Below are 125,333 nucleotides of genomic sequence, written 5' to 3'. Positions count from 1 at the left end.
TGTGCACCTGCGGTCCCCAGCCGCCGCACCCCGGCTCGGCCGTGGCCTTCCGCGGACACGTGCTCTGCTTGGTCGCTTCCTTACCCGCGCTCCCCCGGCGCTGGCCGCGCAGCCTCCGGACCCCCTTTTGTCCGCCCTAAACCCCATCAAGGCCCCTAACTCTCCTCCCAGTGAGCGGCGTTAGCCTAGTGATGCCCTGGGGACGGAAGCTAGGGTCTCTGTGTGGTTTCCCCGAACCGTTGTCGAGTGGATATTTGTGTTGAAAGACGGCGACCCCGAGGTACCGAGTGGCAGGCTGGGCCGCTGGGCCTCACTCTCTTGTGCCTCCTTGTGGTCGCTCCCCCTTCCCGGTGTCCACCCGGAGACACCATCCGATTGCACTCATAGAGGCTCTTAGGGAGGAGAGGATTCTGCCATTGGGAACCTCATTCTCCCAGTGAGAAAAGGCAGGTGAAGAAGCCGCCAGCCTGACCTAGGGCACTCACCTGCCACCGGCCTGGCACAGGGAAGAGCCGCAGCCTGTCCGGCTGGCCCCAAGGCCTTACGGAGGGCAGGAGTGCCACGTGGGGCTTGTCCACTTGTCCCCCACCCAGCCACTGAGCTCCCAGCAGCGCTGCCCGCTGTGCTTTGGCCTGACTGGGGTGGGAGGGCACCCTGGGCGCTGGTGGGACCCAGGAGCTTGGGAAGAAGGAAGGAGTGTGGTTCTATTTGTTGGCAAGGGAGCAGCCACGCTGTCAGCGCCCTGGGCGGGTGTGGGGAGACTTTCAGCCCATCTGACGTGGCCACTGTGCTAAGCTAACATTTGCCTTGCAGAAGTCAAGCTCCCAGCCTGTTCAAACACAGAGTTAGGGAACACGCAGTAGAACACAGCCCTGGGCCCCACCACTCCGTCCCCTTCTTCCTGGTGGTCACTGTGTTCCACAGTGACTGAAAGTGGAAGTGTAGTCACTCAGTCGTGTCTGACTCTGCGACCCCACGGACTGTAACCTACCAGGCTCCTTGGTTCACCGGATATTCCAGGAAAGAGTACTGGAGTGGGCTGCCATTTCCTTCTCCAGGGGATCTTCCCGAACCAGGGATCAAACCTGGGTCTCCCACATTGTAGGCGGATGCTTTACCATCTGAGCCACCAGTCTGCAGTCGCTAGTCCCAGCAAGCCACCCTGCAGGGAGATGTCGCTGTTCCCACCCACCCCCACCCTCGCCCCAAAGGGAGAGCAGTGACTCTCCTAGGGTCAGCGCTCCTCAAGTTGAGCTCAAGAGCTTGAGCCCAGACTTCCTGTTTGGTGACTCGAGGAGCCCTGTGGTCAGCCCCACTGAGCTCTAACCTGAAGACACCGGAAGCAGCAGAAAGCAACCTGCCCAGGGCAAATTGGAGACCTCAGGGTCCTGGGCAGGATGTGAAAGAGACATGGTGTCGACTTCTACGGAGTGACTCTAAGGAAAGTCGTGATCAGGGCTTAGGGCTTTTTCCCCTGCCTTCCTCTCTCCCTCTTAAGCCTCTGTGTGGAATCCCTCTGTGGTTCTATCTGTAGCCTGGTGTGCAGGAGAGGGTTCCTGGGCCCACTGCTGAGCCATCAAGCCTCTGGGCCATGGAGGCAGGGCTCTGAGTCACAGACCATCTGCTTTAAGACCCAAGCTACTGCCTAGGTGCGGTGTGCCGTTTGTCACCTTCCTTGACCTCGTCACCCTGGGTTTAGGCAGGGCGAGCACCTGGGCAGTCTGGGGGCTGGAAAAGGGTACTTCTGCCACATGTGAACCGGGGGGTGCACCACCGTGACGGCCAGTGCTGCTTGTGACTTGGCAGGCACCCCTCCTTGTGCCTGCATTGTCCACTCCTCTCTCCTTTCTCCCGGCTCCTCCCCTGCCTCATACTTGGAGGCTGGATACAAATGTTACCATCTCCAGAAGTGGGCTAGAATCAGCCACTCTCTCCTGGGGGCACAGTTGGGATCTGAGCTGTAGTCACTTACCCAGAGCACAGGGGACACAGGACTGCTGTGGACAGAGGCAGAGGCCAGGAGCTGGGCTGTCCTGCCACACTATGTGCCTCTGCCCCCAGCCTGCACCTTCCAGGGTGGCTGCTACAAACCAAGGTGGGCTCCAAGTACAGAGGCCGTGCCTCGGCGCCAAGAACGTGAACTGGCTCAGTGACAGCCTTACTTGTTGCAATGAAAATATGTTGGACATATTGGGTTAAATAAAATACGCTATTCGAGTTTATTTCATGTTTCCTTTTAATGTAGCTGCCAGGAAATTTAAAATCCCACCTATGGCTGGCATTGCATTTCCATTGGACAGTGCTGGTCTAGCTGTTGAGCACGTTGTCGGGGGGTCAGAGGCCCCCCTCAGTATCCCCTGATGACCAGCCTACCGGGCAGACCTCACCGGGGCCCTTGGGCAGCCGTCTCAGGTGGTCTGTGGCCAGGAGCCCGTGCCCCTCTCTCTATTCAGGGCATCAGGTGTGACCCGTGGGTGTGTGTAGGGCAGGTCAGTTGCTCTGCTCCAGCCCTGACCACCCCCTCAGTCCTGGATGCTGAGGCTGAGGGCGTGGGAGGCAGCCTGCCCGGCTCGGCCTAGGAGAAGGGGCGACCTCTGTGAGACGGGGCTGGCTGGGTGGTCCAGGCAGAAAGCGTGTCAGGGCCTCAGAGGTGGGAAGAGCTGCCGGGATGGCTTCCAGAGCGGGATGGGGCTGAGGCGGACTGAAAGATTGGAGAGGAAGGGGTGGCGGCCAGTTCCTTTGGGAGAAGGCGGGTCCAGAGGCGCGGAATGTCTGGGCCTCTCAGGTGTTGGGCTGCTGTGCGTGTAGGGGCAGCTGTCGGGGTTCGTGCATGTTGGTTACTGGTGTGTGGCCAGGCTGAAGGTGAGACGTGGGAGACGTCTCCGTGAGGCGTAGGGCCATTCCACACCCAGGCCAAGCCCTGACCCAGCCAGGTTTAGTAAATGTCAGCACATGAGTGTCACTGTAGCCTGAATGTAGCTCTGGCTCTCACCTCCAGCATCTGGAAACGCATCTGGCACCTCGCAGGTCTCGGAGAACTTCTTTCGTAAGAGCCAAGTGCTAAGCATATAGTGTTCAGTCGCTCAGTCCTGTCTGACGTTTTGAGACCCCACTGACTGTAGCCCATCAGGCTCCTCTGTCCATGGGATTTCCTGGCAAGAATCCTGGAGGGGATTGCCATTTCCTCCTCCAGGCGATCTTCCTGACCCAGGGATTGAACCCGAGTCTCCCACATCTGCATTGGAGGCGGATTCTTTCCTGCTGAACCACCGGGGAAGCAATAAGGGTGAAGCAGAGAACACAGATTGGAGGAGGAAATGGCAACCCACTCCAGTGTTCTTGCCTGAAGAATCCCAGGGACGGGGAAGCCTGGTGCGCTGCCGTCTAGGGGGTCGCACAGAGGTGGACACGACTGAAGCGACTTAGCAGTAGCAGCAGAGAACACAGGAAAATCTGCGCTGGGACCCCTCTGTCTCAGAGCTGAACACAGATGTTTGCTGGGCTCCCACCAAGCCCTGGGCACCCGGAGGAGCTGAGGCTGTAGCCATGGGGCAGACCAGCATGGCTTCTGCCCCTGGGGAGCTGGACACAGGGCAGCTGTGAGTGTGCTCAGGGTAGGTGGGGGCACCTGGAAAGGCCTGGATCCCACCTGCTGGGGGGTGGGAGGGGGTGGGAAAGGAGAAGCATTTGTGGCAGAAGTGAAGAGAAGCTTCTGGAGGGGCAATGGGCAGACCCAGAAGGCGGGCAATGGCATGGGAGCCAGTGGGTGTGCATTGCCTGGGGCTTTGCAGGCCCCGTGAGGGGATTCACGCTTGTTTTCTGAAAGCAAGGGAAGCCTTCAGGGACTTTCCAGCCAGGAGTGACATCATCTCTTTAACCTCCCCCGGGCTGCCTAGCAGACCAGTAGCCAGAGCCAGGAGCCCAGGGTCCCCTAGGGGCATGGCAAGGCTGTGGGGGCCAGGCTGGTGGGGAGAGTCGGACCTCAGATGACCTCCCAGGGCAGGACATGGCTCTCTGGCTGCCAGCTGCGTCTGCACCCCCTTGGCACAGCACATGATTCACACACATCAGCCAAGGGAACAGCTAGGACGGGAGGGCAAGACCCCAAGCACCAGCATCGTGGTGACCTCAGTCCCAGGTGTCGACCGGGAGGCCGGGGGCACGGGGGATCCAGACTGGAGCGGGCATAGGGCAGAGCCTGGAGGAACTCCTACACTCGCAAGTTGCCAAGTGCCAGGCTGGCTGTGGCCTTGACTCCTGGCAACATGAGCTTGGCACACCCCTCCCTGAGCACGGGCTTCTCTGTCTGAACGGTGATGAATGAGCGAGGGAGGCTCTTCAGGCCTCCAAAGGGAGGTGGCCCCTCGAGGAGTTGAGAGGACACCGCCTGGGGAGTCACACAGCTCTGGCCTGAGTGGGCGAACTCAGGGAAGTGATCTTCTTTGAACCTCAACTTCCTCATCTGTGAAATGGGACAACAGCACTGTCGCAGGCAATGGCCCTGAGCGCCAGGTGAGGGGCAGACATATACACAGTAAACAGCCAGGACTCACCGGGTCTCACCGGGCCCTCCGGAGGTGTTCCTGCCGGTCATCTGCTCTGGAAATGGGACCCTGGCGGAGCATTGCCAGCAGGGGGAGGCAAAGCGCCGCCTCTGAGTGGGCCAGCTGGGCCCCGCGAAGCCACCACCCTGCTGGATCTGGGCTCTGGGGGGCGGAATGGCCCAGGTTCATTCAGGATCGGGCTTCGGGGCAGCCAGAGGAAAGAGTTTGCGTTGGGCCCAGGCTGCAGCCGTCTCTGGAGGGTATTCATCGCTGGATGCCGCGAGGGTGGTGGGGTCTGCAGAGTCCAGTACCTGCTCCATCAGTTCTCCCGGGGTTGAGCTTAATGGACAGCAGAGAACGTGGCTTTTTCGAGCTCTGTGCTCAGTGATTGAATCCTCACAGCCATGCGGGCTGGATGTAGGTTCGGCACCCGCGGGCACCCACTAGGTCACTGGTCGCTTGGCAGGTCCTGAGCCCGGTGTGGCGGGAAGGACGTCGCCTGGGGCAGTGACGTCCTTTCCTTTCTTTCCTTTTGGTGGGGAATAGCTGACCTACTTAAAGTCACACACTCTTCCAAGGCTTGTTTTGTTGTTGTTTGTCTCTGGCACGGCTTGTGGGGCCTTTCCATACTGTTCATGGGGCTCTCAAGGCAAGAATACTGAAGCGGTTTGCCGTTCTTTTCTCCAGCGGACCACGTTTTGTCAAAACTCTCCACCACGACTCATCCATGTTGGGTGGCCCTACACAGCACGGCTCCTAGTTTCATTCAACTCTCCTGCTAGCAAAGTAATGCTGAAAATTCTCCGAGCGAGCCTTCAACAGTTCATGAGTCGAGAACTTCCAGATATTCAAGCTGGATTTAGAAGAGGCAGAGGAACTAGAGATCAAATTGCCAACATCTGTTTGATCATAGAAAAAGCAAGAGTGTTCCAGAAAAACATCTGCTTTATTGACTACACCAAAGCCTTTGACTGTGTGGATCACAGCAAACTGTGGAAACTTCTTAAAGAGATGGGAATACTAGACTACCTTACCTGCTCCTGAGAAATCTGTATGCAGGTCAAGAAGCGACAGTTAGGACCGGATATGGAATTGGATATGTTACATCTATGAATCAAGGTAAATTGGAAGTGGTCCAACAGGAGATTTCGAGAGTGAACATCGACATTCTAGGAATCAGCGAACTGAAATGGACTGGAATGGGTGAATTTAACTCAAATGACCATTATATCTGTGGGCAGGAATCCCTTAGAAGAAATGGAGTAGGCATCACAGTCAACAAAAGAGTTCGAAATTTAGTACTTGGGTACAATCTCAAAAATGACAGAATGATCTCTGTTCATTTCCAAGGCGTACCATTTAATATCACAGTTATCCAAGTCTATGCCCCAAACAGTAATCCTGAAGAAGCTGAAATTGAAAGATTCTATGAAGACCTACAAGACCTTCTAGAACTAACACCCAAAAAAGATGTCCTTTTCATTATATGGGACTGGAATGCAAAAGTAGAAAGTCAGGAAACACCCAGAGTAACAGGCAAATTTGGCCTTGGAGTACAGAATGAAGCAGGGCAAAGGCTAATAGAGTTTTGCCAAGAGAATGCACTGGTCACAGCAAACACCCTCTTCCAACAACACGAGAGAAGACTCTACACACGGACATCACCAGATGGTCAACACCGAAATCAGATTGATTGTATTCTTTGCAGCCGAAATGGAGACGCTCTATACAGTCAGCAAAAACAAGACTGGGAGCTGACTGTGGCTCAGATCAGGAACTCCTTATTGCCAAATTCAGACTTAAATTGAAGAAAGTAAGGAAAACCACCAGACCATTCAGGTATGACCTAAATAAAATCCCTGATGATTATACAGTGGAAATGACAAATAGATTTGAGGGATTAGATCTGATAGACAGAGTGCCTGAAGAACTATAGATGGAAGTTCATGACATTGTACAGGAGGCAGTGATCAAGACCATCCCCATAAAAAAGAAATGCAAAGAGGCAAAATGGTTGTCTCAGGAGGCCTTACAAATAGCTGAGAAAAGAAGGGAAGCAAAAGGCAAAGGAGAAAAGGAAAGATTTACCCGTCTGAATGCAGAGTTCCAAAGAATAGCAAGGAGAGATAAGAAAGTTTTCCTCAGCGATCAATGCAAAGAAATAGAGGAAAACAATAGCGTGGGAAAGACTAGTAATCTCTTCAAGAAAATTAGATATACCAAGGGAATATGCAAAGATGGGCTCAATAAAGGACAGAAATGGTGTGGACCTAACAGAAGCAGAGATATTAAGAAGAGGCGGCAAGAATACACAGAAGAACTGTACAAAAAAGATCTTCATGACCCAGATAATCACGATGGTGTGATCACTCACCTGCAGCCAGACATCCTAGAAATGCAAAGTCAAGTGGGCCTTAGGAAGTATCACTATGAACAAAGCTAGTAGAAGCGATGAAATTCCAGTTGAGCTATTTCAAATCCTAAAAGATGATGCTGTGAAAGTGCTGCACTCAATATGCCAGGAAATTTGGGAAACTCAGCAGTGGCCACAGGACTGGAAAAGGTCAGTTTTCATTCCAATCCCAAAGAAAGGCAATGCCAAAGAATGTTCAAACTACTGAACAATTGCACTCATCTCACCCGCTAGCAAAGTAATGCTCAAAATTCTCCAAGCCAGGCTTCAACAGTACGTGAACCATGAGCTTCCAGATGTTCAAGCTGGATTTAGAAAAAGCAGAGGAACCAGTGATCAAATTGCCAACATCCACTGGATCATGGAAAAAGCAAGAGAGTTCCAGAAAAACACCTACTTGATCAAATTGCCAACATCCACTGGCTCATGGAAAAAGCAAGAGAGTTCCAGAAAAACACCTACTTCTGCTTTATTGAGTACACCAAAGCCTTTGACTGTGTGGATCACAACAAACTGTGGAAAATTCTTAAAGAGATGGGAACGCCAGACCACCTGACCTGCCTCCTGAGAAATCTGTATAGAGGTCAAAGCAACAGTTAGAACTGGACATGGAACAACAGACTGGTTCCAAATCAGGAAAGAAGTACATCAAGGCTGTATATTGTCACCCTGCTTATTTAACTTATATGCAGAGTACATCATGAGAAACACTGGGCTGGAGGAAGCACAAGCTGGAATCAAGATTGCCGGGAGAAATATCAATAACCTCAGATATCCAGATGACACCACCCTTATGGCAGAAAGAGAAGAGGAACTAAAGAGCTTCTTGATGAAAGTGAAGGAGCGGAGTTAAAAAGCTGGCTTAAAACTTAACATTAAAAAAATAAAGATCATGGCATCTGGTCCCATCACTTCATGGCAAATAGATGGGGAAACAATGGAAACCGTGACAGACTTTATTTTCTTGGGCTCTAAAATCACTGCAGATGGTGACTGAAGCCATGAAATTAAAAGACACTTGCTCCTAGGAAGAAAAGCTATGACCAATCTAGACAGCATATTAAAAAGCAGAGACATTACTTTGCCAACAAATGTCCGTCCAGTCAAAGCTATGGTTTTTCCAGTAGTCATGTATGGATGTGAGTTGGACCATAAAGAAAGCTGAGTGCCAAAGAATTGATGCTTTTGAACTGTGATGTTGGAGAAGACTCTTGAGAGTCCCTTGGACTGCAACGAGATCCAACCAGTCCATCCTAAAGGAAATAAGTCAGGACTGATTCATTGGAAGGACTGATTCATTGTGTTCATTGGAAGGACTGATGTTGAAGCAGAAGCTCCAATACTTTGGTCACCTAATGCGAAGAACTGACTCCTTGAAAAAGACCCTGATGCTGGGAAAGATTGAAGACAGGAGGAGAAGGGGACAGCAGAGGATGAGATGGCTGGATGGCATCACCGACCCGATGGACATGAGTTGGAGTAAGCTCCGGGGCTGGTGATGGACAGGGAGGCCTGGTGTGCTGCGGTCCATGGGGTTGCAGAGAGTCTGAGTGACTGAACTGAACTGTGGGATCTTAGTTGAATCTATGCCCTCGGCAGTGAAAACTCGTAACCACTGGACCACCCGGGAGTTCCCAAGGCTCCTATTTTGAAAACGCAGAGATCAGAACCAGGGTGACACAAGCTCTGGTATGAGGCCGCCTGCCTCGCTCTGCGACGCTTCACACAGGTTGCGTGTTTGCTTAATCAAACTGAAGGTTTGTGGCAAACTTGCGTCAAACGTCTGTCAGAGTCATTTCCCAGCAGCATTTGCTCACTTCCTGTCTCTGTGTCACATTTTGGTAATTCGTACACTATTTCAAGCTTTTGATTATTATTATATTTGTTACAATGCCTGTGGACAGTGGTCTCTGATGTTATTGGTGGTGGTGGTGCTGCTTTAGTCGCTAAGTCTTGTCCGACTCTTGCGACCCCATGAACTGGAGCCCTTTCCCAGGCAGGAGTACTGGGGTGGGTTGCCATTTCCTTCTCCACTGAATTTATTACTATTGTACAACTCGCTGAAGGCTCAGAGGATGGTTAGCAATTTTTAGCAATAAAGTGGTTTTCATTACGATGTACACATTGGTTTTTTTTTTTTTCCAGAGATGATGCTATTGCACACACTTATAGGCTACAGTCTAACAGAAACATAACTTTTACATGCACTGGGAAACCGAAATACTCACGTGACTTCTGTTCACACTTCATTCACACTAATTTACTGTGACATTCATTTGATTGCAGCCAAGTGCATTGGAACCAAACGCATCGTATCTCTGAAGTGCACCTGCAGAGAGATTTGCAGTAAATACCGCGAATCTACACAGAAGTACGAATTCAACTATGGCTGTGCTTGATAAAACGTCACCTGCCCTGTGGCTCAAGGGCATGAGAAGACAGTAAAGAGTGCAGTCCCGAGGCCCTCACGCGTGATGTCTCTCGTGTTACCTAGAAACAACGCTTCTGCAGCTCAGAGCATCACTGCGTCCATCCTGGGTTTCTCAGTCCTAATTGGGATGGTGACGTGTTCACAGAAAGTGGCTGCTGCCTGGCCCGTGCGAGTGCACGGGTCCCCGGAGGCAGCGCCGAGAACGCAGCTGTAGGACTCGGCGCCGTTTCTGAGTCCTGACCTCATGCCACGAGCTTTGTGCCAGGGACCCGACAATAGCAGCCCCACCACCAGCCCAGGAGGCTGGGTCAGAGTCATTTCCACTTTACCCTGAGACACTGAGTCTCCAGGATGTCACGTCACCTCCCCGCAGTCCTCCGACTGTGACCGGGAAGGTGGAAACACAAGTGGCACAAATCGGGAAGCTCAGGAGCAGCCGGCGTGGCCCCTTCGATGATCCTTAAGATGGAGTCACGTGGAGCAGCGCCTCCCGGCCCGGGTGCAGCCCACGCTCCACTGGCTTCTGCGACGACTGTGAGTCGTTTGGGAGCCGGTGCACACGTGCTCCCTCCCAGAGACGAACGGTGCACACCGTCATTTCAGGGCCCAGGAGGTCCTGCAGGAAAGGATCCCCTGACCCAGGGCTATTTCCCAAACCCATCAAACACCCTCTGGGACACAGCGCTTCTGGATCTCTCCATTCGCCCTGGGGTCAGGCTGAACCACATCGTGTAGGTTCCCGATTGAAGTACTTTGACGGAATAATCCTTCGCTGTTATGCCTGGGATCCCCTCATGACAGCGAGCGTACGAAGCTCTCCACCCCCTGTCTGCTGACAGCTCTGCCCCTCCAACAGCGCTCCCGGGCACGGTTCCTGAATCTGGGCTGGCCCGCAAACGATTCGTCATCGGCCGTGATGGGATATGAAGCCGCCACAGAGTGGTCCTTCGCTCAGAGGCTAAGCACAGCCTCTGGAAGCGAGCATTTCTCAGTGAAAAGGATGGCAGCTGTGGGCAGCCCCCCCGAGTAGCGCCAAGGCCTGAGAAGCTCTGCTCGCTTCTTGGCATGTGTAGCCCCACGGGTGTGTTTATTTGTGGGCCCTGAGGCGGTCCTTCCTGGCTCACAGATCCCTTCTCTGCTGTGTCCAGAGGGGTGCAGAGCCACCTCTGGGGCTTCCTCTGGGATAAGGTGGAGCAGACCCCATGCCAGTGACGGGCCTCTGGTTTTTCCGCAGGGCTGAGGGACCGACAGCCATCCTGACCGCCTAATCCACACTGCCCAGCGTGGTGGCCGTGCACACATGTGGTGGTCAACTACCTGGACTGTGGCCCGTCCAAACTGAGGTGCGCCGTAAGCCTGGAACACCCACGATCTTTTAAAGACAGTCCCCCTCCTACCCCCAAAGAAGGTAAAAGATCCCATTAGCTTTGTGTCAGTTACATGCTGAAGTGACAGTACTTCGGGTCTGTTGGATTAACTAAGATATATTACTAAATAAACTTCACCCATTTCTTTTTGCACTTAACATGGCTGCTAAAATATTTGAAATTGCACACGTGGCTTGCATTGCCTTTCTGGCGGACAGTGCTGCTCTAAATCACCCTGGAGGCCTCCGGGGAGGTGCCCCCGCCCCTGCCCCTGGTGAGCAGTCGGGAGAGGAGGGCCCGGCAGGAGGGTGGACTGGGCACTCTGTGTTGACCTCACGTGTTTTGCGTGTTGAAAAGCTCAAGTCTCCAGACCCCTGGGTTGGGACACCACGAGGAGGGGAGGGGGCCAGGGCCGACGCCTGGGCCAGCTGGCCGTGGCCGTGCAGGCCGCGGGCATGCACGTGGCACTGGAATGCCTGGGGATATCTATCTGCTAGGGCTGCCAGAACAAGTGCCACGCACCATTCCCTGGTGCTTCAGTGGTCGGGACCCAGAGCTTTCACTTCCGGGGCCTGGGTTCAATCCCTGGTCAGGAAACTAAGATCCCACGGCTAAAAAAATAGAAGTGCCACAGGCCAGTGGCTTAACAGAAATTCAGTTCTTACAGTTCTGGGTGCCAGAAGGCCGAGACCAAGCTGTTGGCAAGGCGGATTTCCTGAGGCCTCCCTCCTGGGCTGGGAGGCGGCCGCCTTCTCCCGGGTCTCCACAGCTCCCTCTGTGCGAGTCCGTGTCCCGATCGCCTCTTTTTTGAGGACCCCAGTCACATTGTCTTGGGGCCCCCCACACCGACCTCACTTTCCCTAAATTACCCCTTTAAAGACCCAGTCTCCAGAGACAGCTACATTCTGAGGTCCTGGGAGCTGGGGCTTCCACATACGAATTTGGGAGGCCCAGAGCCCCAAGCCAGAACAAGCCAGACCCCCAGGCCAGGGTTGTCTTGGCTGAATCCAGCCCCAAGGGAGAGGCTGCGCCCTTTCCCTTGTGGGAGGTGCACCGTGGCCTGGGAGGGGTCCTTTCAACAACGCACGGCTGGTGGAGCAGGCCGGCTCAGACTGTGTGTCCAGGATGAGAACGGTGCACGGCAGAAATGCTGGTGGGCAGTGGAGCTGAGGCTGTGGGAGCAGGTTCAGGCCCCAGTGAGCAGGTCTCGGGGTGTCTTTCAGCCTGCAGTGGGCTCCCTGGGGCCTGGGGAATCCCTGCCAGTGCTTCTGAGCCCGAGCACAGCTGAGGGTTGCGTCCCTGGGCATCAGGGGAGGTTCAGGCAGGGGAGGGCAGAGCCCTCAGCCTGTGGCCGTGGTTGGTCTGCCCCCAGGATCTCGCCCGCAAGGCGACGGGCAGGACCGGGTTCTGGGCATGCCCAGTTTAAACCTGACATGGCATCGCTCTCCTTGTTGCTGGGGGCCCGAGGGTTTGAGGGAGAAGTGAGGTGCTCCTTAAGGCCCACAGGTCCCCTGAGGCCTGTCCTGCTGCCTCTGAGGGAATCCCACAACTACCAGGAACTTCTTGGGAGGACAAACACTGCTAGGAGTTCTTTCTTTTAAAAAAATAATTGAGGTAAAATTCATAGAGCATGAAATTAACCATTTTACAGCGAATTCAATGGCATTTAACATATTAAAAATGTGCAACAACCACCTCTGTCAAGTTCCAAGACATTTCATCACCGGAAGTAATGCCCCAGACCCACTGGGCATTCACTGCCCATTGCCCACAGCTCCCAGCCCTGGGGACCACTCATCTGCTTTCTGCCTCTCTGGGTTTGTTTACTCTGAATGTTTCATACAAATGGAAGCACACAGCCTTTGGTGTCTGGCTTCTTTCACCCAGCGTGGTCTTTCCGCATTTTGACTGAGCTGTAGCTTGTGTTGGTCACTTCATTTCTTTTTATGGCTGAAAATAGTCCGTCCTGGAGGAGCAAGTGGCAAACCACTCCAGTATCCTTGCCTGGAGAATTCTATGGACAGAGGAGCCTGGTGGGCTACAGCCCATGGGACTGCAAAGAATCAGACATGACTGAGTGACTAACACACACACAACAGGCCATCACGTGTATGTTTAGTCTGGGCTCTCCAGAGAAACAGAGCCAACAGGATGGTGTTGTTCAATAGCTCAGTCACGTCCAGCTCTTTGCAACCACATGGACTGCAGCACGCCAGGCTTCCCTGTCCCTCACTATCTCCTGGAGTTTGCACAAGTTTGTGTCCATTGGGTAGGTGATACTATCCAAACATTCCATCCTCTGTCGTCCCCTTCTCCTTCTGTCTTCAATCTTTCCCAGCATTGGTGTCTTCTCCCAGTGAGTCAACTATTCGCATCAGATGGCTTGGAGCTTCAGCTTCAGCATCAGTCCTTCCAATCAGTATTCAGGGTTGATTTCTTTTAGGATGGACTGGTTTGATCTCCTTGCTGTCCAAGGGACTCTGCAAAGTCTTCTCCAGCACCACAATTTGAAACCATCAGTTCTTCGGTGCTCAGCCTTGTTTATGGTTCAACTCTCAACAGGGTGTATCAATACATAAAGAAATTTATAACAAGGAACTGACACATATGATTATGGAGACTCTGAAGGCGGGAAGAAACAGATGCTCCAGCTCCAGTAGTCAGGCGGCAGGATGTCCCTCCTCCTCAGCCTTTCTGTTCTAGTCATACACTCTTCACCTGATTGGGTGAGACCCACCCGCATGGGGGCAGGGGAGGGGGCATCTGCTTTACTCAGCCCAGATTGCAATGCTAAGCTCATCCCTCACATGTGGCCAAATCTGAGCCCCCCCCCCCCCCCCCCCCCGCACAGCCAGCCATGCTGACACATAAAATCAGCCGTCACAGTGTGGTCCTACCCAACTTGGCTCACCAGGCGGCAGCTGACGGGCATTCGGGTTGCCCCACCTCTTGGCTGCTGTGGGCACATGTACAGAAGGACCAGTTATAAAGCCCGTTTGCACTTCTCTTGGGTGCCCACCTAGGAGTGTGGCTTAAGGGTGCTGGGAGTTCTTTGGGCAGAATTTAGACTGAGTGCCCCTTCCAAGATGGAAGTTCACCATTTGCCATATTCCATTTCCCAGTATCTCTTGTCCCAGAAATGAAGCTTCTGCACTCGGTGAGAAAATCTTGGGTTCACCCTTGTGCCCAGATGGGCCACGCCAGGGACAGGTGGCACTTTGCAACGCCAGTGGCTTCAAAACAGCTTAACAGTCCGCTGACCTTCTGAACTGTGGTGTTGGAGAAGACTCTTGAGTGTCCCTCAAGGTGGTCAGTTCAGTTCAGTTCATTTAAGCCACTCAGTCCTGTCCGACTCTTTGCGACCCCATGGACTGCAGCACACCAGGCCTCCCTGTCCATCACCAACTCCTGGAGTTTACTCAAACTCATGTCCATTGAGTCGGTGATGCCATCCAACCATCTCATCCTCTGTTGTCCCCTTCTCCTCCCGCCTTCAATCTTTCTCTGCATCAGGGTCTTTTTCCATTGAGTCAGCTCTTCGCATCAGGTGGCCAAAGTATTGGAGTTTCAGCTTCAGCATCAGTCCTTCCAATGAATATTCAGGAATGATTTCCTTTAGGATGGACTTGTTGGCTCTCCTTGCTGTCCAAGGGACACTCAAGAGTCTTCCCCAACACCACAGTTCAAAAGGTCAGCGGACTGTTAATCTGTTTTGAAGCCACCGGTGTGGGGGCAGGGCCAGGTAGAGAAAAGGAGGAGCCAGGTAGAGGAGAAGTGAAACCGAGTAGAGAAGGGGTGAGGTACAGTGGAGAAGGGGCAGAGTCAGAAAGAGAAGGGGCAAAGAGCGGGGCCAGGCAGAGAAGAGGTGGGGCCAGGTGGAGAAGGGGCGGGGTCATGAGAAGGGGCGGGGGCAGGTAGAGCTGGCATAGGGAGGAAGGCATAGGGAGGAGGGAGGAAGATCAGAGCCATGTGCCTCATGGCCCAGTTGGGGATGCCTGAGACAGTGGTTCTGCCCAGCCTGCACTCCTTGGGGGTCACAGGACTCACCCCACTGACTATGTCACCACCCCCGCCCCCCAGGGTTCCCCTGCTCAGATGTCCCTGGGCTCTCTCTGCCCCAGGCCAGGGTCTGGACCCTTCCTTGTGCCCCTCCTGCCAGCAGCGGTGGTCCCCAGGCTAGTAAGTGGTGCCTCACCCTCCATGACCCAGACACTTGAGAGACAGCCGAGAGCCTGGTTTTGGGATTGCGTGTGCCCTGCTCCCTATGGAGTCTCTGCCTCGCTGCACAGGGCCTGCCAGGGTAGATGGACACTGGATACCTGACCCGACAAAGTGACCCTGGCACCCAGGAGCCAGGGCTGGCATTCCCTCTCGATTGCTCTCCCTCCCTCTCAGAAAGCAAGCCAGGACCACAGTCAAGTTTAGCAAAATCTGGACGACCATCGGAATCATTTTTATTGCAAATCTGTTAACAAAAAAGATGAAAAAAAAATACATCATTTTAATCACCTACAGTTTTGTAGGTAGATAACTTTTTTAAAAAGTTTTCTTTTTATGTAAACTACACTCTATCTTATAAAACACAAAAAGAAACCACATCTTAGGAAGAGTCTGATCGTGCCCACTAGGGGTGGCCCCACAGCACGCCCGGCGAGGCCGGGGCAGCAGACTCAGTGCGGTGGGCGTCGGGACCCCCCGGCTTTGCTCTCAGGAGCTACGGTTCGGCAGCTGCAGGTCGTGGGGCCTGGGTTCTGGCATCCCTTATCAGCACGACCCTGACAGAGTTGTCCAATCAGATTTCTTAAACAAAATCACCCTTTAAAAATGTATTTACAGATATGTATCTGCCACAGGCTTATACTTGATAATGTAAAAATCTGCTCTACCCTGGGTGCTGGGACTGGTGGCCCGCAAGCAGGCTCCTGGTGACCCGAGCACCGCAGGGCGCGCCAGGCCCTGGCACCAGGGTCTCTGAGCACTGAGGCTGGACACGCCCACATTTTTCCAAGTCTCCTATAAAAACCAGGCCCGTCAGCACTGGGCCGCAGGGGCGCCAGTTTATCTTCCACTGAACCTGGGAGATGCAGTTCAAGTTGAGGTGCCTCCAACAAGGCGGCCCGGCAGTGTCTTTCCCCAGGAAGGGGGAGGCCTCCCCAACGTGGGGTCCAGGGTAGGTACCACATGGCCACGCCTCCGACTTCTCACATGATGCTTAAACATCAGCGGGGGCGAGGGGCAGGGGAGCCTCCAGAAAGAACAAGAATTCACAATACCAAAGAACAGCTACGTAATACTGAACCTGAAACAAAGATTCATGACTGGTACCATGAAATGTACCCTGGGCATACCCCAAGAACACGTTTTGAGAGACCTATCTTTAAAAAGCTTAGAAGTACAACCGAAATGCACGAACCACATCATTTTACATTTTACTTTCCTACTTCAGGTACAAAGTAACCCACGTGCCAAGAGAGTAAAGGGCTTGCTTTTCTTTCTCTAGACGCATCTTTTCATAAGATGCAGGCGGTCCTGGAAGGAGGGTGGTCCAGGTTTGGAGGTGGGGGTGAGGGGATGTCTGGGGAAATCAAAGCAGGCCCCGGGCACCCCTGGAGCTTTCTAAACAATGCTGGCTCAAACCACCCTTGTCTGACATCATTTCTTTTGGGATTCAAAAAAGAGGAAATCAATAAATAAATGGCATTTGCACATCATGAATCTTTGTTTATATTTTACAAATACCTAGGAGTCTTTATCCTAAGTAGGAAAATCATGACTGAGAACTAGTTTATTTTCTCGGAGCAGATAAAAGTTTCTACCTGATGCCATACAAAACAGTACATATAAATAAAAAGGCAGTGTTTCCATGTAAAATAAAAGTACATAAATAAATACTAAAAAAAAAAATTAAAAATCCTTGTCCTCTTATTTTGTATAAAAACACATTTGTTGAAAAAAAGCTCCTTTGGTCGGCCCCGGCATTCATGGAGCGCACGCACACGCCCCAGCAGGGCTTGGGAAAGGAAGCGCAGGGTCCTGGGGGCAGCCGGCTGTTTACTTGAATGCCTCCGGGACGTGGGCGATCTGGGACGGCACGCTGGTGGGCGGGCTGGAGATGCCCTCAGACCAATCGGAGATGTTGGAATGTGGCGAGGAGCTGGACCACTGGTCGGGGGACTCGGGGGACGGGGTGAGGAAGGGGTGCTCGGGCACCTGTAGCTGGTGGCTGGGGGTGTTGTCCACCGGGGAGGACGAGTAGCTGTGCTGGGAGGGGGGCGTCAGGAACTGGGCGGTGGTCATGGGCGGGGCCAGCGTGGGCGGGGCCAGCGTGGACGGCAGCGACGTGGGCAGGACCTGGCCGTCCTGCGGCAGGACGGTGTGCGCCGCCAGGTTGCCGGGCCCCAGCGGCTGCATGTCCGCCTGGCTCAGCTCCCCTCCCAAGAAGCTCCGGCCCAGGTGGCCGCTGGCGGCTGAGCTCACGCCGAGGTGCGGCTGCGGCGGCTGCAGGTTTGGCTGCGGCGGCATGCTCGGCGGCTGCATCTGTAAGTTCTGCTGTGGCTGCAGCTGCTGCGTCTGCACCAGGTGAGGCTGGGAGGCCAGCCGCGTGTTGGGCAGGGCCTGGTAGCTCATCACCTGGGACAGGGCGGGGGCGTGCAGCGGGCCCACCGTGCCATGCTGGAGGCCGGCAGCCTGTGTGCTCAGGGTGCCTGGCGTCATGCCCCCTCGCAGCGGGTTGTACTGGTTGGGCACCAGGCCATTCTGCAGCCGGGACAGCCACTCGCACTGGCCATTCAAGCCCGCGGCTCCACCCACGGTGAAATTCACAGCCCCACCACCCCCACTGCCGCCCGCGCCCAGGATCGTGCTGGTGCTGGAGGCCACGGGCAAGTGGGAGAGGCGTGGTGGCCCTGCCTCGAAGGCCAGCCGGCTGCCCCCGCTCAGCGCCGCCATCTCAGGCTTGGCTGCCACGCTCAGGTGGCTGACGCCCAGGTGGGCCTCGGGCATCCCAGGCAGGTGGTTGAGGGGCACGGAGGGAGACGGCTGGAAAGGGGAGGGCAGGAGGGGCGGGGAGGCCACGTCTGACAGGTAGCCGTGGGGGGACTCGAGGGAGTCCACAGGCGACAGCACACTCCCGCTGTCCAGCAGGCAGCCCTTGCCATCTTGGGACTTCTTCCTCCGAGCCTTGAGGTCCTTGGGCTCCTTGCCGCCGCAGGCCAGGCCCTTGGTGCTGGGCTTGCGGGCCTTCTTGCCCTGCATGGGGGGCTTGAGGTTGCCCAGGTAGCCGTTGGGCGAGCAGAGCGGGGGCGACAGGGTGGGCGCGCCACCCAGGGTGGCGCCATGCAGCGGGGGGCTGCGCACCAGGCTGTACTCGTCCAGCAGCCGCACGATGTCGTGGTGCATGCGCTCCTGCGCGATGTCGCGAGGCAGGCGGTCCATGTGGTCTGTGATGTCCCGGTTGGCGAAATGTTCCAGCAGCACCTTGGCGGTCTCGTAGCTGCCCTCCCGGGCGGCCAGGAACAAGGGCGTCTCCTCCTGGGGGGAGCAGATGGGGGCAGGTGCAGGGGTCACCAGTCACCAGATGGACCAGCGGTCAGCCCCGCCTCCACCCTGCTGCGGAGGGGAGGCACCTCATCTCAACTCTCCCCCTAGGGTCCTACCATCACTATTACGTCTTACAAACAAAAACACCTTAAACGCATCTTCTAAGACCCACCCAGAGGACCTGTGGGATCCTATATTCTAAACCAGTGGGGCTCTACCTTCACGGGGTCAGAAAGTGAAGTCGCTCAGTGGTGTCCAACTCTTTGCGACCCCGTGGACTGTAGCCCTCCAGGCTCCTCCATCCATGGGATTCTCCAGGCAAGAATACTGGAGTGGGTTGCCATTTCCTTCTCCAGGGGATCGAACCCAGGTCTCCCGCATTGCAGGCAGACAGACGCATTAACCCCAGAGCCATCAGGGAAGCCCTTCGGGAAATCTAACAGAATGTGTCCCCCCTTCCCCTCCTCCAAAACCACACAGATGGAGACCCTGCCACAATTTCAGGGGCTGTGGGGTCACTAAAGTGTGTCTGTGGGCATCCGTTGGTCTCTGAGGAACCCTGACATCTTAGCTCTGTCCCCAGGGCGTGGTTTTCTCATCTGTACAGTGGACATGCCACGTATGTCCCCCCGAGGCTGCTGTGTGGGGTGAGGCTGGATGGTGTCTGCCTGGCACACACGTGGCCTTGGCCGCAGCTACCACCCCGCCACGGCGGTCCCTGCCGCCAGTCACCCTGTCTCCCCAGAAGGAGGCGGGATGATGCCTCTGCCCCATGGCAGACAGAAGTGACCGGGCCCAAGAGCATCCCCTGCGCCCCTCCCCCAGAATAGGAGATCCCTTCAGGGGTCAGTGAAGGAAGGGGTGGGTCCGGGGACACAGGAGCCCAAAGGCAAGCGCAGGAGACTCAGGGCCAGGCTGGGGCCGGGCAGGAAAGAAAGAGCATACTCAGACTCTGGGGACAGACTGCGGCGAGGCTGAGAGAGACCAGAGGCGGTCCACGTGTAGAAGGTGGACACTCACCGTTCCATCTGGGGGCCTGGCAACGCAGAGCCCCCCACCCTGCCCACCAGCCTCTTGGCTCAGCATGCACCATCTGGGTCAACCCGTCCCAGCCAGTGACAGCCAAGGACAGAGGTGAGGTCGCAGGTCACAGTGACATGGGGGGGGGGTGGACAGCTGCAGCTGCCCGTGCCCTGGGCCCGGGAGGGGACTGGTAATGTGGCCAGAGGGAGGCAGGGAGCGCCAACCACACCAGCACCCACGTCTCTTTTCCCGCAGCTTCTCCTGGGACTTAACGGGTTAGGGAGCCGAGGCCCAGAAGCTCAAGTCATGGCTCGGGGGTCCCCCGGTCGGGAAGGAGTGGCTGAGGGGAAGTGTCTCGCCAGCCAGCCCACCTTGTTGTTCTGCATGTCCTTGTTGGCCCCGTTCTTCAGCAGCACGACAGCAGCCTCCACATTGTTCACCGCGGCTGCCCAGTGCAGAGCGGACTTGCCTGCGAGGGGAGCAGAGGGCGGGACAGGGGTCGGCAAGCAGGTCAGAAGTCGGCAGGCAGGTCAGGGGTCGGCAGGCGGGTCAGGGGTGAGCAGGCGGGTCAGGGGTGGGCAGGCGGCCGTGGTGTGCCCCCTCTCCGGCCCATCCGGGCTCACCCAGGTCGTCCACGGCGTTGACGTCGGCGTGGGAGTTGATGAGGTCCTCCAGCATGCCCTCCACGGCCAGGCGCGCGGCCAGGATCAGCGGGGTCGTGCCGTCGTGCATGCGGGCGTCCAGGTCGGTGGCTCGGTTCCGGATCAGGATCTGGACCACAGGGAAAGTCTCGGGCTCAGCAAGTGTGAGCGTGAGGCCCCCGCCTGCTCCTGGACACGTGCTTGGGACCCAACCCCTGACTCAGATGCAGCCCTCCTGGGGTCAGGCGGCCCCAGGGAGCCCAGACACGTGTGGTGTGGGAGCCCGGGGAGTGGGCAGAACTCCACCAGGCTCTGCTGGAGGGGTGGGGCCGGAGCACGAGAGAAGGACGGCCACTGTTTCGGGGGTGGGAGGGGGGACGAAAGGAGCTGGGGAAGAGCCGTGTGTGGACCGGCCTCTCCCCGAAAAGCGCCCAAGGGAATGTCTCTACGTGCCACAGAGACTGCCCGGGCAAACTCGGCCAGGGCCTGCCTCCAGGGGCTCGTTTAAATTGTCCCCAATCTCTCATTTCCATAAAAGACAACATGTCGGAAATCATTAGACTTTTGTGACACCCCCCATTTGTGCCCCATTTACCTGCCTGTCTCTGCAGAGCAGCATGGCCCAGGGCCTGGGGGTTTGTGGCCAGGAGACTGGCAGGCAGCTTTCAAAAGCTGCTTCTGCCAGGGATGCTCCCCAGAGACCCAAGCACCCACGTCCCTAATCCATCCTCATCCTGGAAGGCCAGCAAAGCCAGAGCCGCCCCCCCCTCAAAAGCTCAAAGGCAGCAAACAGCAACCTCTAGCCCTTCTCCCCACCGTCAGAGGCGATCGATGCCTCCAGCCAAAGAGGGGAGGGCACGGGGGCCGGGAGGGGCAGGCACAGGGGATGGGCCTATCTTGGGTGAGGGTAAGGAGGCCCTGCCCCTGTAGGTCCCTGCGGCCTCTCTTGCTTTAGCGCCACCAGCCTGGCTGCCTGAGGGGACAATACAGGGGATTTGACACCCTCCCTGGCCTCACACCCCCTCCAGGGTGCAAAGGTTTGGGGTGCGGGGGGGAACCCCGCCCCTGCTCTGGCCAGGGTTGGTATCAGGGCTCTGTGGCCAGACCAGGAAGGAGGGAAGGCAGGCGAGGGCGTGCAGAAGGGCACGTGAGTGGCTGCCCACCTGGAAGACGCCCTGTGCGTCGGCAGACACAGCCGCGTGCAGTGGGGTGCGGCCCATGTTGTCCTGTATGTTGGCGTCCGCGCTGGCCTCCAGCAGGCGCTTGGCCGCGTCAGAGCGTGAGTAGCGGGCGGCCAGGTGCAGGGCGGTCTCGCCAGTGCGGTCCGTCTGGTTGTGCAGGCTGGCGCCCTGGTAGATGAAGTCCGAGATGACCGCGGGTGCGTCCTCCTCCTCTTCGCTGTTGCCTGTCTCTAGGCCCCCTCCGCTGCAGGAGGCGATCATGAGGGGCGTGAAGCCATCTGCAGGGGGGCAGGACGGGGACAGGGCCAGGTCAGGAAGGCTGGCCCCTGGCAGCTGCTCCCGGGGATAACAGACCTCAGCGGGGGCGCTGCCCACGGAGGCCCAGTGCACACAGCCACACTGCCCAACACCAATGCAATCCGTCCAAGCTCCCCGAGGGCAGAAACAAGTCCAGCTGCAGGCAGCTGGTGGGCTCTGCTTCCTGACCTGCCCGAGACCTTCACCCACAGCCCCGTCCAGGAGACAGAGGAGGTAAGCTAACAGGCACTCTGGATGTCTCAAAAGACGCATTTTGAAAGAAGAAACCAACTCAGAGCGCAGAGTGCGGTTTAAGACCTGCACTCCGAGAGGGGAGGCCATGAGGAGGCTGACCAACTCCTGGGGGTTCTCACCCCCTTCAAGGCCCAGGGAGTTTTCAGGTACTGACCCTGAGGCTTGGGGCATGAGGGCGGGTGGGTCACCAGGTCAGGGAAGCGCGGGCTGCCCAGTGCCACCAGGTTCCTGGGGGTGGAGCCCTGGGGGGGGGGGGGGCAGTGTCTGGCCAGCCGCACCTACCCGGCCCGCGGACGTTCACGTCCATGCAGTCGGCATCCGCCTCGCCCTGGGGAGGCGTGGGGGCCATGGCAGACACGCGCAGGTCGGCGGCGTCCAGGTGCTGCTGGGTCCACTGCCGGTGGTCTGTCTGGTCGTCCAGGTCAGGGAGGACCACGGGCTCCTCGAACTATAGAAGGGCGTGGAGCAGAGGGTCACACCCTGCGGGGCTGAGCGGGGCGGGGCGGGGACCCTGGAGCCCCGACTCACCCGGAACTTCTTGGCCTCCAGGCCCTCGTCGCCCCACTCATTCTGGTTGTCGTCCATGAGGGCGCCGTCCGAAGAGTTCTTCAGGGGTCTGGGGGTGACGGGGGGCCGGGGGGAGGTGGGACTAAGCGCGGGGAGCGGGGGTCCACGGAGATTCCCCTCCCCTTCCAGGCCCCGCGCATGCCCAGGGCCCCAGGAGGGGCCGCGGAGGTGGGGAGGGGGCAGCCCCGCCTCCCGCAAGCCCGGCCCCCACCCAGACGCCCCGCCGCGTCCACTGACTTGAGGCCCACGGAGTCCTCGCCGAGGGGCTCGCGCCGCTTCTTCTTGCTGGCTTCCGACACCTTGAAGCCCTCGGGGAACCAGAGCTGGCCATGCTGCCGCCGGCGCTTCCGCGACAGCAGCACCCCGCAGCCCACGAAGAACAGCAGCACGAAGGCCACCACGGCCACGTACATGAAGTGCAGCGGCGGGGGCGGGGGCGGCTCCACTGTCTCACCTGCGGGCACAGCGGCCGCGGGCGGGCGCCCGGACATCAGGCCGCGCAGCCAGGCAGGCCCGCGGCCGGGGGCAGCGCACTGGCTCCGCGGCCCGGCGCGTCCTCGCCCGCTCGCCTCCATCCCGCCCCCCAAAATAAGGTCATTTTCTACGCGATTAATCAGAATTGCAAACTATCGCTAAATTCTCTCCTGCACCAGCCGGCTATCTAGAGACAGCTTTTACTTTTTTCTCCTTTAAGGGAGAAGGATTAGGCAACTTCAAATCGCTGCACTCGCATCGAGCTGTTAAGACAAAGGATTTAGGGGGATTTTCCAGATACAAACTTCAACACTTCACATGACATCGATCAATTCTTGCTTTCTCTCTCTTAAAAAAAAAAAAAAAAACCCGTAATGATTTTGAAATAATACCCAACAAAGAAAAATCGGGAGGAAGGGGTGGGGCGAGAAAAGTCTCCCCCCCAATTTGCCGGCGGATGTGTGGACTCCCCTGGGCCAGCCTCGCTGACAGCTGTTGCTACGGGAGTGAGAGCATGCCCGGTGGGAAACCCCAGAAAAGCCCCCCCCCAACTCTGGATGGCATGACACACACCCCCATGGGTGGCAACTGGCGCAAAGAACAAGAGCATCCTGGGGTGGCGGGGGGAGCTGGGAGACCGCCTCCCACGCACAACCCCTCCCAGGACCGTCCAGAGCTCCCATGGGAGTGCGGCTGGGGGAGTGGGCCGGCCACTCACTCTGCACGGCCTCAATCTTGTAGGGGATGTTGAGGCTGCCCAGCGAGGCCAGCGCACCCAGGAAGGCGGCCACATCCGTGGCGCTCTGGAAGCACTGCGAGGACGACTGGACGCACTGCCGGTTGTCGATCTCCAGGTAGACGATGGACCTGGGGTGGCAGGGCAGAGCCTAGGTCAGGGGGCTCGGGCGCCGGCCCACTCCTGGCACCTGCCCGGCCGGCACGCCCCCCACGGATGGGCTCTGGCTCCTGTGGCGTCACCCTGATGGATGGGCGGGGAGAGAGGGTGCTCCCAGAACCCCAGGGGGGCAGCCCGGGGAGGCGGAGAGCTGGGTCTGGACAGGAACAAGCCTGGAGGTGCACACTGGCCCTGAGGGCCCGCCGTGTCCAGCACCAGCAGGGCACGCATGGTGCTCACACGGACACTCCTCAGAGTGCTCCCCTGCCAGCAGTGGGCTCCTGCAGAGCCACGGGCAGCCTTGGCCCCCATCTTGGAAGGATGGAGGTGTCCGGAGCCGGGTCCCTCGCCTCCGTGAGAGCTGAGCCTGGGTGGGAATGCCATCTCTGCCGCTCGCCCGTCACGGGAGCTGAAATCCCAGGTCTCTTTCCCCATCTTGGGAGGACAGCGCTGCCCTCTCTGGGAGGGGGGCATCCCTGAGGGTCGGGGCGTGGAGGCCACCAGGGGGGGCTTGCTCACCCGCGGATGTCCATGGGGTCCAGCTCCCTGCGCTGGCGTCTGCTGGCGCTGCCTGGGAGCAGCGGGACCCCGCCACCCACGGAGCGCCTGACGGGGTGCTTGTGCAGCTCCTCCTCGCGGCCGTAGTAAGGGAAGATCATCTGCTGGCCGCTGGCATCGCGCTTGAAGACCACATTGGTGTGCAGCAGGCGGCTGAGCTCGCGCAGGAAGTGCAGGGAGCGGTTGCGTAGCTGCTCGGGTGGCATGAGGACCACGAGCACCAGCGTGCCGGCCGCCAGCCGCTCAGGCACGTGCTCCGCGCAGTCCAGCCCGTCCCACTCGCACTCCGCGCTGTTGCAGCCCTGGTCACAGTGCCCGTCCCTGAAGTGGTCCTTGCAGTACTGGTCGTACAGGGGGCTGGGGGCGCACGGCAACAGCTCAGGGCTCCCTCCACGCCCAGGGCCCCCAGGGCCACGCCTGCCCCTGTCCACCCGGAGGCCCTCGGCCAGCACCCGGCTGTGCGCTGCCCTGCCTGCGAAGCCCAGTGTCCTCCTCCCACCTGCTCTGCCCCTGCTGGTGAGCGGACGGCCCCCTCGCCTGCCCCCCACCAGCCCCGTGGGACATCGTGGACACTGAGCGGTGTTCGCGCGGGCCTTACTTGCACTGGCCTTCTGCGCGCTGGCAGTCGAAGCCGTCGAAGAGGCAGCCGGCCGAGTTGCACTGGCTGTCGCAGTGGCCGTTGCTGAAGTACTTCCAGCACTGCAGGGCCTGCGTGCAGTTCTGCCAGGGGTCGTCGAAGTTGAGGGAGCAGTCGCCGCCATCCCAGCCGCACGCGTGGTTGTTGCACTGCAGGCTGCAGACCTTGTTGCCGGCCTCCTCGCGGCAGCCGGGGAGTTCGCAGGTCTCCTCGACCTGCGGCGGGGGGATGTCGAGGCCCACACCGCCCCCGAAGCTGTAGTCCAGGATGTGGCACAGGAGCCCGTTGAACTTGGCGGGGCAGCGGCAGCGGTAGAAGGGGCTCTCAGCGGCGGGCTCGCAGATGCCCTGGTTGTAGCAAGGGTTGCCGCCCACGCAGGGGCTGCTGGCCGGGAACTGGCACTCGGGGCCGGTGAAGGGGCCCAGGCACAGGCATGTGGGGCTTCGCGGGCCTGCAATGCACGTGCCACCGTTCAGGCACCGCAGGCTCCCGCAGCTGCGGGCGTCGTTCTCGCACGTGGCGCCCTCGAAGCCCTGCGGGAGGGGCCATGTGGTTGTGAGAGGTGAGCTGTGCTCCCCCCCGCAAGTGCTGGGGACACGCCTGGCCGCTCCATTGCGTCCCCCACCCACCCACAAGGGCTGGCGGTCTTTCCTTTTAAAAGAAAGTCAACACGAAACACTCGGGGGTGGGGGTTTCCCAGGAGTTGGGAAGGAAGGAGGGAGGGGTGGGCACAGTAGGAGCCTGGGGCACTTTTAGGGCAAACAACCTCCTGGGATCCTGCACAGGGGGCTCGTAGCACTGCGTGTGTGGCAGGCCCAAGGAACACATGACATGGAGTGGGCTGGACTTAACGTGTCAGTGTGTAGATCACTTGCTGCTGCTGCTGCTGCTGAGTCGCATCAGTCGTGTCCGACTCTGTGCGACCCCATAGACGGCAGCCCACCAGGCTCCCCCCGTCTCTGGGATTCTCCAGGCAAGAACACTGGAGTGTGTTACCATTTCCTTCTCCAATGCGTGAAAGTGAAAAGTGAAAGTGAAGTCACTCTGTCGTGTCCAACTCTTCGTGACCCCATGGACTGTAGCCTACCAGGCTCCTCCGTCGATGGGATTTCCCAGGCAAAAGTACTGGAGTGGGGTGCCACTGCCTTCTCCAGGGGATCTTCCTGACCCAGGGATCGAACCCTGGCCTCCCGCACTGCAGGCAGACTCTTTACTGTCTGAGCCACCAGGGAAGCCCACAGGAGAGCAAGATGCTAATAACGGGAAAGCTGAGTGTGCAGGGGGCGAGGCTACACAGGAAGCCTCCTGCACCAATTTTCTGCTAAACCGCTTTAAACATAAAGACACAAGAAACACTGTCTCGAGGGGAACGCGGAGGGTGGAGTCCAGACACACGAGCCACCTTTTGCCCTCCAGCTCACCCGCAGGCTGGAGGGGCGGCGGGATGAGACGGGGAGGTGCTGGCCACCCCCGGGCACTAGGTGTGCTGAGCGGGGGGTGTCCTCCTGCCCCCTTCAGACCAGAAGCCCTCTCCACCACCTGCTGCCCATGGCACCTACCGCTGGGCATTTGCAGATGAACCCACGGGCCGTGTTGGAGGCCACCGCACAGCTACCCCCGTTCTTACAGGGTCTGTCCTTGCAGCCGTTAATGACCGACTCGCAGCGGCGTCCTGGGGACAAGAGTGGCGTGAGGCACTGATCCCCCAACTCCCAGCACCGCCCACCCCCCGGCCAGGGCGGCACCCACCAGTGTGGCCGGCGCGGCACTCGCAGTGGAAGGCATTGACGCGCTGCACGCAGTTCTGGGTGCCACGGGCGTCGCAGGGGTTGGACAGGCACTCATTGACATCACCCTCACAGCGCTCACCCACGAAGCCGGGCGGGCAGGTGCAGCTGTAGCCGCCCACCTGGTCCACGCAGGTGCCGTTGTTAAAGCACTTGGGGCCCCGGGACACGGGGTCGATGGGGGGGTTGCAGTCGTCCACGTTGATCTCGCAGTGCACGCCTGCAGGCCAGGCGCCATAAGACCCCACGTGGCCGCTGTCAAGCCCCACGCCTCCCACAGGTGTGCCCCGGCCGGGGGTCAGACGCCCAGGAGCTGGACGCTGGCAACCAGCCCACCAGACTCCCTCCCCAGGGGTGGCCAAGCCTACCCTGTGTGCCGCGGGGGCAGGAGCACTTGTAGGTGTTGGTGAGGTCGATGCAGGTGCCTCCGTGCCGGCAGGGCTGGGACAGGCACTCATTCACCTCCTCGGAGCAGTTCACCCCGTGGTAGCCGGGCACACACTGCAGGGGGACGGCGAGGCGTGGTCCTGAGGTTCAGCGGGCAGCCAGGTTGTGGCCCCCTACCCCTGTGTGGGCTGACGGGGCCCCATGAGCTGCCCTCTTGCCTCGCAAAGCCCTCCTACCAGGACCCAGATGGAGACCCTGGTAAGGGCCCTGGTAAGCTGCGGTTCACTGCCCAAGGTGGTAGTGTAGAGCTGGGTGAATCTGGGGGAGGGAAACCCTGCCCTACTTCTCAGGGTCTTCCTCTTGCAGGTGCCCCCAGAGGACAGCTCCTCCAGGCAGTCTTTCCTGATTGCCCAGCCCTCCCCTGATGGGACTGAACGCAGCACGCGTCTATGGGTCTAGTCTTCCCTGCCGCACTCGCTCCCAGCCCAGGGCCTGGCCCTCAGTGGCACTCAGGCCAGACACACACATCCCCGCCCCAGGGACGGGTGCCCACCTCACAGGAGTAGCCACCGGGGTAGTCGGTGCAGGTGGCCCCATTCTGGCAGGGGCTGGGTGAGCACTCGTCCACCTGCTCCTCACAGTAGCTGCCCGTGTAGCCGGCCTGGCAGTGGCAGTGGTGTGTGTTACCCGCGTTCATGCAGAGGCCCCCGTTCCGGCACAAGTGGGTCACGTTGATGCCTGCAGGGGAGGCGGCGGGTGGAGCGTGAGGCCCCAGCTCCCCTCCCCAGGGGCTGCCTCGCGCCTTGGGCAGCACACCTCCTGACCTCAGAGGTCGGACGCCCGGTGGGCACGGAGAAGCCTGGGCTGGTTACCTTGCTGCCGCGCGGCTACCTCGCAGGAGACGCTAGGCACGTCACAGTAGAGGCCAGTCCAGCCACTGTGGCACTCACAGCGGTACAGCGCGTTGGTCTGCCAGCACCGGCCACCATTCTTGCAGGGAGACGAGTCGCACCAGCGCACGAGGGTCTGGGGACAAGGGGGCAGCCTCGCTCACGCCCCACCCACCAGCCCCCATGGGCCCAGCCCACCCAGCGGGGGACACACATGGGCACCAGAGACCCTCATGCCCAAGGTGGCCCGTGACCTCCCCTCAATCCACAGAAATGGACACCGAGGCCCACGGGGTCTCCCCTGCTCAGGAGCAACTGGGGTTGCGGGGGTCCCTCTCTTGCTCTGGGCCCTTGGTGGTGAATCCTGACAACAGGTTGCCTTTCCTTGAAGGAAGATTTTTTCTTAAGAAGGAAACAGCTCTCTTCTAATTGGTGTTTTGCGTGTGAACATCTTTAAAGAAGATAAACCTTTGATACTTTTACACAGTCTCCATGAAAACACTGGCGTTTAGCCGCCTTCCCCCCCAACAGCTGGTCCTTGTTTTTGCTCCCTAAGCCTCTGCTACCTGAGCTGGAAACTGCCCTGCTCACCACCTCTCCCTCCTTATCTGCCCCCTCCTCGGCTCTCCAGGGTGGGAGGGCCAGCTGGAATCCAAGCGAGGGGCCCCGCCACGTGGCCAAGGTGCCTGGCGTGTGCCCCGGGGCCCGCCCTCACCTGGCAGTTGAGGCCCGTGTAGCCCTGCGGGCAGCTGCACTTGTAGGCACCGTAGCTGTCCTGGCAGGTGCCGCCGTGCAGGCAGGGCCGAGAGTCACACTCGTTGACATCGTGCTGGCAGTAGCTGCCAGTGAAGCCGGGTGGACACAGGCAGGTGAAGGAGTTGATGCCGTCCACGCAGGTACCGCCGTTGAAGCAGGAGCTGGAGGTGGGCAGGCAGCAAGGGGGTGGTGAGTTGGGGGCAGGACCCTGCCCAAGCAGGTACGTCTATGCCAGCACCCTCACCACCAATCAGGGTGGCCACAGGGGTCTGGGTGCCAGGACAGGCCAGCAACACCCTGGCTGACCTCAGGGAGGCCAGTAGGAGTCCCAGGGGACCCCAGACTCTCACACCACACCACACTCCTTCCTCTGCCCTCTTTAGAACTCATGCTGAGAGGAGCTTCATCTTGCACACAGGTGTGTCACGATCAAGGCAAAAATGAGCAGAAACCAGACCGCGTGGGAGATAAACGCTAGAAACGGGATAAGTGTGACGGTCCATGCCGAGCTTCCTGGCAGCCAAGGCAAATAAGGACACACGCCAGTTACGAGGTCCCCGGCTGATGGAAGGAGGAACAGCAGTTCCTGAGGATAAACCACAGGGCTCCTGCTTCTAAGCCACAAGGGAGAATGGACAACGGCCCTTTCAGGAGGAGCGGTGTCTCACACTGGCAACAAGTGCCCGCCCCCAGGTGGACACCCGCTGGGTACACAGGTCTGCCGGCGCTGTGCATGGCCCGTAGCCGGCTGCATGCAGCCGCGGCCCCTCGCACCTCTCCGTGCAGTCGGGCGTGTTGTTCTCGCAGTGGATGCCACTGAAGCCCGTGGGGCAGGTGCAGGTGTAGCCGTCCACGCAGTCGGTGCAGTTGGCGCCGTTGCGGCAGGGATTGCTGGCACACTCGTTGATGTCCTCCTCGCAGAAGGCACCCTGGAAGCCGGGCAGGCAGTCGCAGAAGGCCGTGTTGATGCCGTCTGTGCAGGAGCCCCCGTTGTGGCATGGGTCTGCGAGGGGACCGGAGGGCAGGCCTGAGAGCTGGGCACCACCCCTCTGCCAGGGCGACCAAAACTCTGGGCTCCTGGCACTGCCCCCAGGGTGTTCCGCAGGGAGCCCAGTCCAGCAGGCTGCATTGTGAGCTTGGGGGTCTATGCTACCCCACGAGCTCCTGGTCCCCAGGCCATAAAGGCTGGCAGGCTTAACAGTGAGACCCACACAGGCCGTGGCCACAGACTTCCCTGCCTGCTGGTAATGCCAGATGAGGTACTTGGCCTCTCTTGGACCCCAGGTGGCATGAGCCCCATTCCTCAGGGGTCATGACAAGAACTAGGTTAAGAGCCACGCTGGGTGGGGCAGCTGCGGCTCTGGGGAGAGAAGCCCGGGAGTCCGGCTGGGAGATGCTAGGATGGACGAGCTGGGGGCCCATCAGCCTGGCACCACAGCCCCGGAACTGCCCGCGACCACCTCGCTGGTCTCCAGCGGCCACCTAGCCCCGCCCCAGCACTTCCTCCAGCCTCCAACCAGGCGCCCTTCTGAAAGGTCCCGCTGGATCGAGAGGGCTGCCGGCGCCAAGCCTGCACCCGGGTACTGCCCTGCCCAGCCTCTCACGTGACCCTGGCACGTTCCCTGCCCTGCGCCCGCCTGGCGACATGGGTCTGGACGTCTCAGAGGCGGGCGGGGCCGGCCAGCCACTCACTGGGCCGGCAGTCGTCGATGTCCGTCTCGCAGTTGCGCCCCGTGTAGCCCGCCTGGCAGTGGCAGCGGTAGCCGCCGTTGGTGTTCTGGCAGGAGGCGCCCGCGCGGCACGGGCTCTTCACGCACTCGTTGATGTCGATCTCGCAGGTCTGCCCTGGGGAAGGGGACGGGGGAGCCGCTGGCTCAGCCAGTACCCACAGGGCACTGCCCGCCCCCCCCCCCCGGAGCAGGCCCTCTACCGCCGCAGGGCGACCCTCTGGGGGTGTCCAGGGAAGGGGGGCTCTCCAAAGTGCTGCCCCCTGACTTGGGGCCAAGCAGGAGACAGATCTTCAAGCCTGGGAGGACCCTACAGCCCACTGGTTCATTCCCCAAGGACGGGGGCTCACTAGCAAGAGTCGCCTGAAGCCCCTGACCCTCCCCACCCCCGTCCCCCCGGCCCCTGGGCTCACCCTGCCAGCCCGTGGCCCCCGAGCCTCTCCGAGCTTCCCCACCCCATCCCCCTGGGCTCACCCTGCCAGCCCGTGGCCCCCGAGCCTCTCTGAGCTTCCCCACCCCATCCCCCTGGGCTCACCCTGCCAGCCCGTGGCCCCCGAGCCTCTCCGAGCTTCCCCACCCCATCCCTCTGGGCTCACTCTGCTAGTCCGTGGCCCCCGAGCCTCTCTGAGCCTCCCCCCACCCAGTACCAGTGTCCCCTGGACTCCCCCTGCCAGCCCATGGCCCCCAAGTCTCTCCAAGCCTCCCTATGTCCCCCCACCCCCTGGACTCACCCTGCCAGCCCGTGGGGCAGGCGCAGGAGAAGCTCTCATAGTCCTCTGACTCCCGACACTCACCACCATTTCTGCAGGGCCCGGGGGCACACGGGGCCAGCACCACCTCACACGTGGCCCCTGGGAGGGAGGGGCAGAGTGATGAGCCCTCCGGGAGCCCCGGCCAGAGGCCAATGCCCCAGGCAAGTCCTGACAGAGGCCCCGGCAGCCACCGTCAACGGGTGGTTCTACCATCAAAGCACATCTGGTTGCCCTGCGTGGGGGGCGGGGGCGGGGACATACAGCGGGGCACCAGGACCCTGGCTGTGTGAGCGCCTGGCTGTGTCAGCGCCTGAACGTGAACCAGGGGAACCCTGGGCCCCCACAGGCTGGGGGAATGGCCTGGGCCCCACCACCCGATAGTGCCAGGAGCAAGGGCTGGACTGGGCCTGACAACCCCCCGACACATGTCACAGGGGCCCTGGACCGGCTCCCAGCCTCGTGCCCTGCTAATGGCAGGGGGCCCCGCACTGAGCTGGCGACCTGGGAGCTGAGTCCAGGGGTTCGGTGCCTCGGGCGGCTAGTGCCCATCTCGGGAGGCCCCTGAACCAAGGCTGTGACTGCAGGGAACATGCCAGCCTCAGCCCTCAGGATGGCTGCTTATCAGGGGAGCACTGGACACGGCGTCAGGACCCCGGGTGGGAGCGGGAGTCTGCCTGGACCCCGGCACTCCAGGTGACCTTTCCTCTCTGAGAGCCCAACGCGGGGTTTCCTGTTTACGGCCCACGGGGCCATGTCCCGAGCCCGCGAGGAAGCGTTATCTTCCCGGCCGCCCATTATCTCCCCGGCCCGCGGGGGTGACTGTCCCGGGCCTTTCATTCTATCGGTTTCCACAGTGACCCCAGCCAGCAGGAAATTCGCCAGGGTTTCCGACAATTGTGCAGAGGGAAGCAGGAAGCGGGCGGACGGGAAGCGGGTCAGCACAGGCTGGCCCCTCCCCGCCGGCGCGTCCGAAAGGGGCTCGGGTGCGCCCTGGGCGGCCACCGGGGAGGGGGCGTTTCCTCACCGGCGGAGGAGAGAAAGTCCAGGTCCCCAGCTTTGGTCAAAGAAAACACTGCTCGGGCCACAGGCCGCCGGTGTCGTGAGAACTGCAGTCACGGGCCCCACCCCTGACCATGGGGGCCTCTCAGGACTGTCCCCAACGGCAGCACCCCCTGCCCCATCCCCGGGGGGCCTGGTGGCCTGAGCACTCGTGACTTCCATTTTTTAACACTTGCCAAATCTCTCCTTAGGAGGGGACCCACATCCCGCCTCCCCCAGCTGGGCCAATGGCGGCAGCTGAGATGCCAGGGACCCGTCTCCCGCCACTCTCAGCAGGAACACAGGGCTCCTTGTTTCCCCACACAAAGAGGGCCCACCATCAAAGGGCTCCCTCAGGCCTCGCCAGCGATGGGGAGGGCAGCCTGGCCCCCCTACCCCCAGGGCAGCCTGAACGGCAGGCGGGGAGGCTGACAGCCCAGACCCAGCTTCGCCGCCAAGGGGGCCACCTCCCAGGCAGGTCCCCCAAGTAGGGACTTGCTTGTGCTCAAATATTCTCCCAGGCACCTGGTTATTTTATAAGCAAAGACACCTGCAGGGCAAGGCCCTAATGCAGCCAGGCCTAAGGCTCGGAGTACAGAGCAGGGCCTTCTGGGATGCCTGCAGAGGGATGCAGACAAGGCCAGCCCAGGAAGGCCGCCTCTCACCTCAGCCACCTGAGCCACCTGCCGAGGCCCCGCCCCTGCCCTCCAGGCCCCGCCCCTGCCCTCCAGACCAGCCCACATCACAGGCCCCGCCCCTGCCCTCCAGGCCCCGCCCCTGCCCTCCAGACCAGCCCACACCACAGGCCCCGCCCCTGCCCTCCAGGCCCCAAGCGCACAGCCCCAGGCCCCGCCCATACCTGTGTAGGGCAGGAGGCAGTTGCATTTGTACCCTGCCACGTCATCGATACACGTGCCCTGGTTCAGACACGGGTTGGACGCACACTCGTTGATGTTGGTCTGGCAGTTGGGCCCTGGAGAGAGAGAAAACACGGTCGGTGTAACCGTCACTCCAGGTACTATGGCCAAGTTCTGCCTGGCATGGAGAAAGAGCCCTGCACTGAGCCTGGGGCCTGGGAACCCACACCAGCCGGCCCAGGAGCCACGGGGGTTCTCGACGGCTGGCGTGTGTCCGGGCTCCATGAGGCCCCCAGGGCTTGCGCTGGGACCAGGAGCCCCCGTCCCACTCACCACTGAAGCCCTCCCGGCAGGCGCACACATAGCCGCTGGTCATGTCCTTGCAGGTGCCTCCGTTGACGCAGGGGTTCGACTCACACTCATCGTTGTTGACGTCACAGTTGGCCCCACTCCACCCGGGGTCACAGTCACACTTGTACCTGCAGAGGCAACCACACGGCAGCTCAGGTGTAGCCAGAGAGGGCGGGGCCTAGGCTGGGAGCAACCCAGACTCTGCCACCGTCTTACAACCTGATTAGATGGAGACACTGGTCCACTCTGACCCTTGGAGTCCTTTAAACGACTTTAAATAGCCGCCTCGACTAAGACAGTGGTAAGGGTTTGGGACAGTGCCCAGTTCAGAGCAGTGGTCAGGAGACCATCCACTGTTCACTTGCTGTGTAAACCTGAACAGGCTGCTTACCCTCTCTGTGCAAAATGAGGGTGTGTGGTCCCTGCCATGTCCATCACCCCATTTAGATAGAGCCAGTGCCAGGCACGTAGTGGGTGTCGGAAACTAAAAATCAGCTTCTCTACACTCTAATATTCTGGCACCACATATATGCGCAGGGTTCCCACACCAGGTGGGTGGCCCGCAACCCAGTCCTGGCCCTAAGTGCCTGGAGTCAGCACAGACTGTCCCCCACCCCCCAGAGAGGGCTGGGACCCACCAGACTGGCCCCAGGTCAGACACTAACCCCAAGCCCCAAGTTGTCACCTCTACTTCTGACCAAACAGCCAGGAACCAGACCTCTTCCTCTGAAATTTGCAGAAACGGCTCACGAAACTCAGAAAAACTGTTTGACTTACTAGATCAATGGTTTACTATAAGCAGGGAAACTTGGAACAGCCCAATGGAAGAGACGTATGGGGCCAGGGATGGGGAAGGGCTCAGAGCTGGTCCCCGCCCCATCCCAGCACCTGTTCGCCAACCCGGAAGCTCTCTAACTCCCGCACTTGGCCTTTTTATGGAGGCTTCCTCACACAGGCGTGACTGAATAAGTCACTGGCCGTTGGTGATTAACTTGCACTGCAGCCCCTCTCCCGTCCTCACGGTCAGGGTGGGACGGAAGGCCCCAGACCCCAGCCTCAGCCTCGGATGACCTTAGCAGCCTCCTTACGAAGCTCAGTGGTGGTTTACTTGCTAAGTCGTGTCCGGCTCTCGCAACCCCATGGACTAGCCTGCCAGGCTCCTCTGTCCATGGGATTTCCCAGGCAAGAATCCTGGAGTGGATTGCCATTTCCTTCTCCAGGGGATCTTCCTGACCCAGGAATCGAACCTGGGTCCCCTGCATTGCAGGCTGATTCTTTACTACTGAGCTGTGGCCCAAAGGGGCTCAGACACGACCCAAGACACCCCTTCCACTCTCAGATATCTCAGAGATTTCACCTCTGGCCTGCTGCCTTGGCACGGATACGTTCCCCGGGCACACACGGAGCCGAGGGCAGTGCTGGGCTCAGACCAGGAGCCGAGTGAGCGCCCGTGCACGGCACCCTTCAGGGCTCCCACAGCAGACCCGTCCTTGGGGAGCACCTGGCTGCTCCACCCAAGACCCGCTGGCTCCCCACCCCCACACCCCCTGCCCCCAGGGTGGGGCTCCGAGGACGCACCCATTGAGGCTGTCGCGGCAGGCCCCGTGGATGCAGGGGTTGCTGCTGCACTCGTTGACCTCAGACAGGCAGGTGGGATCGTGGTAGCCCTCCGGGCAGCGGCAGGTGAAGCCGTTGATGCCGTCCTCGCAGGTGCCCCCGTTGTGGCAGGGGCTGTCCGCGCACTCGTCAATGTTGATGTTACACATGCTCCCTGTGGGTGGCCCGGCAGCTCAGACACCAGGAGTGGGAGAGGGGTCGGGCTCCCTGCCCTCGGAGCCTCAGTCTCCCTCTCCGTGAGCAACCCCTCCCCCCACTCCATCCCAGGCCCTCCCAAGGTTCAGACTCTCACCGACACAAGCTCTGCTCCCAGGACCCAGGGCCCACGTTGGGCGCGCTCGGGGCAGAGGGCAGCATGTGCACCAGGCGCCTGGCCCCACTGCGGGCCTGCCGGGCTGCTTCTCACCCGGCATGCCAGGCTCAAGGGTGTCCATCCCAGCATCAGCCAGACCCACCCCCACCCCCGTTCCTTCCAGAGCCTCTGCCGCCAGCTGCCAAGGCTGCTGGCCTGAGAGCTGGGTCCCCACAGTCCCGAGACCCTGACCTGCGAGCGCAGCTTCAGCCCCTGAATCAAGGCTCTGACGCGGGCGGGAGGGCAGAGCCCTCTGCAGGCCCCCGAATCCTGGGCAGCTCACCTGTGTAGCCCGGCTCACACGCACACTCGTAGCCGTCAATCTTGTCCAGACACGTGCCGGAGTCGCAGGGGTTGCTTGCGCAGTCGTCCAGGTTGATCTCGCAGTTGGGTCCTGGGGGTGGGAGACCGGAGGAGGTCACGCGCTCCTGCTCGCTCATCCGCAGCTCCACCTACCCCCCCCAACCCCGCACCAGCCCGGGGCCGGGCACCTGTGGTCCCCTTGAGGCAGAAGCAGAGGTAGGAGTTGTCGCGGTCCTGGCAGGAGCCCCCGTGGCGGCAGGGCTGGCTGTGGCACTCGTTGATGTTGGTCTCGCAGTGGTGGCCCGTGTAGCCCGGCTGGCACAGGCAGCTGAAGGTGGCCACGCCGTCCTTGCAGGACCCGTAGTGGCAGGGGTCGGGGTCACACTCGTCGATGTCCACCTCGCAGTGGGGCCCCGTGTAGCCTGCAGGGGCGGGGGGCCACTCTCTGGGTTACCAGGCTGTCCAGGACACCATCAAGCAGACCCAGGGTCCTCTTGTTCCCACCAGGGAAGCCTGGGGGTGTCTGGGGCGCGCCCCCCACCTGCCTGGGGTCAGAGACGCACCCTGCTCTTGTTCCCCTCCAGACTGAGGGGTCACCCCCCAGCCTCAGCCTCCGACCAGCCCCTTCCCTGGACCCCACCGTCTGCTTCTGCCCCCCACTTGGCCCGGGGTCGCAGCCCCGCACCTTCTGTGCACATGCAGGTGTAGGTGTTGGGCCCGTCCAGGCACTTAGCACCGTTCTTGCAGGGCGTGCTCGCACACTCGTCCACGTCATACTGGCACAAGTGCCCGGTGAAGCCTGTGGCCGAGGAGGGGATGGCGGTCGGATGCCAGGGGCACAACGGCACCACAGCCAAGCCCTGGCTGGCCAAGGTCGGGGGGCGGGGGGCGCCTGGGAGGGCCCCACAAGAGTGCTTTGGCCAGGGCTGGGCAAACGGCAAATGCCCGTATCCTTTCCTCGCCCTCTTTCAGAGCACACCCCTGGGGTCCTGGCCCTCCTGCCCTGCCCCCTTCAGAGGAGGCTCAGCCCAAGATGGACAGTTGCCATGGCTACAGCCGGGCTGGGCTGAGAATTCGGTTCCCGGCTAGGCGTCTGGGACAGTCGATTTGCATCTCAGAAGGTCCAGGGCTCTGACCCCCAACACCTCCCCGGGCCTGGCGTCCCCCAGCTCTTCCCTGCGACAGACTCGGGGCCCTCACAGGCTCCATAGGCCCTCCTAGCCATCACATCCACTGCCGCAGGCAGAGGCAGGCGGGCGCGGCAGGCAGAGGCAGGCGGGCGCGGCAGGCCGGCCCTCCTCCCGCCGGGGCACGAAGGCAGGAAGGGAGGTCTCTGGGCCCCGGGCTTCTCAGCGAGGTGGGGGCCAGGAACCCTGCCCGGCCCAGCTTTGTCCTCTGGGGGCTGAAAACCAACCCACCCCCGCCTCCCCACACTCCGGAGGTGAGGCTCTTACGGGCCCTCCCCACCATGGGGGACCTGACCGGCCTTGGCACAGGGGCAGGGTGGGCGGCGGGGCCCAGGCTCACCCGTGGGGCACTCGCACACGAACTCGTTGATCTTGTCCAGGCAGCGGCCGTTCTGCAGGCAGGGGCTGCTGGCGCACTCGTCCGTGTTCACCTCGCAATGCAGGCCCTCGTAGCCTGGCGGGAGCGGGCTGGTCAGCAACCTGCTCCCCGGGGCCGACCCAGCCGCCCCGCGCTCACCTGCTCTTCACTGTGCCCGGAGACCAAGCTCGAGCCTCCCCAGATAACTGTGGGAAGGCTGCAGCCTGGGCGGGCACGGAGGCCAGGGGCAGAGGCGATGCGGCTTCCCCACTCCCAGGGTCGGGCGGGCGGCTGGCCGCGTACCAGGCATGCAGATACACTGGAACTCCCCGATCTGGTCCAGACAGGTGGCGTCGTTCTGACACGGGTTCGATACACACTCGTTGACGTCGATCTCGCAGCGCGGGCCGGTGTAGCCCTGCAGACACTGGCACTCGAACGAGCCCAGCGTGTTGATGCACTTGCCCGCGTGCTCACAGGGGTTGGCACCTGGTGGGGGCGGCGGGGGGTGGATGCGGCATGGGTAAGGGGCTGCTCTGGGAACCCTAGCCTCTGGAACAGTCGGGGGTGTGCCTGCCTCCCCCATCAGACCCGCCTCCCCCCATCGGACGACTTCCAACAGGTTCCCCAGCACCCTGGCTGCCCGTACCCAGCGAGCACTCGTCCACATCCTGGCTGCAGGCCGGCCCCGTGTACCCCGAGGGGCAGGTGCAGATGGCCTTGCCGTTGACGGGGTTGGTGTCGCAGTTGGCGCCCTCGTTGCAGGGGTTGCTGATGCAGGCATCATTCAGGTGGCACAGCAGACCTGGGCACGGCGGCAGGGGTCAGCGGGAACACCGACTGCCCACACCCGGCTCCCCAGGGAGGGCCCCCGCCAGGACACAGCCAGCGACCCTGTGGAGGGCCCTACAACGCCAGAGCTCTTCCGGGAGGCTCGTGGCCGGCCGCTTCACTCCAGGAGGCCCCTCCTGGGGCTCCCCCCTTACGGGCCCCACAAAGCTGCAGTGTGAGGCCCCTCGCCCAGGCCTGACCCCCCAGGGCCCCCCGCCTGGGGGCAGGCCGGGCGCTCACCCGTGCGGCCGTGGGGACACTCGCAGTAGAAGGAGGCCACGCGGTCGTGGCAGGTGGCGCCCCGGAAGCAGGAGGCGCTGGCGCAGTCGTCAATGTTCTCGCTGCAGTCCGCGCCCGTCCAGCCGTTGACGCACACGCAGCTGTAGTCGCCGTGGGTGTTGTGGCAGGTGCCGCCGTTCTGGCAGGCATTGGGCATGAGCTGGCACTCATCCACGTCCTCTGTGCAGTACTGACCTGCGGGGGGCCGGGACGGTTGGTGCCTCCAGCCCCCTCCGCCAAGCCAAGACCCTCACCTCGACCAGGAAGTCTTCCTGACTTCCTCCAGCCCCGCCAGCCAGAGCCAGCCTTTCCCCGGCACCCCTGGCACCTGGGGGCTCTTGCCTGGCCGCTCCGTGGGCACAGGTGCACTGGGGTCCACGCTCACCTGTGGGCAGGGCCTGCACCCTGCTGGCCAGCATCCCTGTGTCTTGGCCAGCAAGCTGGCCTCAAACTGGGGACCTGACTGTGGCCAGGCCAGCCTGGGGCCAGGCTGCAAATGGCTCACACAGATGGGCTGGTGCCACCCACGTCTGTGCTGCTCCAGGGGGTTTGGGGGGGCCTCAGACCCTGGCGGGGGGGCAGTCAGCTGCAGGTCACAGCATCCTTCCCGTCCCATATCTCAGCTCCCTTCTGCCTGCCCCCCACGGGGACAGACTCCAGGGGCAGAGGTGCCCCCTGAGCCGCCCGCTGTGCACACCTGTCCACTCCGGGGGGCAGCGGCAGTTGTAGGTGTTCACGCCGTCCACACAGGCGCCTCCGTTCTTGCAGCTGTTCCCTGGACAGTCGTCAATGTTTTCCTCGCAGTTCTGGCCAGTGAAGCCTGCAGCAGGGGCCGGTCGCCCGGTCAGGCCTCCCCACGGGGCCAGGCCCTCACCGTCCTGTCACGCTCGCACTGGGCTCTGGCACCCTCCTGGCTGGACCCAGGACACCCTGCTCTGGGCGGAGAGCTGCTCTCCACAGCCTGTCCTGTGACGCCCACCGCCTTGGAGCCCGAGGGGTCCCTGCCCCACACCCCGCCCTCCCCACTCCTGTGACCGGGCCGCACACCCCAGAGCCCACGGTCAGCACATTCCTAAGCGATCATTTTCTAAACGGCCGGCTGAACAGACAGAGACCCACGGTCACAGGCTCCCCGGGGTTCTGTCAGAGAAGACGTCTGCGCTACGGCCTCTGTGACTGGGCACTGCCTGCGGGCCCAGCCCTGTGCTCAGGGTTGTCTGCACACCCCCACGTGCGGCCGTGGATACCCCATTTGATGGGGCAGCACTGGGCCTGGGAGCCCCCTCGCACAGAACTGGAGCAGGGAGACAGAGGGACCCTGGCAGGTAGTCGGGGGTGGGTGTGTGTGCAGGTGCGGCCCCCAGACTTCCCAGAAGCAGAGGCGCAGGCAGGGTGGGAGCCCCCCACCCTCTCCCTGCCCTCTCCCGGCCAGGCCAACTTCTGCAGCACCCCCTCCACGTCCAGTCAGTTAGCTATTAATCCGTTCGACTCCTGCTGGTTCAATAATCAACCCAGAAAGGTGCGTCTGGCAATAGCCAAACCTGCAGCCAGTTACTAATTAATGCCCCTCCCAGGGCGCCTTTGGACCCCCTCCTGCCCCTCTCTCGGAGGCCCCCCCCACTGGAGCCTGGCGCCCACACTCCAGTCCCTCCTGCGTGCGGCAGGCCTAAAGCGCCGCCTCTCCCCAGCCTCAGCTCACCTCCGGCCGGTGGGGCTGCACCTGCTCCACGCGTGCAGCCCCCTCTGCCAGGCCCCCACGCCTCCCACCGGCCCCCCCAGCCCGCACCACAGCCCCTCCTGACCCTGGGGTCACACAGCCAACCCCCCTCAGGAAGACATCTGAACCCAGACGCTGAAACAGCCACATAGCCCAGCCGGGCAGTGGGTAGTGCCGGGGCGGGCAGGTGGCGAGGGGAGAATCAGGGACCGGAAATGCACACGCCTGGCGTCTGCACGCAGAGGCAACAAGCCCGGGGCTTGCGGGCGGGAAAAGCACTTCCTCTTTGCAAGGGCCGGGCTGGGCCAAGGGCCGTGTGGGGGCCAGAGCGACCTTTGGGTCAGTCCTGGGTCAGCCGGACCCTGGGTCCTCCCCTCTCCAGCAACCCAAACCCCACCGACCCCACCGACCCCACCTCCTCGTCGCCCCGCCCCAAAACTCCCTCCCCTTCCCAGTCCCTGCCTAACCACCCCCATGCAAGTGACAGACTGGAGGCTTTCGAACCTCTTCGTCATTATCAGTATTTTTAGATCAGCAGCAGCAAAACGGACTCAGAAGAAAACTACAGTGGAAAGTCTGGGACCCGAAACAGGAACGGTGGAGCTGCTGGGGGGGTGGGTGGGGCTGGGCCCGCCTGTCACTCCTGCCCCGGCAGTGGGCGACGGGAGAGGCCAGGAGCAAGGGCCCCCACTGTGGGGAGCCATGTGTGAGCCCCGGCCCCCCCGCCCCACCTCCAGGAACCAGGGGAAGCCCCGCGGGCGACGCGGGAGAGGGTGCTCCCTGCAGCGGGGAGAGTTCTGTAACGTGGTCCCAGGGGACTCGGGATAAGGGGCCTCCTGGGGGGCCTGGAGGAGGCCGGTGTCCACGGCCTGGGAGACGCGGGGCAGGGGGCCAGGAGAACAGAGCGAGCCCGGAGTGGGCGGAATGCTCAGGCCCTCCCTGGGGGCGGCAGGGTAGGAGCACTAGGGTGTCACAGCAGGCCTGTCCCGGGGCGGCACTTGGTGGGTGGGTGCCCCCATCCCAGAGCGTGCCCCGCACCACCCCCAAGGCTGCCCTCCAACCGCCCGGGCTCGGGTGATACCCCCAGACCCAGCCTGCCCAGCTCCCCGCCCCCTGCATGCTTCCAGCGGGCAGTACCTGGCAGGCAGGCGCACTCGTGGGTGGTGTCCCCCGTGGGGCGGCAGGTGCCCCCGTTCTGGCAGGGGGAGGGGCTGCAGGGCACATAGGGCAGCTCGCAGTGGGGGCCGGTGTGGGTGGGGCGGCAGACGCAGCGGTAGGAGCCGACCTCGTTGAGGCAGGTGCCGCCATGGTGGCAGAGCCCGGGGCTCTGGCTGCACTCGTTGACGTCCTGCCTGCACGTGGGGCCGTGGAAGCCGGGCGGGCAGTGGCAGATATACGACGCCTCAAAGGGCAGGCACTGGCCACCGTTGGCACAGGGGTTGGAGGCGCAGGGGTCGGCCTGCTGGCACGTCTTCCCTGGGGGGGCAGGGGGCGGGGGGTGGTTAGCCGGCCTCCCTGGTTCCTATGAGCTGGAGGCAGCGTCCAGACCTGGACAAGGGGTGAGCCGGGCATGGGCCCAGTGGCATCAGCTCCTCACCACCCAGGGACCCCAACCACTTAGGGGCTGAGTGACCACTGCCGGATGCACAGTAGGCCAGGCCCCCTGGGGAGCTGACCCAGACTGCATCCCTTCTGAGCCAGCGGTGACACCACGGCTCCTGCAGGGGCCGGGGGAGTCTCCTCTTTTCTCACAGAGGCTGCGGCGGGGGGGGTGCCCTCGAGCTGGGAACTGACGCCTCCAGGGCTGGAAAGTGGCATGGGGACCCCAGAGCGGGGACTCTAGGCGATTTCTGGGTCGCTGACCCCCACAGCTGAGCCCAGTCCAGGACTGTCCACGGCCACGTGGACGGGGGGCCGTCACTGGCTGTGTGGGTGGCTGGGGGAAGGCCACTCCATCCCCGCACCCCCGGGGTCCTCACCTGACCAGCCCGGGGGACAGAGGCACTTGTACTCGGTGAGCGTGAGCAGGTCACAGGTGCCGCCATTGAGGCAGGGGCTGGCGAGGCAGGCGTGGTCGCGGGGCGTCAGGCACAGCGGCCCCGAGAAGCCCAGGCGGCAGCTGCAGACATAGTCCACCAGGCCTTCTCGCTCCGTCGTGTGGCACGTCCCGCCGTTCTTGCAGGGGGCGCTGAGGCAGGGGTTGGGGGCCTGGCATTGCTGGCCCGCAAAGGCCCCGCTGCATCTGTGGCAGACACGCCAGGGTGGTGAGCGCCCACTCCCTAGCTAGCCCGCCACCAGCCCCGGCATCCATGGGGGTCCCCCTCCCAGGCAGCGGCCCCCCTCAAAGGGCCCGGGGAGGTTCTGGGACCACAGTGGGGGTCACTGCCCAATATCACCAGGTGCCAAGCGCCACTGAGCTCTCCACTTTCAAGTGGTTACTATTACATCAAGGGAATTTCATGTCCGTAAAAACAGTGATTACGTTAATTGGAGACATTAGAGACCAGAGTGTTCGGCGGGCCCCAGAGTCGGTTTCAGAATCCATGGAGGCGTCTGTCTGCACTCGTGAGCCACCGAGAAGGAGCCACGCGGGCGAGACCCAGCCATTCTCCGTGGAAGGGAATGGTGTTCTGTGAAACCTTTTGTTTCAGGGACCTGCCTACTCTATCTCTCTCCAGCTTTTCTGTAACGAATGTGCGTTATTTGGGTAATAAAAGAGTTCGCAGATTGCTCTTCTTTCAGTACGAACACGAGAGCAAACAGGGCAAGGACTGCAGACACCACATGGCCGGGCTCCCACATTGTCACCGACGTGGAACTCTCTCTCGGGGGTCCGACGCGACAGGACCGGGCTACTCGGTGCTCCACCCTCACCCACGCATGGTGCCCGGACGCAGTCTCTCCCTTTCGGGGGCGAAGGCTTCACATCGGATGCCCAGCCCGCTGCACAGCTGGAGAAAGCAGCGGCCAGGAAGACCGCCGCTGTGGCAGGCCCTGTGCCGGCTCCCAGGCTAAGATGGCAGCAGGTGAGCCGGGTGTGGGGGGCACCCTGCCCCCCCCCCGGCCCCAGGCCTGGTCCCAGGCACTCCCCACTGGGAAGGGCTCGGCACCTGCCACCCCCACCCCGGGGCCGCCCTTGGCCACCTGTTGCCTCGGCTTCTCGAGGCACGGCAGTACACTGCCCCCCAGGGTCACCTCGTGGCCTTGCGCTCGAGGGAAAGCCCAGGAGGGGCTCTGGGACCAGCCAGGCCTCCCTCTTCCCAGAGGCAGAGCCTCTGGGGTGGAACGCGCCCGCGGCCCCCAGCCTGCAGCGGCCTGGGAAGGCAGCCCTGACGCTGGGCCCATAGCCCCGGGCGCCGCTGGGCGGGGCCCCCACCCCCGCCGGGCAGCCACGAGGGCCCTGGGGGAAGAGAGGGCCCTCCTGGGCTCCAACCACCCTACCTTCCCGAGACCCCCCCGCCCGAGCGGGGCTGCTCCGTGGGGTTTACGCCTTCACTCCAGGACCCCTCACCCCCGACAAATGCCAGCCCGCCGGGGCCCCTCCCTCCTCTCCTGCACAAAGCTGCGCAGGGAAGGGGGTGGGGGATCCGTGAGGAGCTGGGGCTTTCCTGAGGCTGTGGCTTGGGCAGGGCGCGCGAGGAGAACGCAAAATGGCCAGTCTGGACCACCATCTGTCGCCTGAAGCCAAAAGTCCCAAACCAACTGGCTTAAAGAAAACCAGCTGCCCTTCTGGGAGGGGCGCAGGGGAGGTAACTCAGGCCTGAGCCGGGGCTCCAGCCCAGCCGGCTCAGGGAGAGGGAGGAGGACGGGTGTGGCTGGCTCCTCTCTGGGGGCACAGACCCCGGGGAGCACCCCCTGTGTGACCGGCACCCTGGCACCCCAGGCCCTGGGAGGGCCACACCCTGGAGCCTGGGGAAGGTGGCGTGGCCCGCACTGAGCGTGGATCCAGTTACAGGCCGCCTGGTCCCAGCCTGAGTGGCACTGGGAACCCAGAGCCCTGGAGGGGAGGGGGGAGACCCAGGAGGTAGCCCCTCCCCCACCTCTCAATGCCCTCCATTGTCGAGCAGGAGCTGGCCACCACTCCCGTTGGAGAAAAGGCTTTTTTTTTTTCCCAGCTACTGAAGAGCAGGCAGAAAGTGGGAGCCGGACAGAGGACGCTTGGTCATCAAAGCGGGGTGGGAGCCCGCCTGCCCTGTCCACACCTAGCTCCAAGGCGTGGGAAGCCCACCCAGGTGGGTGAGGTGAGGCAGGCCTGCCCCATGGCCTGGGGGAAACGCACACAAGGCTGCCCAGGGCGTCCTCCGTGTGGGCTCCATCTTCATCACTGGTCTGGTTCAGCAGCGTTCCCAAGTGGACCAGAAAGGCCCCACCAGGGTGCACAACCCTCCAGCCTCCAGCCACGGGGCAGTGTGTCCCTGAACCCCACCCCAAGCCCGTCCTGAATGGGGAGCCTAGCGCAGAAGCCTGTGGGAGAATCCACCTGGATCGAGAGCATCCCGGCCAGGGAGGCTGCATGAATTACAGCGAGAGGAAAAGCGCGCCCAGTAAATCAGGCTGCAGCAGCAGGGACAAAGGGCGGCTGGGGAGCAGGTGCGCCTGTGGCCAGGGACGCGGGCAGCAGCTGCTCCCGGCCGGCGCAGTGGCGGCTGCCAGCCCCAGCGGGTGGGGGGCAGGGCAGGAGCCAGGGAGGCTCCTCCGCGGGGGGAAGGCAGCGGCTGAGGGGGCCTATTGTCCTCCCTGCTCCCGCCCAGGCCTGGCGGACGCTGCTGTGAAGGCACGCTGCCCATGCGGGCCGGCTCCAGGGCTGGGCCTGGCCACCGTCCACCACGAACACCCCAGCAGGGGGAGGGGCAGGGCAGCGAGGGAGCGGCAGCCTGGGGGGGGGGGGTTGCCGCTGAGGCAGGTGCTCGGCGCGGGGGTGGGGGGGTGCTAGGTACAAGCAGGGCCTGGCTTAGCTCCATGGGAGGACGCCCAGGGCAAGGTTGGTCTTGAGGAGGGCGGGGGTGGGTAGGCAGGGTCGGGGGGCCTCACAGCCCATCACAGAGGCCTGTCCCTGCTCTGGGCGGCCTCCGGCCATGCCCCCCTTCGCCTAGACGTGTCCCCACCTGTCCCCCACCCTGGCTGCAGTGCTGGGGTTTCCTGGGGAGGCACCCATGGCCCCCGCACTTCCCTGAGAAGGTGGAGGAGGGCCCGTGAGGCTGCTCAGATGCGGCCAGTCTGCCGGGACCAGCGACCAAGTCCCTCGTGGCCATTCGGTCCTGAACACCTGTCCTGGCAGCTCGGCCTAAGTGCCTGGCAGGGACAGGGGCCCATGCTTGGAGGGCAAAGTCGCACCCAACACCTGCCTCAGGATTCCGGGCCAGGGGCCGTCGGGGACCCTGAGGCTGGACGAGAACCGCCCCATGCACCGTGCCACTCAGCTCCTGGCTCCCAGGGGCCCGTGGCAGCTTTCCCTTCCTTGCCCTCCTCTGGAAGGTGGTCTCCCAGTGTCTCCTCCTCCACTCGCCTTCCCTCCGGCCCACACATAGCCTGACGGGGTGTCCTGGCCCACCACGGCCAGCAGCAGAGGGTCAGGTGGGGCTGGGGGCTCCAGAATCAGAGCTGCAGAGAGGCGGCACCCGGAGTTGGGGGTGGCAGGGCAGAACAGCCGCTGGGACGCCCGCCCGCCCAGCCGCCCAGCCACCCACCGGCCTGGAGCTCACTGGAGGCTTCCTCAGTGTTTCCTCCCAGCCGGCTCCTCCCCCCACCCCCCACCCCCTCAGCGCCACTCCATAGAAATGCAGCCCCAGAAGCGTCCAGAGGCAGATGCTGCCTTGACCTTTCACCCCTTCACCCGGGACTAATGCTAAATGGTGCTGTTTTTCTTTCTGAGTTAAGCGGGCCATCTGCCACCCCCAGGGGAGAGATGACAGCTCCCTCTACACGCAGTTCGAAGGCGGGACTCAGCACAGAGGAAGGACCCGCTCGGTCTGCCCTCAAGCAGTCTGTGGTTGAGCAGGGGGGTTGAGTGGGGCAGAGCTGGGTGAGCACAGGGCCCTGGCCGGGTCGGGGTGCGGACTGGGGGTCGTCGGGGGGTGTGCCACCCCGTTCCTTCTGCAGGCCAGACAGAGTCGCCCCAGGGGAGGGGGGGGTCACCACCGATGGATGGGTGAGACAGTCCATCAGAACTTTTGGGAGGCTCTGCGGCACAGATGGGCACTGCCTGCCATGCCTCCGTTTCACGCGAGTCAGGGGACCAAGGGCACAGAAGGCCTGGTGCAGAGGCGGCGTGGGCACCTGGAGCACAGCAGACTCCCACTCTAGCCAACACTGCTGGATTTGACTTGCACGCAGTTCACCGACGTGTCCCTGGGGACACGGTGGCTCCACCAGGGTCCGTGTACCTGCTTAAGGGAAGCCGTGGGGGACACAGGGCTCCCCAGCACCGAGGGCCCCACTCGACCCTGCCGCCTGAGGCCTGGGATATCAGCGCAAGAGCCGGTAACCCATGGCTGGAGGCCACGTCTGCAGGCCCAGGGCCTATGCCCCAAAGGTGGGCAGGGACCGTGCCACCCAATACGGACAGGGACAGCTCTGCAGGTCCCTGCCCCCAGCCATGCAGCCCGTATCCCCGGGGGGCTGAGTCTGGGCCTGGGCTCCTACCCGCTGCAGCTGAAGGCCCTTCCCACCCCCCACGCCTGGCCCTAGCTCTGCCTGCAGTGGGGTGCCTGCTAGAAGACCCTCCCCACACCAGCACTGCCTCGCTCACAGGCTTTCTGCCCAGGATCCTCCAACAAACACAATGTTACTGGGGCCCCGAAGAGAGGGGCCAGGGAGCACGGATGGCTCGTCAGAGTCCCCCCCTCCTCCCCAGAGGTGGTCCAGGATGCTAAACAAAGACCACTAAGGCCCACCACCAGGCAGGCAGGCCCGCCCACCTCGGGGCAGCTTGACCGGGAGGTTCTCAGACCCCCAGCCCAGCCCAGGCAACTGGGGCCACCTGCAGACCGGGTGGAGTGAGGCTCCTGCCCACTTATGGAACAGGAAGACTGAGGCCAGGAGACAGGGGGGTGCATTGGACAGACTCTGAGCCCCCAGCTCCTCCCTCAGAGGGGGCGGGGTCAAGGAGTCCACTTGTGCTCCTGGATAAGGCTTGCCAGGGGTCCTGGGCACAGGCTGGTTCAAGGGCCCCAAATGCCAGTGGGGAATCACAGTTTCCAGGAGGCTGTGTTCGTGGCAGGTTGGGGGGTCATGCAGTGACTGGGGGTGGTGCTCAGTGGCCTCTGCTGGCCTCCCTCACTGTGCCCACCCACCATGCCCATGCTGGGGTCCTTCCCCACTGGGCACAACCAGGACAGCTCAGCTGTGAGGAATGGAGCCCCTGGGAGACACAAAAGCCAGGGGTGCCCGGGAACTCCAACAGGCAGTGGGCGGGGCTCCAGGTTTCTCTCAAACCCTCAGCATCCTTGGTCCAGACCGCTGTCTGAGCCATGACTCTGCCGTGCCCCAGGGTACCTGGAAGACAGCCCTCTGCCCTCTCCTGTCTTGGTCCCTTTCTGCTCAGGCAGGGTGTGCTCAGGGCAACCCGGAGCCTGGCCACCCCTGCACGGGTTTGGAGGCCACAGTGTGAGACCTCACTCCACCACCTGCAGCCACAACTGCCCCAGGAAGCGACTGCAGGGACCCGGCTGGAGCCTGGCTGAGCTGCAGTCTGCTTCCAGCCTGCACGGCCGCTGGGCTGGGGCGGCTCAGAGCTGCACGGGGAGGGCGCTGCCCTGGCTCCCAAGCTTTAGGGAGGAGGCGAGCGGCAGCCAGGGCTGCCGAGGAACAGGGGACCCCGGAAAAGGACCAGCCAGGTCTGAGGCAGACAGACCCCAACTCCCAACAGCAGCTGACCCTCAGTGGAGAACAGGCAGCGGCCGCAGAGGAGGAAAGGGGTCCAGGCGGGGCGGGGCGTGGAGCCGCCGGGCCCAGCAGCTGCTCCCCGCTCAGGGCTCTTTGCCTCTTTTCTCCCAAGTTCCACCTCTGGATGGTTTAGAATAAGCTGGAAAGAGGAAGTGCAGGAGCGCGGGGAAGCCCTTTGTGTTGTGTGTGGACGGAAGCGGTCCTCCGGGAAGCCACCTTTCCCACTGCGGGGAAAACAATGCTTGTGGCTCGCCAACCCCCCCCCCCCCCGCGGCGATCATAGCTGCCCCACCCTCGACGTGGGAAGTGGCTGCCCGTCTGAAGGGATGGAAAGGCAGAGGTCAAGCGGCTTCCTGGAGATGGCCCAGCTGCAGTGGGCAGAGAACCACCCAGGCCCACCCACAGGCAGACACACATCGCTGCTTGGCTGGTCCCTCTGGACATTGCAAAAGGCACAGCCAACACGCTGTCCCGAGAGCCCTGGGGGCTGCTGGGCGAGTAAGAAAAGCCTGCTGCCCCACCCCCACCCCCCCGCCCCGCCGCGGCCCTGCTCTGCTGGGTTAATTCCCCAACCATCACCCTCAAAGATGGAGCCAGGAGCTGGACAAAGGTGGGAATGGGTGTCCTTATCCAGGGTTCACCCCAATAGCTCTCTGAGACCCACGTGGTCGAGCCTGCAGCCCCACTTCTGGGAGGCCAGGGAGTGGCCCCTCCCAGCTGCCAGGGAGCTCCCACAAGACGGAGCTGGACCCGTGCCCCCAGACACTGGATACAATGAAGGGACCGATGAGCATGCGGCCTGTGGCCCGCGCCATGGGGGGCGGGGGTGCGCTTAATCCAAACTCGATTAATTAAGTCAGCAACCACAGACTGAGGTCGGAGCCAGAGCCAGAAATGGCCCTGCAATGCCTGCCTCTGCTCGGCTGTGGGGTGGTGCGGGGAGAGGGGAGGCCTGCCCGGCCGCTCTCCCGCCGACCGGAGTGGACGCTCGGGGCAGCCCCGCTTCTTCCCATTCTCCAGTTGCGAATGCAGCGCCGGAGAACACTGAGGACCGCCCTCGACACGGGTCCTAGAAGGAAGACACTGTGGACCCCCCTCCCCGCTCCCGGACCTGTACTCAGGCTTTATCTCGTCTCTTTCTCAGAATGGCCCTGCAGGGACACTGGCCCATTGTACAGATGAGAAAACCAGGGCTCTGGCAGGTTATGCCCACGGCACCACCTGGGTTTGAATGTAGCTGTTAACCTTTGCTGTCCCCAGCGGTGATCAGACGCCAGGCCCTCAGTGTGGGGGTTGGGGGCAGCTAGAGCACAGCGCCCCCTGGAGGCAGCTGGGAGGCCAGCAGGAGCTCCCTGGGTGGAGGAGGGGGTGTGGGCCCTCAGCACCCCATTCCTCTCCCCCTCCCCCACCCCGGCGGCCTGGGTTTCTCGCCTGACCGCCTGGTCTCCCAGACCGGGAGGGCTGGAGCAGACAATGTGTTCTTACAACCCCACAAGATCTGCTGAAACTCAAAACCCTGGATTGGAGGCGGAGGGGAGGGTGTCTGGGTGAGAAGCCTGGGAATTGGGGAGCTCCCAGCTGGCAGGGTGGGGCTGCCCTGGGCCCCGGCTTCCTCGCACCCCTTCCGTGTGGCAGGAGGGGTCCCACCAACGCCGGACACCTGTCACCACCCTCAGCCACAAGAGCTCATGTGGCCTTCCTTCCTGTCTGTCCAGCCCTAGGGACAGAGAGGAAGCACGAAGCCTATAGCCGCCGGCCACTGGGAGGGCCAGCAGAGAGTGGGCCCTGATGAGGCTCCCATGAGACCCTCTCCCTGGATGCCTCTCCCAGCTCAGGCTCGCCACCTGCCCAGTCCCCAACCCCTGTCCGAGGCAGACCACCGGGCCCCGTGTCCCCAGGCTTGCCCACAAGCCCGTGGCCGCCCTGGCCCCCACCCCGGGCTCAGCACAGTCACCAAGGCACGGGACCACGGCAGACACCAGGAGACACAGCCCTGGCAGCTGCGCCCAGGCCGGCGTGGACCTGCTGAGAGACAGCCCCGCGCTGTCACAGCCTGGGGACACTCGGGCAGCCCGCCCGCTGGTCTGGGCCTAGGGCCGTCTGGGCTCAGGGGAGACTCTTCTCCACGGGGAAAGCAGAAGGTTCTTGGGCTGGCCACGACCCTGCACCCTTCCATGAAAGTGAAAGTGAAGTCACTCAGTCGTGTCTGACTCTTTGCAACCCCACGGACTGTAGCCCACCACGCTCTTCCATCCATGGGATTTTCCAGGCAAGAGCACTGGAGTGGGTTGCCATTTCCTTCTCCAGGGTATCTTCCCGACTCGGATCGAACCCAGGTCTCCCACACTGTAGGCAGACGCTTTACCGTCTGAGCCACCAGCGCCCTTCCATGACCTCACCCAAATCCGGGGCTGGGCTGGTCTCTTGAGAGCCTTCTGGACAAAGCCTGGGAGCACTGGGAACAGGCCCAGAGTGGAGTGAAGCCACGCTGATGTGTCCCATCGGGACCCACGTGTGTTACTGTTTACAGGGGAGCTCATAGGGGCGGGTGAGCAGCCCCCGGTCACACAGCCCCCCATGGCCTGCGCTATAGAGCACAGCGCTCTTTTAGCCTGGCGGGAGCAGCGAGCTGGAACAGGGCCGGGCAGCTGACGTGGACCATGCCTGCCTGTGGCCTGGAGGCCAGGCCTTCCAGAAACCCGGATGGGCTCAGCTGGGGCCAGCCCTGACCCAGGCCACGTCCCAGATGCCTGCCGAGTGCCGTGCTGGGCTGGGCCTGGGCCGTGGACCCCCAGGCGGAAGCCGTCATGGCCTGAGGCCCCTGCCACTGTGGACACTGGGACACACAGCCCTGCCTGGCCTCCCCCACCCCGTCTGGCTCTCAATCAGGCCTGAGGCCACCCTCATCCTGAGCCCTGGAGGGGGAAGTGAGGGGAGCCCCGCCCTGTGGGGCCACCCCTGGGAGCCGGAACCAGCCTGGCGAGCGCAGGAGAGACCCTCAGGCTGACCCGGAAGGCCCAGAGGCAGTCACCTCCCCCGGCCCTCTCCGTGGTCGGAGGGGAGACGGAGTCCCCAGGGACGGAAGTGTGGCCAGCACCCCCCACCCCCAGGCCCCGCCTCAGCCCAGCCTTAGCTCAGCATCTCTTGTACTGAAAAGCTTTCAGGGAAAGACACACACACTCAAAACTCTGGCTTCTCCCCCAGACCTGTCATTTCCAGTAACCGTGTAGTTTCCGCTTACCAGCAACCGAAACCAAGAGGAAATGGTGGGAGGCAGGTCCCCAAACCCCGGGTCCCCGCGGGGGGGCCACCGACAGAGCTCTCCAGGGGCAGCCGCCCACCTCCTGTCACACGCATCCCCCGGTGGACCCGCGAGGACCCACCAGGGCCCAGCTGCCTGTCCAGCAGGCCTCCTGGGGTTGGGCAGTAGGCCGGCGGCTCAGCTGACCCAGGACCAAGGGGCGAAGGAAGCAGGAGGCCGGCAGGTCCCCGGAGGAGGGCCGGCCTGGTGCCCACTTGTCACCCCCAGTGCCTGCCCAGCCTCCAGCGGCCTGTCCCCTCTGCGGCGTGGCTCAGACCCCCAGCCCTTCTCCCGGCCCGGGGCCCTGACCCTAAGGCCGACGTGATGACATGGGACCTGCCTGCCCCAGGCCTCGGCCGGGCTGGGGGAGGCTGGACTTTCGTGCTGCCTGCAGGGCAAAGAGTTTGCTCAGCAAATCACAGTGTCAACAGAGGGATGAGGGACCATTTACCCAGCGGAGAAGAGCCAACCGATTCAAGCACTTCAGAGACACCCGACGGACACCCAAGCCCCGTGACTGACTTGTCCCACGAGGACTCCCAGGTCGAGGCTGGTGGGGCCTGGCAGGCTGTCTGAGCGCCTCTCATGTTTGGGAACCGCCACGTGGGCGTTGGAAGTGCGGCCTCCCCAGGGCACCCCCCGCCCCCACCAAGGCTTGCTGGGAACCAGGACCCCGGACGCACCTTCCAGGAAATGGAGCAACTCAGGTGCACGAGGCTCAGGTCAGACCTCCAGAGGCCGTCCCCAGCCCCAACCCAGGAGAGCCCAGGACAGCACAGCAAAGGGCTGGGGATCCTGGGGGCTGAGCCACAGAGGGGGCGGGCGCTGCGTGGAAGGGGAGGCCAGGCCCTTGGAGGTGTCCACATGCCACCTGACAGGCTCCCATGCAGAGCAGCAGCTCGGTGTCAGGAAGGGAACGGGCAATGATGAACCTAATTCACTCAAACGTGTGGATGCCGTCATGATGATGACCCCTGCCCCCGAGCCTCGGCAGGGAGTGGATGGCGAGGTCAAGGCCCCCTTTCCCAGAATGCTTCCATCCCAGGGGCAGCGGGGGTGCAGGTGGGGAGGAGACCCCCAGCCAGAAGGGACCACTCAGTGGTGAAACCCTGGGGAGGGCGTTCTGTTCCCAGAGTTCCACGCATCTCAGAGACGCGCAGAGAGCTGCCCCCACCTGTGACGGGGGGACCCACTCGAGCCTCCCCACCGCGGCCGAGCAGGTGTCAAGGTGCTAACGTTGCATGAGCACCCCTCTGGTGCCCTGCAGGAAACGTGGAGCCTCTTTGAGCCCCGAGAGCCCCTGGGAAGGGATCGGCTTGTGGCTAAGCGCGAGGAGCCAAGCCCCTGACCCTCACCCTCTCACACCAGGCGGGGTGCCTCCCAAGGGTACACCCACCAACTCCGAGATGAGCCCTGTTTCAGGAGAGATGTGCTCCAGGCCAGGGCAAGGCCGGGAAACAGGCAGATGGCGTGGGTAGGGGCTCAGGTCTCAGACTTGCCCTCCAGCTGCCCCTGACCTGTTCAGAGCCCATCTGCCTGAGTCTCCACAGTGGACTCCCTCCAAAAGGGGGGCCTGGGGCACCTGGGCAGGGCATTCCCACAGCACCAGCCTCACGGCGCAGGAGGTGAAGGCATCTGCCCTCGAGTCTGGTTCTCAAACAACGAACCAGGCATGCGTCTGCCCTGCCCGCCTCGCCCCAGCACCTAGAGAGCGTTCAGTGAACGCCTGCTGCCCCTTGCATTCCTGACACCGAGCAGGTGGTGGGGTGCCGGCCGTGGAGCCCTGTGCGCTCATCCCCTGGACCCGAGGGCACGCCACCCCACTTTAACAAGTACCCCTGGATGCGCCAGGCCCCACTCAAGGGGGTCCCATGGCTGGCCACGCAGACACAGGAGTGAGCGCCACCTCTTCCAGGGAGCCTTCCAGACATCCCCCACCCCCGACACCCACTGCCTCTGGACTTCTGCCCAAGGCCATACCGGAAGACCATGCTGGGCCACTGCCAGCCACCCCGACGTTCTCAGGCAGGTCGAGTCCAGCGAGCGCCCAGACGAGTGACGCACGGACATGCACCCTGAGCGAAAGAAGCTGGGCGGGAGAGGCGAGCGGCGCGTGCATTCAGGTCAAGCCAGAGATGGAGAGCAGATGGGAGCCCCGGGGCTGCGGGGGGCGGGGGGGCGCCTGTTTAATGCCTACGGGGGTTTTGTTCGGGGTGGTGAAAACCTGGAACTAGACAGACGTGCTGGTCCCACAAGCTTGTGAATGTACTAAGCGCCACGGAAATGCAGACTTTGTTCAGTAATTTACTTTGCTGTGTTGCACAGCTCCCAGGCGGCACTAACGGTAAGGAACCCGCCTGCCAATACAGGAGACACAACAGACGCGTTTGATCCCTGGGTCGGGAAGATCCCCTGGAGGAGGGCATGGCGACCCACGCCAGTGTTCTTGCCTGGAGAATCCCACGGACAGAGAAGCCTCGAGGGCTACAGTCCACGGGGTCGCACAGAGTCGGACACGACTGAAGCGACTAAGTTCCCCAACCAGGGATGGAACCTGTGCCTTCTGCAGCGGAACCTGAGTCCTAACCGCTGGGCCACCAGGCAAGTCTCCCGAAATGTTCCTTCTAAACGTCTAAAATCATAAAACTTATGATACATGCAACCGACCACCAAAATACAAATAGAAATCCTCCCTTCCCCCCGCCCCGCCCCCACCCCAAATCTGGTCATCAGCAACCTGTGAGCTCAGTGGAGCGAGGTGGGCGGGGCCTTGAGGAAGGAGATGCCAGGGACGAAGCCAACAGAGGCCACTCTGGCAAAGGGCTCTTCTCTGCCCAGCGGCCCTTCCTCTGCAGCAGCACCTGTCAATCACGGCCCCCGCTCTAGCGGGTGTGTCCACGGCCCACCAGCAGGCCCAGGGGTTGGGGGTGAGGACCCCAAAGCCCTGAGATGGCCCCAGACAGGCAGAAGCCGCCCTACTGCATGGCCAGGCCTGACTCCTGGGCCCTCCTCCCCTGACCACATTGCGTCCACTGCCACCACCTGGGCATCTGCGGGCCCATCCCAGGGTCCTGCCAGGATGCCGCTGGAAGGGAACTCCGGGCGGCCACCCAACCCTGCACTCTCAGGCACAGAGCAGGAGCCAGTCGCTCTGTACCTGCTACAGTCCATGGGACTACAGGGTGTGGTTGCCAGAGACAGCCCGGCGGGGAACTTCAGGACCCATCAAATGCACCCTGACCCACAAGTCGCGATGCCGCCAGGCCAGCCGCTCGTTAAAGCCTCTGGGAAGAGTCTGCCAGGCTCTGGATGTGCCCGGACACGAAGGCAGAAGCTGAGGCAAGCTGGCCCCAGGTCCTCTACTCCCGTTCCCAGCCTCTTCATCTCTCAGCCTCAGCCGTTCCCACCTGTAAAGTGAGGACTGAGGATGAGATGCAGAGCCGGCCGCCATCCTGAGGGGTGTGAGGCCGCTGAAAAAAAGGTCTGCTGCGCTTTTACGAGGCTGGATGAAAGGGGCTGTCTGTGCGTGGAGGGACCGTCAGCACTTTATTGAGGAAAGCAATCAGGACACTCAATCGACTCTGCAAAGCCACATCCTTTCACTATTCATAGGCGAGACACGAAACAGGAAAGGTGCCCTCCTCAAGCCCGGCCCGGCCCGGCCCGGCCCGGCCCGGCCAGCGTCACCGTGAGCGAGGGACGGAGCCAGTGCTGGCTTCCGCGGAACCCCTGGGCTGCCACCCAGCCCTGGGGGAGTGCAGCCATGCCGCCCTCTGGACCTGCCCCCACCCCCTGCCACCTCGGGGCAGGAGGTCCCTGCACCCACTCGTGGCCTCGGCTGCCCTGACCCAGCTCAGCTGTCCTGATGAAAAGCATTCTCTCTCAGCTGTCTGCCCGGCTCCACCCTCTTCCAGCTAAGGGCACAGCTTTCTTTTCTTTCCTCTCTCTTTTTAAAAAAAATCCCTATTTTTTTTTTCCAGTGGAAAAAACACTGGCCGCCATAGAGGCAGAGGCAGGCCCGAGGAGGGCACCTTCCTGTGGGGCTCGCGTGTCCCCTGACGTCCACCCCCCGTGCTCAGAGGCAGCAGGTGATGGTTTGGGGCTGAGGCTGTGCATTCGCTGTGTTTTTCTAACCCTGCGTCCTTGGCGCCCAGGCGCTGACAAACAGAGGAAGTCCTGTACAGACCTGGTTCCTTCTCAGCCTGGGGTGGGGGCGGGGGCAAGGGTGAGAACCTGTTCCTCCCCCAGACTCGCCCGAGACACGCAGGTGACTCAGTGGAAACAGACGGGCCAGGTGACACAGACGTAGACTGTTCCTCTGCAGCCGGGTGGCCGAGTCACTTCCACTCGGCCCCTGACCCTCTTCTTCTAAAGGGAAGTCGTTGTCCCCGCCTTGCTTCCTCACAGGACGGCCAGCGAGGGCCCCGGGGGCAGTACAGGCAGGATGCAGCCGTGATTAGGAACACACGTCCCCGGACAGAGCGAAGCGGGGCTAGGTGCTACGCTGGGCTGTGTGATGCTGGGCCGGGCGCCGACATCTCTGGGCCCTGCTACACGCCCGATGCCCATGGTTCCGGGGTTGCTGCCAGCCACGTGGGGCCGGGCTGCCCTGCCCACTGCACTCCCCTCCCTCTGACATGCCATGTGTTCAGGCCGCCTCTCCTAACCCCCACACTGGAAAGCGGAGAAACCACGGGGGCAGGGGCTGCGTCGGACCTGGGCCCACATGCCCACGGCCAGAACAGCACCCAGCACACAACAGGTGCTCAGAATTGGGAATGAAGCAAGGAGGGGGTTTGCGGGTGCCACCGCAGGTGAGAAGCCCTCGGAGTCGCCGGCCGGCCCCTCCCAGGCGGTGCCCTGGCTCGGGCCCACCGGGCCGTATCTTTCGGGTTCTCTGAACTCACTCATTAGACAACTAAACCCTCTCAAATGAGGATCCTGAAACCAGCGCTGTCAGCTCAAAAGGAGAAGGCAGCAAGGGAGTGGACACTCGCCCCGCGCCTGCTGCGTGCCTCTTACGTAACCTTTACGCACCACCAAGGAGATCAATCACGGATCAAGCGCGAATTACAGGCTGGGGGAATCTGGGTTCAGGTGACCCGAAGACCTGAGGTCACAAGGGCACTGGGCACGGGAGAGCCAGGCCTCAAATACAGGATCGTCCAAAGCTGAGGTCCACCACCTGCCTGACTTCCCTCCGGCGTACTCTGGGCGCTGAGGCGGCAGAAGGTTGCAAAGACCCACCTGAGCCTGCCCCTGGGTCACCGGACTCCCCAGGCACCGCCTGCTGGGGCCACCACACACAGCCACCCTCCTCAGGGCAGAGGGCTCTGCCCCCAGAGACTCATGGCCTTCAGGCGGCCCGGCCCCGCTCTCTGGGACTTCCTGAAGGGCCTTCGCAACAACACAAACCTCTTTTTCCGACCCCGAGCCCTGTAGACACCTGACGGGTGGCTTCTGGGGAAGGTTCCCTCTCTCTGGGTGGAAACAGATGAGTCACCTGGCATGAATGCGCCTGGCACATGACAGCCCCGATTCCCACGCCCTGGCCACAGGGGAAGCAGCAGGAAAGTCACAGAACTTTCTGCGGGTCCCGGCTGGAGGCTGCAGAGCCAGGGTTCACACCCAGGTCGGCCTGAGACCCAGACACCCTGGAGGGAAGACAGCGGCTCTCCCCTTTAGCCCAGAGAGCCGGGCTGCCCCCGCCAGCAGAACCTCTGCAGACCGGTGGGTGGTGCGTGAGAGCGAGACGGCGCGGACCCTGGGGGTGGCCACAGTGCTCCCACCCTGCCCCACGAGCCTGGACTGGGGCCTCCCCACGGCTGGGCCTGGCCAGTCGTCATGGCTGATCCCTTGCCTCCAGCCTGAGGCACCCAGAGCTGGGGCCCGCAAGGACGGCACTTCCGTTCAACTTCCCAGTGAGTCTGCAGGGTGCTCACAATGGGGTCTCTGTGGGCTGAGCGAGGCGGGGTGCCAGGCCAGACAGGCAGGCTTCCCGCCAAGGTGGTGGTGGGGGGAAGCACCAGGCCAAAGGGAGGAAAAAGGCCGGCACCCTAGCCCTGATCCGGGGCCTGGCTTGGGGAGGCAGGAACTCCCAAAGTTGCCCAGGTTTGGGGGTGGGAGAGCCTCCCCCAACCCCATCCCTTTGAAGCGCCTCACCCGGAGGCCAGCGGTGAGAGCTGCAGCAGCGGGGGCAGCGTGCGGCCGGAGCGCTGGTCTGGGGCGGGGGGGCCCCAGGCTGCCCCGTCCCAATCCCCCGGTGATGGCGCAAGGAGAGACGGCTCCTACTTCCCCCAGCCCAGCACTGCCCCTGCCCTCCCCAGAGCCCTCTGCAGAAACACGGAGACTGCCCCCAGCCCTACACGCACGTACATCCCAGTGAGCCGAGCCGAACGGCAGGGAAGGGAGTGGGCATTCTGGGAAGCCACGCATACTTAATCACCCAGCATTAATCCGCCTCCCCAACAATAGCCCCTGCACTTCCACTGAATCCCAGCTGTCGGTCTCTCAATGAAAGGAAACAAGATTTAGGGCATCAAGCGTCGGTGAGGCTTCTGCAGGAGGAGAAAAAGGCCCCAAAAAAAGCAAAAAAAAAAAGAAAGTAGTGCGCATTCATTAGTGTCTGACAGAGACACAATGCATTTTGTCCATTAAACTGCTCACAGACCTGCTTAATTGGCTTCAGTCTGGGGCCGGGGTAGCGGGGAGGAGGGGGCTGCTTGCCCACTGGCTGGGCCGGCAGGGAGCCCGGGCTGGGGGTTGTCAAGGGAATGGGCCGTCAGCAGTTGGAATGAGGGCGCACCAGCCCGGCTGGGGACTCACTTCTGCAGCCTGGGGAGGGGGCGTTTCTCCAGCCGCCAGGAACCTGCTCGGTATTCCCATCAGGGACGAACTCAAGTTGAAGGGCATCAGCCACAGCAGAAAAACTTCCCGAGAGGCTTGCCAGTACTCGCAGGCGGGCAGGCAGGCGATAGATCCTAACCAGGTTCCCTGACACCACCGCCACCCCCGCCCCCCGCCCCCGTTCACAGCTGAAGACCCAGGGCTGGGAAGGCGAAGGGCCTGGGAGGTCAGAGCTGGGGACAGAGACAGAGCTCCTGGCAGGAACTCCCACCCATTACCCTGCGGAGACGGGCACGGCCACCACGATGAGTTCCAACCTCCTTTCCCCAACCTCACCTGAGGCCAGGGAAGGCAGAGGGTGGCAAAGGGTGGGTGTGCTTTTGAACTAGTCAGTTTCTCGCTGAGAGGCACCTCCTGTTCAGGAGGCGCTCACCTGCCTGGAGCAAGCATCACCTGCCCCCAGCAGAGGCACTCCCCCCAGCTGGCAGGGTGGGGCGGGCCCGGCCTCCCTGCAGACGCTCTGGAGCCTCCCTGCAGGTCTCAGGGACTTTGGGAAGAAATGGGGGAGCAGGGATGCCCACCTAGCACCCCAGGAGCCTGAGGTGGTCCTCAAAGGAGTGCTCGAACCCCCAGCGGCCAGGCTGGGCTCCACACGCAGCGTAATTGCTGGTGATTAAGTAATTGCCAGACTTTGTCCAATAAAACCAGCACGTGACCGCGCCCAGCCTTCTGGGCCATCTCCAGAAGACAATGGCCTAGTGTTCTGCCCCCGCTGGCCCGCTGCAGAAGGCAGGGGCTCCGATCCGACAAAGCAACAGGTCCCTGCAGGGGCGCGGGGGCCCATACTCACATGCAGGCCTCGGTGCCGTTGGGGAACGCTTCACACTTCCCGCCGTTCAAGCAGGTCTCACCGGGCTGGGAGCAGCGCAGGCCTGGGGAGGGGCAAGAGGAGAGGTCAGCCTGGCCGGCACCTCCAGGGGCACTGCCTACCCTTCACCTCCTGTCATGGGGTTACTGGGTGCAGGGGGCCCCCAGGAAGCCCTGCATGAACCCTAAGGGGGCTCAACATTCTGCCCACAGTTCTGGGATCAGAGATGGGACGGGGAGGAATAGACTGGCTGGGTGGCAGGTGGAGAGGTCACGCTCAAAGTGGGTAGAGGGGTGGGGAGGAGTGACCTGAAATGCATTGTAGACAGCAGGGAAGAAACGCTGGGATGACCCTGGGCCAGTCTCCCAAACTTCTCACCCCTCACCCCGGCTTCACTGGGGACCTTGGCTGGGCTGGGGCCCCTATCCAAGCACCAGGATTGTCTTGCTGTTCAAATAAGTTCTTCCAAGGGGTGGCGCTGGGGGCGGGGGGGGGGGGTGCTGGCCACACTCAGCTCCCCCGCTCGTGGGAAAATGCGACAGCTGCAAGGGCTGCTGCCCCGCCCGCCAACAAAGCGCCAGGCGGAGGAATCAGAGCAGCCCATTGTCGCGCCAGGGCCGCCTCCTGGGGCACCAGGACTGCACCCCAGGGACCTGGCCACGCCTTCACCGACACCCAACACCGGCTCCCCAGGGTGGGCATCTTCAGTGGCAGCCTCCCCTGCCACACACAGCCAGGGGCTGGGGGCGAGGCTGAAGATGCTCCATTTGGAAGGAATTTGACTTCATTCCCAGGAAGGGATCAATTAATCCCCCCCCTTGCCCCCCCTTCTTACCAAGGCTATGTAAATTAAGCCCCCTCTGGGGGGGTGGGGATGGGGTGTGACATGAAACCCCATCTTCAGGAAGCAGGGAACTAGCTCTCCCTCCAACTTTTAGGGGAAGAGAAGCATTAATCACCATCCGATTCCTCGGAGCTCCTCTCCACGGGAAGCGGAGAGGAATGACCGCCCGGCAACCCTTACAAGGTTTCCAAACGTGAACTCCACAAAGTGAAAGTTCATCAGTAGCAGCTGAATCTTCTGCACACAAGACCCCCACCCCGCCAAAACTGTGAGCCAGGATAGGGGTAGCGACCCGCTGTGGGGAGGGGACACCGCGGGCAGGGCGGCCGGGAGCGGGGGGACACCTGGGTCTGGGGCCCTCGCCCGGGTCCTGCGCGAACTCTTCTACTCCGAAGGGAGGCCGGGCTGGGCCGCCTGGCCCACCCTGCTCCCCTCTGCCCAACACGCTGGGCAGCCAGGTCCCGCAGTGCGGTTCAGTAAAGACGATCGCGGCACCCTGGACCCCAGGCTCCGCGCCCCAACATCCGCCCTCGGCGCGGGCAAGAGGCGAAGAAAAAAGATAAATGGCCCCAAAGCAACAGGAAACCAAAACCGACTCGATTCAAATCGAAAAGTAGTAGGCAGCTCGTCCGCCCGCCCCGGGAGCGAGCCCCACGCGCGGCTGGTGAAAGGCGAGCCCAGAGCTAGGTCTCCCAGGCCCCCAGATGCCCACGCCCGGCTTCAAAGCCGACTTCAAACCCGGCGCCAAACTCGGTTCCAGGCGCGAGCACCGCCAAGTCCGTCCCGATCCGGCAAACGGAGCGGGGGAGGGTCAGTCCTTCTCCCCGAGCCCGGGACTCTGGTTCCTAGCCCGCCCCGGGTCGCCCGGTCCCCCTCCCCACCCTGGCCGCCAGCTCCCAGGCACCCGGGGACTCGCGCCTAGGGCGCCGCCAAAAGTTTCCGAAGGCGCGGAAAGTTGCGGGCTCGCGGCGGGCAGTCGCCTACCTCGTGCGGCGAGCGCGGGCAGCAGCGCCAGGCAGAGCAGGGGCGCCAGGAGCGGCGGCATGCCTGCCCACCGGCTGCCCGCTGCGCCCGGGGGCGGCCTCCTGCGCCCGGCCGGCGGGGGCTCCGGCACACCCGAGCGCAGAGGGACTGTCCCAGGGGCGGTGACGGCCCGCTACTGCCCTCTCCTTCCGGCTGGAGAGCGTCCCTGGGCTCTCGCGGCCTCCCCGGCCCGGTTCCGCGCCCGCGATCGTTCCTACGCTGCGCCCGCGGCCCGCGCCCCGATCCCGGGGCCCGTGCGCTCCCTCCCGTGGCCGAGGCACTAGTGAGGCGCCCGGCCGCCGCGCGCTCCGCCCCCGCCCCGCCGGCCCCGCCCCCGGGGCCCGCCCCCGCCGATCCCTCCGCACCCCGCGCCCCCTTGCTGGCCGCGCCCCTCTGCTCTCCTCGACCAGCCGCGCGCCTCCTCAGGCTGGGGCGCGGGGTCCCGAGCCCGGGTCCTACGGGGGTGGGGGTCGCGGCCGTGCGGAGCGGGGTCGGGCCCCATGCCCTAAGGGACTACTTCTCGTTCGAAAGTTTTCGGAGACCCAAAGTTTGCTCCGGGGTTGCGGAAGGATCCGGCTGTGGGCTCCCGCCGCGCTCGGCGACAATTGGCACAGATTTACATCTCAATAGCGGAGGAGGCGCAGGCGGAGCGAGGAAAGGGGCGCCTTTGACAGGCCTGTCCCCGAGAGGAGCTGGGCTGGGCAGGCGAGTGTGGGGGTCCCTGGGACAGAGGCTCTGGGAGAAGTCGCTCCATCGGCAGCCCTGCGTCACCCGTGGCCCGGGGCTCTAATCCTAGGAGCCCCCCTGGTAGCAACTTAAAACCTCTGAAAGTTCCAGCCTAGACCTGCCCCCACCTCCGTGGCTGTGAAGACCGGGCCATTTGACCCTGAAAGATGGTGGTGCCGCGGCTGCAGCCTCTGCCAAAGGGACCCTGGGGACCCCCAAGGAAATAGCCTGGGGCCAGCGCCCGGCCAGAAAGATTAAGCACCAGCTCCCCCAGGAGGGACCGCCTCCGGACGCTCCTTGGTCACCGTCCTACCCCTTCTCCCGCGCCTCCAGCCTAAGGTGGCCCGCGAAGCACGCTGTGGGTCCGGCAGCCCTGGACCCTCCCCCGTGCTCCTTCCGGGTGACTTATTTCTGCACCATAACGCCAGATTTGGGCATCCTGTGCCAGCCCGGGTTAAGTGCTGGGCGTCCAAAATGCCTGCCATTGTCCCTGCTAAGCTGGTTTACAGCCTCGCACTGGGTACAGAACAGCACCGCCTCTCAACACAGGGCAGTGAGCCGGCGTGCGGTTCCCTGGCAGGAGAACCCTCAGGACTGTAGAAATCCCAGAGGCTGGCTGAGAAGCCGCCCTTGCCAGGGAGGCCCAGAGAGGTGGGCAGAGTGGGGTTTGCCTGCTGGTGGGTAGGTTGCACCAGCCCAACCTCCTTGGTACACCTGTTGCAGGGCACCTGGGGGCAGCTGGGATGCAGTTGTGAGCACCAGGAGGAACAGCTTGTCCAGCTGCTTCTGGAGCCTCCCTGGCCTGCCTCCTCCAGGAAGCTGACGGCATGGCACTTCTCAGAGCCTGGGGTAACTTCTCTCGGGGTCAGTGCCCGGGAGAGGAGGCGCCTGGAGGCAGCAGAGATGTTTACATATCAGCAGCCAGGCGGCCTGGAGGAGCAGATTTTCCACAGCAGGAAGAGGGGTCGGCTGCGAAGTCCCTCCCCTGCCCACCCCTCAACAACCAGACCACAGTCTCAGGGCTCTGCACACCACAGCCTCTCCTCTCCCAGGGATGGACAGAGGAGGGCTTCAGGGCCGGCACCCCTCTGGGGCCACTGCCCGCGTGCCCTCCTCTTGGAACCCAGCGTCTCTGCCAACAGGCCCCAGATCAAAAGCAAAGGGCCATCCAGCCCTGGCTTGGGAGCAAGTCCTCAGCCTTCCACCGAGGAAGCAGTCTTGGAGGAGGGACTTGGGACCGGGAGAGTCTCACCTGAGTCTGCCAGCCCTGCCAGGCCTACACTGGGCCTTTGCCCAGGGGCCGGGTACTCTCATTAGCCTGTGATACAGATAAGGGGGCCTCCCAAGCTTCTAACCCCCATGCCAGCCACCTGCTTCCTGGGGTATCCCATGGGTGACTGGGGCCCCCAGGAGACCCCGGCAAAACCAGAAGTGCCTGGGACTGGGGAGGGGCTTGTGTGAGGCCAAGGTCAGGGGCTGGGCGGGGCTTCCCTCCCCTCCAGACCTGGGAAGGAGGTGGGCCAAGCCCTGGCAAGTGGGCACCAAGCTTTTCCAATCACAAATTAGGCCCCTTCTTATCTCTCTTTAACAACCTTCCCAGGCCAAGGGGTTTGAGGTGGGGAGGACTGGGGGTCCTGACGGCCCAGACCCTAGAGACCTCCTCTTACAGGATGGGCAGCCTAGGGGCAGCCCTGGTTGGGGGTGTTGGGGAGAGGAGGGGAATTTGGGGTGCGGGTCCTGTCCAGAGCCCAGTGGGAGAGTGGGGCCTGGGGTGGCCAGCACTGATCCGGGGGGCATAGCAATGGAACACGGTTTGGGGCTTCCTGCCTGTTTGTGGTGGGCACTAGGGCCAGGTTTGCTGGGTGGTCCCTGCACAGCCCCCCAGGCCACCTGGGAAACCTGGGACTGGTGAGGGTGAGGCTGCAGGCCTGGCTCGCAGAGGGGTCAGTGTCTTGTAGCCACTCTCTTCTCTGGGGTCCAGCTTGCTGGGCCTAAAGGGAAAAAGGCCCTGAGCCCCCGAACCCCAGGCTTAGCTGGTCAGTTTCCCCTCTTCTGCCCCCCAGAGATGCAGGGATATCATTGCCAGGATGGGCAGGGGAGGTCTGCTGGGGAGTCCATTCCTGCCTCCCAAAGAAACTCACCCCAGCCCCCTCCTCCAGGGAGTCTGGCATGATTTGACTTGCTGGGGGGGGGATGCTGTTTAAAGCTCCCCTGCCCTGATTCTAAGGTGCAGCCAGACAGAGACTCCTGGTCCTGGGGCCCCAGCCCCTCTGCCTCCTGCAGAGGTTGGTCTTGGCGCTTCGGATGCAACTGGAGGGCGTGGGGCGCTGCTGATTTTCCTGGTCGTCCTGAGAAGACTGGTTCTGGGTCGGCCAGGTCCCCGCCTTGCTCCTCAGCAGGCAGATGGGCTCCGGAAGCCTGGGGTGGGCTGTCTGGGACCACAATGGGGCTGCTGCCCGCCCTGGCCTCAGGGGTTGCTCACAGCGTGGGGGCAGCTGGGTAGCTTGGTGCGGGTGACGGTGGCCCTGCGGCAGAGGGGATGGGGTGTGGGGAGGAGGGGTGAGAGTGGGGGGTGGGGGCAGTGCCCACCAGGGCAGCAAGGGGTCGAGTCCAGAACCCCAGGGGCGGCACTTGTCCACCTTTTGAACTTAATTGTAAAATGTGTCTGACCCGCTTAGGAAGAGAGGGCCTGGGCACCTGAGACGTGCCCAGCCTCCTGCCCCACCACAGCCAGGCCTTGACCAGCAGGCTCACTGAGGGCCCATGCCTGCCGCCCTGGGCTTGGTCTCCTCCTCCACCAAAAGATTCCTAGAGTCCTGTCCACCCTTTTCCTCTTGAAAGCAACGCAGAACGTTTCCAGACGTTCGAGCGTTTTTCTGGACGTGGTTTCGGTGGCGATGTAGCATGGCTCCACCACGATGGGCTGCACCCGGGCCGGGCTGCATCCGGGCCAGGCACCCCCGCGTGCTTGTGCCCGGGGCTCTGCCTGCTCCCCGCTCCTCTTCCCCAAGCTGTACTCCCGCCAGCACCCAGAAGGGAAGGGGTAGGCTGGGTCTCCAGTTGGCTTGTCTGCCTGCACTCACTCCCCGTGCAGGGATCCACGGTCACCCAGGTCTGTCTGTGCTGGGAGTGGGCCAGCCCAGGCCCCACTGCGGGTGCCGGCAGACCCGATGGGCCAGCTCTGCCAGGCCTGGGGACGCCCCCTCGCGCCCTGCGTCCCAGGCGGTCTGCAGTGGGTCGGTCCCCTCCCTTACTGGCCTCACCCGCTCCAAGAAGCTGTCCCAGGACTCCCCTGTGGCTTAGTGGTAAAGAACCCACTTGCCCCTGTAGGAGACACGGGTTTGATCCCTGGTCTGGGAAGATCCCACGTGCCGCAGGGCAACCAAGTCCATGCGAGCGTGCTGAATCGCTTCAGTCGTGTCCGATTCTTTGCAACCCTCTGGACGGTAACCTGCCAGGCTCCTCTGACCATGGGATTCTCTAGGCGAGAGTACTGGAGTGGGTTGCCGTGTCCTTCTCCAGGGGATCTTCCCTACCCAGGGGTGAAAATTGCGTCTCTTGCACCTCCTGCTTTGGCAGGCGGAGTCTGTACCACTGAGCCATCTGGAAGGCCCCTACGCCACAGCTACTGAGCCCGCGAGCTGCAGCTGTCGAACCTGTGTGCTGCAACCACTGAAGCCCGCCTGCCCAAGCCTGTGCGCCCCCAGAGGAGCCCCCGCGATGAGAGGCCCACGCCCCGCAGCTGGGGAGCAGCCCCCACTCAGTCGCAACTGGAGAAAAGCCCGAGCATGGCCCACCACGGCTGAAGATAAAGAAATAGAACGATTTTTTAAAAAGCTGCCCCAGAACCCCGGGGCCTCCCAACTCTCACACCTCCATGAGGTGTTCCTCAGGGGGCGGGGTGGATGCAGGGACCTGTCACTGTGGGTCCTGCCCCCCCCAAAAGATGCATACACTCTGGTGGCTACCAAACGGCGCCATGCTGCAGGACCCTGCACCCGGCCCTGCCCTTCTGAGGGGCCTATCCACCTGTCACACACAGCGGTCACTCCCTGAGGGCCCAAGGCCTCTAGACAGCTCAGGGCCAGGGAATGGGGTTGACTGTGAGCCCCCCGGCCCGCCCCGCTGCTGCCCAGGAAACCTGGGAAGGAGGGTCAGCCTCTCAGAGGCAGGCACAGGGCCTAGGGAGTGTTGCCCGGGCAAATCCTCTGGCAGGTAGCTGCCTCCCTGAGCAGGTGAGCCGATGAGGCCTGGCTGGTATGGGCTTCGAGAGTCGCAGGACTGGCACCGGCGCTTGTCATGGAGGCATGGGCTGCGGGGAACGCACAGGCCCTGTCGGACCACCTGCTTCTCCGTAGGGACCCCCCTCCCCAAATGCTCAGAGCTTGACCCAGCAGGAAAGGACTCTGGGCCTGGTCTCCTGAGCTCTGAGAATACGGGCCTGGCCTGGACCTCTCTGGACCCCTGACTCCTCAGCTGCCCAGAGGGCCAGGGCAGAGCTAGACTTGGGGTTGGGTCACTCAGGGCTCAGTGGCCCATCTCTGGGTATCCCTGGAGACAGCCAGCCTCAGAGGAGGAAGGGCCTGCCTAGTACCGGGGGCATGGTGTGAAGCAGGCGTGGCTCGCTAAAACGTGGGGCCGTGGGGGCGAGGTGGGTTGGGGCAGGAGGTGGGGGTGCTCATAGAAGGCTGTCCAGCTCAGAGGTGACACCTCCCTGTAGGGCTGGCTGAGGGGCGGGGTTGCCCACCTTATGGACAGGACACTGAGGCTCTGAGGAGGTCATGGAACCCAGCCTGGGTCTCCCCATCGCAGCCCCCACCCGTAAGTCCTGGGACCCCTGCAGAGCCTGCTGGGAGGTGGGGGCAGGCTGGCTCTAGGGAGCTTCTACCCAGCCCGCCCTGCTGGCTGCAGCTCAGAACTTTCTCCAAAAAAAAAAAAAAAGAAGGAAAAAGGGCCCCGGGGGATGAAACTGCCTGGCCCCACCCCCAGCTGTGGTAGGAACCTCGACAGGCCTGAGTCACTCACACGGGGAACAACCGGGCTGGGCCTCTCCTCCCCCAGCCCCAACCTCTCCCCTTCCTTCTCTCTTCCCTTCCTTCCTCCCTCCGTCCCGCCTTCCTTCCCTTTCTTCCTTTCTGAAGTTATAAATAGCTGGAAATTGCCTTCTTAAAAAAGTCCATCTTTATTTTCACAGGGAAGACATAGGCTTCCCACAGCAAAATCTTTCTGCCCCAGAGGGATTTGCTGAAGAGGAGCCTCTGCAGACATTTTGCCCCTGACCCACCCTGTGAACCAACCCCCCCACGCCCACCACCCCCGCCCCTCCAGCTGCCTGACCCCCCGGTGGGCCCACGGGGACTCTCAGCCCCTCCGCTGCTTTCTCAGGGCTGCCTGGGTTTCCTCCCATTTGCTCCAGACACATTTAAACATGTCTAGGACTTCCGCCCTCCCCTGCACTCGCCCGCCCCCCACCACCGCCACGGCCCCCTGTTAAAAAGAAAATGGGCCTGGACATCGGGGTTTGGGTTACACGGAGCCCAGGGAATTCTCTTCCCGGACTAAACGGACCGCAGACATTAGCAGGTACCGCACATCTGTGAGTTATTTTCATGTCTCCAGGGGCAGGGGAAAAAAAACTCCAACAATCCTTAAGTAAGACCAGAATTCTTCTATATTTCTGCCTTGACAGCTAAGGAAAAAATTTGCCAAAAACCAGAGGCGCTGCTGAGTGTTGGCGTGGGAATGTTAGTTTAGTCAGAGACTTGCTCTGGGCCGTTTAAATAAAAACAGGCTCTTTGGTGGCAAATGCCAGTGGTCCGTGCCTGCGATGGGAGCTCCTGCGATCCGGAGGGGGTTCTGCAACCTCCCGCTCTCTCGTCCCTTTTTCATTGGCCTCTCCAGCCTTCTTCTTAACATCACAATCAGCATTTCTCAGGCAAGCATTTGGTGCAACAGTTCTCAAAAACCAGCAAGGAGGACAGCTCAGCACCGTCCAGCCTGCCAGAGGGGCCTGCAGCCACCGAGGGTCTTTGCACAGCATAAATCAGACCAGCTATCACCTGGGCACAGGGAGGATAAAAATACTTGAGCACTGTGGGAGCCAGCAGGCCGTGATGGGATTAGGGTACCTGTTCCTGGGGTTGCGGTCGTGGGGCGGTGGGGGGGCAGCGGACCTGGGAACCCGGACGGTGGGCCCCCCCGGCCTTAGCCACATGCAGGAAAGGCCAGGGTGACTACTGAGCACCCCGCCTGGGCACCCATGAGGCTGGGGGGGACGGGCCTCATGCGTTTTCTGCCTCTGGTCCCTCTCATCTCATAGAAGGAATGCTGGTTCCCATGCCTGCATGCAGAACTGGGAAGGGACCGCCAGCCCAGGGCTCTGCTGGCACCAGGGTCAAGTGCGCCCTGTGCAGGGTGCTGGGGAAGGTGGGCTGTGGTGGTGAACGTGACAGGGGCCCCTCACCCCTCCTGGGGGCCCTGACTCCTGGGGCTGGGTATCCACCCACGCTTCCCCAAAGCTGGGGTCCTGAGCGTGCTTGTACTAACGTCTGCTCCTCACTTAGAACAGCAAGGCTTGGCTGTTAATATGAGGGAAGAGCCATGAAGAAAAACAGATGCCATCTCTGCATGGAGACCTCTGCCCACCATGGCCCTGCAAAGCTGGGGGTGGGGACAGCCTTGCTCCCCCCGACCCCGGCTGCTGCAGGGGGCCGAGCTAGTCCCAGAGGACATGATTCAGTATGCCCAGCAGCCAGCTGCAATGGCCTGCTGTCCATCCATCCATCCATCTGTCTGTCTGTGTGCCCGAACGCCTTGTCAGGTCGGGGCCGCAACCCCTGGGCATTAGTGATCTACCTGGCCTCTGCGTTAGGAGGCTACCTGAGCCCTGACCTCTTCCATTGGCTGAGTCTGCTCTGAGCCCACTGGACCCCCAGCTGAGAAATGGACTGGCGCCTGGAGTGCAGGGAGGCGATGGCAAGGCAACAGGGGGCTGAGTAGGGGTTGGAGACCTCAGGCTTCGCTTTGAGCAAGACAAGGGCCTTGGCTGGGTGGTGAGAGAGCCTTTCGTGGACTCAGGGGACATCACTCCTTCTGTGCTGCACGATGGGGTGGGCGGGAGGCAGGGCCGTTGGGCGACGTCAGCTCAGGGGGCTTCTCTGGGGAGGCGTTGGGGGGCAGAGACCCCTGGAAGTGAAGGGAGATGCTGTACAGGCAGACCGGCCCCAGCACAGCCACGCTGCTCCCAGGGGAGCCACCCCGGGTGCCAAGGGCTCTCCCTAGCCTCCAGCCTGGCGGCCCACTGCGTCGAATGAAATCGGGTGCATTCAACAGGATCCACGGGCCCCGTGTCCCTCACCGTGCCGGGTCCTGCTGGCCACGAGCAGGTCCTGGCTTATCACTTGCCACCACTCCTGGGTGTTACAAGCTGAACTGTGTCCCCACAGACGCAGTGGATGGTTTCCTCCTGGAACCCGTGAATGTGGCCTTCTTTGGAAATAGGGTTTTTGCAGATGTGATTAAGCTAAAGTGAGGCCAGGCTGGAGGACGTGGGCTCCCATCCAGTGACCAGTGTCCCAAGATGAGGGGATCTGGAACCTGGGAGCAGGCCTCATGACGATGGACCCAGCAATCAGGGCATGTGGCTGCAAGCTGGGAACACCCACCGAGAACTGCCCACTGCCAGTAGGAGCCGCAGAGGCGGGGGGAGTGGGGAGACCCTCTTCGGTGCCTCTGATACCTTGATCTCGGACTTCTGGCCGGGAGACCAACGCAAGGGGTTTTAATGCAGAGAAACCTGGTTTTTGAGTTTCACAAGCTTTGCACCAGGCTGTGGGTGTTGGCAAGGGGGCGGGTTGAGGGTAAGTGGGGGTCTCTCGGGGTCCAGCTCGCCCAGGGAGGGGCAGCAGAGGTTTGCCTGCATCGGCCTCCATGCTCACCGGCTGGCACGCAGCAACAGCAGGGTCTGCTTAGATGAGACGACCTCGCAAGATGCCCTGGTGTCAGGCCACTCATAAAGTGGGACTCGGCTCGTCGTGGCCTGCAGGGAGAAAGCTGCCCTGGTTTCCGCGCTTGGCGGCTGCTGGTCCCCAGTGCTGAACTCTTCCCTCCTTGGGCCAGGAGGCGACCCGCCGCTCCACAGGGCAAGGACACTCTGCTAAAATGTGACGACGATGCTGAAACTTGAACTTGCCCCGTCCATTAAACGCAGACTCTAGCTGGCAAGCCACGTTGTGTTTGCGCCCCCGGGTACGTCCAGCGTGTGGAGGTGGGGGGACCAGCGCCATCTCCCCGAGGCCCTTCAGCCCCCACACCACTGATTTATACCCCCCCCCCCCCACACACACATGATGCTCAGTCCCAAGCTGGGCTCTGGGAGCCACAGCAGCCGGGGCCAGGGACCCAGAGGGGACGTGAAGGTGGGGAGGGTCCCCAGAAGGGCCCGGCCTCCTGACCGCAGCTGACCTTACAGGCGCTGAGCTTCCCGAGTGGGGAGACCAAGGCAGAGAGCCTCGGGCTGGCACCGTACTTCGGGTGAGTCAGGGAGGCCCGGGCCTCTCTCCCTCCGTGGGAAGCAACTTTTTTTTTCGCTTCAAGGCCAATTGAGGAAAAAGAAACATGTTTGTGTTTACCGGTTCCACGTTTTTCACAGGAATGAAAACACTCCCACCCACCCCCGTTATGGAAATTCAGACAAAACCAAGAAGCGTAGAGAAGGGAGTTACGCCGTGGGCAACCCCAGCCAAGGCCGTGGGTTTTGCTTGTTTAACTTTTATGGGAGTGGAGTTGACTTACAGCGTTGGAAGCTGTGTTTAAAACGCATCTGGGTGCTTTTTCCCGCCTTTGTTGGAGCCCGCAGGGTGGACTGTCTCAGCGGTGAAGGCTCCTCCTCTTTTGGGGTCCCCTCCTGGGAGCCTCCCCAGGCCCGCACCCCAACCTCTGGGCCGTCTTTATGGTTAGATGTCATGTGACTGTCTTGAGTTTTCACCCATCGGGTCAGGACTTGTTCCGTTGAGGACAGGACTTGTGTGGGACAGTTTGCCCGAGATCCACAGAGCTTGAGGCTCGCAGTATAGACCCAGGGGATGAATGAGAAAGTACCCACTGGGGACTTCCTGAGCTGGCTCATGGCAGCCCCCTATCTCCCATGCCGTGTCCGCTCTCCGGCACCTCGCCTGGGGTCACCCCGCAGCCCAGGGTCTGCAGCTCAGGTCTGCATCTCAAGGTCAGGAAAGCTCTAGGTTCCGTCCTGACCAGGAGCCCACTATGGCTGTCCCCTTGCATGAATGCACGTGTTCGCATTTAAAAATGAGTTTGCATTTGTTTTAGAATTCAGGTGCATCTCTCATTTTATTGCGCTCCTTGAGCACTGCGATCTTTACAAACTGAAGTTTTGCGGTGACCCTGCATCGAGCGGGTCAGTCAGAGCTGGTTTTCCAGCAGCATTTGCTTGCTTCCTGTCTGGGTGTCACAGTTTGGTAATTCTCTCCATATTTCAAACGTTTTCATCTTTACCTACTGCATTTGCTATCGTGACTGTGGTCAGTGATTCTTCGTGTTACTACTCCAGCTCTTGCATTTTTTAGCAATGAAGTATTTTAAAATTAAGTCCTGCACTTCTTTTTTTTCAGGCATAACACTATTAACTGGTTAACTTAAAAGGCTCAGTTGTGTCCAACTCGTTGTGACCCCATGGACAGCCTGCCAGGCTCCTCTGTCCATAGAATTCTCCAGGAAAGAATACTGTAGTGGGCTGACCTTTCCTGTTCCAGAGGAATCTTCCTGACCCAGGGATTGAACCCATATCTCCTGTACCTTCTGGATTGACAGGCAGATTCTTTACCACTGTTACCCCCTGGGGGCAATAGCACTCTTGCACACACGATAATGTAGTATAGAGCTATTGCACACGCAAGAGACTCTATTCTTGTGTAAACATCACTTTCAGAGACCCTGGGACTAACCCATCTGTGCGACTCGCTCGCTGTGACTTCATTGTGATGTTAGCTTTATGGAAAGGTCTGGAGCTGGATCCACACCATTTCTGACATCCGCCACCTGCCCCTGAGTAAGACCCAGCTCAGAATAAACAGGCTGTGTTTTGTCCCATGGATTTCAGCTCTTCTCGGGCCCCACAGGTACCCAGTTTGAGAGGCTTCACCTCAAGTGTCAACCCCAAATAAGAGGTGCCCCGAGCAGACAGGCCCTGGTACAGGGATGACAGCAACACAGATAGCTGACTGCTGTGCTGCCAAGGGCTTCCAGAATCATCCCTAACCCCGAGGGAGAGCCTGGGGGTTGCATCTTAGACTCTGGGGTCAGCACGCCCTGATCCGCATTTCTTGGCCACAGTCTAGCAAGCTGAGTGGCCTTAAGCAGGTGGCTTTCCTGCTCTGGGCCTCAGGCTCCTCATCCGTAGAATGGACTCACCTCTGGGACTTGTGAGGGGATGGAATGGGCTAAGCGGACACTCAGGGCTTCTGGGTCTGGCTCGCAGTCAGCCCCTGGGTGGACAGCTGTGGGTTGGAAACCTACTGCTGCTCCCTAAGCATCCACCCGTGTATCTGGACTTCTGCGTCCCTGATGGGCATGAGGCCCGAGCTGCCCATGGGGTCCAGGCTTTGTGCAGAGTCCATCTTCCACAGGAGGTGCTGAGTGGTGGGGACATGAGCCATCTTTGCCGCAGTGTGGGGAGCGGAGCCCGAGGGGCCCAGAAACGGACAGAGACAGAACTTAAATAGATGGCACCGCTGGAGTCCCCGGATTCAGCCGCACCTGGAGCTGCACTGAGTAAAACCATTCATTCTTCCAGGGCTTTACTACTTACAAAGCAACGAAACATTTCTCTTTCCCTTTTACCGATAGCAACCCTGCTGAAGGCTGGGCCAGGCTGTCCTGACTGCAGGACCACTGGGTCATTGAGGTCTCAGAGGCAAAGGTGGCATTCAGGATGGGCCTAAGGCATTGGGAGCAGGGCCCAGGTGAGAGTCTAGGCCTGTGTCCCTCAGACACCCAGTGGCTGGGCGAGCTCTGCCTGCCTATGAGAATGGCCTCTCGGGGCTCCTTGAGCCGCCCTGGTACCCGGCCAGAGCCGGGGAGGCCTAGCTGCCAAACAGCAGCCAGAAACCCTCGAGGTCTGCCCACCCCCTCCACCCCCGGTCTCCGTGCCTTTGCCAAGCCAGCCTGAGAAGCCCGTGTGGCCAGTGGCCTCAGGGCTCGGAGCAGACCTCCTGGCGCAATGCCCGTCCACAGCAGACACTGCACCCACCCACTTCCTCCCCAGGTCGCCCGGCCCGGCCAGGGCTGCACCACGACCACCTGGTGCTGGAGCCCCCATCCCACCCGGGCGGAGGGTGGGCACCCTCCCTCCAGCCGCCCCTGTGCCCACTTCCTTCCTCTGCCCCGGCCGGACGGCTGGGCGAGATGGGGGTGCTGCTCCGCTCAGGAAGCGCCTGAGCCCTGCGTTTTCCAGCATACGGAGCCGTGCTGGCTGCCTCCGTCCCGGGGCGAGCAGGTGTTTCCGCACCTAGGTGCTCAGGGAAGCCTCACAGCGGGAATCGGAGGCCCCTGGAGGCCCCACAGAGAGGCCCCAGCTTATGCTGACTCTTAGGAGATGCTCCCATCGCCCTGGCAGGCGCTGGGCCTCAGTGTGTCCCCCCAGGAACCAGCCCGGTCGGCCTGGCCCTCACTGGGCACGTCTTGAGCTGTCCTGAGACCGTGAGGGCCTGGTGTCCGGGTGGGAGCCCTGGAGCTGGGCTGCCCCCGGCTCTGCGGGTCCTCACTCTTCCTCAGGCGGGTCCAGCTCTCCCGCAATGACCTTCCCGTCTGTAAAACAGGGACAACAACCTGCCCCAGAGACAGCTGCAGTGAGACATGCGGGGGACAGGGGCAGAGGGGTGGCCAGAGGCTAGATGTGGTGCCAAAGAGGGGCAGACACAGGTCGTAGCAGGAGGTGGCACAGCTGGTGCCAGACCATGGAGGTGGGGCCCCTTCTGGGCCTGGCCTGGGAGGGTGCCCGGCTCCGGGGCAGAAGCCTCGCCTGGCACCAAGGTCTTCAGTCCCCTGTCCACAAGGAGGGTGCCAGGCACCGGGGTCTTCAGCCTGCTGTCCACAGGGGTTCTTTTGCACCCTGGCCTGGTGCCACCCCAGGGTCCATCCCCTCCCCAACCTGAGAGGAGAAGGCCTGGCTTCAAGGCCTCATCCTGACTCTTCTTTCCAGCTTTGTGACCACGAACAGTCACCTCACCTCTCATCTCTGGAAAATGGAATATTTCTTCCTACCCTATTCACCCCGTGGGATGGGGCAAGGATTAGAAAGCTAACACAGGGTGAAAAATGCCACCTGCCTGCCCAGCGCTGCAGGGCACGCCTTGGCGGCTCAGCCCACAGGTCTGCTGGGCGTGTGACCCACGCAAAGCAAGGCTGCCACATCACGGCTTGTCTGCACTCTTGCACGGAACGCTTCCCCACGACACTGTGGTCTCTGCGACACCACTGGCCCCCAGCGCTGTCCCTCGGGCTGGGCCCTTCCTCAGTAAAAAGACGGGGGGGTCAACGCGCTGAGGCGCTGAGCTCCTAGGTTACAGTCACACTGGGTGAGGGTTAACCCTAACCTTCCCTGTATGCACCAAGCTGAGCACTGTGTGACCCCAGAGCTCGGTTTTGACCTTCCAGGGTCACAGCCTTGGAGGCCATGGGCAGCCAGACAGACCGCCACAGCTCTGGAGCCCCAAGCCCACAGCAGGGCCCTGCTTGGCTGCATAGGTTGGGGACAGCATGGCCTGGCGTCAGTCCCAGCTGTGGGGTGTCAACCCTCGGGCCAGCCTGTCTGCCCTGGACCTGCCGGCCTTGGCCGAAGATGGAATCGGACAGTCCTTTCGGGAAGCAGCCCCAGAGGAGAGAAGCCAGGTCAAGGCCAGCCTCTGGGGTGCAGTAAACAGGAAAATCCAGGGGGCTGGAGGCCCAGCGGGAAGGGAAAGGGCTGGGTCATAGGGCTTCACAGAATGTTTGAAATGGGCAGGAAGTGATGACTTCTTGGTGTCTACACCCCCGTCCCCGTCTCCAGCTGCTGAGTCAGCTTGGAGGCCACCAGGGTCCCTCGTGGGAATTTCAGGAAGCCCACAGAGTGGGCCGAGGTTGGTGCCCGCCCGACACCCCAGATGAAGCCCAGGCCCCCATCTCGGCCCCCGGGGATGTGCCGGGGAGAGGCCGGTTCCTGGGCAGCCTGGCCCCAGGGGCCGGCTCAGCATGGAGTCCCGGCTCCGTGCCAGACAGGGTCCCAGATTTATTCTGACGTCTGTGTGTAGCAACAAGCATAAAGTGTTCATATTTTTGACCCAGTGATTCTGCTTCTGGGAATTTAACCTGAAGAAATAGTGCGAAACCCAGAGAAGCGGCGCGGGAGATTCCTCTGGCTGTGTTATTTACAAGCGGCAGAACCCGGAAGCGGCCCAGATGTGCGCGGAGGCCGGCTGAGAAACCATCCGGGTCTGTCTAATTGAATGATGTGCAGTTGTTAGAAGTCAGGCCTGTGGGAAGTTCCAACAACGTGGGAAACGGTTCCTACGCCATGGGAGGAGGAGGCGGTGGCAGACGGCGTCTCTGGGCTGCGGGGACGAAGCCTCGAGCGCCTGGCGTTCCGGGGGCCCCGGCATCCGCCCTGGTTCCAGGTGGTAGGAAGCCGTGGTTTGGGCTCTTGCCATGCTCTGCTCTGCTTTGTGGCCCATGCAGGGGGCGGGGGGGGGGACCTTCTCACAAAACCCTGGACTTGGAGACCCACCCCCGACCCTGGGGCCCCCAGGGGCTGGGACTGCAAGCTCTGTCTCCAGCTCAGCAGCTGCAGGGCGGGAGGCTCTCTGGGGGCGAGTCCGGAGGATGGGCGCCCCTGGTGTGAGGCCTGTTCTCACAGTTGGGACCTGGCACTTGGTGGGGGTGGGGGGTGGTCTCTGAGCCCCAGGCCACTAGGATGCATGGAGTGAGGGGTCTTCTCCCAGGGAGACTGGCTGGGGGCCGACACCGTCGAACCCTCTACTGGCCGCCCCTGCTTCCTCTCCTGGAGCCTGCTGGGGTCCTAAAGAGAACATGGACTGCGGTCAGTGTCCCTGCCCCTGAAGGGCCTGGGCTGGGGGTGTGGGGAAGGGCCTGGGCCCCCCGGACGTCTGGGAGAGCGTGAGCTCCAGGCCCGGGTGTTGGCAGTGCCTGGCGGGCAGGGAGCCCAGCCAGACACAGGGCACAGAGCGGGCAAATGGAGGAGGTGGGTAAGTGGTCAGGTGTCTGACCGGGGAACGGTCCCACCCCACCCAAGTCACATGCTGACCCTGGGGTGAGACACAGTCCTACTCATGGGAGGGCGGGGGCAACAAGGACCTGACCCTTGAGGGCTAGTGGGTCCCAGGGAGCAGAGGAACCTGTGACCCACATGCCAGGCAGCATGCCCGGGAGAGCAGCCAGCTGCAGCCACTCTCCTAACCTTCTCGTGTCCAGGTTTCTGCAGCCGGGTCTTCCTCCTGCAGGTGGCAGGCGTAGTAGCCTCAGGGGCAGGGCCTCGGGCAACCAGGGTTAGGTTGGGACTCTGGCCAGGGAGCCCATGGATGGTGGTAGCCCACGTGCATCCCAGCGGGCACCACTGTTTCTTTCTCTAATGGGTTATCTGACCATCTGGTGAGGAACGCTGTGCAAAAGTGGAGAACCTGAGTCACGTGGGGGGAGAGAGGCAAGGCAGGATGGGATCTGATGACCCCAGCAGCGGCCACAACGTTTCTCCACGGTTCCCAGAACACCCTGGAGTCTGATGCAGGATTTCGAGCTTCCGGTTTTCCTGGGGAGAGGGTCTGAGCCTTCACCAGGCTCCCCAGGACCCCCGGGGCCACGCAGAGGGGTGGGGGGAAGCCTCCCGTGGCCTGCCACCATCGGGCTGGCACTGGGCCACATACATTTCCCCAGAGCACTCCCCACTCTTTCTGCTTAAGACCTAATTTCAGAGTGACCCAGGAGCCCAACAGGGAGGTGAGCAGGCTCTGAAAGGCCACGCGGATGGTGAGCGGCACCCCACTGCCCACAAGGCAGCCTTCTCACCGTCAAGCGTCTCAAGGCTCACACGAGATGCGGATCGCTTCCAGGCTAAGTGAGGGTGTTGCTTTTCTCTGCCAGGAGCCAGGACCGGGACGGGCCCAGGCTGGCTCCCTGTGGGTGCCCGCTGCTCTTTCATCCCCTTCACACCCCAGATGGGGAGCCAGCCCAGGAGTGGGGAAGCCCCTGTCTGACTTCAGACTTTCCACCCAACCCCTCCTGGCCTTTGCCCTCAGCCCTCGTGCCAAGCCCCACCCCTCTTTGTGCCCCTCCCTAAAAGCGCAGCCCAGGGCCTGGTCTCTGGGAGGGATGTCAGCCCACCTAATCTTCCCCCAGCCTCATCTTCTCACCGGGAAATCGGAGTAGCGCTGCTTTCCTCGTGGGCTTTGAGGTGACAGGGGCGGCTGCCACGTGGCCTCCTCGTGGGGCCAGGCTGAGTGCTGCTCTTTGCACACATGAATGAAGGAAAGAGGAAGGAAGGGACTGGAGTCCTGGCACGTCCTCGGGGCCATGTGCTCGGTGAAGAAGGTGAGACAGGAAGGCAGGTGCCACAGGCTCCCGTTGGTGCGAAGAGCCTGCAGGCGGCAAATCCTGCAGGCAGAGCGACTCTGCCAGGGCGGGGCGGGCGCAGGGTACGAGTGATGCCCGTGGGGTGGGGTCTCCTCCGGGGGCGACAAGGAGGCTCTGGGGCTAGATCATGGTGACGCTTGAGGACGTGTGAGATGCCACTGAATGGTCCAGTTTAAACTGGCTACGTGTGTGTCGGGAACCCCCGTGTGGCTCAGATGGTAAAGAATCGGCCTGCAATGCAGGAGACCCAGGTTCATCCTTGGATCAGGAAGATGCCCTGGAGAAGGGAATGGTTACCCACTCCGGTATTCTCGCCTGGAGAATCCCATGGACAGAGGAGCTGGTGGGCTACAGTCTATGGGGTCACAAGCAGCTGGACAGGACTGAGTGATCAGACACGCACTTCTGTGTTATGTGAGTCTCAGCACCACTGCAGAAGCCCGAAGCGTGGACAGATAGGGGTGCTCCCTCCAAGTAGCTGACCCCTACTGGCACGACGCCAGTCCCGGGGCAAGGGCTGGCACTGTGCCCCCAGGTGAGGAAGGCCCTGCCCTTCCCCAGCCCTTCCCCCCCTCACCCCAAGCCAGGCCTCCCCTTCAGCCAGAGCCAGGGCCCTGCGCCAGGGACCAGAGCTGAGCTGGACCTGCTGGCTGGCAGACCTGTCTGGCACTTGGACCCTGAGATGGGGGGAACAGGCCTCCAGCACCGCTGCCCAGGGTGGGAGGGTGAGATGCCCTCTCTCTGCCCTGAACCCAGGTGCCCCGGCCCCTCACTGGAGGCCTGGGAAGACCCGAGGCTGGGAGCCAGCTCAGCTCCTTACAGCCCCTTGAGGCTCTTCTGATGCCGCTTCCCGGGTTTGCAGGTGGACAAGATCCCTGTTTCCAGCCGTCGGCCCAGCCTTCCAGCCCCGACCCCCAGGTTTGGCCCACAACACGAGATGCCCTGCGAATGCCCAGACCTACAGGCCTGGCAGTCGGGGCCCCCGTCTCCATTCCTGGCCTTGTGGTGCCTCGTCCGCTGTCCTCCCCTAGAGGCTCCTGAGCCCGCCCGCCCAGCGCTCCCTCCCTCCCTCCCAACCTCCCTCTGTGTCCCTGGCAAGCCCCAGCCACTCCCAGAGCCTGTTCTTCATCCCCACTTTGGGAACGTGGCCCTCCCAGCACTGGGGACCTCAGCCCGCCTGCCTCTGGTCATGTTCCCACCCCCAGTGCTGCCTCCACCAGGGAGCTCTCCTGGCTTGTTCCAATGCCGACAGGAATCCCCTCGGCCAGCTCCATGGAGCCAGTTGGAGTTCTCACTCAGCCCTGGCTGGTGAGGTCAGTGGCCATTCCCATTTGACGAATGGGCTGCTGAAGCTAGGAACAGGAAGCCATTGGCCGTAAACCACACAGGAGATGTGGGGCAGAGTGGGGCTGAATCCCCTCGGAGCAGGCGCGAGCCTCTGACCCACCCTGTCTAGCTCCCAGGGGCTCCAGTGGGTGGCAGGGGACAGAGGGGGCCACCCTCCTGCAAGGTTGGGCCTCCAGGGGGCCTGGCCCCAGCTGGCCTGCTGACTGTCAGTGTCCCCTTGCCGGGCTGTGGATGCCAGCTCAGGGCTGGTCAGTGCCCTGCCACCCCCAGGCTGTCCACGGCTTCCACTGAACCGCTGCTCCCAGGACAGCACGTCCCTGGGCTGGGGCAGACGGGACAGACCGCCGCACCTCCCGGCTGCCCCTTGGCCTCATTTGCCTCCATCCCCGGTGACCCGTCCGCTCCGTGCCAACCTCCCCAATCACCAACGTCTCCGACAGCCCTCCTCCTTACACCTGGCCACACCCCAGGCCTGTTCCCACCTCTTAACCTCTGCCCTTGCTCTCTCCCCCAGGTACACCCCCCCCCGCCCAGAAAGCACAAACCGCGGACCTGTCTCTGGGAATAGTGCCGATCAGACTGGCCGTGCTTTCTGGGTGCTGACTCGGCGTCTTCTCTGATGGGTACCAACCCACTCACCTCCCGCTCCTTGGGAGGCAGACCCCATCCCTAACCACCTCTCCCACTTCCCAGACAGCGGGGAGGGGCTGCTTCTGAACTACCCGCCGTCACTCCACATCTGCAGGGGGGACCCCACACGGCCCACAGCAGCCCCTCACGTTCCTGGGTGGGCCACAGCCTGTCGGACAGGGGCCTCTCCCATCTCACAGACTTAGCGGATTTCCTTCCCTCTGCCCGCCCCCGCTTCTGCCACACCTCCCCTTGCCACCTTGGGCTGAGAGCAGATGGCCTCTCAGGGTAGGGATGGCCTGTCCCCTTTTACTGCTATCACTGAGGCCAACAGGGAGACTGCAGGGTTGCTGGCAGCTGGGGCCGCCCAGGTGAGTGGGGTACGCTGGTGTTGTACAGTATGCAGGCTGAGCTGCTGTGCCTGGTGAGCCTGGGTCACTGCCGCGGGTGCCAAAACCTGGCCGCTCTCATCCTTGTCCACCCTGTGCCTGCCAGGTGTGAGTGACAGAAGGACTCGGAAGCTGGGCGAGGATGTGCCTGGCTGGCCAAGAGCTGGAGACCCTGGGCCCTCGGCGCTCAAGCAGCATTCTTGGGATGCCTGTGCCCCATTCAGCAGCCAAGGCACTTGCTATGCAAACACTCGGGGCCCCACACACAATGGTTCCCGCCAGCCTGGCTGCCCAGCCAGACCTCGCCTCCGCCTCCTCCCCACCCCATTGTCCTTCCCTCTGGAGAAGGGCAGTGTGGGGGGCACTGGTTGGGGGGGACCCCGGCCTGGTCCCTTTCTCCAGGGCAGGAAAGGGCTTCTGGGGTGGCTGGGAATGCCCTAGAGGATGAATGGCCATGCAAATGAGATGCTGATGAACCCAGGCCAGGCGTCCCCAGAAAGCAGTCTGGGGAGTTGCCCCCTCAGCAGCCCGCAGGGAGGGGGTCCTCCACCCCGGCCCTCCCCCTTCTGTGGGCTGACCTTCCAGCCCCTCCACAGAGACTTTCTTGGGTGGAAAGGGCAGCTCACTGGGCCTCCCGCCTGGGCCTTATGCATTCTCTTTCCTCTGTTTGGAATCCCAGCCTGGTAGGCCCCCCTCCTCAGGGTCTGACTGTCCACAGTGTGGCCCTGGGCCCCAGGGATTGTCAGTGCCCCTGCTCCCTGCTGCAACAGCGCTGTGTCACTGCTGTTGAGGTCTGAGTCCAGAGGGAAGAGCCTGCTTGGTCAGGACTGAGTTCTGCAATCAGCAGCCTGTTTAATGAATGAATAAGCGACCTCTCCAGCCTTCCACAGCTCGCCCCACACTCCCAGAGTCCCGACCCAGATCCAAAACAGGGGGCCAGGCTTTGGCAGCACCCCAGCCCCTCCTTCACTCACATTCACCTGGTCCTGAAACCAACAAGGATCCAGACTGTGCCGAGGAAAGCTTTCCGCACATGCCCTGGCTCTCACGCAGCCGGTCTTGAGAGCCGGCAGGTGCCGTGTCTGTGGGGCCTTCCCCAGACCAGGTTCTGCAGGCACGTCTCATGCACCCGTCTCTGCCAGCCCCTCTGTTCCCTGACACAATCGGAAACCCGTTCCACATACCACTGGGCCTCCTTTTTATCACATACAGCCTGCAGACACGGCCTTTTATTAAAACTGGAAGGCCTTCTTCCTTACTCTTTGCTTTCCCATGTGGTTTACATTAACACATCCTATAATGGGCATTCAAGGTTTTTTTCTGGCTGGCTCAGGAACCATGCTGCCATGACCTGGTACCCAAGGTGACTGTGGGCAGGATGCCCTCCTAGAGGTGGGACCACTGGGTCGCAGGACGTGAGTTTGTAATTCTGAGGCATTTTGCCAAACGCCTGCCTGCTGAGGCTGTAACCGTTTCCAATAATCTACAGAAATATGTGCGAGCCCCTGTACTCTCACAGCAATGCCAGCGTGTAATCAGAGTCTCTGCCAGCCTGGGAGGCACGCATGCCATCAGTGCAGCCGTCACTTGCGTTTCTCTCACCAAGAGCGAGGCTGAGTGTCTTTCATCTCTTCAGGAGCCATTTGCTTTTTCCTTTTATGAAAAAGGAAGGGTATTGAGACTCCTGTTCTTACCCTTTGCTTTTTCATTTTATCCCCTACTGCATTGTGACCCTGTTATTGATTTGTTAGAGTTCTTTACATATGATAGAAACAAGCTCTTTGACACAATTTGCAAATATTTTCCCCAAGTTGCTTTGTGTGGCTTTTGCTATGCAGAAATTTTATTTCGAGTATTTTTTTTTAAATTTCGTGTATTTGAAATGATCAAAACAGTTCTTTGTGTGTATTTGGGTGTTTTTGTATTTTGTATCCTGCTTAGGGAGTTCTCATCTCAAGTTTATAAAGAAATTTCTACTATGTATTGTTAAGACTTTGTGGTTTCAGTTTTCACCTTCGAAATCTCTGACTCATTTGGAATTTATTTTGGTATGAGGTGTGAGATATAGCTCCAACCTTATTCTCTTTTTTCTTTCCAGATGGCTTCCCAGGTATGGGTGGGTCTCGAATGAGCCATCTTTTCTCACTGATTTGAAATTCTGTGTTTGTCACGTGCTAAATTCTCTTTCGTGTTTGAAACTGTTTGAGGTTCTGTTGCATCCCATTCATCTAGCATCCTGCTGTTTTAACTATTCTAGCTTTTAATGGTTTTGACGCTTGTGGGGGCTAGTTTCCTCTTCTTACACCTGCAGAGAATGCAGGAGCCGTAACCTTCACCTTTCCTCCTTTGTAACCTGGTGAGGCGGCAAAGCGCTGAGGACATGCACCTCCCAGCAGCAATGCAGAATGTGGCCACAGCATTCAGGTCTAGACCGGGGGAAGATAGGGGTTCTAGAGGGGAAAGTAGAAGCGAGGTTTGGTGCTTCCAAGGACTTTCTCTGTAAAGGAATACTCCTTCCATTCTCCTCACAGCTGCCTGGAATCTGAGGTGATGGCTATAATTCAGCAGCCATCTTGCACCACTAGACAGACTTGCAAAGAAAATCGCACAACAAAGCTAGAGAGAGGGAAGGATCCTGTGTCTTGGATACCATGGCGCCGCCACAGCCAGGCAGCCCAGCGCTGCCTGCCTCACTAAGGGCTCCTTTTATCGTAGAGAGAAATAAACACTCATCAGAATAAGCCTCTGAGTATGGGTTTCTGTTATAGCAACCAAACCTAATTCTTCCTGAAACATACTTCTTCAGAATTTTCTTGGCTGTTTTTGCTTGTTTAGTTTTCTACATGAAACTTAGAATTAGGTTGTTTAATTGAAAAATGTATCTTATTTGGCTTTTCAGAAAGTGAAACATCAATATATTTATGGATTTGTTAAGGAGAATTGATTTCTATATGGTATTGTCTTTATATTTTAAGTTAGGTCTTTCCATATGTTTAAATATTTCTTTAAGTCCTTCAGTAGCATTTTAAATCTTTCTTAATGTGAATTTGGAATATCATATTGATTTCCAAATATTTTATAATTTTACAGCAATCCTATATATGCAGAGTACATCATGAGAAACTCTGGGCTGGATGAAGCACAAGCTGGAATCAAAATTGCTGGCAGAAATATCAATAACCTCAGATATGCAGATGACACCACCCTTATGGCAGAAGGTGAAGAAGAACTAAAGAGACTCTTGATGAAAGTGAAAGAGGAGAGTGAAAAAGTTGGCTTAAAGCTCAACATTCAGAAAACAAAGATCATGGTATCCAGTCCCATCACTTCATGGCAAATAGATGGGGAAACAGTGGAAAGAGTGGCTGACTATTTTGAAGGGGCTCCAAAATCACTGCAGATGGTGACTGCAGCCATGAAATTAAAAGATGCTTCCTCCTTGGAAGGAAAATCATGACCAACCTGCTGCTGCTGCTGCTAAGTCGCTTCAGTCGTGTCTGACTCTGTGCGACCCCACAGACGGCAGCCCACCAGGCTCCCCTGTCCCTGGGATTCTCCAGGCAAGAACACTGGAGTGGGTTGCCATTTCCTTCTCCAATGCATGAAAGTGAAAAGTGAAAGTGAAGTCACTCAGTCGTGTCCGACTCCTAGCAACCCCATGAACTGCAGCCTACCAGGCTCCTCCATCCATGGGATTTTCCAAGCAAGAGTACTGGAGTGGGTTGCCATTGCCTTCTCCTAGACAGCATATTAAAAAGCATAGACACTACTTTGCCAATAAAGGTCTGTCTAGTCAAGGCTATGGTTTTTCCAGTAGTCATGTATGGATGTGAGAGTTGGACTATAGAGAAAGCTGAGCACCGAAGAACTGATGGTTTTGAACTGCAGTGTTGGAGAAGACTCTGAGAGTCCCTTGGACTGCAAGGAGATCCAACCAGTCCATCCTAAAGCAGATCAGTCCTGAATATTCATTGGAAGAACTGACGTTGAAGCTGAAATTCCAGTACTTTAGCCACCTGATGCGAAGAGCTGACTCATTTGAAAAGACCCTAATGCAGAGAAACATTGAAGGCAGGAGGAGAAGGGGATGACAGAGGATGAGATGGTTGGATGGCATCACTGACTCAGTGGGCATGAGTTTGGGTAAACTCTGGGAGTTGATGATGGACAGAGAGGCCTGGCGTGCTGCAGTCCATGAGGTCGCAAAGAGTTGGACACCACTGAGTGACTGAACTGAACTGAACTGATAGGGAGTCTTTCATATATCACCCAATGTGTTAATATTTGTACATGAAGGATATTGAGATTTCTGTATTTATTTTGCTCCAGACACTATAAGGAATTCTTTAATTGTTTGAAAGAGTTCAGTTTTTCAAATAGTCAATAAAATTGTCTGCAAATGGTAATACATTTATCTCCTCTTTTTCCTATAGTCATAACTTTTTTTCTTTCTCTTGACTAACTTCACTAGCCAGTACCTCTAGAACAATGTTAGATATTGGTGGATCCCATTGTCCATTTCTGACTTTTATACATGTGTTTTTAAAGTCTTCACATTAAGCAAGGTGTTGCTTTGAGGTGAAGACAGATATTTTATCAAGTTAAGGAAATATTTACCCAGTCCTATTTTATTGAAAGTGGAAGTGTTAGTTGCTCAGTTGTGTCCGACTCTCTGCAACCCCGTGGACTGTAGCCCACCAGGCTCCTCTGTCCATGGAATTCTCCAGGCAAGAATACTGGAGCGGGCTGCCATTCCCTTCTCCAGGGGATCTTCCCAAACCAGGGATCAAACCTGGGTCTTCTGCATTGCGGGTGGATTCTTTACCATCTGGCCACCAGGGAAGCTTGTTTCATTATGATTTTTTAAAATCCAGAACATTGTTGCATTTTGTCAAATGCCTTTTTGGATCTCAGTGGAGATATAGCTTTTCTTTTAAGCTATTAAAAGCTGAGGTATAATGATATAATTCAGAGTGCAAAAAGGACACAGGCGGTGTGCTCAGATGAGGTAATTTGAAGATACTTTGTAAAAGGACCATTTATAGAGGTGGGGGCAGGGATTGGGGAAATAGCCAGGGGCCGCACAGCCTGAGGGCCGTATGCCCTCCAGCCTTTAGGGCTGGGACAGGTGAACACAGGGGCCTGGAGAGAGATGCTCAGGTGAGGGATGAGGCCGGGCAAAAAGGGAGGCAGCGAGGTGGAGACTCTTCCCACCCCCGTCCCTGCCCAGCCTCGCTTGCAGCCTCAGAGGGCAAGTCCATGCAGGGTGAGGACGAGGGTACAGAGGTGTGCCCCGGAGTCCTGGCTCCCAGGACTCAGCTAGGGGTGGAGAAGGGGCGCTACGTCTTTTTAGGACTACTAAGTTCTGCCAGCTGTTGCTTGCCTAGGAGTTCTGCCTTGATTTTCAAAAGTGAAATTTGTCTACAGTTTTAATATATTTTAGGGCAATTTTACAGTTGCATTTGATATTCATATTATACTGTTTCCATAAAATAAAATTGGAAGCTTTTCTTTTCCTTCTCCCCCCACCCCCCCCACCCCCCCCACTCCCCCACCCCCCGCCTTCCTTTATGGGCTGAAGCAGTTGAAACCGCGCTAGAGCCCTCTCCTTCCTGACGCTCTGGCAGAATCCCGCTGGTGACCTGTGCTTTGGCGGGAAGTGGGTGGGTCATGTGATTGCTTTCTTCTCTGATCACTGGTCTGTTTACATTTTCAATATTTTCTAGTGCAAGTTTTGGTTAAGATTGCCCATTTCATCCAAGATTTTCAAATCCTTTTGCACATAGTTGAGCAGTGTGGACACTGAGGATCCCTCGGCATTGGTCCCCACATCTCGCTGTTTATTTGGGGTGTTTCCACCTTCACCCTTTCAGAAAAACCTGGTTAACAGACGTGCTTTGCAGAAGGATGTGAAGATCAGGCTGCTACGCCTCAGCATCTTGCACAAAATCTCGCACCTCGGGCCACCCTGGCGGTTCAGGGGTGAAGAATCCGCCTGCCAACGCAGAAGACGTGGGTTCAGTCCCTGATCCAGGAAGATCCCACGGGCTCCAGAGCTGCCAAGCCCGTGAGCTACAGCTACTGAGTCTGTGTTCCGGAGCCCGGGAGCCACAGCTCCTGAGCCCACGTGCCCTGAGCCCGCGCTCTGTAACGAGAGAAGTCCCCATAGTGAGAAGCCCCCTCACCAGGCGAAGAATAGCCCCTGCCCACCGCACCTAGAAAAGTCCGGGCAGCAGCCCCCTGCTCCCAAAGGCACTTCACGGGTATTTGCTGGACAACGGACACGCAGCAGGGCAAGACTAACGCAGAGAAGCCGAGCTAGCCCACCCGAGCGGAGGCCCGCTGACCCCGGGCTGTGAGGCTGTGGGAAGCCAGGGACTCTGGCAGCATTGGCGACGGGGCCGTGAGGCTCCAAGACCCATAAAACTGTCCCCAGGCTTCAGAGACAGCTGGGCCCCGTCAGCACGCACCTAGAGAAATGGTCCCAGACCCCGAGGGGAACCCGCATGGGAACAGAGGGCCTCCGCAAGGGGCTGAGGTGGTCGCAAGGTCGTGACGCAGAGCGGGCAGAGGGGACCCAGTGACCGCAGGGGGATCCTTCTTCCCTCCGTGTGACCCTGTAGGTATGCGGTTAGTACCGTGGACTCCGGGGCCAAGCCTGGATGCCAGCCTTCCTCTGGGACCCCTGCTGACCCGGGGACACTGAGCCTCAGGGGGCGGCCCGGGGGGCCACAGGTCGCTGCTTCAGGCTCCCGGCCCTTGGCCAGCCCCACCCCTAGGCCGGCAGGCTCTGTCCTTAGTGATGTGGTGAGGACGTTCTCCGAAAAACCACAAGCACCCCCGAGCCCACCTCTCCCGGGGGGCTTAGCCCAAGCACCCCCAGCTGCAAAGGCCCCGCCTCGTGGGAACCGTTACTTCCCGGGGTGGGGGGTGGGGGCAGTGGCTAGGTTTTGTACAAAGACCGTTTTCCCAACCAATAAAATAAAGATTCTAAATGACTTGGCAAATGGTCTTAATGACAGAAGTCATTTTCCCTGCATCAAAGTATACAGTATCACAAGCTGCCCCCAACCCCAACCCAGAGACTCCTGGTACCCCCCCCCCCCCACGTTTACAGCCCCAAACACTGGTTACTTATAAACAAACCCAGCCTGGTTGTTTCTGTTGGTGAAATTCTCTAAAGACAGCTGCGGACGGCCCAGTGTTCACAGGGACCCCATCCTGGGCCGGGCTTGTCTGCGAGACCCCCTCAGGCAGGGGGGCTCAGAAGGAGGCGGCCAGGGACTGTCATTCCCAACGAAGTTATTTTTATGCGCAGAGATGTTTGTGGGAAAGTCAAGGGGAGTGGGAGGAGAGGAGACAGAGAGGCCCGGCTCACAGGCGGGAAGGCTCACAGGCGGGAAGGGGACCGTTCTCTTCAGTGGCTGCTTTCTGACCCTGGGCTGGGGAGGGACATGCTGGGGAGGGCCAGGGGTGGTGGTGGGGGGAGCGGGGAAGGAGGGGGCGCGGCTGGCCTTCGCTCAGCCTGGCCAAGCTCCAGGGGCTTGGGCTGGGGGCTGCAGGGGTCCTCTGTACAGCAAAGCCCTGGTCCTCCCAGGGCCCAGCTCCAACTAGGGCCTAATAGCTGGGAGGGGGCAGCCCCTGCGCCCCACAGAGCACGCTGAGATAAGCCTGTTTAGACAGGGCCTGCTGGTGGTCTTGCCCATTCCCAGTCCTTCTGAGCCACCAGGACAATTTTCGGTGGCCAGGCAGCTCCCAAGGGGTCAGGGAGGGTGAGGGCAGGGTGTCTGCCCAGACCCACCTTCACTGAGCCAGGAAACTACCCCCTACCCCCTTACCCCCCACCCATCCCCATTCCCACCTCCAACCTGCCGGGATGCTCTGCCCCCCACCTCCCATCATCCTGCAGCCCTTGGAGGGGAGGGCGGGCACCCAGCCCGAGCGCCCTCACCCCTCGGTCTTCCGGAAAAGCCTTGCATCTTCTGGGCCTGATGAGAGAACTTCCTGCTGGAGGCACCCTGCATTCCTGGGCTGGTGGGCCTGCCTGTTTCCTCTTATTTTCTGACTCTCATCCACTCTTTCACGCATTCATTTGTTCAATACACACAGGGGAGAGAAGAGAAGGGGCCGAATGCCCCCGTCTGCGTCCAGTGCCCTGCAGGCCACGTGGGCGTCAGGCCGCCGAGACGCAGCCCGCCTGTCGGGGGTGCGGGGGCGGGTGGGCAGCGAGCTCTGCCGCTGACCGACCCCACCCATTTCCCATCTGTCCTCCACTGTGGTCTCTCCTGGGGGCCCCACCCACCGAGGCGGCCCGAGGTGGGTGTTCGACAGCAGGGCAGGGGGGCCGAGTCTCCCTGGAGCCCTGGGGGTCCCTGCGCAGATGGGGAAACGGAGGCCAGGGCAACGGCAGGGCCCCAGCTGGCCACATACCTGAGCTGTCCTGACCCGACCCGTCCCTGCCACATTCTGGCTGGCATCCCGCCCCATCCTTGCCGCCTGGGTGGGGCTTTGAGCTCCCTGGGACCCTGGGGGGCTGGTTCGGGCAGGTGCAGGGACCCCTGCAGGACGTACTTCCTGGCCCTGCCCTTGAGTTGCCCAGAGTCAGGGGCTTTGTCTTCAGAGGGACCCAGGCACAGGCCAGGGAGCAGCCCCCGACCACTGGGCCCCTGCCACGGAGGGGCACCGCACCCTCATCCCAGGCCAGCCTGTGTGCCCTGGTGTGTCTGCCTGCGACGCCCATGTGTGTGTCTGCCTGCTATGCCTGCCTCTCTACTTGGGCCTTATCTGATGGGCCTGCTCCATCCCTTGTGAGCCCACACGGGCCCTGAAGAGCACGAGGCAGCCCACCCCCTACCCCTCAGCCCCTTCCGGCTGCCCTGCCCTGCCCCTCCTGCGGGGGGGTGGGCCCTGTCCAAGCTGGCCGGCTGGCTCCCGCCTGGCTTGATGGAGTCCCATCTCACTGCACCTGAGATAAGGGCCCGGCTCAAAGCTGCTTTGTTCGGCCAACAAAGGGACATTTCTGCGGTGCCCTGGGAGCCGGGCCCTGGGCTGGCCCAGGCTGGGGATGCCCCAGCCCAGCCTCGGCACCAGATCAGGAAACCTTAGCCCGGCCCTGGCCGGGCCCCGGGGGCTGGGGACGTACCTGTCACAGGCTTCCCAGGCCCTCGGGCTCACAGCAGGTGTCTCCTTTCTGCTCCCTGGCCCAGCCTGCCCACAGCCCAGGCTGTCCCCACCCAGCTATGGGGCCCACAGCCTCTACCCTATGGCCAGGAGAGCAGCCACCTGTGGGCAGGGGTGAGGGGCCGTGTACGCTGCCAGGCAGCCGAGGCAGCTGGCCGTTCGCAGAGAGCAGGGAACGCCCCGCCCGGGCCTGGGCCCCAGTGCCCCAGTCCAGCCTCCAGGCCTTTGTCCACGCTGTTCCCTCTGTAAGAGTCCTTCCCGCCCCCCACCAGCTAACTCTGACTCGAGGGCGCAGGGACTGAAGATAGCACCTGGGTAGGGGCCCCTCGGATGTCCGGAGCTGGGCCAAGGGTCCACGGTGTTTGTGGCGAGTCGGATTGCTTCCTCCCCAAGGGTAGGTCCACGGGGACCTTCCGAAGGAGAATTTCTCTGGACTCGGGGTCGGTGCAGATGTAATTCAGTCAGGATCTGGAGATGAGACCCTCCCAGCTTAGGGTGGCCCCATGCGATGACAGGCGTCCATGGCCCCATGGACATGAAGAGGGAAAGGCCGTGTTGACAGCAGGCTGGGATAAAAGCGATGCGGCTGCCAGCCCGGGAGCTGCGAGGGTCGCCGGCCAGCCGCCAGGGGCTGGGAAGGGCCGGGAGTGGACTGCCCCCCGGAGCCTCCGAGGGATGGCGGCCTGCAGGCAGACTGGCCTTCAGAGCTGGGAGGCAGTTAATTCCTGTTGCTCTAAGCTTCCCGGCTTATGGTCCTCTGCGACGGCTGTCCCAGACACTAATAACATCACAGATGCCCCACCCCCTGCAGGGCCACCTGGAGCCTTCTGGACCCCTGCATCCCAGGGCACCCCGCATCCCAGGGCACCCCGTATCCCAGGGCGCCCCGCATCCCAGGGTGCCCCACCTCCCAGGTTCGCAGGGTTCTCAGCAGGGCGTCGTCTGGAGCACAGCGGGTGTGTCCCTTTCTAGCTGACCGCAGTGCCTGCCTCCCATCAGGCACACAGCAAGCGCTCAGTGACCGCCCCGTCCCCAGGGAAGCAGCCAGGCGGCGCTAGTCTCCAGGGGCAGCCTGGGTGGCCGGGGAGCCTGACCTGGGGCCACGGCAGGCCCTGCCCACCCCTCTGCCTCCCTGCTTGGGGTCTGCGGCCCCCCCAGCTTCCTCCTCCTTCCCCTGCAGTCCTGGTCACAGTGGGCGGCCCTGGGGCGCCCCTGCCGTCGCCCTCCCCCAGGCTGGCTGGAGCCGGCCTTCCTTCCCCCTCACCCTCTGCTTCCCACGGGCTGGCGGGCAGACAGGCCAGCTGCTCACCCGGGCCCAGCCTGCACACCTCGGGTCACGGGGTCATGAGCAAGTGCGGCCAAGGAGCCAGGGCCCCCTCATCCTGCTCCCAGCCTAAGGGGCTGCCCTCAGGAGGTTACGGGAGGGGACACCGGTGCCCAGCAACACGCTGAAGGGCACACAACCAGTGAGGGGCAGCCTGGACGCAGGGGCCTGACTCACTTCCCTATCACCTGGCCCCTGCCCCTTCTGGAACCGGCCAATGGGGGTGCTGCCCCCACCCCAGGAGTAGAAGGTTTGGACCTGAGCAACCAGGGGCAAATACCTCTAGTTCTCCTAGCCTTGGTCTTGGCACCTGCAGGATGGGACCCCAGGAAAGGGTGGTGAGAGGGAGGGGCGGGAGATGGGCTGGGCAGGGCTTCTCCTGGGCCCCTAGCGGCCTCCATGCTTCCTCTCGCTCTTCCCAGCCAAGCAGAGGTTCATGCGTTCACTCCCTCATTCACCCTCCACGCGTCTGCAGAGCTCTCACTGCGAGTCGGGCCGTGCGCCCCTGGGAACTCGCCCTCAGGAGAGACGGCCCTGCGAGGGGTCTGCAGAGACGCCTGAGGCGGGGGCTGAGGCCAGCAGGGTGAGCAGGGGTGTCACGTAAGCCAACTGAGAGGGCAGGCGGTTCTCCAGGGGTCCGCTCGGGCACAGACCCAGAGGTGAGGCTGGGCGCTGCGGGAAGGCGCAGACCCCGAAGCAGCGGAGCCAGGCGCCGGGAGGACCACAGGGCCAGACTCCCACGGCCGAGGGGGCAGCCAGGGCCTGCCTCTGACCCAGCCCACACCCCCCGCGGGCGGGAAGTGGGGCCAGCGCAGGGCCGCGCTCCCTCCAGGGCCGAAGGGCCGGCTCCCAGCACAGGTGCACGTTCTCATCACCACACTTTCCCACATGCCTGGCCTGCACACTCACCCCTCCCTCGGCCCCCATTCTGATGGTAGAGACAGGCACTCAGGACTGGGGCCGGGCAGGAAATATCCAATAAATGTTTATCCGGTGACACATGGGCTGAGTCAAGAGCCCAGGGTGAGCCAAGAGCCAGGACCCCAGACAGCGGGAGGTCCCGGGACAGGGGATTTGGCTACCCTGTGCAGGGAGCCGTCCTGGCTCTGCCCACACAGGGGCCCTCCGGGCAGGTGCCCTGTCCTCCTGGAAAGCGTCTCCCTGCCTCCCCGCGGGCATCACACAGCTGCAGGTTCCCCCAGCCCTGACCCTGCCCGCTCCTTGCCCGGGGCCCAGGGCCTTGCAGACTCGGGTTTGAGTGAGGGCTGGTGGCCGAGAGAGGGAGCCGGCTGTACCCCACACCTGTGCGCACGCGTGAGTGGGCACGCAGGTGGGCTCCGTCTGTGTGTGAGTGTGTTACCACGGGCACAAGAACATGAGCGTGCGCCGCGCGGGTGCTCCTGTGTGTGCACGTTTGCGTGCACGTACTTGTCCTCAGGCGTGTGTGCTGGGCGGGCACCTGCTAGTGTACATGTGCTCGCATATGTGAGGACAAGCGTGTGCACATGTGTGCGGATGAGCATGTGTGCACACGTGTGTTGCTGAGCGTGTGCACACATTGCAGTGTGAACGTGTGGACACATGTGTGTGTCGATGAGTGTGTGTGCACACGTGTGTGGACGAGCATGTGCACACATTGCACATCGTGTGAACATGTGCACACACGTGTGTCGATGAGTGTGTGCACACGTGTGTCGATGAGTGTGCACACACGTGTGTCGATGAGTGTGTGCACACACGTGTGTCGATGAGCATGTGCACACACACTGCACACTGTGTGGGCTGCTGAGGCACAGCGAGGCAGAGACCCCAAAGGAGGCCTGTGTCCCCTGGCCTGGGCGGGTCAGCCGTGGGCCTCCTGGTCCTTGTGTCCCCGTCTGATCAATGAGAGTGGCGTGGGCCCTTTCTCTCTGACGTGCCCAAGCCCCGCCAGGCCCTGCTTACTCTCCAGGTGGACACCCCCCAGCCACTTCCTCCCCCCCACCATGGGCCACTGTCCCAACATCTGGTCGGTGTTTCCAGCGAGCCGCAGGGCAGGGGCTGGGAGCCAGGGGGGCGACTGCGGAACAGCGTGGGAGTGGCCCCGGGACTGTGAGAACCAGCGTGCTGGGGGCGGGGTCTAGCCTGGCTAGTTGCAGGGAGGGGACCGGAGCGGGTGGGCCATTGGGCCCCAGACTTGCAGGGGCCAGAGGCAGGTGGGACGGAGACCACCTCTCCAGGCTCTGCCAAGGAGGGGGTCCTGGGCTGCAGAAGCCCCGCCTCCAGACCATGGGAAGTGAGGGGCGCACCCACCCCAGGCATTCCCCAGCAGGCTGCCCCCACCCCGGGTCTTCCCACAGCAGCGTCAGTGTCCTCTTTGGTTGGGTGCAGCCTCCAGGCTGTATTGGAGGCCAGGGAAGTCAGACGACCCCTGCCCAGCCCTGAATGACCTTCCTTGCAATAGGGCCACCTGCCTCCTGCTGCGTGAACCCTGCCCCCCAGCTGTGGGTCTACCCATCGACCTTCATGAATTTCTGCACCCGAGCCTGTAGGGTGCCCTGTGCAGGGCTGAGCCCCTGCAGGGTCTACCCCCACCCCCTCGCCAGGCCAGCCTGCTGCCTGGCAGGGCATGCCAGGGCAGTGGAGGCAGGGACCCCTGGCATACTGGGTCTGCATCTACCGTGGGCTCAATGCAGCCCTGGCTGCAGCGGACGCAAGGACACCGGTCCGGAGCGCCGGCCTGATAGTGGCTCCAGGGGGGCGGCTTACCCTACTCTGGCTCAGCCCTTCCGGGTGAGGTAATGGGAAGAAGTTGCTGCAGACAAGCCCCCCCACCCCAGGATCCCCGAAGCCACAGCAGGCTTAGCGAGGCTCCTCCCGGTCAGATGCCCCAGGTCCCCGGGCCCCATATCCCTGGCTCCGGGGGCCGACGCGGGGGCGTTTCCGGGTTCTCAGACTCCACAGGCCGGGGGCTTATTTATTGCTGAGGCTTTGATTTGTGTGTGTTTTTTCAGTCCTTCCCCTCCCCCTTGGAGTACAGGAAAGCAGTTCCCTAGGCGCTGGGAGCCTCAGAGGAGCGCCAGCCGGAAGGAGGGACAATTAAATCCAGAGAAGAAAGAGTTAACTCCAGCTCGGCTCCCCCAGCCTGCTGGCCTGGGCACAATTCACCAGGAAATAAACAAGAAACGGTTTGTTTCCATTTGTCCTCAAAAATACAAGGATTTCCTCTCTGGCTAGTCTGGCCTGCCCCTCAAGGCCCCTCTGAACCCCAGGGGGCAGGGCAAGAAGGGGGATCCTGGGATGGGCAACCCTTCATTGGGCCCCCGCCACCCCATCACCGTCAGGCCCTGCAGCCGGCAGGGGTGTCCTGGGACCCCTGGGTGGATAGAAAGCCTTCCCTGGGTCTTGGCAGGTGAGCCAGCGCCTCCCCAAGTGGGGGAAGGTGGGTCATGCCCCTCCCCGCTGCCTCGCTCACTCACTCCTCGAGGACCTGCTGTGCCCACACAGCTCTGCTCCCAGGAGCTCAGCACACAGACTGGAGAGCAGCTGCGTGCATCCACTTGGATGCCCAGACAGTCAGTGTGGGTGGAGCGGCTGGCCAGGTAGCAGCTTGTGCAAAGGCCCTGTGGTGGGCGACTACCTGGAGCCTCCAAGAAACAGGGAGGAGGGTGTGAGGCTCAGGGAGCCAAGAGAGGATGGCACCAGGGCAGTGACAGCCCCCCGCACACACCGCCCATCGCCCAGGCACAGGGAGCTCTGATCTCGCTACAGGGGGATTCCTGCAGGGGTTAAGCCTCAGATGCTGTTTCATGATCCCTCCTTAGATGCTCATGCTGGTGGAGGGGGACCTGGGGCAGAAGAGGGGCCGGCACAGCCTTCAGATTCTGGGGCACCACTGCTGGGAAGCAGCAGATGTGGGGGTCCAGGGTGAGGGGCCTGCCTTCTCCCCGGCAGGAAGGCGGGGAAGGAGCAGGTGGGAGCGCAGCTCTGGGATTTGAGATACAGGTGCCCCTCCAAACTGGAGAGCCAGCACGGCCTGCCCGGGAGCTCAGAGCTAGAGGAGGCTTCAGGCTGAGCACTGGGCCCTGCGGCCAGGCCTCCGGGGGAGGGGCCCCTGAGGGCACGAAGAAGTCGGAGGAGGGGAAGGAGGAGGCGGTGGGTAGCCCCTGTGGCATCCCGTTGGCACCCTGGGCTAGATTTCCTCACCCAGAGAGTAGGGCCCCATGGGGTTGTGCCCTTGAAAGAGGTAAGAACAGGCTCATTTAGTGGGAGCTGGGGCTCAAAGGCCCGTGCTGTCTTTAATACAGGAGCCTCCTGGGTGAAGCTTGGGTTGGCCACGCCACTGCCTGAAAGTCCTCCTAGATTGCCTCACCGCACCGAATCCCCACCAGTCCCCCGCGCTGAAACTCCCTCCTCCCATCCCAATCCGTTGGTGCTCTGCCTGCTTCGCCTCTCTTCCAGCAGCTGGCGCCTGTATTCTTATCCACTTTGCCCAGGAGTGACAGCATTTGGGGGCTGGAAATGTCAATACATGGCCCCCGCTCCCAGGGAGTCCTGGGCTGTGTTTCGTGTAGTTCCCCGGCTCCTCCAAGGACTGAGCCGGCCTGGACTTCGGGTCTGCTCCTGAGAGAGCCACATTAGGTCCTCTGGCCCTGGCGTGGCTCCAGGAAGGGGAAGCTCAGGGTGGGGTTCTGGAACCCAAGCACTGTCCAGCCAGGTGGCAGAAGAGCCCCGGCCTAGTGCCACAGGTATGTACCCTTCCTGCCAGGGCGATCTGGGAGGGGGGACCGGCCGCGGTCCCCCGAGACCCAGGGGCTAGGGGACAATCACGTCACGGCTGGGTCTGGCGGCTGTCAGCCTGAGCTCCCCTCTGCCCACAGGAGGGGAGGCTCACCCAGACCCCTGGCTTTACCCTGCGGCCAGAGCTGAGGCGGGCGACGCGGGGCTCCAGGACTTCAGTGGACACACAGGACTGCAGGGGAGGCAGGCACCCCACCCCCCGGGCCGGGTCAGGGCTCTGACCTAGCAGGAGGGCACTCTGGGCCCTGCGTGAGGGGGTCCAAGGAGAGGACACCCCCAGAAGTGGCCACTCCGTCTTCTAGGGGTCTGCAGCCCTCTGTTCTGGGCGCCTTGCAGATGCTCCATGGGACCCCCCTTCCCCTTCCCTTCCAGGCCCCTCCCAAGGCCAGGCTGCTGTGACCATCGGGGCGGGGGCGGGGGGGCTAGTGAGGGAGGGACTGCGGGACCCTGGGGGGTCAGGGTGGGGGCCGTGGCCATGCTGTGTGGGGAGAGTTCTGATGGTGGTTCTGGGTCGTGGGTCAGGATTTGACCCTGGAGCTGGTTCTGGGGCTCAGCCCACATTAGCCGAGGGGCGGGGGCAGCACATGTGAGCGTCGGAAGGACGCAGAGAACCCTCTGCCCACCTCTGCCTTCCCAGAGGACAGCCCGGCCTACGCGGCAGGAAGCACGCTGCAGCGGAGGCCCTGTGGTGGCCGTGGTGTGGAGGCCAGCTGGACAGGAGAGGGTGCTTCCAGGAACCGCCTGTCAGCTCCCGAAGCCTCCCATGATGGGGAGTGTCAGAAGGCGGAGGCCAGAATCGCCCCGGGGGCAGCCGAACCAGGGCGGCGGCCAACCCTGGGGACCCACGGCAACGCAGCAGGGCGCACTGGTCTCTGTCGGCCATGGGGTGAGGCCGATGGGAACATGGGCGGGAGCTGGCCCAGGGATTGTCCCGTAGTGCAGGGACAGGTGAGCCGGAATGGCGCCAGCTGCTGCGGTAGAAGCATTTTCACCCGGGTCTGGGGCCTGAGCCGGCGTTCAGACCCGGAGCCCAGCGCTTGAATCGGAGCCGGGTCCCTTAAGGAAGAATCCTGTGATGACAAAGCAAGGTTTGCAGAGGCAGTTCTGCCAGAGCCTCCTGGAGGGGCCTGGCTGTTTCCCAGAGCAGCGGTGTACCCGAGGAAGCGCACCGGGAGACCACTGTGACTCGTACCTGACCGTGCAGCGGAGCGTGGGGGTGAGGGCAGAAGTGGTGCCTCTCTGCAGAGCATCCTACAAGCTCGCTGTGCTGACGATATTGAGGGAATCTGACTGGTGGTCCAAGAGGTCCAAGTGGTTGACAAGCCCAGCAGACTCAGGGGCTTCTCCACCAGCGGGCGGTGCCTGACGGCAGAGGCCGACGCCGCCCTCCATCCCTACCAGGGGCCACTGGTCTCCGAGGGTCGTGGCCCGATGGTGCCTCTGCACCTGCCCCAGCTGCCTCGGTGGTCCGAGAGGCAGCCCCAGTGACCCCCCTGGGCACTGCCCCACCCCATTTGTTGGGTGGCTCAGAACACAGTCAGTTTTGAGTGGGACCCAGAGCAAGAGAGTGTCCGTAGCGAGTTGGGGCTGTGAGGCCGCCCCACCCCATTTGTCCAGGACCAGGAGACCCCAGGAAGCCAGAGTCCTCGTGGACAAAAGAACTGGGTAAGCCCAGCCCGGGGCTTCCCAGGTGGCTCAACGGGAAAGAACCCGCCTGCTAATGCAGGAGACATGGGTTAGATCCCTGGGTCGGGAAGATCCCCTGGAGGAGGAAATGGCAACCCACTCCAGGACGCTTGCCTGGAGAATCTCATGGACAGAGGAGCCTGGTGGGCTGCGGTCCATGGGGTTGCAAAAGCATCGGACATGACTGAGCGACGAAGCAACCACAAGCCCAGCCACAGGGCTCCGGCCACAGGTCTGATCACTGGGTCTCACCACTGCGGGAGAAGCTGGGCCCGGTGTGCCAGGTGGGCAGAACTGAGGGCTCGTTGGGGCCTGAGCAGGGGCCCCCAGTTCATGAGGATCAGAAACTTCAGAAAGGGATCTGATTTGGACACATGGTCTTCCCAGGTGTAATTAGCTAAGGGTCTTGAGATGAGACCGCCCTGGCTTGAGGAGTGCACTGAAGCCACTGACAGGCGCCCTCCAAAGAGAAGAGGAAACAGACCCAGTCACACAGGAGCAGCCCCGTGAAGCCAGAGCAGAGGCTGGAGCGACGAGGCTGGAGCAACGCGACCACACGCCAAGGGGCCCTGGAGCCCCCAGCAGCGAGATGAAACAGGACGGACCCTCCCCTGCAACCCTCGGAGCAGTGTGACACTGGACACTTGGTTTCAGGCCTGTGCCCCCAGAACCGCTGCTGTCCAGCCGCTCAGTCACGTCCGGCTCTGCGACCCCATAGACTGCAGCACTCCAGGCCTCCCTGTCCATCACCAGCTCCCGGAGTTCAAACTCATGTCCATTGAGTCGATGATGCCATCCAACCATCTCATCCTCTGTCATCCCCTTCTCCTCCTGCCTTCGATCTTTCCCAGCATCAGGGTCTCTTCCAATGAGTTGGCTCTTCCCATAAGTGGCCAAAGTATTAGAGCTTCAGCTTCAGCATCAATCCTTCCAATGAATATTCAGACTTGATTTCCTTTAGGATTGACTGGTTTGATCTCCTTGCTGTCCAAGGGACTCTCAAGGGTCTTCTCCCGAACCTCAGTTAGAAAGCATCAATTCTTTGGTGCTCAGCCTTCTTTATGGTCCAGATTTCACTTCCATACATGACTACTGGAAAAACCATAGCTTTGCCTATATGGACCTTTGCCAGCAAAGTGAGGTCTCTGCTTTTTAATACACTGAGTAGCTTCTCTTCCAAGGAGTAGGCATCTTTTGATTTCGTGGCTGCAGTCACCATCTGCCGTGGTTTTGCAGCCCGAGAGCCCACTGTTCCCACGTTTTCCCCTCTCTCTGCATGAGGTGACGGAGCCAGATGCTGGAGCGCGGAGACTCTTCTGCTGCTGCTAGCAGCCCCCGGGCCGTGACCCTTTGTGGTGGTGGCTCCAGGAGAATCAAACAGTGCTGACGACAGGACCAGAAGTGACATGCCCAGGGCTGCCCATCCTGGCCACCAGGTCCTGAGTTCGAGCAGTGATGTGCCAGATTCTCAGTGGCCCTGGGGCAGCCCCTGGCCAGTGACTGACTGGAAGCCAGCCTCCCTCCTGCGTCAGATCTGCGCCTGTAATGAGAGGGCTTGGGGGGAAGCCTGTGCCTGGGCCCCCGAGAGTGGGCGCCTGTCGGAAGGACCTGTGATGCCCCGTGCCTCGCCTGCCCTCCAGGACGGGCGACACCCCTGTCCCAGGGCGGGGCTGGGCTCACGGTGCGCCCTCGGCAGCCGCGTGCCTCTCATCGCCTCTCTCCAGTGCCCAGCCCTGTCTCCTGGGGGAGCCCAGAGCAGCTTTCCTGGCCACGTGGTCCCAGGTGTGCCCCGAGGAGAACCTCAGGGAAGGATCCCCCACCCTGGGATCTCCCCGCGGAGTGCTGTTTCCAGAGAAGCTGCACAGGAGACTTGGATGCCTCAGAATCAAGTGTCTGTGCTTTGAACGACACTGTCTTGGCAGTGGGGAGGCAGCCCAGGGAATCGTGTACGTGACAAGGAGTGATATCCAGGATTCAGGAGGAACTTCCCGGGGGCCAGTGGCTAAGACTCTGCAATGCCAATGCAGGGGGTCCGGGTTTAATCCCTGGTCGGGGGACTAAATCCCATGTGCTACGGGTAAAGATCCCACCGCTGCAAAGAAAACCGAAGACCCCGTGTGCCACAGCTAAGACTCAGTACAGTCAAATAAATTTAAAAATATATATTTTTAAAAAGAACTCCTACAACTCAACAACAACACAAACAAAGAATCCGACTCCAAAGTGGACAAGAACACAAACAGACATTTCTCCAAAGGAAATATACAGTTTACCAACAAGCACATGAAAAGAGGCCAAACACCACTGATCATTGGGGAAAATGATCGTTACCACAGTAAGGTACCATCTCACACCCATTTCATCATGCTACTATAGACAGAACCACCAGAAAACAAGTTTGGATGAGGATGTGGGGAACTCGGAGACGGTGTACGCTGCTGGTGGGCTGTAAACCAGAGCAGCTGCTTTGAGAACAGTGTGACGCATCCTCAAAACATTCAACACAGAGTTATTAACACCACATGGGGACTCTCCAGGTGGTCCAGTGGTTAGGACTTCCGTGCTTTCGTTACCAGGGCCAGGTTTGATCTCAAGCTGAGGGATTGAGATCCTGTGAGCCTCCTCAGCACGACCAAAAATTAATTAATTAATTAATTAAAATTTTAAAAAAAGAATTACCAGATGATTCAGCAATCCTACTTCTGGATGTTTACCCGAAAGAATTGAAAATAGAGACTTGAGTAGGGATTTGCTCGCCCACGTGCACAGCGGCATTATTCACAACAGCTGAAACGTGGAAGCAACCCGAGTGTGTCCTGATGGGTGCAGAGCGGAAGTGAGTGTGGGCAACACTCGCTTTGGAATACGACTCAGCCCCGAAAAGGAACGGAATCTCCGCGCAGGTGGCAGCGCCGATGAGCCATGAGGGCGTCACGCTGAGTGGAATCGGCCAGCTACAGAGGGACGATTATGCTATACGACTCCAGCTCGGTGGGGTCTCAGGGGCTCATGTTCACGGAAACAGTCCAAAGACGGCTTGACTTTATCTGTGGGGAAATCCCGGCTGTGCGAACAGGAGGGGCCTGTGTTTCTTTTAGGGGAGCTGAGACCCCCTGACCCAGCCCGGCACTCCTGAGCTGGGGTTTCCTCCTCTTGTCTGATGGCTGGTGGCTCGGCGAGCCCTCGTGGGGGTGGGAGGCTCCTCAGATGATGCCTGGCCCCAGAGTCCCACTGCCACAGCCCCTGGCTAGGCCCCCAGAGCCTGGCGGGAAAGAGGTGTCCCAGACAAGGCTGACTCTCTCGAGGGTCAGAGGAGGGACAGAGAAGTGCCGCACGGGAGGCGGGGAGGGGACAGCAGCTGCCAAGTCAAACAGCCCCCGTGCTGTCCCTGGTGGGCTCAGCAGGGCACCTCTCTGACCCTCTGTCTCTTCATCGACACAGCAGCGTTCGCACAGCACCTCCAAAACCGCGCTCAGCAAGCGCCTGGCATGTAAACAGCAGCTTTACAACTAAGCTGCCTTGAAAGCATGTTTGATAAACCGTGGAACAACCCTCTCCGTGAGACCCAGTCCCATGACCAGCAAGGGCATTGCAGAAACATGTTCAGTGGTCCAGGCGAGCACTTACCACCCAGTGTCAGATGAGAGCGTGATGGGATGACCGACTGGTGTGTTTAGCCCATGGCTATCTCACCCTCTGGAGGGGAAGGCCGGGCCCCAGGGCGGCTCGTTTGCAACAGCCGCTCTGGTCTAGGGCAAAGCTCCGAGCCCTGAGCTGCTTGAGGGTTACCCGTGGAATGAGTGAATGAACCGGTGAGTGGATGAACGGTGCCTCCAACTTTGTGAGGCAGGATGTGTTATTATGAGTGTGCGGAGCCGATCTAGGACATGCCCCGGATACTAAGAAACTGTCGCTGCCAGGAGGAGTCACTGCTGATTTTTATCTTCTCTTGTTGTGTGATCCTCCCCTTATATTTTGCATTGCCGAAGGGCTGCGGTGAATGTGTGGGAGCAAAGGGCAGAGCTGATGGGTGGCTGTGCAGGGTGGGGGTGGGACGTGGGAGTCACAGCTCTGTCCCTTCTGGCCCTTCTGCTGGGCAGGACGGACAGAAGGACGGACGGACAGATGGATGGACAGAGGGATGGACGGATGGAGGGATCATAAAGAGGAATGTTCCTAACCCCACGGACAGGGCAGTGGGCGCTGGAGGCCCATGGGCTTCAAGCCCTGAGGAATGTGTTCATTTCACCCCTTCCCCACCCCGGGGAAAGATGGAGGGGAAGGGACACGCTGCAGCTCCCTACCCTGCCCCTCGCCTTCCAGGCCCCTTGCACAGGGCATTTTGCAATGATGAGAAGGAAAAACCGGGCCCTCCCCACTGCCATGCGCTGGTCCTCGGCAACAAAAGTGATTCTGTACTTGAGAAAAGGAGAGGGTTATGAGAAAAACTTCCCGTTACAGGGTTTTACATTTGGAGGGAAAATGCCGGGCCTTGCCGGGTCGTACCAAGGGGGGCTGTCACAAAAGCCCCTTTGTTCCCCTCTACCAGTGCCTGACAATGGTACAGAAAGAAATTATCTTTTCAGCAAAAGATTAAGCGGGCGTCCCAGCCAGGCTGGCTTGTTTCCATGTGGCTTGGAGTAGGGGGTGGGGTGGGGGGGTGGACTCCTCTCCAGCCCCAGGTCCTGGTGGGCCTCTTGGAGGAGGCAGCAGCAGCATTCCCAGGAGCTGACGGCACAGCTGGGAGCAGGGGCGGGGAGACCGCTGTTGCCCCTAGTTACAGATAAGGAAGCCGCCGCTGCCCCACCCCCGCGGCAGCGGCCGCGGGCTCTCTCAGGGTCCCTGGCGGGGCCTCCCTGCCCTGGGAAAGGGATGACATCAGAGCAAGGGGGCTTGGGCCACCCAGGCGGGCACCAGGGGCTGAGCCTCCAGGGGGAATTAGGAAACCAGTGCGGCGCTCGCCTGCCTGCCTGGCCCACCTGCCTGCCTGGCCCTCGCCTGCCTGCCTGGCCCTCGCCCAGCCTCGCACCTGAAACTCCCAGTTTCAGTCTGCACTCTGTCCAAGACTGCGCCCCACCCAGCGTCCGCCTGCCGGCCCCCACCCACCCAGCACTCCTGAGAAAGCCCCTCCTGAGAAAGCTCCCAGGACAGGGGCTGCCGGAGGCTGGGCTCCTGGGTTTGCAGGGCTCCTGGGGACATGTGTGCTTCTGGGAATGGAGATGAGTCTAGATGCGCTGGGACCACCCTAAGCCCAAAGCCCTCAGTCCAGACTGGGTGCCGGGGGCAGGGGGCATCTGTGGAGAGGGACCACCTCCAGCCCGTCTCCAGCAGCACCAGTGAAAGCAAGGAGCAGGTCCATGTATGGAGGAGACCCTAATGCCCAGCCCCTCTCTGCCAGAGGGGTCTCTGAGCAGGCTGGAGCCCCAGCTGTCTGCGGGCCTCTCAGGGGGCAGGGTGGCCCTGAGTTGGGAGGGTGGGCTCAGGAGGCCCTGCTCCCGCCCTGCACCACCGCCCAGCAGGCTCTACTCAAGGTCCCTCCTGCCCTCGGAAAGGATGGGGTGGAGGTACACCTGGCAGATTGGGGGTTGTAAGGGCTCCTGGTTGTGAGGGAGGGCTCAGAGAGAAGGGGGGAGTCCCCTCCCCTGGGCCTGGGGCTGCCCACCTGGACCTTCTCGGAGTCATTTGTCTCCTCCTGCCCTCCCATGCCTCTTCCGCCTCACTTCTAGGCCCAGAAACTTCCAAGCAGACTCTCGGGGGTTGGGGGAAGCAGCCTGGGTGCTGGGCCCCCATCGCCTCACGATGGATGGGAAGCCGAGGCCCAGAGCGGAGCTGGCCGAGTGAGGTGGGCAGCTGGGGGGCGGGGGTGTCTGATGACCACGGCTTCCCACGGCCGGTCCCCAGTGTGGGCACGGCGGCTGGCAAGGGGAGGAGCGGCCCCAAGCAGCCCAACGTCTTCTTGCTCGTAATGCGTAACGCAGATGGGGCCTGTCTCCAGGCGGTTTTGCAGCTTTGCTGAGCTGTTGCTCAGCTTGGGTCCTGGCTGCAGCCCTGGCTGTGGTCCTAGGAGCCCAGGACAGGGCCCCTGGGTGCCCACAGCTGCCGCTCACATCCAGGCACAGATGGAGCTCCCCCAAGTCCTGATTGCTCAGAGGAGACGCAGCTTGTGGCGTGAGGTGCCCACGTGCATGGGCGGGGGCAGGCGTGTGGGAGGGGCAGGTGCCACCCATGCGGGGTGGGTCCCCCAGATGCCTGGCCATGTGGTGAATCACATCCTCGGGATGCAAGGCGCTCAGCTTAGCCCTGACCCTGCACCGTGGGCCTTGTTTTAGCGCTGGATTCACAGAGCTTGAGGGCCCTGCTGTAGCCACAAAACTGGTGGGCCGGAGCCCAGCTTGGCTGCAGGGGATCTCCGCTGCGCCGACCTCTGGGGTCTGCGGGTGTCCCTGCTGTGCTGCCACTTGGGGGTCCGCACCCCCTGCTCGGGGCTGAGCACCGGGGCGGCTGAGTCTCCCTTCTCACCACTGAAGGCTATGTCCGAGCCTTCATGACCCCGGCTCCCTGTGAGGCCCCAGGGCTGGATCGAGGGGCCCACCCCGAGGGCCTCTGCGAAGTCTCCGGGGGCAGCCCAAGCCCTGGCATCTCATCTCGGGGTCTGCGACCCACACGCTCTGAGCGCTGCCGCCCTCCAGGATGAGTGGAAACGGGGCAGTGGAGCCAGAGGGCAGCTCCGTGCCCTCCCTGCGGGTCCCTGCCTCCATCCCGCCTGGCCTGCTCTGCTCAGCCTTACCCCCCAACCCCCGTCAATGTCTGCACCCGGGGGATTGGCCGTGAACCGAGGAAGAGGTGGGACCCGGGGTACAGTCCCCCGCTGCCCCTCCCCGCAAGTGCCCATGCCAGAGGTGCCCGAGGGTGGCGGGCAGGGACTCTGCGTGTGCGTGCACACACCTGTGCGTGTCCAGGGGAGTGTGTGCATGTCAGGAATGTGCCTCAGGCTCCGTGCGGAGGCGCACCTGTCCCTGCGCCCTGCCTCATCCTCTGCGCACTCCGCCCGTCCTGGGATCCCCACGTCGGGTCGAGCGCTGCCCGGGCAGACTCCCTCCTCTCCCAGCCTGGGCCTCGAGTCCCTTGGGGTGCCCTGGTCGGTAGGGAGCTCACCGACCTCTTGGCCCCATGTTGGGGGGACGTCTGTGCTCCCTGCTCCCAGGCACTCCTGAGAACCCCAGGTGGCCCCCCAAGCTGGGGACCAAGAGGTGTGGCAGGAGAGGCCTGCTCTTGCCAGGTGTCCTGGACTCCGTGTCAGGCAGGGGGCTTCAGGGCATCCTGCAGCACCTTGGGCTCACCTCTAGGGTGGGCACCAGGGTAGCAGGGACACAGCCTCTCCCGGAAGCAGTTCCCTTGCAGGGAGAGGCCCCTGGAGCTCCCGTCAGCCCTCCCAGGTGGACGCAGGGGCTTCCTCCATCCACTCTGTGCACTGGCAGGGGGCTGCAGAGCGCCAGCGCCGGGGCCTGCCGTGTCTGGTGTCTCCGGGCGGTGATTTTGGGGGTGTGGGTGGGATGAGGGAGGGGAGAAGTCCCTAGGGCCCTAGTGTGTAGGGGAGGCGGGTGGGGAGGGGCGGGCCAGGTGGACAGGAACACCTGTCTCTGCAGCCTGGGAACGTGGGAATCGAGCTGGCCTCTGGTGCCGGCGGATGGCCTGGTCCCGCAGGGAGAGATGGGGGTGGGCCGGGGTCCCTCAGGTGGGCTCCCTAGCTGGTGCTGACCCTCCCCTCTAGAGAGCACAGCTGCCATTCAAGCTCCGGTCTGTGGTGGGCTCCGCTGAGCCCCGGGCCCTGGCCCGAATCTGTCCTGGGGAAAGGGTGGGGGCCGCAGAGCCTGGAGGACCACAAGGAGGTGGTCCAGCCCCCCAAGGCTGTGCCTGCAGGCTGCCTGCACCCCCACTGCAGCAGAACTTCTTTGCCTGCGTCCACCCACCAGGGGCCTGGTGCACCTCCACTGCCCCCCCCCGCCCAGTCCCCACTGACCACTGGAGGTCGAGCTGGAGTTTGAGTCCGGGAGCCAGGCTCTGGCCCAGGCTGGGCACCCTGGAGGGCAGTGGGCGGGTGGGGAGGACTGAGCCCTGGCTGGGTGGCTTCCGGCAGGCCCGCCGGCTGGAGGCGGCCCTCTGGTTAGGAGTCTCCGGGCCCAGGGCTCTCAGCAGCCTGGGGACCCCCGTGGCTGGGGTGGGGGCCATCTGCAGGGAGCTGCTGTGCCTCCAGCCCCTGCTGTGGGCTCCCCGGCTGCCAGCAGGCCAGGGCCCAGCCAGCCCAGCTCTGCGCACCCAGATGTCCTTTGTATCTCCAGACCCCTGCCCCGGGCTCATTTTCCCCACCTGTCAGCTGGGGGGACACCTCCTTCCCTGATGAGGACTCAGCCTGAGGCCCACAGACTCCCTTGTCTGAGCTCGAGCCTCCCGGGGTCTCTAGTCCTCTAACTCTGAAAACCCAGTGTGCCATTCCGTGCTAAGCTGCATTTTCCCCGGGGGGGGGGGTGAGGATCAGATTGTGGGGTGTCTGGGGCCCCTAATGTGAAGGGGCGGTGCGGGAGGGCAAGGCTGTAGTCCCTCAGACTTGGCTCAGAGGTGTGGGCAGGGGATGTGGCTTGGGGGGGCCCTGTGGAAGGGTGCTCAGGGCAGGGGTCACTCCAGGGTGGGGAAGGGGGGCCCATGCTGCAGGTGACAGGGGCCTGCAGCAGGAAGGCAGGATCAGGAGGGCCGTGGGCAGATGGGGGGCATGCGGGGAGGGGGCCGTGCAGGGATGCTGGGGCCTGCTGGACAGAAGACCACTGGATGTTTCCCCACAGGCTCACCTCCCGGGGCTCCAGCCTCCCTGAGCCAGGGGCCGCCCCGGAGCCAGGATTTCCTGAGGGAGTGTGTGTCAGAGCCGGTGGCTGGCTGGGGCCCTGGACAGGGTGGCTCCTGGACAGGAAGTGTGCGTCCCTGATCCCACCACTTAGGACTCTCCTGAGCCCCAGATCAGCTGGGCGGGTCCTGGGAAGGGAGAGCTCAAGCCGTGCTCACAGGACCCAACCAGCCTCACGCCCCAGGCCCTCCCCAGCTCAGGAGCCCCGCAGGGCTGCCCTTGGCTCATGAGATTCAGGCACCCCTGCCCCAAAATCAGCATCTCTCCCTGCTCCATGCCAAGGACCACATCCTCTAGCTTCCTAAAGGGCCAGGGAAACATCTCCTCCTGCAGGAAGGCGGCAGGGATAGACTTTCCACCAGTGGGCATGGCCAGGCCCTTCTTCCCAGGGTAGGGTTCTGAGGGTTTCCCAGCAAGTCGGACCCCAGGCCGAGCTCCTGTACTGAGCCTGGCCTGGCCTGCCCTTCCTGGGTACCCCAGCCGTCTCTAGGGTCTGGCCGCCCTGACCGCGGCCACCTGACCAGTTCCTCCCCCTGCCTGCTGCCTGCCGGCGGCTCCCCAGTTCCAGAGACCTGTGCCTTCAGAAGCAGACCCCGCACGGATTACAAGCCTCAGGCTGGAGGGCTGGGCAGGGCCCATGAGTCCCAGGGACATGCGGTGCTTTGCTGCTCCTGCTCACCCAAGGCATGGGGTGGAAGGGAGGCCGGGGCACCCACGGGCAAGGTGCTGGGCTCCCAGGACACCCTGCCTCCACGCTGCTCTGAGACCCCCAGGACCTGTCTTAGTTAACGGTGACTGTGGGCCTGGCTTCAAGTTCTTCTGGATGCATTCATTCATTTAACGAGTATTTATTAAGCTCCGCTGTTTGCAGGTGCTGGCCCCTGCCAGCGTCGGCTCCTCCTTGGGGAGCGCCAGGCAGGAAGGATCTCGAGGACTGGAGTCTGAAGGTGGGAGTGTCTGCCCAGAGACAGTGTGGCTGGAGTGGTGAGGTCAGGCCAGTGGGGGAGCTGAGGTCAGAGAAGAGGGTCATGTCCCATGCCCCTCACACGCACATCTGTTATTGGAAGTCAGGGCTGGACTGCTGGCAGGACCTCTGGCTGCTGACGGCCGTCCAGAGGCACAGAGGGGCCTTGGTGGGCAGCTGCACGGGTGGCTGACGCAGGCGCTTCCGGGGTCAGTGTGTGGACCATGCGCTGCCCCGACCTCCAGGGACACAGCCCTCCCAGCTGCCCGTAGGGGACCTCCATCCCCACTGCCCGGGCGCGTCCTCCGGCTGAGCTGTGCTGTGCACCTCCTCCCTCCACCCTGCCCGGCTCCCCGCCTGGCTCCCTTGACAAATTTCTGTCCCTCTTTAGACCTTAGCCAGGACAGGCCCACCAAGGCCTTCCAGACATGTTCCCCACCCTCTTCCCAGGGAGGCCGTGCCCCGTGCGCTGTGCACCCCTCTGTCTGGCCCTTCTCTGTCCGTGCTCTCCTGGTCCAGGCTGGACCCTGAGCCTGGAGATCATCACTGCCGTCCAGCGAGCCCCCCAGCCCCATCCTGTGAGCAGTAGCAGTTTGATTCCAGGGTGGCCAAGGAAGTGAGGAGGGCTGGGGGCAGCCTGCCCCCAGGGCGATGTCCCGGTGCAGGGCCGCAGGAGCTGCACCCGGCCTGGCTGGGCCCCTTCTTCCCCCACCCACCCCCAGGGGCCTGAGGCTGGATGGACTGCGGGCCACGTGTTTCTGGATGCCTGGCCTGCCCTTGCTCTGGGGGGTAGTGCCCGCTATTCCTGGCAGTGCTTCTGGAGCAGGCCTGAAGGGCCAGGAAGGAAGGTGCTATCAGAGGAAGGGGACCCACCTGGTGGCATGCCCACAGCCGTGGGGGCAGCTTCAAGGGCACAGGACTCCCAACCCCAGCCCTTACCCTGCCCCCACACTGACCCGAAGGGCACTGTCACCAACCGCATGGCTGGACTCCTCCCCGAAGCTCTGGACACTCAGTTCTTGAGTCTGGGAAGGAGGAGGAACAAGAAGTTAGGGGTGTGTGTGCGTGCATGCGTGTGTGTGGGTGTGTAGGCGTGCTTCCCCTCCCACGCCCATAGTTGGCTCATTCCCTGAAATGTTGTACTGCAGGTGGCCTCACACTCTGCTGGCAGGCACTGCTGTCCCTGGAACAATGACTCAGGCCCGGTATTCTGGAGTGCGGCTGCAGGGACAGGCGGGCACCTCTCCCCTGCCCTTTCTCCAGCCCCTGCAGAGACCCAGCTCAGACGGCCTTTTTAGGATGGGCTCCCGCAAGGCCCCTGAGAAAATCCCTCCCACAGTGCTGTCTCTGTTCTCTCCGCTGTGTCCTCTCCCCAGAGCAGAGCCCGGCCTAGAGTAGATGCCCCATGAACCTGCGCTGAGTGAGTGGGAAAGGGGAGGACTGGATAGATGATGCACGGGTGGACAGCGGGTGGAAGGATGGGCGGATAAGTGGATGGGTGGATGGATAAGTGGATGGGTAGATGCATAAGTGGATGGATGGATGGATAGGTGGGTGGGTGGATGGAAGGATGGGCGGATGGATACGTGGATGGATGGATAGTGGGTGGGCGGATAAGTGGATGGGTGGATGGATAAGTGGATGGGTAGATGCATAAGTGGATGGGTGGATGGATAGGTGGGTGGGTGGATGGATGGATAGGTGGATGGATAGTGGACGGGTGGATAGTGGATGGATGGATAGTGGATGGATGGATGGATAAGTGGATGGGTAGACGCATAAGTGGATGGGTAGGTGGGTGGGTGGATGGATAGCTGGGTGAGTAGATAAGTGGATGGGTGGATGGTTAGCTGGGTGGGGGAGTGGGTCGATGGATGGACAGATGGAAGGAAGGAAGAATGGGAGGGCGAATAAATTACCACTAGGCCCTGTTGTGTCCTCTGATTACACACACCAGTAGGAGAGGGTTAGACACTGGGCTTTATGCTCAGTGTCGTCAGTGCTGAGATGAGGATGCACGGAGCATGCAAGAGTGCAGAGGAGGGACTTTCACTCCAGGGGGGCTCAGGGAGCTTTGGCTGGAGATCCAGGCTGAGACCTGAAAGACAGGTGAGAAGCAAAGGTGTGTTCCAGGCGGGGCACAGCACGGCCAGAGGCCAGAGTTTAAGTGGAGAAGGTGAGGCAGGAGTGGCCAGACCCATGGGCCAACAGCCCAACATTTTGCCCCCTTCTCCTTGTCAACCCAGGATGCCTGAGGGCAGGGTCTGGGTCCTCCTCCTGGCACAGGCCCAGCCGCAGCAGCAGAGAGGACAGGGAGAGAGTACAAGGGGACAGAGTATGGCGAGAGAGGACGGAGAGACAGTACCAGGAAAGAGAGTACAGACAGAGAGTACATAGAGAGTACCAGGAGAGAGAGTACCGGGAGAGAGTACCAGGAGAGAGAGTACCGGGAGAGAGAGTACCAGGAGAGAGAGTATGGGAGAGAGTACCAGGAGAGAGAGTACCGGGAGAGAGAGTACCAGGAGAGAGAGTATGGAGAGAGAGTACCAGGAGAGAGAGTATGGGAGAGAGTACCAGGAGAGAGAGTACCGGGAGAGAGTACCAGGAGAGAGAGTACCAGGAGAGAGAGTACCAGGAAAGAGAGTATGGGAGAGAGTACCAGGAAAGAGAGTACCAGGAGAGAGTACCAGGAGAGAGAGTACCAGGAGAGAGAGTACCGGGAGAGAGTACCAGGAGAGAGAGTATGGGAGAGAGTACCAGGAGAGAGAGTATGGGAGAGAGACAGTACCGGAAGAGAGTACCAGGAGAGAGAGTATGGGAGAGAGAGTACCAGGAGAGAGAGTACCGGGAGAGAGAGTACCAGGAGAGAGAGTATGGGAGAGAGTACCAGGAAAGAGAGTACCAGGAGAGAGTACCAGGAGAGAGTACCAGGAGAGAGAGTACCGGGAGAGAGAGTATGGGGAGAGAGAACACAGGGAGAGAGTACAGGGACAGAGAGTACCAGGACCGAGAGTACCAGGAGAGAGAGTATGGGAGAGAGTACCAGGAGAGAGAGTACCAGGAGAGAGTACCAGGAAAGAGTACACCTGGCTGGCACAGCCCTGGTGCCCTGGTCTCCTCCAAGTGTCCTGATCTCTGGGGATGACACTCAGCAGGGTTTGACCATGATTCCTGCCTGAAGTCCCAGGAGTTCCCCCCCACTCTGTTCTAGAAACAGGATCTGGGCCCCAGGCAGTAAGACGCTGAGAGATGAGGGCGGCACCCCCTGAGCTGACCCCAGCAGCAAGGAGGGGAGCGCTGCCAGGAGCCCCCTCCGCCTTCTGCCCGCTCCCCTTCTCCATCATGAGACAGGTAGGTGGTCCTCAGGGAGCAGGTCCTACCACCTGCCCTCTCGGGGATAGAAGCCAGGGCAGCCGTGGAGCCGGGAGAGCCTGCCCAGGCTCCTGTCTAAGGAGCAAGCCTCTGTCCTGGGAGTCAGCGGCTGCTTTTCCCATGAGTGTGAGAGAGTGAAACCTCCATCTCTAATTATACCCTGGCCCTTCTTCTCCTGTTGCCAAACCTTCCCACTTCAAAGGCCGCTGGCCTCTGGGCAGGGAGGGAAAGTTTCTGGGTGTCCTGATGTCTTCCCTCCCCCTGGGGTTGGGTCCCTCGGGAGCAGCCATCCCAGGCTGGGGGACGGGGTGCAGCCCGGGGCACCTCATCCTTTTGTGAGCCCTGGGGGCTCCGGGCCGTAACCTAGCTCACTGGACTGCCAGCCCACACAGGTGGCTAGGCACTCAGCCCAGGACGCCAGCCCAGCCGCATCCCCAGCTCCTCTGGCCTTAGCTGGGTGGGATGCTGCGGCCCAGAGAGGTGGGGCTGGGAGCCTGGGTGGCTCCCCATGCCCGTGCCCAGCGCTTCTCCAGCTCCAGCCCCTCTCTGGCCCTCCGTGCCCACCGGCAAGCACTGCGCCCACTACACAGCCTCTAGAAGCTCTGCTGTCTGGAGTCTGGCTCCAGCCCCAGACAGTGGGCCGCCCACCGCTGGGGCTCTTCTGAGCCATGGCTCATTCCATGCTCGCTGCCCTGGGCTGCCCCTTCCCCAGGCTCTGCCTCCAGATACTCTTGCCAGAGACACACAGAGTTGGCACCTCTAAGACTACGTGGCTACCTTGAGCTGGTGGTGGGGGAGGGGGGGCTGGAGATTGCTGTCCCAGGCCAGAGCCGCACCAGAGAGGGAGGCAGGGGTCAAGCGGCAGGGGCAGGCCTGGCCCAGGCTCAGGGCACAGTGCCCAGAGATGCCTAGAGGTGTGGGGGAGGCAGAGACCGGGTTCCCAGGCTGGGGATCAAAGCAGCTGGAATGGGCGGCTGATGAGAGAGGGAGGCAGTGCGTACCTGGGGAGGCCCTGTGGGCAGGGCCAGGCCGTTAATGACCCTACCCGGGGGTGGGGTGCGGGCCAGGCACCCACCAGACATGCGGCTGGATGGTTCCCACAGGGCTGCAAGGGAGTAGATGCCAGTGCTGGGCCTGGGGTGGCACGCCGGGACAGGGATGCCAAGCAGAGCTGGCTGTGTGGGGGGAGTGCCAGGGGGTGAAGGCCTGCTCGGGGGTATTAATAGAGGCTGGGCGTTCAGATTGAGGGGGGTGAGTTCCTCTCTGCTCCGCACTGATCAGGTCTCCCAGGCTGAACTCCCAGGCTCCGTCCCAGGAGCCCTCCCCTAAGCCCTGAACCATCACCCCACCTGCTGTTTCTGAGTCCCGTTGCTCCCAACACCTTTTAGTCCATCCTAGAGCTGCCTGCTGGCCTTGCCCTGTGTGTGGAGGTGCCAGCTGCCTCCAACCTAGTGGCCCCCAGGGCCAGGGTCGGGGTGCCCATGGAGGTGGTTGAGGATGCCCGTAGAGGTGGTCAGCCAGTGCTTGCTCAATTAAGATGAGATACTCCTCCCTTGAGGACTCCTCTTCAGGAAGGAGGGAGGAGGGATGGGAGGAGGAAGAAGGGAAGGGAGGAGGGGGAGAGAGGGAGGAGGGGGAGAGAGGGAAGGGAGGAGGGAGGAGGGGGAGAGAGGGAAGGGAGGAGGAAGAAGGGAAGGGAGGAGGGGGAGAGAGGGAGGAGGGGGAGAGAGGGAAGGGAGGAGGGAAGAGGGAAGGGAGGAGGGAGGAGGGAAGGGAGAAGGGATGGAACAGAGGAGGGAATAGGGAGGAGGGAAGGGAGGAGGGAGGGAAGAGGGATGGAAGGAGGGAGGAGAGGGAGGAAATAGGGAAGGAAGAAAGGGGGAGGGAGGAGGCTCCCAGGACCCCTCAGGCCTCTGAAGCGGGCCGCCTGCCTCACCTGCCCCCCTACATTATACTGTGAGGCCCCGAAACTCCCTGCCTCTTCCCAGAGCATTTGATCTCGATTTCAAAGGGGTCTTTGTGCCGTGCCCGCTGGCATGCGGGCCTGGCCGCTCCTGACTCACCTGTCCCTCCCTCCCCCGGGCCGGGCAGCTGAGCCAGGGAGCAAGTGTGGCCTGGCCCTGCCCCTCCCCACGGCCAGCCAGCCTCCTGGGGGTTGGGGGTGCCGCCCGCTGGCCCTCTCCTGGCCTGCCCCAGTCTCTCCCCAGCTCCTGTCTCATTCTCTGTCCCTGCTCTCTGGGAAAACAAGCCACTGGTCTCCTCGGTCAGGGGGACAAATGCCAAATGGGCCTAGGCGGTTCCCAGGGGCTGGGCAGGGGGGTGAGGCCTCTCGGCTGGGCAGCAGCCTCAGCAAATGGTGTGTGTGGTCAGGCGTCTCCGCCCGCCCCCCTGGGGCCCCCAGCCCTCCCACAGGCTCCTCCTGGCGGGCAGGCCATAAAGATTCATTGGCCGGCTTCCCCTTGGGCAGCTGTGGGCGGCGGGCACAGAGACGGAGTCACGCTGGGTACTGGGCAGGCCTGATGGTGCCCACGCCCCGAAGAGGGGTCCTGAGGAGGGGCAGGGTCTCCTTGCCTGCACGGATCCCGACCCCAGCGCCACTGTGGGAGCCCCAAGGCCTTGGGGGCAGGGCCACCCCTCTCCCCAGCCCCCTCCCCCCACAGGCTGGCCTAGTTCCAGCCCTGCCCCCCCCTCACCATTCTCCTCCCTCTGCAGGCAGTGGCTCCAAACAGCGCCCCCCCCTTCTGGGACCCTCCTTCCCTCTATAGGGGCTTTCTTTGCAGGGACTCCTCCCACTAAACACCCAGGGGCCCCTGAACCACGTGGGGCCCCGGGGCTGGGGAGTGACAGCACAGGGACCACCCGGCTCCGCTGCAGGGAAACCACCTTTGGGGACGCAGTGGGTGGGGCCCTAGCCCTGGGCGCTGGGCGTTTCGGCCCTTCACTTGGCAGCTCTCTTCTGAACGTCCGCTCTGCCAGGCATCTGGTGAAGTGCAGGGGAGCCGAGTGGCCCAGGCACCCTGTCCCCAGAGAGCTCCTAGTTGGGTGGTTTGGGCCTCCCCAACAAGCCTGGAAGCACAGGGGTGGCGGGGTGAGACAAGCAGCGGTCTGCACCCTCCATGGGTCTGCTGACTCCACACACAGGCGCCCGGGGGCTCTGGTCTTGCCTTGGGAGGAACTGATGATGTTTGGGGTTTGCACCTCCCCCTTGCCACCCGCCCCAAGGTGTAACCCCCGCAGCAGACGCCTCCTCCCAAGGCCTTGCCCGAGGAGCTGTTGAAACGAGGGGCAGCTGAGGGGCAGGGTACCATTCCACCCAGAGCCTGCCAGAAGGCTCAGCTGGTGCTCGGGTGACTCTACCCAACCTTGGGGGCTTCTGGGGGTCCAGTAGATGAGGGTGACTAGCATGTCCGTCTGGCCATTTGCCACCTCTCTGGGGACCACCTGGGGAAGGGACAGCGGTTTCTAGGAAGCAAGTGGGCAGACAGTGCTGCCCAAATGGTCACAGGCATTTCCTATGGGGGCGGGGCCATAGCTGAGTCAAGCCAGGCAGGGCCCCTCCCTGTGAGCCCAGCACAGGGCCTGGGCACCATCATCCCAGGGCTCCTGGCACCCACCAGCATCACCCAGGGGCAGCAAGTGGGCAGGGCATGGACCACCAGGGGCCGGGGCTGGAAGGGAGCTCCCACGGAGCGGGAGTGCTCCAGGAGAGAAGACGGCAGAGAGCAGAGCCCGCAGCCTGTGTGCGTCCACGGGCGCCTCGGCGGGAAGAGGCAAGCTGGGGGCGGCGGGCCAGGCTGGGCACCGCTCATGTTCTGGCCACGGTGCCCAGGGAGCTCTGGGAGCCAGGAGGGCCCTCACACCTGGATGTTCTTTGTTCCGGGCTCTCTGGCTTCAGACCCATCGGCTAACTTGAGGTCCTGGGCAGGAGAAGCATGGAGCGGGGGGGGCAGAAAGTGGCCCTGTGCTCCTTGCATTCCTGCCTCGCCCAGAAGCCTGGAGGGCAACACCAAGGTGGGGTTGTGGGCCAGACGGCCTGTGCCCCCACAGGAGGGCCCCTACTTGAGGTATGCTGCCTCTCCCAGCCGTGCTCTTGAAAACGGGGACCCTGCCTGCCTCCAGGGCTGAGCCCCCTCGGACCAGCCCCCTGGTGCTGAGTGAACGCCGGTGCTCCTGCGTCTTGGGCCCTCCTCACGCTCACACCTGCCACCAGCTCAGCTGTCCACATCCGGAGAGAAGCCCAGATGATCCGGGGAAGGCTGGCGAGCGGGTGGAGAAATCAGAACCTTAGACGCTGGGAACGTGAAATGGGGCAGCTGCTCGGAAATCAGGCAGCAGCTCCTTGAGGGATTAAACCCAGAGTTGCCAGATGGCCTGGTTGGGCCACTCCTGGGGAGACATGTACCTGGGAGCAAGGACTGCATGGCCACACGACGCCTGGACACACAGGCTCACGGCAGTCAAGAGCCGAGTGTCCGTCAACAAGTGAAGGATAAGCTACTCGTGGTCCGTCCGGTCCGTGGACCGTCACTCAGCCGTGAAGAAGACTGAGGACAGATGCGGCTCAACCTATGTGAGCCTGGGAGGTCACGCCCAGCGAGAGCCCAGCCCCAGAGACCACATCGCTTATGATTTCCCCTTACGGGAAACGTCCAGAATGGAGGAGTCCATGGAGGGCAGAAAGAGGCTGAGTGGCTCCTTAGGGTGGAGGGCAGTGTGGCGGGTGGTGGACCCCAACTTGATGAGGGGTTTCTCCTGGAGGAGATGAAGAAGTCCTAAACTCGACTGGTGACGGCTGCCCTTGTTTGTGAATACGCCGAAGACCCTGAATGGCGCACTTGAAACGCGCAGACTGGATGCCGCGTGAATTCCACACCAATCACGCTGCTAAGACACAGACATGCGCTGGGTCCCCAGCCAGGCCAGGTGCCCGGCTCCACGCAAAGGCACGGGGGCCACTGCTCCTTGTCACCGCTGCATCCCCTGCCGCGGACAAGGGCGGGTGGCCGCTGGAGCCAAATGGGCTTGGGAGGGGGGCTGGGCCCAGCTCCAGTTGCCGTGGGTCGAGAGAGCTGTTTGTTTAGGAGGCCTGGGCCCTGCTCCCGACCTGCCCAGAGCCCTCCTAGCCCGCCCCCCATACCCCGCCTCTGCTGGCCCCTCCAAGCCCTCCCAGAAGGATGTTTTTCCAGGGACCTGCTGAGCAAATGGCATTCAGACCGTGGCCTGGAAGCCTGGTGGGGACCAACCTCTTGTCCCACCCTGTTCAGCAGCCTCCTGTTTCCTCCGGATGGTCCAGGCCTGGCCAGAGCCTGCCCAGCTGTGTTGCAGCCTCTCTGAGACGCAGGACCAGGGAGGGCCGGCCCCACAGGTGGTCCTGGGCATTAGAGAGGCTGAGGGCAGGGCATGGGGTCCCCCCACCCCCAGTGTGAGTGGGTCTTTTGATCCTCAGGATAAAAACAGCTGGGGAGGCCTGGGCAGCTCAGCCTCAGCCTGGCAGCTCGGGGAGCCCAGCCCAGTGGCCGAGGAAGGGGAGGCGTCTCAGCAGGCATCCTGTCCCTGTCCCAGGGGCCCCCACTTCCCTCCCCCCAGACCCCGGCCCCTAATCACAACCACATTCCCCACGCTGGCCCCCATGAGGCCGGGCCCTGCCCTGGGATCTGGTCAGGGTGGAAGAGGGTGGGAGTTTTTCCAGAAACGGGACTATGAGTCACCAGCCAGCCCAGGAAGTGGCTGCCTCCTGTCCAGCCCGCCCGCTGCCCACTGGGCCTCGGTTTGGACCACAGAGCAAGCCATTCCCGCATGACCTCAGTGTTGACAGAGTGCCTTCTGCACCCTGACCAGAGGGGCTCCAAGCTCGGGGGGGCAGGACCCTCATCGGCAGCCAGCACAAGACCCCCACTGAATTGGAGGGGTGACAGGCACTCTGGGGAGAAGGGGGTCAGTGGGCCTGGGACATGTGTGGGAGGAAGGGCCTTCCCAGAGGGAGCAGCTCGTGAGGAGTGCAGAGGTCTGAGCAGACAAAGCAGGGGGCCGCAGGGGGATCTATCGGAGGGGGCAGGCCGGGGCCTTGGAGGTGGAGAGCAGGGGCTTCCCTGCTGCCAAGGGTGTGTCCCTGGGGACCGAGAGGAGGCCGCTTAAACTCCCCCAACCGGCCTGCCTGGCCCCAGACTGCAGCCTTGGACCCAAGTGCAGAAAGGTCCAGAGAGGAGAAGCAGATGGCTTGCGGTCACACAGCAGCCTAGGACCAGGCCCCCTGAACCCAAACCCATTCCATTAGCTGCCAGGCCCCTCTCCTGCCAGCGTGCTAGAATCTGCAGGGAGCAGAAGGTGGCAATTGAGGGGTCTTTTCAGGAGCGGTCCTTTCTGGGTCCTCAAAAAATGAGCCTTCTCTCCTCCTGGGGGCGGGCCCCGGGCTGTGAGCAGGGCCCGGGCACTGCGCTCAGCAGGACGGTGGCACCCGCCCTGCCGGCCCCTGAAATGCTCAGAGGCCTGGGGCTTGGGCCTTGGGGACGCGGCAGGGCTGGCCGGATCCGTTCGGAGCGGGTGACGTGTACCCAGCTTCAGGTCCTGCCCCCACAGTCAGGGCAGGCAGCAGAGGTCCACATGTGGCTCCACATCGTACACGAGTGAGCGCCTGGGGCCCTCATCCCCGGATCGGGGAGCCAGAGGTCACAGCGCTCATGTCTCCCCTCCCCAGGGACCTGGCCTGGCTGTGGCAAGGGGAGCCCCCGGGACCCCACAGAGGCCTCCAGTCCGCAAGGAGCCCTGTGTGCCCCCGGGAGACTGAGGCACAGCGGGTCTGAGCACTTTTGTCACAGCGTACCCACCCTCTAGACTCTAGACCGACCCCACCCGCCTCACCAGCCCAGGCACGGATGTGTCCTGCGTCCTGGCCGATGGTGGGGGCCGGGGGAGGGCTGTGCGGGTCTGCCCCTGAGCACCCCACCCCCGCCGCTTTCCAGAGCCCCGGCCCCAGGGAGCGAGGCCGGCGGAGCGCTGCCCAGGAGCCCCCTATCCGCCCAGGCCCCCAGGCCAGGAGCAGGAAATGCTCGGTCACAGCTGTTCACATGTGGGGGATGGTGGTGGGGAGGATGTGTGGGGGGGGACACGTTCTTCCTTGGGTCACAGAAGCTCCGCCTCCCCCCATCTTCGGGAAGCCTGGAGGAGGGAGTTCTGGATCCCAGCCGCCGGACAGCAGATTCCAGAGCCTTCTCCGGAGCCCCTCCTCCCCGCTCCCCACACCCCACCGCCCTGCCATGGCCCCCCGGGGGTGGGGGGTGCTCCCCCACCTCCAGTTGAGTTATCCTCCCCGATGGAGGTGATTTCCTCTGCTCGGCCTCCTCCCCACATTCGCCTCCAGAAAGACTAATTAAAAATGAACCCGGGCCAGGTCAGGGGCCGGCCCGGGCCCTCACAGCTGTCAAAACACGCTGTGCCTGCGGGGCGACCTGGACCGGGGAGGCTGCCTGGCCCAGTTCACAGGCCGGGGGGCTCTGAGACCCCTCTCTGCTGCAGTAGCTTTGACTCCATCCTGCTTGCCACCCGGCTCCGCCAGCCCGGCAGTGTCAGGGATTCATCACTATCGTTGCGCTTTAAGAGGCAGCGAGAGAGGATGGTCTGGGGAGACCCTCGGGACTGCGGTGGGTGGGAGTGCTGAGAGACATCAAGGGTGCAGGGGAGGGTGTGGGGGCTTGGGGTGAATCTCGGCCTTAGGGTCCAACGGGCCTGGAGGGTGAGGGGTACTGAGACAGCACAGGAGATATGCAGGCCCAAGTGGGCAGGCCAGAAGTGGTGCAGGTGTGGGTCTGAGCTCGGGATGGTCCCTGAGGCAGAGAGTGGGCACGTCGGCCCATGGCTGTCGGTTGGAGCTGGTGGGGGGTCTTCGGGAGGGAGTCCTCCCCAAGGGCAGTTGGTACAGAAGGACCCTCAACAGGTGCCAGGGCCAGAGGGCTTGTCTGGGCTGGGAGGGGCAGGTTTAGGGCGAGGAGCAGTGAGCCCAAGGTGCCAGGACAGGGGGGTCCCTGAGCCAGAGCCCAGGGAGGGGACAGGGGCGTGCCGGGGTGGGGTGGCTAGGAGAGGCAGCCAGGCCAGCTGGGCTCTGCTGTATGACAGCCCCGTACCTGACAACCCAGCCGCAGGGGCGAGCCCACGGTCATGATCCCCAGGGCCAGCCATCAGGGTGATCTTTGGGGGAGTCTGGGACAGACTGTGGGGCTTTGCTGGGAGCCTTACTGCGGAGGCAGGGAGTGGGGAAGGGCCCCAAGAGGAGGCAACCCCACCCAGTGAGGGGACCTCAGGTGAATCTCTGCCTCTCTGGCCCTGAGAGCCTCGCCCGTGGGCTGGGAACAGAGCGTGGAACTGCTGCAGGGTGGAGGAGACCGTGGATGAGAAGAGGCGCGTTTGGGAGCAGCTGTGAGGGAGATGCTGGATTTGGGCAATCAGGAGCCTGGGAGCCGGCAGTCAGCCACTCCAGGGGTGCCCTGGGTGGGGAAGGCGAGCAGGAGGCCTCCTGGACAGGTGCAGGGAGGGGCAAGCCAGGGCTGGAACCTGTATTTCAGGGCAATAAATTCCCCACCAGCCGAAACCAGAAGAAAGGGATGAGAGAAAGGAGACGCGAGGTCCGGGCCTGCTCAGGCCCAAAGGGAGGCTTTTCTGAGGCCCATGGGCAGCTGGGCAGAAGCTGGGGGTGGGGCGGGGCTCTGCTGGGGCCCCTGGTGGCCGCCTGGCTAATTACTCTGCAGAAGTGTGGAGGAGGGCCTGGCCTGAACGAAGCTTCAGTCTTTTAAAGGACAAGGCACCATGAACTTATCTTTACTGTCAGGCACCACGCGTAGGCCGACTCAATGGGCATAATTTTGAGCAGACTCTGGGAGGTGGTGAAGGACAGGGAGGCCTGGCATGCTGCAGTCCATGGGGTCATAAAGAATTAGACACAACTCAGTGACTGAACAACAATATGCATGGGGGGCTTCCCTGGGGGCTAAGATGGTAAAGAATCTGCCTGCAACGCAGGAGACCCGGGTTCAATCCCTGGATTGGGAAGATCCCCTGGAAAAGGGAATGGCTACTCGCTCCAGTATTCCTGCCTGGAGAATCCTATGGACAGAGGAGCCTGGTGGACTAATGTCCATGGGGTCGCACAGCGTCAGACACGACTGAGTAACTAACACACAATGAAAACACATGTGTAGGACCGGACGTAAGACGGGGGAAAGGCCACAGGCTGCGAGGCGTCCGCCCAGGGCAGCTCCGGCTCCGTGAGAACCACATGGCAGGGAGCAGAGCTGGGGGACTGGGTAGCCGCCAGCACAGAGCTCCAGGCCGCCCGCCTGCCCGTGTTTTTTCCTTTCTTCCCTTCCGTGTGTCTGCTGATTTGCCTGTGCCGAGCAGCACAGCCTGTTTTGTCAACGAGCGCCCTTTGGTTGAGGTCAGGCCCGGCCCCACACGTGCTACCTGCCCTGCCTCGGCCGCAGGCCAGCACCCCCCAACCCCAAGGGCTCGGAGCCCAGAGTTTGGGAACCCTGGCGCCTGCACTCCCCCCGGGCCGGGGGCGCTCACAGGTCACAGATGAACCACCTCCCCCATCCTCACTCCTTGAGCGAAGCCATCACCCTTCCTGCAGGTGAAGAAAAGGAGGCAACCAGCAAACATTTAGGGACACCGCATCAGTGCCGAGGCCAGCAGAGGAGAAAGAGGACGCAGTGTCCCCGAGCAGCCTGAAAGGGCCCCTGCTGGACAGGCAGGGCGCGGGGTGGCTGTGAGTGCGCAGGGCGTAGCAGCAGGTAGGCCGGATGCCCTATCGCCTAAGGAGGCTGAGGGCCCGTTGAGGCAATGTAGTCTGGGAGGACTTTTGGGGGGAGGAAGAGGAATTTCAGGGGCGCGTGGAGGCTAGGCACTTCTTTTGACCCCAGTTTTCCCCGTGTGAGGAGGGAAGATGCTTGTCCTATTGGCTGATCAGGTTTGTTTAGCTTCGATTTTTGGAAGACAGCAGATGAGCCCATGGACAAGAAGTTTCTAGGGCTTCTGCTCCCTTCGTGTGGGTCTGTTTCCCATTTGCACAGTGGGTCCAAGAGGCTTCATGTGCCAGGGTTCACCGGCGAGCCCCAGAGACATGTAGGCTGAGCCCTGGGCAGACCGAGGCTGTTCCGGGCTCGGCACGCTCCCCACCCATCTCAGGAGCCCAGGAGGCAGCTTCTGGGACTTGCCAAGGGCTCAGAGGTCCATACCCTCCCAGCCCAGAGAGCCACTCATGAGATCGTCAGCAGAGCAAAGAGGAAGCTGGGCTGGGAACTTGGTGGTGCAAGCCAGTCCTCGGTGCTGACGACCTCAGGAGCTTGTGCAATGAAGCTGGGGTCCGGAAAGTTGGCCGCCTGTGGCTGCACGCAACGGGCAGGCCAAGGGGTCACGCCGGAGGCAGCCCACTGGTCCCGGTGGCCCCAGGTGAGCCACCACGACAGGTCAGCCCGACTTGAGCCGGCCAGTGGGGTCCCAGCCCCCACTCCGGCCACTGAGGCCTCGCTTACCACCCCCAGCTCCAGGGCGTCCTGGCCTGGGGGCTCCCAGGGTACAGGTCACCCCCCACCCCACGCTTTAGTGGCCACTGTGCGTCCCGGGGGACCCGTCCCAGCCTACTTCCTGCCATGTCGCCCTTCCGGCCCTCGGTCCCCCAGGACAGAGCAGGAGGCCTAGGCCCTCGGTCAGAGCCGGGCTCTGCCTTTGAAAACAGACCTGGGTTCGAATCCCGACTGACCCTCCTCTGAGCGCACCCTGTGGCAACACCCTTCCCCCTCTGTGCACGGGGTCATGACGGGGTCATGAAGGGGGCCATGAAGGGGTCCACTCGGGGGTCACGAAGAGGTCATGAAGAGGTCCACTCGGGGGTCATGACAGGGTCCACTCCGGGGTGATGATGCGGGCCATGAAGGGTCCACTCGGGGGTCATGGTGGGGTCTACTCACTGGCCAGGAGCCCCCTGAGATGAGGCCAGAGCCCTCGGTCTGGGAGGGCCCTCAGGGCTCCTTGCTGAGAGGAGAGCCCTAGGTGGGCTGGGAGGCTCTGGGGGAACCGTGCAGGGAGAAGCTGAGAGAGGTCACTGCAAGCCGCGGGGGCCCAGGCCAGGGCAGCATGAGCCGGGCCCAGGCTTCGTGTGCCAGGAAGCCGGGCCCAGCAGGGCCCAGGAGCAACAGTGTGGTGACCTCATGCCAGCTCCTCCCACAGCTCCTGGCTGGCGGGACTTCCCCCCAGCTTTGCCCAGCACAGGGCTGGGAGGAGGAGGCGGGGGTTACCATGTCCCCAGCACCCCCCAGCGGCGACAGCCCCCCAGAGGACAGCCCTAGAGTGAGGAATGGGGCCTGCAGGCCCTCCCCCAGGACTCCCAGACCCAGGGCAGATCAGATCTGGGTCGGCTGGACCCTGGTTATCTCGGCTCCCCCAACAGGGCGCTAGATACAGAGCCCAGAGGTCCCGGCCGGGCAGGTTATCAGGAGCCACGGAGATCCTGACCTCACCAGACCCAGGCTGGGCATGGGGGTGGGGGTGCCCGAGGCGTTTCCAGCCCGCCCAGTACCCGTTATCTGGTGCAGCCTCGCCCAGCCCAAGATAATTGCCCAGAGCAGAGATAGATGCTGGGAATAAGGCCAGGGGGCCAGCTCCCAGCTGGGGAGGGAAGATCCGCCAGGCCAGGCCAGGCCACAGCAAAGGGAGGTGGGCCCCTGGGAGGGCGGCCCGGCCTCGGTGGAGCAGCTCAGCCCAGCGTTCGCTGGGAGGGGAGATGAGTTGAGTGTCCTAGTGCAGAGGAGGCCCAGGGCTGGGTTGCCCGGGGCCCAGGTATGTTGAGCAAGAACCCAGACTGGGGCTCACTCTCCCGGCTTCCTGCCCCAAGGACCATCTTCCCGCGACAGGCCACACGGTCTGCAGGCCTGGCTGGGTGTTCTCCCCTGGGAAGGAGGCTTCAGGATCGAAGGGGTGTGCCCAGCCCGGCCTGGGGCTCCCAGGGCAGCCCAGCTCTGCCAGGGACCGGCCGGCCGGAGCCCCACGCCCCAGGCAGGGCCTCCCCTGTGCCAGGCCCAGCGCGTGACTCCTGGCCCGGGCAGGGGAAGGAGACACCCGCCCCGCCCACCCGGGGCGCCAGGGGCTCGTGAGAACGGAGAGTGCCTAGAAGAACGGGATACACAAAGCCCCTCTTCCCACACGAAGGGCCTTCCAGGGCCCCCAGCCCGGACCCACCCGGCGCCCGGGGCTGTCTTCCTGCCCGCTCTTGCGACACGCGGTGAGGGCTGCCCAGAAACCCGATCTCAGGCTCAGGCCCCGACGTGCCCCCGCTGTCTGTGTCGTTCGGCTCCTTGCCGTGGCGGGCAGCCAGTCCAAGGCTCCGTGGAGGAGCTGTGGTCCTGCCCGCAGGTTCTCCAAGGGGCAGCAGTGGGCACCACCTCCCAGGCAAAGGGGCTCTGAAACGGGACCCTCCACAAAGGCCTCTGTCCCACCAGCCGGCCAGGACAGCAGATGAAGCCAGCCCCTGACCCTCTGGCAGTCTGGGGCGAGTCCACCCAGTGCTGGCCCCTCAGCGTGCCTACCTGGGCTGGGCCCCCACCCCGGCCTCCTCCAGAAGTGGTGCCACGCTTGCTGCTCCCCTGAGAGAGGGGCGGGGAGCCCCTCCCCTAGGCTGGGGGCTGCCCCAGGAAGCCCCCCTGTCTCCTGGGAGAAGGGGCTCTGTGCGGCCTGTGGGAAAGGGACCCTGAACACCTTGGGATGGTGTGGGATGCTAGGCGGGCATGTCCGGGCCTCGGGGGACTTCTCCAGGACCTGAGTGATCAGAGCTGGGCAGAAGCAGCAGGTCTGCCCGGGGAGGGGGCACCGGACACCCCAGGACCCTCCAGCCTCAAGCCCAGCCTCCGTCCCCCCCAGCCCCCTGCTCCTCTTGGGTGGTGGGGGTGGGGCAGGCCAGGGCAGGTGGGCAGGTGGGCAGGCGACCTGATACCCTGGCTTCCTGTTCCCAGCAGTGGCCCCTGCAGGTGGGGCTGGTGACAGGGGCCTTCCTTCCTCCACAGCAGATGTCGAAGGAGCTGCAGGGACAAGGGATAAACAAGCCGTGGGCCTCCTCCCCGTGGAGCTGCTGGAGCAGGGCCCTCACAGTGGGTTTAGCGGGGGAGGGGATTGGCAGCCAGAAGCCTCCTGGAGGCAGGCAGTCCCCTCTCTGCATGAGGCCCAGGGTCCTCTAGCTGCTCTCCACACTGAAGCCTGCAGGGCCGCCCTGCATGGGTGTGCAGGTTGGGCACCGTGCAAGGGGCCGGAAGCCATCAGGGCAGCGGCCCTGCCTACACCAAGCATCTTTCTAAACCTCGAATCAGAGCCCCTCCTTAAGACCCGGCTTAGACCTGGAGCAACGTGCCCCCCCGCTCCCCACCCCAAGGGATGAAGCTTGACTGCTCTGCCCCCACCACGCCCCTCCGCGGCTCTCAGTCTGAGTCTCAGCTCCGCCGCTAGCTCCGTGCTCCTGTGGCCTCTGCTGTCCCTGTCGGCACCCCAGTCACCCCGTGCTGCCACCTCCTGGTCCCTGAGACATCTTTCCCTCCCCATGTCCTGGCCTCGTAGTCTGCAGGCTCTGTCACTCTGCAACCCCGCGGACGTTTGGAGGAGGCAGGGGGGCGAAAGGGGCCTGGACGTCAGGTTTTGCTGGGGAGAGGACCAAGGACTGGGGCCAAGAGTGGAGCTGGGAGGTAGGGGACAGAGGGTCCGGGGAGCCTCTGATCAGGGGCACAGTCCAGAGCCAGGGCCAGCGAGCTCAGTGTCCCTTCCCACTGCGCTTCTGCTCTTATGGCCGCCCGCCGCCCGCCGCCCACTCCAAGTAGCGCTGGAATTCAAGGGCCTCCCCCAGGGCTCCTGAGAAGAGCCTGTATCTCCCTTAGCCTTGCGGGAGTCATGATGGGCCTTTGTGGGGCCTGGCCAGGCCCTCGAGACATCTGAAGCCCAGGTGACTCCGGAGGCTCACTGGGGGCCCCAGGCCCACTGACGGCGCTGGGCAGTCCCTTCTCCCCCAGCCCATTCCCACCGAGGCAGCTCCGGGTGCCGAGGGCGGCACATGCCTGGGCAGGGCCCACTGCAGCTGGCGGCTCCAAGGACAGCCGCGCTGCCCCCCGCTGGCTCACACTCCCTTGGGAGTCAGGGTTCAGGGAGGCGCCCACCCACATCCCCCTGGCTCTGGGCCCCCACTGTCTTCTTCCCTGCTTCTTTCCAGTGAACCAGGGACCCAGACACCAGGTTTCCATGAGCCAGAGGGCTCAAGGGCCCTCTGGGGTTTGGGGCTCCCCTATGTTCCCCCACATTGGGGAGCAGCAGCCTCTCAGGCCTCCACACCGGTCCCCAAGGGCCAGAATAGCTCGGATTTCAGCGACCCTGCTGAGAGGGACGCGCTCTGACAGCCCGCCTCTACAGACCCCCGCTGGCCGCATGGCCCGACTGCCCTGCTGAACCTCCTGCTGGAGACAATCATGGTCACCAGCTGCATGCAGCTGCGCTCTGCTTTGGGGGGCAGAGTCGATGGGATGGAGAGAGCTGCAGCAGGGGGTGCTTGCTGGAGGGGACCGAGCTGGGCATGGCCTCCAGGCCAGTCTGGGAAGGGCCAGGGAAGCGGCCAGGGCTGGCCTGGCCTCCTCTTGGGCGCCAGGAGGGTGGACACCAGCTGGCACTCACACTCCCACCTGCCACACCTTCCTCCTCAGCTCAGCGTTTTCTCACGCTCGGAGCTGGCACAGCAGACCCTGCCATGCTGGGACTTGTCACCCCGATCCCAGGAAGGTGGGCGAGGCCTTCCTCTGGGCCTGGAGGCAGGGGCCACTGCAAGTCAAGACATGGCCTGGAGGGGGGGACGCCGGGTTGCAACACCGGCTGAGCAGCTGCAGGAGGCCCAGCCCACGCCTGGCACGTGTCCCAGCCCGTCTATCCACCTTGGCACCCACCCACCCCCGCTGGGGGGGGAGGCGGAGAGCATGGGTGGGCAGCAGGAGGCAGGTTCCCACCCTTCTTCGAGTGGGACCCAGGCCCGGGGGCCAAGGCCCTGCCCCTCTCGTCCTGTTTCCCCCGCTTTGAGGCTGGGGATCCAGCTCATCCAGAGAAGTGAGCTGGGACACCTGTGTGCACGCATGGTGCTCAGCGGCTTGTGGGAGCCCGGGGCAAGGTCGGCGTGTGACCTCACTTTTCCCCTCTGCAGAGTAGGGTGACGGGACAGCTACCCCAGGGCCCCCGGGAGGCTCCAATAGGAGGTCCCCACTGTGGGATCTCGGGCCCTGCAGCACCGAGGCTGTGCCTTTGGGGCAGCAGGTCAGAAGTTCCTAAGGGCCCCTGAAGCCGATGGGCTGGGGGGACAGAGGCATGGGGCCCCCGATTCCCAGACCTCGCTCAACCCTGGGACAAGATCTCGGGTCTCTCTGGCCAGAATTGGAGGGGCTCACTCTCTGGCTGAGAGTGGGGAGGAGGGTTCCCCTCGAGTCCCTTCAGGGCCTAATCCTCGGGTGCCAGGCCCTGACCGCTGAGCATATCCGTCTCACTTGAGGGCAGGCTGGCCCCTGGGTCTCCTCAGCCCACAGGTCCTGAAGCAGGCCTGTGCCTTGAAAGACAATAGGGTTCTCTGGGCAC

The 125,333-nt window shown here is 62.1% G+C and overlaps 1 protein-coding gene and 1 long non-coding RNA gene across 3 annotated transcripts; one reads left to right on the top strand and one right to left on the bottom strand.

Moving 5' to 3' along the window:
• Nucleotides 1-15,175: 15,175 nt before the first annotated feature.
• On the bottom strand, nucleotides 15,176-61,062 carry NOTCH1 (notch receptor 1). Its single transcript, XM_069579871.1, has 34 exons — nucleotides 60,739-61,062; nucleotides 58,893-58,974; nucleotides 41,991-42,253; nucleotides 41,149-41,487; nucleotides 38,992-39,114; nucleotides 38,256-38,489; nucleotides 37,834-37,989; nucleotides 37,488-37,673; nucleotides 37,167-37,280; nucleotides 36,325-36,438; nucleotides 35,828-36,061; nucleotides 35,620-35,730; nucleotides 34,946-35,138; nucleotides 33,350-33,495; nucleotides 33,019-33,132; nucleotides 31,101-31,220; nucleotides 30,335-30,487; nucleotides 29,417-29,645; nucleotides 28,602-28,803; nucleotides 27,869-28,022; nucleotides 27,550-27,734; nucleotides 26,978-27,110; nucleotides 26,572-26,829; nucleotides 26,382-26,494; nucleotides 24,784-25,355; nucleotides 24,147-24,542; nucleotides 23,451-23,599; nucleotides 22,496-22,712; nucleotides 22,220-22,307; nucleotides 21,974-22,139; nucleotides 21,122-21,417; nucleotides 19,941-20,088; nucleotides 19,689-19,786; nucleotides 15,176-18,285 (listed from the first exon to the last, which is right to left on the bottom strand). Exons 1-34 carry the CDS (start codon nucleotides 60,797-60,799, stop codon nucleotides 16,807-16,809), a joined length of 7,626 nt encoding a protein of 2,541 aa, XP_069435972.1. The 5' UTR covers nucleotides 60,800-61,062; the 3' UTR covers nucleotides 15,176-16,806.
• Nucleotides 61,063-75,876: 14,814 nt separating this feature from the next.
• Nucleotides 75,877-83,911, top strand: LOC138435364 (uncharacterized). 2 transcript variants are annotated; one of them, XR_011255064.1, is made up of 6 exons: nucleotides 75,877-77,097; nucleotides 77,382-77,553; nucleotides 78,002-78,057; nucleotides 78,345-78,452; nucleotides 79,001-79,487; nucleotides 79,612-81,177. It is a non-coding gene; the product is annotated as an uncharacterized lncRNA (long non-coding RNA). The 2 variants fall into 2 exon arrangements; XR_011255065.1 differs by lacking the exon at nucleotides 79,612-81,177 and adding an exon at nucleotides 82,596-83,911 and having other exon boundaries at nucleotides 76,377-77,097.
• The last annotated feature ends 41,422 nt before the right edge of the window (nucleotides 83,912-125,333 follow it).

This window comes from Ovis canadensis, chromosome 3, assembly GCF_042477335.2.
Source record: "Ovis canadensis isolate MfBH-ARS-UI-01 breed Bighorn chromosome 3, ARS-UI_OviCan_v2, whole genome shotgun sequence".
NCBI classification, from domain to species: Eukaryota; Metazoa; Chordata; class Mammalia; order Artiodactyla; family Bovidae; genus Ovis; species Ovis canadensis.
The sequence above is the reverse complement of the archived record's forward strand: the minus strand, read 5'-3'. Positions and strand labels throughout refer to the sequence as shown.

What these genes read in the sequence shown, in the direction of transcription:
- NOTCH1 (XM_069579871.1), bottom strand. Translation starts at nt 60,799, where the DNA reads ATGCCGCCGCTCCTGGCGCCCCTGCTCTGCCTGGCGCTGCTGCCCGCG. An exon ending in CTGCCCCCCGGAGTGGACAG is followed by an intron (nt 38,490 to 38,991) that starts GTGTGCACAGCG and finishes GGCCCCCCGCAG; the next exon opens with GTCAGTACTGCACAGAGGAC. An exon ending in CAACGCCGTGGACGACCTGG is followed by an intron (nt 19,787 to 19,940) that starts GTGAGCCCGGAT and finishes CTCCCCTCGCAG; the next exon opens with GCAAGTCCGCTCTGCACTGG.